The sequence below is a fragment of the Pteropus medius genome, unplaced genomic scaffold, assembly GCF_902729225.1.
Source record: "Pteropus medius unplaced genomic scaffold, Ma_sr-lr_union100, whole genome shotgun sequence".
In the NCBI taxonomy this organism is placed as follows: domain Eukaryota; kingdom Metazoa; phylum Chordata; class Mammalia; order Chiroptera; family Pteropodidae; genus Pteropus; species Pteropus medius.
Genome location: NW_024351545.1, coordinates 77,728 through 221,906, shown reverse-complemented (window position 1 = coordinate 221,906; position 144,179 = coordinate 77,728). Strand labels below are relative to the sequence as shown.

At 35.4% G+C, this 144,179-nt stretch overlaps 1 protein-coding gene across 1 annotated transcript; it reads left to right on the top strand.

The window, feature by feature from the left end:
• Positions 1-25,842: 25,842 nt before the first annotated feature.
• Positions 25,843-133,277, top strand: LOC120586952 (rho GTPase-activating protein 20-like). The gene is given in 10 exon segments (XM_039843508.1): positions 25,843-26,069; positions 97,539-97,670; positions 103,706-103,854; positions 110,582-110,624; positions 111,541-111,625; positions 114,355-114,459; positions 116,738-116,804; positions 119,070-119,443; positions 128,472-128,586; positions 129,636-133,277. Coding segments are annotated over 10 exon segments (2,664 nt in total). The 3' UTR covers positions 131,003-133,277.
• The last annotated feature ends 10,902 nt before the right edge of the window (positions 133,278-144,179 follow it).

Below are 144,179 nucleotides of genomic sequence, written 5' to 3'. Positions count from 1 at the left end.
GTCTACAAGTTCAGGTCTAATTATAATCCAGTCATTGTTAGCAAAGCTCAGGTCAGTGGCTTGGTGCTGGTTGACAGATGCAAGCATAGCGTATGACTGATGTGTAGCATCAGAGAGAAACTCAGGATTGTCAAACTTCAGTGCAATCTGACAGTTCAATAACAATGAAGATGTTATTGTACTTTCAACAACTATGCACTTCTTAAATGAGATGAGCTGGAAGGCAGTTATTTCCAAAATGCAGAAGACCAACAAAGTCAGAGAGAAACACTGAGCGTTTTAGAAATACATTCTTTAAGGTTCCAGTCTGAAGATTCAAATACAACAGATCCAAGTTACAACCTTGAAGTATATACATTCTTCTAAAACTTTCTAGGTGATCTGAATACACTCAAGTTTGATTTTAAACTCAATCATAATTTTAAAAGATAATTTTAATTTTTTATTAAAATATTAATAAACTAAAATTATTTATTAAACTCTGAAATTAACTGTAAATATTTTATGGGGTTATATTATATAAAACTTATTTTATATTTAATAAAAAATTATGGCATACCTAAATTAGAAGGTGGGGATGGAAAGAAGTATGTGGGTGTGAGAATGTCATTAGGAGGATGGGGAATAGGAAGATGAAACTTAAAGAAAACAATGTAAACATGCAAGTAGAAATCTGAAGTTAAGTTCCAGAAGAAACAGCTCAAAACATTTTGGGTGATTGATTCTAGGAAACAAGTATAGGAGATGTGGAAAATAGCAACTGTTATTTTTTTTCTTTGTAAACATTGTAATACTGTCTGATTACAGTATATTACTACACTGATCAATATACACATAATTTGATTAAGACCTAACAGAGGCCAGATTTACCCTCTTGCTTACAACAATAAAAGAGATTAATTGTATGAAACAATAGATTGCAAAACACTATACATCGGGCACTGAAAGACAGTATTCCTTGAAAGGTGGGAAACAAATGAGGTGAACCCTAAAATTGCCAAAGCTTATAGCCTTGAGAGAGTTTACAGATAGCAGTATTGGGGGAGGGAGTAAAAGTCGTCTTTATTTGCTGACGACATGATAATTTCTGTAGAATATCCAATACAATCTACAGAGGCTACTAGAATTAATAATTGAGGGTACTAAGGCTTGAGATATAAGTCAATATACAAAAATCAGTTATATTTTAAAGTAACAGTAAATTGTTAGAAACTGATTCTTTAAGTAGTGTTTATAAGAACATTGAAATATGAAGTTCTTAGGGATAAATCTAACAAAAGATGCGATGTACCTATATATTGAAAAATATAAGGTATTGCTGAGAGAAAATTAAAGAAATCTTGAATACTTGAGAAGATGTATTGGGTTCATGGGTCAGAAGACACAGTTGTCCAATGCCAGTTCTCCCCCAAATTGATATATAACTCAACATAATACTAATCAAAATTCCAGAAAGCTTTTTTTCATGGAAATTAAAAACTTATTCAAAAATTCATAGTGAAATGCAAAGGTCCTAGAGTAGCCAAATCTTTGAAAGAGAAAAACAGTTTCAGGACTAACACTAAAACTAGTACTTATAGTAAAGCAACAGTAATATAAAGAGTACGGTATTGGAGTACGGATAGAACAATAGGCTAATGTAACAGGATAGAGAATCTATAAATAAAACCCCACATACATGGACAACCTATTTTCGGTAAAGTTACAAATGTAATTCAATGGATAAAAGATAATGTTTTCAACAAATAGTACTGAAATAATGAGATTTTGTTATGCAAAAAAATAAATAAATAAAAGACTTTGGCCATAACTTGTACTATGTATAAATCTTAACTCTAAGTGGATCATAGGACTTAAAACTATAAATCTTATGGAAGAAAACATTAAAAACTTTTGTGTTTTGGGGCTAGGCAAATACTTCTTTGAAACAATAATAAAATCATAATCTATAAGAGAATAAACTGATAAGTTTGACTTCATCAAATCAAAGCCTTCCTTAAAAAATCATGTGATGAGAATGAGCAAACAAACCATAGGCTATGAGAAAACATTTCCAAATGATATATCTCATAAAATATGTAAAGAACTCTCAAAAATCAATAATAAGACAATCCAATAAAAAATGGCCAAAATATTAAAATGGATATTTTCACCAAAGAAGATATATGATGACAAATAAAAACACAAAAAGATATTCCACATCATTAACCATTAGGAAAATGAAAATTAAAACTAAAATGTGATACCACTGCACACCTATTAAAATGATAAAATTAAAGACTGGACATACAGAATGTCAAAAAAGAATTTGGTTGTTTTTGAAAAAGTTAAACATACACTTACCATATGATCCATCCATTCCACTTCTAGATATTTACCCAAGAGAAATAAAAGTTTATGCCTACACAAAGACTTGTATATGAATGTTTACAGCCACCTTACCTATAATAGTTAAAAACTGTAGACATCTCATGTATACATCAACATATGAACAGATAAATAAACGGTTGCACATCTATACAATAGAAAACTATTCAGCAATAGAAAGGAATGAACTATTGATATGTACAACAGTATGAGTGAAATAATTATGTTGAATGGAAAGAAGTCAGACAAAAAAGAATGAAAAATGTCAGACCAAAAAAAAAGAGTTCAGTACATACTGTGTGATTTTATTTATATAAAACTCTGAGAAATGCAAACTAATGTATGGTGACAGAAAGCAGATCAGTAGTTGCCTGGGAACAAGGATGGAGAGGAGAAGCGTGGTGGTTAATTTTATCATGTCAACTTGAGTGGGCCACAGGGGACCCAGACATCTGGTAAAACTTGATCCTGGGGGTGTGTCTGTAAGAGTGTTTCTGGATAAGATTAACATGTGAATCCATAGACTGAGTGAAGCAGATTGCCCTCCCCAATGTAGGTGGCCCTTGTACAATAAACTGAAGACCTAAATAGAACAAAAAGTCTAAGTGAATTCCTCTTGCCCTACTACTTGAGCTGAGGCATTAGTCTTTTCCTGCCTTTGGACTTAAACTGAAAAATCAGCTCTTCTTTGGCTGGAAGTGGCCAGCTTTTGGACTATAACTGATACCACTGGCTCTCCTGTTCTCAGGCCTTTGAATTCAGGCTGAAATCACATCATTGAATCTCCTGGGTTTCCAGCTTGCCAACTATAGGTCTTAGGACTTCTCAGTCTTCATAATTGCATAATCAAATTCCTTATATGTCCTATTGGTTTTATTTCTCTGGAGAACCCTGAATGATACGAGGGATAAAGTGAGGAATGATAAAGGTACACTAACAAACTTTTGGAGATGATGTATATGTTCACTCTCTTGATTATAATGATGGTTTCATGAGCATATACATATGTCAAACTTTTCAAATTTTACATTTTAAATATGTGAAATTTATTACGTTAATTATACCCCAAAGAAGTTGTTAAAATTTAATTTTTGAAAAATGTCAGTACATAATGAAGAACAAATCAACCTATGAAAGTATTATAACAGTTACATGTAAAGCGCTATGGAATCCCAGCAGAAAAAAGGTTGATTCTAACTACAGGTATTGAAAACACTTCAGAGAGAAGGTGGAGCTACAGTGTGAGTGTGTGTACCTCTAATCACAATATCCCATATCCCAAGGGCCTCACCTATTTTGCATTTTCTTTCCTCTTGCCTTTATCTCAATCCCTCTCAGTAGAAAGCCATGGTTTCAAGTTTTGGCTCTAAAGTTATGTGGCAACTGACCAGTTAGATAGCCATCATCCAACAGATTATGCAACCTTTCACTGTCTAGCTCTGTGAATAAGCATGCACTAACATCTCTCAACAATATTTCCTCATTTATACAATCAGGGTTATAGTGGTACCTATTTCCTAGGGCTTATATAATGACTCAGTGAGATAATGTGTATAAGGGAGTTACCACAATTCCCAGAACATGGCACTTAATAACGTTAACTGCTTTTATTCATCCCTAGCCTTCCTCCAAACATCAGCCCAGAGCAACTTTTCCCTCCAAATTAATGTGATCGACTGTCTCTCTAATTCACCATTTCCTTACTACCCACTTTCAGTAGTTAATTCAATTCTTGTTCTTTTTTCTGCTGGGTTCCCTTGTATCCTCGACCCTCAGCATTTGCATTGAGAACTGGTTAAAAGCCATCTGAATTATTCAGTATTTGACAAACACGTACAATTGGGAATTCTAATCTGGCTTTAAAATAAAAAGTATCTGTGAGTAATTTATTGCTGAACTCGACACTGTCCAGAGCTTGAATAGATAAATGTAAAATTACCCTTGGTGATTCTTATGAAGACGTATGTAAATATGTGAATGGGCAGAGCATAGTTATTGAATATTTAAAATCATTTTGCCCATTACGAGTGAATGGTTGGCCAGAATCAATTGTACACTCAAAATCAATAAACTGAGGAGGTATTTCACTCTGAATTCCAAAATAGACAAGGGATTTATTTCTTCACATTTCATGGTATGCTATCAGAAAATTATTAAGGGATTTAGCAATATTGAATCTGAAACTAAGTGTAAAGGATAAGGAGAGAGCAGCACATTCTCTCAGACTTAGCCTCAGGCCCTGCCCAGATGGCAAAAATCAACCCTTGCAGAATTGCAGAGTTGACAAAGTTTAACTTGGTGTGTCCCAGACTCTTTTTTTATACATTCTCATCTCTGTAGCTCTTTCTCGTTCTCTTCCTTTCTCCTCTGGAGCTCAGGGGGAAAAAAAGTCTAATATTAGCCAGTTAAAATTCAGTGTGAACAAGGCTTAATGTCTGATTCCTCCAGGGGAATTTACATTTAACAAGAAAAATTTAAAAATCGTGAAATTTTAGAAAACGACTCATTGGGTAGAAGAGAATTTGGGGAGAGGTAAGGGGACTCTTTTTATCTCCAAAATCTTTACTTATTTTACCACTTATACTTGATAAAAGTGTCCTTTGTTTCTGGGTTTTAAGAGAAGCTTAAAATTGCTTGTTTCACGGACTTGTTTTCCTGGAAAATTATGCTTTCTTCCTATGCCAAAGAAGAATGGTAGAAAAAAATTTCAAGAGATTTCTTGGAGAACAAATGAGCATAGATGATTTTAAAAATTAAATATTTCGGTTTTCTAAAGTGAAAAATCAAGATTTATTGCCACATGTTGTTTAAAACTGAGCAAAACATATCCTAGAGTTGATTAGAAATATATAGATCTTATGCTATAAAGGCCACTGAATTTTATATTGTTAGGTAAGGCTGGTTGCCGAAAGCCATTTTAAGTAGAGTAGAATTAAATTTAAATTGCAAAAGGTACCATAATTCTAACAAAGTGAAAATATGGCCACATGAAATTGCTTTTAGTAGTTAATGTCATCGGAAAAATATATATTAAAAATACATGGCAGAATAACACAGCCAAATGAGGTAAAGTTAAAATTTTGAATCTAAAACTGCTTAATAATTTCTTATTCACTTATCTCAAGTGTCTAAGGGCCTAGGATATATCAGATATTGTGCTAGCCAATGGAATCTCAATTGAAGATACAGTCTTTGCCTTCAACGAGCTCACTGGTAGGGACAATGGTCATGTAAATGACAATGGTGTAATATGACAAGTTCTATAAGAAAGAAAAGCACAGGGAGCTATGCGGACAGAGAATAAAAGCTCCTGGGCTCTAATCAGAGGAGCATACCAGGGCTGTGTGTCCCTAAAGAGGAAGACTTGCAGATATTAGTCTTAATGAGACCTGAAGCAGAATTCAAACCACAATCCCTGGGTAAGAAAGAATTTGCAAATATCATAAATAAAATGTCCAAACAAACTGTAAGATCACAAATGTCCATTGAAAATGAGGTAGGGCCGACACCTAGCTGATGTCCACATGGAAAAGGAGAGTTTTAGGAGAGCGTGAAGTAGGGGTCAGGCGTTCAGTCTGAGAGAGATCTGTATGAGAGAGGATGAGACTTCCCATTCCCTTTGCCAGGACTATTTTTCCTTCAAAATTCGACAACATTGGCTTCTCCTCACAACTCAATGTTTTATTTTCTCTGTAGCATTTCTCAATAACTAAAATAAGTATCTCATTTATTTACCAACATGCCGCTTTATTTTGTTTCTTCCCACTAGAATATAAGTTTTATGAAGGTCTGTTTGACAAAAGGCATCTAATAAATATTTGTTGAATGCTTGTTAAATGAAGAATGCTGGGATCCAGGGAAAAGGCAGGAAGATGCAGTGAATGGAGAAACACAGCAGGCCTGTGACACAAAGAATTTTCAACTTTAAGGTAATTAAAAGTTGAATCAAGCTAGTATGGGCTCTAATGGTCAAAGCATTTGTCATTTAAAGATTTTTTTCACTATCTTCCTTATATAGAGCTGGATTATTTTAAAATATGTACCTAAATTTGGTATAAATCTTGATCTTGGCTTATTTAATTAATGATGGAAAAATCGTGAAGTATCAGCCCACTAACACAAAATTCGTCAGAAATTAGGGTGTCTTAATACTCTCCTATGCCATTTGTCTGAGATATTGCTTATGTGCATTTTATATGCTGAGATTCTTTCAGGAGGTATACATTTTAGAAGGTCACATTTGCTCTTTGATTCAATGAACTCCTCAGGAGAAATAAAAATCTTGTGGTGTTGGCTGTCCTTTCTTATAATTTCAAGACAAAGCTTGTGTTCTCACTATGTCTGGGGTAATTCTTCAGTCCAGAGAGTGACAGGCTAGATTAAATTAGCTTTGGTTCTTTCATCACTAATTAGGTGACAAAGCAGGCCTACCTCAGGGCATACAAACTTAGATTCTGTTCCATAATTAGCCTAATGACAGGATGGTAGCCCTGGTCTTGCATGATCTCCAGATCTAGAATTTACATTAAACAGTGGGTTTCTGAAGGACAAGAAGGTTGTCTCATCCTCCGTGTTTCGAGATATCTAACTCAGGGTAGTTTCCAACACATGATAGGCTCCCAGCAAACATTTGTAAAACTTAATGTATTTCTATGAAGGAAATTTCTAGAAGTATATTACTGCATTCTGCCTTTAGCACTGTTTTATTCACTATTTTTATCAGTGTCTTAAATAAAGACATGCACATTCATTTTTAAAAAGATACAAGCTGAGAGAGATAAATAATGTGACGGATGATGAAATAAAGCTTCAACACTATCCTAACAGAGTAGAAAGATTGGCTTCAACTGACAGGATAAAATTTTAGAATGATATGTGTATATTCTCTTATATACATGCAAAATATCAATTATATCATTGTGAGAAGAGGAAAACTTATTAGCGATAGTTTATTTGAAAAAGATCTGGATCTTATCATTGGTCATAAACTTAGGAGGTATTAACTGTGTAAGGCATCTGCTGAAAAAATAAAACTAAAATTAAACAATGATAAGAGATTCAATACGAATATAATGTACTGAGTCAGGTAAATAATATCACTATATTTTATGGTCCTTGGACCATACCTGAGGATTTACATAATTCTCATTGTTATATTTTATAATCCAACAAACTAGAACAGTACTTTTCAAACTTTAATGCTCTTACAAACCATCTTATTAGTAGGTCTGGCTTGGGGTCTGAATCTGCATTGATAACAAGCTCCAGGTGATGCTGAAGCCTCTGGGACACAAAGCACTTTTTCAATAGCAAGAAACTAGTGTCTTTCTAGAGAAAAGGCCACACCTGGAGGACTTCAGAACCTAAAAACCAGGCCATGACATTTATTGAAAGAACTGGAGTATTTGGACTGGAGATTTGTATGGCGGGGACAAATTTCTAGTCCTTAAGTTTCTAATAATTTTCTATGAATAAAAACAGACCGTGCTTTCTTGTCATCAAAGGCTAAATATAACAAGGTACATTTTAGCAGATGGAGCCATTTGTTGATGGACAGCGCTGCCTCATAACCTCGACACGTCCCTGCATTAGAAATGTTTAAGCAGAAGGTGGCTGATTACTACTTAAGCATATAAAGAGAATTCTTGTGTGGATGAGAGGATGAACTTGATAAAATTTAAGATTCCTTTCAACATTAGGATTCTGTGAATCTGCACCATATCTCTTTACTGTCTCCTCCTTAATAGTTTTTCCTAAGCCTATTGTTCTAGGGCCATGAACTTCACTGCAGATTCTCTCATGGGAAACTGGATGTGGAAATGCTTTGCAAAATATACAGCACTATATAAAATATGAGTTTATATTGAGAACTTTATACTACCCCCTTAATTTTGTTTTCTTTCTATATATCTAGGTGTCAATCTAACATGGAAGTCTCTTGGATCAAGACAATATTCTTGATGTTCAATTATAAATAAGACCATGTTTCATACTAACAAGGACAGTGACAGAGAGTTGGATGTGTTACAAAGCAGTTGTGGCACGTTCAGCTTTTAGAAATTTAGAATAGATCCTGACTCCTAGGACAGTTCCATCATAACCTGCCATGGAATCTGACGGATAAATTAGTTGCTATCTTAAGACCACTTTCAAACCTAGAGTTGGAAAAAAATATGAACATATCTTTTAAAATATCTGTGTAACTTTAGCTTGTTTTCTGTTGTGTCTATAAATTGATTGGGTAGCTCTGATATTTCTTAAGCTTTATATTTCAGGATAATTTTTAGAGAATTGGCATTCTGAAAGATGGGGAAGGTACTTCATTAGGCTATTAGAGAAACTGAATCGATGCTTTTGTGCCCTGGGGCAAGCCTGCTGTGCTGCCTAATTAGTGATGGAAAAACCAAAGCTAATTCCATCTAAACTGTTGCTCCTGGGACTGAAAAATCGCCCTAGACGTTCCGGGAGCACAGGCTCTTTCTCAGAGTTAAAGCATCAGCATCAGCCCAAGCAGGACACTGATGTCAAACCATTGAGGCTCTTTTGTTCTACTTCAGAAGCAGCTTTCAACACAATATAGTTGATGGGAACGAATGTCACACCCAGGAGGCTTCCAAAGAAAAAAACAATGGAAGCAGTGTATTCAAAATAATCTGTGACTTTTCTTTTGACATATATATCTACCAGTCATTGTTCTCCTGGATTTGAGACTCAAAAAGTAGTAAAGGAGACCTTCACATGGGTATCCAGGAAGTCATGCTATATATGCATAGATTTATATAATAGAGTACAGAAAAAAAAAAAACACCCTTCACATTCAGAAATCAATTTGTCTTCATAACAACATAGATAGGAGGTAATGAAGGAAGATCATTTCATTTCATTGATGAGGACATTGAATTTAAGAGAATCTACATGATGTCCTCAATGTCACAGAGATGCTAAATAATAGAGTCAGGACTCATGACTCCTAACTTAATTTTCTTTCCATTACGGAAGGATCAATTAAATGTTATATTTTCTTTGAAAACTAAAATAATGCCATTGGATTATTCCCATATATAACTACAGTAGAGATATGTTTAAATATCTTTGCCATTAATGTTTTTAATGGAGTTTCTTATATTTTCTCCTAAAATGTAGTTCTCTCAGACAACTCAGAAAATGTTTTATAGATATCCATGGTAATTAGATTCCTACTGTGTACAGTTTTGCATGTGCTGTTATATAATCCTCACTAAAACCCCATGAAACAGGCATTACTAGGCCCATTTTTCAAATGAGGAAATTATTAGGAAAGATTAACCTGCAGAAGGTCTCACAGCTAGCAAGAGGCATATATGCCCCTCCTTCACATCATGCTCCTCTATTTAGTACTGTGGAGTCATTAACTAATGTGATCAATATTTATTGAATGTGCGTATCTTATAGTAGAATGAGATCTCAAAAATGTAGTTGATGATAATCTGAACCAAGTAATTTATAGCATTATAGCAGCTTAAATTTATTATTTTTATAGTTAGCTTGGAATTTATATACTGCCGGATGTCATTATTATTTTTTTTAAGTGGTTGTTCAGGATGCAGCAAGTACTGAGTCAACACACAGTATACCTTTCAGTATTAAACTTTCGAGGGTCTGATCTGAGGATGAGAGATTCCTGGGAGTAAAATCTACTGTGAATCCATTTGTGCTGTCATCTTGCTTTGTGCATTGAAAGCCCATGATGTGGTTAGAAAAATGGGGTTTGGAGAGGAAAGTGGTTTGACAATTACCTTCTCTTCTGAGGCATGCTGAAATGACATATTAACAGGAGCTCAATGGTTTTGGGAAAGAAATAATGTCTCCAAGCCTCAGTCTTCTGACCTGTGAAAAAAGGAAATCACTATTAGATCTGCATTCCTCTTGGGATTATTGTGAGGAGCAAATAAAATAATGTCCATAAAATCATTTTTAGCTGATAGATATTACAAATAGATTACATACCAACATAAGATATTCGCATGTTTTCATCTTTATTATTGTCATTGATTTGGCTCTGAATCACTTCCTTAACTGGCCTTGCTACTATAAGTGCTGTTCTCACTAGGGCTTTGTCACTAAAATGATGGTTGTAGATATAAATGAAGCAGTGGGGAAAATGAAGATGTGGGGTCAGTACTAAGTTCCACATCTTAATAATAATGTGACCCTAGTCAAGTTACTTAAATACCTTTTCCTCCTTTGTAAATTGAGGAAACAACACTCGCTCTTTCATAAACAGGTTATGTATTTCAAGCATCTAACCAAATTTAGGACTCTTAGGATATTTACCAATTGTTAGTTCCTTTTCCATAGCTATACAAAAAATCAATTAATTTTTAAACCTGCTGTGACCTGATTTTTAGTTCTCCCTTCCCACATATAGACCTTTTTAAAATAGTTCTAAGTTTGTTCTCGGTGTTACCATACATAACTAATATGATAAAAATATTGCATGCTATTTCCAACTCCAGCTTTTATACCCAAAGATGTGTTGGGTGATTCTGAGACAGACAAATTCTCATCTCTATTTCTAAACCAAGAGTCTGATATGTTAATTTATGCTTTTACCAAGGGTTGGAAGGAGATGATTCATAAAAGCTACAAAGGCCTAGATATACTAACTATAACCAAAATTAATTAAACTGTAATCAATACCATTATAGTTTTCAGTTATGGTAATCATGTGTGTGAATGATCTGAATCCATGGAAAAGTTTTGAAATTTATTTCTGTTTTTTTCTCCCACCATAACTCCCTCTCCTTGAATTGACATTAATGGCACTTTTTCCTCCTCTTTAATTCCCTCTCCCCCAGCCTCTTACCTATGGATGTTGTCGTTTTTCCTTAAGAACTGAATCTCTGAAGGCAGGGCGTCGCCTCCCACACGCTCGCTGCATGCACCGGAGGCCTGGCGAACCCAGGGTATGGTCTGTGACTCCACCTGGGGTGTGAATCCAGGACCTTCTGCGTGTAAAGGAGATGTCCTAACCACTACGCTATGAAGCCACCTGATATTAATGACATTTTAGATGAAATTTAGCTTTCATTAAATACATACCAGCAAATAAAGCAATAGTTTTTGAGAAGTGCAACAGCTCTTAAATAAAATATTATCGATGCTTTCTAATCAATGTTTCTAATAGTGCATGCAGGAAAATAGAATAGGTATCTGTGGGGAAGAAATCAATATATCATTGCAGTAAGGAAACAATTTAGGAAACTGCATAATTTTATTATAGTTGTTTTTTAGGTTTTTGACTTCTTTTCTTATTTCGTATAATTAGCTGATTGATTTTTATGGTGAATATAATCATTATTCTACCCATGTGACCCTTGTGAATTTGCTGTAATTTCATTACTTCCCACCAGGCGGAGACTGAGCTCTAGAAATTAACAAGTTGGCGAGCAAAGCCATCCTAATAAAAATTTCTCCCCTCACTTTTAGAAAGTAGAGCATTCCCAGGAAACTATTCTCACGTCGAAATGGCTTAATGTGAAAAAGTAATTACCATTAATTTATATGGCAAAAATTTTGAGCATTCCCAGACTCAAAAACTAACCTACCAAATCACACAAAATACACTTAATTACATCCAGTTTTAAGCTGTTAACACTGTACTAGCTCTCTTAGGTTTTTCTTATACTGTAGGGCACATCTTGCTAACACATGTGCAAAATAAGATAAAGCGGGAATGCTCGCAGACACAGTTCAAAGCTGTGGCACTGGGTGCTGAGTTGCTAGTGTGGCTCCTGGACAAGGAACTTGGAGGTGCCACGCTCACTTCTTGGGGGGCACTGAAAAACAAATGCTGAACGTTATTTTTGCTTTTTACCTTTTTTCATAAAAGCGAAAATCTTTGAATTTCTTTCAGTTAGCCAAAACAGGTACTAATGTAGGTCTTTTGTAAAAGCAAAGTGGAATATCGCAAGCTCTTGAAAAGTAGGAGTACCTGCATGGACTTTTTTTGTAGTTTCCTACATGAATAGTTCCCAGATTCAGTTATGGATGTTTACATGTCCTCAGGTAGACCAGTGAAAACATACATCGACGGAGAGTCAAATATTGGCAACACATGTGTCTTGAAGAGGCTCAGGCCAGTGTGATGCCTTAATACAAGACCCAACTTTCCTGTAGCTCAGCCTTCATTTTTATTATCCTTGTCTGCCAAAGCTCAAAAGATTGTTGCTTATGAAATAGTTGGGTATCCTTAGAGAAAATGCAATATGTAAATAAACTCTTGCCCTTTATTCTTCTTTCTACCTACCTAAATCCTACCCTTTATTTAGAGTCATAACAAATCTCACTTCCAATTAAATCTTCCCTGATTACATTCACCACACTTGCTCTCTCTCTATTTTGTCATGTTATAAAAGGTATTGCCTGGGATATGACATAAAAGAAAGATCAAAAATTCATCTTTGAGTAAGACATACCAGCATTAGAACCCTAACTCTGACAGTTTCTAGTCACGTGACTTTGGGCAAATTATTTGGCCTCTGTAAGCTTCGATTTCTTCATCTTTAAAAAGAACATAACAATGTCAACTTAATGAGGTTGCTGTGAAAATTTTGAAACTAAATGCAGAGGAAGCATTTAGCATAATACCTAGAAAAAAATAAACAGTAAGTAAATAGAAATTAGTATTATATCATACAAATTTAATTATAGGACGCCTTTCTCTGTGTATAATGTTTCTGCTAAAGAGAAAGGAGAAATTATTACTAAATGCACGATTGCTACAAGCTTTGTGATATATTAGATAATAGCTTGAAACAGTCACAATGATGGGCACGAAATAACCTGACAGAAAGTCTCTGGTTAGGTTTCAAAAAGCATTTGAATGATTATAGAATGAGGGTGAGGGGGAATCTGACTTGGCATATTTTTTTTTTAAAACGCTTAGAACATTTACCTCAGTGAGTTTACGGCATAGGTACCCAAAACATTGAGATGCTATAAACATTTTCTTGCAGTCCGTACTTTTTAAAAAATTTTATTTAAGGTATATTCTATCATCCAGACAATTTAAATCCCTATAACCTCATTAATAGGTGGTACTCATATGTCAGAAGAAACACTCACAACATATTATATACTATAGAAGTACAGACTGACTAGCTGTCTCTCAAACCCAATTTCTCTCATTCTTAGGTATACTTCTTTGCAGCAAGGTGTGGCCATGTGGTTTTGTGAACTGAAGTAATACACATAAAAATGCCCATATGCTCCATTCTCTTCTCTCTCTCTTTTTTTTTCCCCCAGCTTGGTGCAGATAAACACAATGACCCTGCAGGGTCATTTGTTTTAAAGACAGCAGAACCGAAAGAGGCAATAAGTCTGGCACCCTAAATCAATGCCACCCTCTAGTCAGGAAAGTCCATTTTAAATTCATATAAGCAAGGAATAAACTTTCATTGTATTTGAGCTACCATCACCTTTTGATTTGTTTGTTATAACAGCGAGCAAACCCTAACTAATTTCATTTGTCCACATATATCCGTAGTATGTGTTTGAATTAGTAAAGTCACATTTTAAGAGGGACATTGGCAAATTTGAAAAGTGTTAAAGACAATTTAAGATATTTTGGATATTGAAATACTTAAGAATTCAAAAATCATTTGGAGAGCTTTTAAAAATGTACACTTTTTAAAATCTCCTAGGTGATTCCGATGTGTATCCTATCTTTAAAATTATTAGATTAGAACCCTAGCACAGGGGAGAATAATTGAATGAGTTATGGATGGCTTCACTGGAAAATAGAAACATGATGATGGCTGTCTTCAAATATCTGAAGGACTAACACAAGAAATAAAAATCTACACTTACACTGTGAAGAGAGACACTGGAAGAGGCTGACTGGAATCACTGGGTAGAAGTTACAAGAAGGGAGATGTGGGGTAATTCAATGGAAAATGTTATGATTATAATTTTTCAAAAAATGAACTACTTGCTTTTAAAGTAATGGGTTCTCCCTTTCTTGTAATATCCCAGCAGAGATGATGTAGTGGTACCACTAGTATAATGCTCTTCACAATTATTATTTCACCAAAACCTCGTAACCACTCTGTAGACAGGCCCACTTTTTTTTATAAATTAGTAAACTAACACCTTTCATCATTAAGTTGCCTTATCATTGTCACAGAGCCAGAAAACAACACAGGTGAAACTTTCATCCCTGTCTTCAAACTCAGAGATGAGTTTTTCTTTTTTTCCACTGACCATGTATATGTGAGTAGTTCCTCTCACACACAAGATTCTGAAAAAAGAAATTAAGAGCCCCTAAAAGGCAGAGATGTTATCTTTTTTTATTTATAGCTTCACTACATTGAGCACATGGTATGTGCTTATTAAATACACATTCATCTGAATTTAATTGACATCATCCTTCTAAAATAAAAATGCCACAAAAAGTAGGCCTTTCCACTCTACTCTTCTTTCACACAAAACCACTGCCACAAATAATGTTGTACACTGCAGGAGCAATACAAGAAATATGGCCCATGCTTTCCAAACAGAGGACACACAAAAGCAGGAGTCAGATACTTGAGCCAACAGAATGTGAAAATACAGTTGAATTACACTCAGATTACAATAAAGTTTTTAATGCTGGTCTGTAAAGTGCACTGGATTAGATGCCAAGAGACCTCTGTCCTGCCTTGAGCACTTGGCCAAATCACTTGTACTCTGCATGCTTCAATATCTTCATCCAATAGCGAGGCAATGATTAATATCTGATGACACTACAAAAGGAGAAGCAGATTTTATATGCCTCCAGTACTTGATCAAGCCTCTCTAAGAGACCACCAGTTTGCAAGAAACTGTAGAGACAGGCACTTATTGTCTAAAGGAACATTAAAGGATGCCATGGGCAAATAAGACTGCAGGAGACTCTACAGAATTAACACCACAGTTTCTTTAAAAAAAAAAAAAGAGAGAAATAAGAGAAGGAGAGGATATATATAAAATATATAAATAACGTAACAACTAATCGTAATCTTATTTAGGTCCCAATTTCAAATTGTAGGGTAAAATATTTTAAGCGAAAGAGTATAACTGATGTGATTCCATCTATATTAAGTTTAAAAATAGACAAATACTCCTAGAAGTCACCATAATATTTTGTTTCTTCATCTCTGTTCTGTTTCTATGGGTGTGCTCAGATAAAAAGATTTAATGAGCTGTAGAATTATGATATGTACATTTTCTCATATATTATCCGATAAAAAGTGTAATGACATTAGTCTAGGTCCTATGTCATAAAGGTAAATTAGAGTTAAATGAAAAAAATGACCAACTCCATTAGTTTTGTCAAGGAAGCCTTCATGGAATGATGGAATTGTTTAAAACAGTAATGAAAAACAAAAGAATCTTACTCAGTAAAACTAGACACAAAAGGTGTAAGATTTATATCTTATATGAGAGCAGATATAAATGCCAGAAGGTTGGGAAAATAAAGAAAAAGAGAATTTCAAGGAATATATGCATTGAGAAAGGAGGAATAAAAAACATGATCTGTATTAACTTGGTAACTGAATTAAAAAACTAAAATTATCTATAATCATATCTGTATTCATATAGACATAATGCAAAATAGGCCTACTTTACATGGACACCATGGCTGCTTTATTTTAAAGATATGGTGACTTTAAGTGGCTATCACAAGGACATTAGGTAGAAAGCAACATTAAGCAATTGTAGTCTTCTGGCTCTGCATCTGCGTTTCATAAACTGGCTTGTCGAGATGAAAAATGTCGTGCCATCCATAACCCGAAGAAGAATGTCTGGGAAAGGATAATAGGAATTGAGGCCTCCAAGTCTCTCTCTTCTCATTACAGTAGTCCCTCCTTATCTACGAGACCCCTGTGGACGCCTGAAACCATGGATAGTGCCGAACCCTATATATGCTATGTTTTTTCCTACACATACATACCTATGATAAAATTTAATTATAAATCAGTCACAGTAAGAGATTAACAACTAACAATAGAATAGAACGTTTATAACACTATGTTGTAATAAAAGTTATGTCGATGTGGCATTATTAAGTAAAACAAGTGTGAGCTGAACACAAGCACTGTTATACTGCAATTGTTGATCTGATAACAAGACAGCTACTAAGTGACTAACGGGCAGAATCATCCATTGGTGAAGTACATGATTCTCGTCTTGGGTGGCAGAGCAAGATGGCATGAGAATTAATCACACTACTCAGAATGGCACACAATTTAAAACTTATGAATTGTTTATTTCTGGAATTTTCCATTTAATATTTTCAGACCATAATTGACCTTGGGTAACTGATACCACAGAACGAAAAACCACAGATGAGAGAGAACTACCCTATATATACAGATGGATTATTTCTAGTACTTCTAATCTGATTGTTTCATTTCAACTCTATCCATTACTGAGCTATAGGTAATACTGAAATTTTCCACCCAGAATACAGGGATTCTCCCTCACCCAGCAATTCTGCACATAATTTATGGCAAATAATAATTATAGCAAGTTTCCTTGTAACTTTCTTTGACGCAAGTAAAGCTGGTGACTCAGAATTCTGGGCCCACATCATGGGGATGTGACAGGGATAGAAGAAAAATGAACAAGCCCTGAAGATGGGAAAATCTGAGAAAGGGCTGATTCATAAAGGAGAAGCCATCTGTCACCAAAGACCTTTCTGACCCTAGGCACGCCGCTATCAGATAGAAAGTAAACTCACAAGGCTCCAGGGCCAAGCTGAGTAAGACAGTTATAGGAGTGCAGAATTTGCCAAGACCTCCAGAATAGTTCTCAGACTAGTCCTCAAGAATTGAAATGGTCAAATATGCACCTTGGAAGAAAACACGTTTATAGACTGAAGAAAAGGAGGGGGAAAGGAGGAGTTCTTGTTTAATACCTACAGAGTTTCAGTTTGGGAAGATGAGAAAGTTCTGGAGGTAGGTGGTGGCGATAGTTGTGTAACAATGTGAACGTACTTGATGCCACTGAACTTTACACTTAAAAATGGTTAAAATAGTAAGTTTTACATCATGTATATTTTACCATGATAAAAAAAAATATTTACAGAAAGAGTTCTGGTAGCAAATATTTGTAAAACTAGAAATTAGAAAGTAGTCAGACAATCTGGTGCTGATTTTTAAGAGTCAAGAGTGTTTAGGCTCTGAAATCAGACTACTAGTTTCAAATCTAGGCTTCTAATCTCCATCTTCTTTTAGCTCTATAACATTAAGCGGATTATAAAGATGAGGCTCAGTTTCCTCATCTTTAAAGTGAATTAATTATAGTATGTAGTTTGTAGGATTAATGAGAGGGGTAAACAAGATAATCCATTGTCTGGTACAAAGTGCTCAGAAACTCCTAAGTATTATGTTGTTTTTATTATTATCGTGTCATTCTTATTATTGACAACTAAATTCAGACAATATTTCCTAGCAATAACACGAAAGACTTCAAGAAAGCCTTCGGTAGGGGAGAAGGTGAAGAGTACTCATTTAAATCAACGGGAAATTTATTAAATGCCTGCTATAATGCAGTGCTCTGCTGGGAACTGGGGAAAAGAGAACAAACCCAAACCAAAGACACCATGTACTCTGAAGAAGTTTACAGTCTCATTGGGGAGATGAAGTACACACATGAAGCAGTTCAACAAGGCCCAATGTGTAGCAATGTTTGAGCCTTTCACTGGTGTCACGCTTGAGAGAATGAAAAGCTCTGTCATGAGTACCAAGTTATGGTGGTCATGTGCTTTAGAGTTAGCTACACTTAGGCTCAAATCCCACTTCCTCTCCTGCAAGTGGCTGACCCACTCTAAGCTTCAGCTTCCTCATCAATATAACAGAAATAATAACAGTAACTACCTCAGAGGGTTGTTTTGAGGTTTAAATGCCATTAATGCATGTAAAGAAGTTGGGACAGGACCTGGCACAGATTAAGCCTTTGATAAAATAACCTTATTAATTGACAATCCAATGAGGTAAGCACTGCTTATTATTTGTTCATTCAAAAAAAAAAGAGCTCAAAAGGTTAAGTGACTCACTCAAATTCAGGCAAAGCAGAGCCAGGAATCCAATCCAAATCATCTAACTCCTAATCCAGTGCCTTTTCAACTATATCGTAGCCACCTGTGTGGTGTTAGTGTCCACTGAGTACTGAGAGTAATTCCTGCAGCAACTGAGAAGATGGTTAAAGCAATGTCCATAGAGTAATAGAAAAAATCTTCGTGAATGAAGTGAAACAATCAGGAAAAAAATGTGGGATACTATTCACAGCAATATGTTATTAAGGACTTACCTGCCATACTCTATCTTATACACTTAACACAGCTCATCTCATTTCATCTTTACGACAATACTTTGAGACGTGTTATTAACCTCATTTTCCAGATGGGAAAACAAACTTGGAGTGGATTAAAAAAAATCTTATAGAATATTGCAAGGTTAGTAACAGATGAAGTTGGGATTTGAATGCCATTTGATATGATTTCAAAATCATTGTCTTTAACCAAAGGGAGGTGCTCTCTAGATATGAGGGGAAGAACATGAGTTCCTTATGAATTTGTTGGATGAATGGCAAAGATTGGGTCAGAAATAAGGAGAGCAAATTCAGGAGCACAGGTGGAGAACAGGTGGAGAAGAGACCAGGTTAACAGGGAAGAAATGGAAAGTAAAATTTATGCAGGTGGAGATAGCTGTGATAGCCTAGAGAGGAGAGATTTGTTTTGTTCTGTTTAAAAGAGATTTTCACTATTACATTCCCTTTATCCTCATGAATTTGGGTAGTAATATTTTTTTTCTTTTTTCTTAGACTAAATCTGCCAGATAATTAATATCTAAGGGAATCTAGAAAGAATACATTTATCTCATCAAAGGAAATAGCTTGATCCTAAATCAAAATTAAACCTGACTCAGTAGAGAATCAATAATAGTGATGGCCAAAGCTATAACAATCTCCTGGAAGGCCAGAATCCCTGACACTACCTTTTAACAAGACACTAGGGTAAAATTCAGTGATGTTACTAAGAGCCACTCTGAAAATAAGTCTAAATATGGGCGTATGAGCTCATCTTTATAGACATAAGGCCTTTGAGGGAACTGAATGGCCTTTGTCATGAATTTTAGTTAAATAAAATCTATTGTAAAATGAAAGAGATATATTTATTTAAATGGAAATATTTACGGGTTTCTACTTTTTGTAGGAGTAAGTTATTAATTAGTTATCTGTGACTCTTTCAAATAAATGATCTTTCATCTGGCCAAGGTATTTTAAAGACTGGTCTCTGAACACATTAGAGAAGGAAGACAATTCCCATTTTCTCATCCATAATCTTGAGAAATAAGGCAAGCTCCCTTCAGGGGCTCTTGGGCATTAGACCTCGAGAATACAGAGAATAACAAAGGAGAGTGCTGAGCACCAGCTTCTGGTTCTACCTTTTCCTGGCTTTAGACTCATTCCACAGTTGTGACAGCATTAGAAAAATCCCAAATTGCCAGAAGTTCTGCATCTTGCAAAAGTCTAATTCATAGATACCAAAAGGCTGCCTGGGCAGAATCTTCCACTCTTTTTGAGAAACGATGATCAAGATGGACATGAGTTGGAGTTGGTTACTGAGGATATTCAACCTACTTGTCAACTATCCCAGTGGTTAAGTAGCTTTTTCCATGCTGGCACATAAATGACTGTCTCCTATATAGAGGACAAGTGAACCAGATGTAATTACTAGTACTGACAAAAGTCAAAGCTTCCTTTTCCACAATTGTGGTTGTCTCCGAGAGAACAAAACAGCATTCTTACCTCTATTTCATTATCTTTTCCAGTTATTAAATTAGGATAATCTGCTTCCTAATAGAGACATAAATCCTAAAGATTTGAATTGTGGATTTAGAGCTTTCTAATTCTGTCTAATGTGATAACCACAGGTCTTAGGATCAATAGAACCAGGTAAGAACAATTCAGAGTTCTAGGTTCTGCATCTAGAACTTGTTGGTAAGACTCACAATCTAATTGTTTCTACATTATGATCACAAGGCAAATCATTCTAAGTTAAACAAAACCTTTTATTCTTAACCATATAAAGTGGTGTTATGTAAATTCTAGTTCCACACTTGGAATCTTGAATATGCTTTATTATATATAATTATTAAGTACATAAAGCTAAATAACATAAAAGCTACAGCACAAATGTTGCTTTTAGGAGATTGTTCTGCATATGATGAATGGGCTGAGGCATTTTTAAATATAATTTCAATGATGTTTGGATTAAAGGTGTTTTTCTTTTCTTGGTTAATATCCCTGAGGCAAACATGAGCATTCCTTATATGTCCAAGATCCTCTTAACTGTGCTCAAAATTGGGTCATCTTAAATTTTGTAAAGAATAACTACAATCTATCATATCCTGAACTTACATAACTGTTCTCAAATAAAAAACACACTGCACTGGACATGAAACATATATGACAATGTTGGTTTGGATGTACACTTATTTCCTAGGACCGAAATCCAAAGACGGACCAATTACATTAGGACTACAAATTTGGGCTTCAGTATTGTCCTAATCAATGTCATCAACATCCAAAAATATGTATGAAACATATTACATATATGTTCATATTGTATGGAATCTGAGTAGGAACCAAACTGTAAGTACAACTAATTTTTTTCACAATGCGTTAGAGCTTAGATAATTTGAAGAAATCTACTGTTTCAAAATTAAGCAATGTTTTGTTTAAAAGGTGTTTTAAACTATGCAGAGAAGACAATTGATAAAATCAGGAACACTAATTTGAGAATTACGTGCCTATTATGTGCCAAGAACTATACTACATGCCGAGAATATAAGATAAAATGTGCTGTTCCTATTTTTAAGAGTTCCAAGATCACCACCGCCCCCAACACATACACCTTGCATAGGATGGTAACTCCTAATACACAGGTGTAGATGAGTGATTCACCGAGAATATGGAGGAGGAAGAAGAGTAAATCACAGTGAGTTTGGAAGACATCTCAGACTTGTCTAGAATCATCGAAGTATAGAAGTGAAAGAAAGAAATGGTTTTCAGAGGCTGAGCCTGAAAACCAAAGAACATAGTGCATTGGCCAGAACAGTGGAGGCAGCCTTGGAAATGTTTAAGGCCAGGGCTCTCACATTAGTATTCAGGCATGAACAGATTAAGTGACTCATTCAAGGTTTTATGAGTTAAGAACTTGGAGCATATAGATATGGTTCATCAAGAAATACAAGCAAATGCATTTAATTAAGTTTACAAGAGCCTTCACATTAATGAAGATATTTTGTAAAAAGGTCTATCTACTATGGAGGGATCAAAAGCAGAAAAGAAGTAAGATCTTTTGCAACTAAAGAGATCTTGAGTCCAAAAGTACCAAAGTCAAAGGCTGAGATTTGGCTCCATGTCATCTATGTTTAGGATGAGTTCAAGGTCTCTACTGCCCTCACAGAGAAAACTAAGGTTAATGGCCTGTAATAATTTACATTTAGCCAAGAAAGTGTATGTAGAGATTGGATTTTGCCTCAAATTATATGATCCCTAAAACATATTAACCAAAGGTTAACAATTGGGTTGGCTAATAAAATATATTATTTAGTTACATAATTGTGTTCTTTTATAACTTGTGTTAGATTGTTTTTAAAAGATTTTGTCACATTCAGAAATATCTATGAATATTTATTATATATTATATGTTAAATATATAAATATATATTATTTATATATAATCTATATATCTCTGTATATTACCTATATTTTATATATGTATATAATCAACTGAATAATGGGCTAGTCCCTCTCCCTTGGCTACTCTTAGGGAAAATTTAAATTATTGACCCAGGTAGCCAAATGTCAGGCACAATTGTTCCCCTGGTGATAGCTGTTCGAGAAGCAGAGATAACATCTAAGATGAACCAAAACAGCCTGTGAAAGTCAAGATCAAGAGCACAGGAACTTTCTCATACAAACCTGGATTTATGACTTCTCTTAAAGAGATAAAACCTCTGACAAGGCCAGGTCCACATTTTTAAATGATAACAACCAGCAAGAGCTGAAGAGAAGCTGTTCCTTCTAGATAATATGAGAACTCTGCAGGTCACCTCAGTTCTCACAAGCCAAAGTTAATATTACTGGCCTGTGTCTATAAGCATTTGAGTTTATGATCCCTGGTGTAGTTTTATAGACTCAAATTTAGAGTTCCAGTAAGTATCACAGATACTTAATGCTCTTATTCCTTAGAAAAGGATTTATTTTTATTGCTTTGGAGTAGACTCTATTGTCTTTTGAAATATTTTAGTTCTTTGAATTTTAACCAGAATTTGGAATCCTGCCAGTCCTCATTTGTACCAGCAAGCTATCTTATTCTATCAATTTTACTTTAAGCATACTGTAAAAAATAGATTGGAGATCTCCAGACCCTAAAATCTAATTCCTAATACTTAATCCACAAATTTCTGCTCCACCTCCTAACATAATCAGGAAGGAAAATCTGCAATGGTTTATTAAAGAGGTTGAAGGAAAACTCCTTAGAAATTAACAATAAACATCTGATGGGCCTGCTTCCTCACTGAAGCAAGACATCCCATGACATTTAGTAATTAATGGTATGACCTATACATTATTAGGAAAATTAATGGAGTACATATTTCAAGTAAAATCTATTTGGTAAATGAAAAATGTTTTAGTTCTACATCATTAGCCTCAAATAGAAGTAAAACCAAAGAGAGAATGCAGTTAGCATTAATATGATAGCTAAGTGGAGGGCCAAGGGAGGGAGGGAGCAATTGGGGGGATCATTTTATGAACATTATAGATGTCTAACCAATGTACTGTATATTTGAAACTAATTTAAATAAATAAATTTATTAAAAAAAACAAATGGTATAAATTGATAAAGTCAAGAAGAGGAGTAAGAATTCCATAACTAAGTACGGAGGCTGTTAGAGTCATTGCCATAACATTAGGGACCCTCTCACATGTCAGCTGAAGCTCGCAATGCATTTAGGGTTCAGTAAAAGTGAGACAATTGGGCAAAAACAAAATACTTAGTGTAGGTAGAAGCTTTCAGGATTAAAAGCTTTAGACTACCATTTCTTTTCCTAATTCTATTTCAGAAAAAAAAAAAAAATCTTTGCCTAGTAAGTATTCTAGCTTAAAGGTTAAGTTTTTTGTTTTTTGTTTTTTGTTTTTTGTTTTTTGTTTTTAGTTTTTCTCATTTGGAGATGCACCTGCCTCCCTGGGAGGTACTGTAAGACAGCAATATATATATATATATAATCAAGTAATTCCTATGTAGAAATCCTTATGGGAAATCAAGAAAAACATGCCAAAATAGAAGAGGATTTGGAGTCCTTGAATATGTTCATATGAAGGCATTGAAAAATGGAAACGTTTCTTTTTTGAAATAATTTCTGTATACTTTTACTTACATGTAGAATCTAAACATAAAATGAAACAAATGAACAAACAAACCAAAACAAAAACAGATTCATAGAAATAGAGATCAAACTGATGGTTGCCAGAGGGGAGGGAGCGCAAAAGGTGAAGGGGGATATAGTCAATCATATTGCGATAAGTTTACACGTTGACAGATGATTACTAGATTTATTGTGTTGATTACATTGTAAGGTATTATACATGTCAAACCATTATATTGTACACCTGAAACTAACATGATATTGTATACCAACTGTATTTTTTTAAATTTTAAAAAATAAAAATAACTTCTTGAGCTTGTCTTTTAAAGGGAAAAAAAAAGAAAAATGGAAATGTTTCTTTTCTGAGATAATTCCTATGGCATTTAGATGCCTGGCCTAGACACACTTCCTACCTAAGTTTGTCTTAAGCAGAGAGAAACTTGGAATTTCTCTCAAGCATGTTAATGACCTCAAGTTGGATAGCAAGAGTCTGTAGGCCTTCTCTGAGTCATAAGGAAACTGCTGTGGGGTGATAGTCAGAACCCCACAGAATAACCAACTGTGAGATGAAGGCAACACCAAAACAGAGAAAAGGTTTTCAAAGGTAGTGGCCTTTTATCTTCTCTACTTCAGAATTTCATTTTGTGACTACAATGCCTATCAATTACAAGGGTTGTTTAAACCCTGAAGAGAAAAGAAGAATTGCACCTTGCTCAGTAATTCTTGGGCCCAGAGCTTTGATCACACTGAAAAAAAGAACATCTCTCACCAGGAACATCCTAACCTTTACTGGAGGCACAGGAGCCATCTGCCAATAAGGACAACTGAGTATGCTCCAAAACATCCCAGAGGGACTTCCTTGTCAACCAGGTGCCTGGTTTCTCCCTCCTTTCCTTTACCTGGGATATAAAGGAGCAGATTCAAAAGTTATCATTCCCCTCTGAAAGAGTGAATTGAACTACAGATGTTTCCAAAGGTAAAGAAGATGCTAATCGAAATACACACTTCCAGGACCGGTAAGGTGGGATAATCTTATAGCAGGTGTTTCCTGTAGCAGTCAGTCTGGAATAACCACTGGTGTACACATCCCCCAGCAGTCAGAGGCCTGAGACACTCAGTCATTATTGAAGAGTAAGCATGGTACATCGGGAAGACTCCAAGCTTTAGAGTTTCAAAGACCAAAAGTTAAATCTTGGCTCTGCTGCATTATCTCAGGCTTTATGCTTTGAGTTACTTTACTTCTGTACATTTCACACTTCTCATCATTAGATCTCTGTTAATAATATTGATTTTTCAGGATACTTAAGAGAGTGATTGAGATAACATATATAAAAGTTCCAGGCACATATTAGTTGCCTCGTGGATGGTAGCTATTTTCATGATTAGTTTTTACCGTTAATGAATAAATATCTCTTCAGAGTAGCATTGCTCTTTCTTTGTTGCCCCTGTGGCATCATCTTTATAGTTAAAGTACTCCCTTTGGGTTTTTATTTTTCCCCATCAAAGTCAAGCTGCATCATATCCTATAACATAGGCAGAAACAGAAGACCAGGAAGTATCAGGCAATTTAAAAAGTATGCCTATCCAATTGGGTGAGGCAAGTTCCTGTAACATAGGTCTAACTGTGTGTGTAATAAGATGGGAGTTTTCTCTGAAAAAAAAAAGTCATTCTTCCTGAGGTACAAAAAAAGTCACACTTTGAGTCAAAGATAGAAAAGTTTCTTTTACTCTCAAGATCAGAACTTGGAGTTGAGGAGAGCCTGATTCTACACAGTGAAGGAGGCTATTAAAAGCCTCTTAAGAAGTTGCCCCTTTGACATGTCTGGGGAAAACGTTCATGGGTGTGCATATGTGTGTACATGAACTAATGAGTTAGCACCCAAGGAGCAGTAATATTGAGACTCCAGGCCCACATTGGTGTGGAGTGGCAGCCACTCCAGGTAACACTTGGAGATGAGGACTTCCTCTTCCAGCTCTTCCCTCTGAGCTGGCAGCCACGGCCCCTTGTCACTGAAGCATCTTTGTTCAGTGAATGACGGGATCAGCCCGGGCTCCTGAATTCTCAGGTATCAGTGGTAGCATGCCACCAACTCTGCACCACGTAACTGTGTCTCTCCTGCCAGCAGATATGGGCAGCATGAGCATTCAGACTGCCTATGTTTCAACAGTGACACCATGTGGCAGTGACAACAATCCAGGTCTCTTTAACGGACTAAGTAGATTTCTAGCTTTCTTCCTTGATGTGAATCTTTGGATTGAGTAAAACCCTGAGATTCTTGTTATTATGAGACAAAGTAACTCGAGAGGTGAAGGAAATATATTTTCACCATAAACAGAATAAGGATTCAGTCATTTAATTTGAATATAAAAAGAAAATGTGACCATATGTTGTACTCCATGCTGAACATGTTAGACAGTTGATGATGGAATCACAGTGCTGGAGGACAATACCTGGGAAGCATGGTGACAGAAAACAGGTTGTACTTTCTGTAGGCATCAAGGAAGTACTGTGAACAATAAAAGTAAGCAAGGACAAGAGGAGGCCTAAGAACAGATTACACGAAGTGAATTGGCAGGCAGACCAGCAGTCAGCCTTGGAGAGTGCTGGTAGTAAGCCGTAGCCCTCACTTTGCAGAAGATATTGCAGTGCTGAATGGGGTGGAAGGGCCACAATGACAACAGAAAAACTAACTCAAATCATTAAGGGCCAGGGTAAGACACAGAGTCAAAATCAAAAACATACTAGTTAGAACAAGGCCATGTCCTGGTCCCAGGAATAAGAAACAAGAGACATTCGTTCATTTATTCACTCAGCTAATACATATTGAGTCCTACTATATGCCAGGTACTATTCTGAACACTAGGCATATAGCAGCATACAAAAAAATCCCTGCTCCTAGTGAATTTACATTCTGTCAGGAGAGATAGAATATAAATAAGAAAATATATAATGGATGCTGATTAAAGCGATGAAGAATAATAAAGTAGAGAAAATAGACAGGACATGATGAGGGTGGGAAGAGGTTTTAAAAGAGATGGCCAAAGAAAGCCTCTCTAGGAAGGTGGCGTGTGAGCAAAGACATGAAGGACGTAAAGAAGTGAGCAATGTGGATATGTGGGAAAGAGTACTCCAGATAAAGGAAATTGAGGGAGCAAAGGTACAGATACAAGAGCAAAAGGGGTACACCTGAGTAACTGCAAAAAAGGTCACTGTGGCTGGAATAGTATAAATAAGAGCGTGAAGAGCAGCAGATGAGGCCTGAGAGTTGAGGGTCAAATTGTGTGAGACCCTGTGGGCCACATTAAGAACTTGGGTTTTCACTCTGAGTGAGCTGGGGACCATTAGAGGGCTTGGGCAGAGGTGTTGAGATGAGACTATAGGGCACATGGGCAGAGGAGGGACACAGGTTAGAAGAGGCTAGGATCAACATGTTCACCATGAAAATGGTTAGAAGTGGCGGGATTCTGTTCGCTTTTTGACGGTAGAACTGACACAATTTCCTGACAGATTGATTATGGGTTATGAGAGAAAGAAAAAAGACACAAGCATGACCCAAAGAATTTGGCCCTGAGACACTAACCAGATCTTGAGTAGGTCAGACTAGTGATGTTACATGGTGTGGGTCCCTCGGTTCCCTTAAATCTCTCCCAACCCCCCAAGATGACAGGTGTTTGAAAGCAGGTGGTTGAATTTTATCACAAACTTTGAAGGTGAAAGACAAGAAAAAGTCAAATATCACAAAAACCTCTATTTCAGATCTTGTAAGTCCAAATTCTGTCCCTTGGCTCATCCCTGTTACATGCAGTAGCACTGATGTCCTCTGAGCCTAGCCACACATAAGGAGTCAGGTTGTACTGTTCTGCTTCTGTTTTACTTGTTACCAGAGGAGAAAATTAATTCTACACATATAGTGTGAAAACATGTTTTTTGAGGGGGCATGAATATATACTTCTTTATATACCTTCTCTAATTAGCCATCAATCAGCAATCTTAAGCTGTCACCACACTGATCCCTTTCATAGCCCTTCAAATATATAACTGATGAGTTCTATTTAACATTGTCATTCTTATAGATCCCACTCAGAACCCTTGTCCTATATCTCATACATCAATCAAACCACTTTTTACTGTATTAATCTTACAAGACCTCACTGCTAGCCCCCATTCCCCACTCCTTCCTTCTCAACATTCCCTAAAAAGAACAGGCCAGTACAACTCAGGTGTCTGATACCAAGTTAGCCTCTTTTTCAAGTCCCTATTGGTTGTTTCTCCTTTCATGCTTTTTAAGGCCCATGATTATCTTCCCTAGCTTTCAACTGATGTTCCCATTAATGAACATCCTCTTCAAAGTAGCCCAACAGCATAGCTCTTTATATGATGTAATTTTAGGCGACACTCAATGACTTTTCAGAATAAAACATCTCTCTTAAAAACCCTCCTTTCTTTACACACACACACACACACACACACACACACACACACACACACACACACACATCATATATCCTTCATGTCTGTTAGCTTTTAAAATCAGAGCTTCCACCTACCCATTCATCTTGGCAGCTACATTATAGCTACAATTTCCACTTAGGAATGGTCATCCCTGAGAAATTTAAAATTATCCCTGTTGTGGCTTTGCAGATGCCACAACAAAGGTGAATCAATTTACAAAGGTGAATCAATTTACAAAGATGCTTTGCTCTTGAGCATTCTGAGGACATTCTTGCAAATATATTGGTGTTCTTTGTGCTTTGGGGTATGGTAAGTAGTCACCCTGTAATCTTCAGCAGTTTATTTTTAACAAAATGCTGACAGTTTAGCAGCTCCTTGCATAACTGCATTCTAGGGTATCTGTCAAGAGTGACAGCTATTCAAGAAAGCATGGAAAATAATCCACCAGCTATCAGTCCTGTCTTGAATTTTCCTACAAATTGCTATGCCCTTGAAACTAATTTTACTTGGCAATGGAAAATCAATACAAATAGTAAGAGATGATTTAATCTCTTTAGGTATGTTACTGCACACAGATTCATTTCCCTACAAACAAACTCGGAGATGTAAGAAGTTCCAGAAAGGCAGAGCATGAACAAAAGGGTATCAATGTGCAGACAAAGGACAGTGATTCCACTGGCAAAAACAAAATGTCCCCCGGGGCCATGTGTGCAAGTCACATCTTGTGTGGTTAAGTAAGATTTGAGTGATTCATCTTATTAAATCGTTCATGTACCAATCATGTCTTTCTCAGCTGGTGAAAGAATTAACATTGTGAGACTGACTGAGCATTGAAGCTAGGTTCCCAGCACTGTTTCAGTATAGGCAGTCATGTATAGTGATGATGGGAGGCATCAGATTTTTCATGACTTTCTTCTTCACTCTAACAAAATGTGCTTCTTTGCTGTAATAACCCACCAAGAGAAAATTTTGGCACAGACACAAGTCCTGGATTCTGCAGCTATTGTTCCTTATGGATCTACCTTTTTTCCCCCTAGTACTACCAAGATTTTATATGGAATAAAATACTTTAAATTTACATTTTTCATGTCTTTCAGATCCTGCCATCTCCCTAAGATTTCAGAAAATTGCCCAAAGATAGCCCAAAGATGAATGAAATAAGTCAGACACAAAAGAACAAATATCGTATGATTCCATTTATGTGTATCACAAAGAATAGACAAATTCATAGAGACAGAAAACAGAATAGAAGTTACCAGGGCCTGCGGGGAGGTTCTTGCCTAATGAGTATACAGTTTCTGTTTGGAGTGATGTAAAACTTTGAAAATAGGTAGTGGTAATGGTTGCACTGTCATTAATGCTACTGGATTTTACACTTAAAATAGTTAAAATGGAAAATTTTATGTTATATATATTTACTACAATAAAAAAAGTTTTAAAAAAGATATTCTGAGGAAATTAAGGTGGACATTTCCCCTTCACCTCAATGAAAAGAGGCTTTCTCTCCTGTCCCCCAAAACTAAATTAGCGAAGAGTTTGTATCATTGTACAAAAAAGGTTCCTGAACTCATGCCATCAGATGTGAAGGCATCTGTGCCCCTTCTTATGAGCTGGAAGGAAAGATGGTTCAGAAATTTCCTTAGGATACAAATTTTATATGTATAAATTCTTTAACACCACAGGCTTATAATGGAAAACATGTTATCTGGCCCACCCATCCCCATCTACGATCTCTCTCCCTAGAGTGAACCACTTTTAAATGCTTCTTCTCATGGTTACCTATACACCTCTAAATAGTCTGCTTAAATCACTATTGCATGGTGTATCATCATTAATGATTGTCTGTAACTTCCTGTTGTAATAGATTAATGTAGCTCATTTGTACCACCTCCTGCATCTTTTACCCTCTGCCTCACAATATAGTCATACCACTGTTTTCAGTTTGAGTCTACAACTTCGGACTTAAACCTCCACGTCTTTTTCAAGAAATTAGTCTTGCTCTCCATTTTGGAGATGGGAATATTAATGGGATCTCTGTTCCTTCACCTTCCATTCCCCCCTTTACCTCTGAACATCTTTCAGCTCCAGCTTTACTTTCATGTGGTCAAAGCTGATAGCAGTTCTGATGGGAAAGTCTGTCATGATTTCTTTACAGATTGATTGCAAATATTGAACACCGGCAAATGGTTTTTGCTTTGTAGTAAGCAGTAAATATTGTTATCTGCAGACACTGGATGTGCAATGAGTATTCTTCTATCTCCAAGATTCTAATGCCATAACCCCTGTGACAGTTGGAGAATAATCCTAACATTTAGTTCAAATGCATTCTCCTGTTCTATACTGACCAATTGCTAAAGACTTCTCACATTAATTAATTTACTACGGTTTTGGATTACAACTGTCTTATGTGGGCTTGTTGGTTGGTTTTTTACTGGAGTTTCTGACAGCCTTACCTTTTCTTTTTGCATTCTGTGCCTTAATCATTTTTCAGTTTCTTGAGATATCAGTCATGTTATCTATTCTATCAGATACTCTTTATTATAATGACCTACCTTCCGAAGCCTGTCCATATTTCTGCTTTATCTGGACCAGTTGTTTTCAGAGCCTGGTGCAAAAATGCCTCATTCACTAATCTCACATAGATCTACCATGTGTTTGTTTGACGTTTTTCTGTTCTTACATTTAGCTCTAATTTCTCTGGGGTTGTTTCTAGTTTTTTTTTGGTTTTTTTTGTTGTTGTTGTTGTTTTCCTTCTTTGCAGGGTAAGAAGAGGTATTTATCTTATGCTTCTATATTTCCTAAATATCTATGCCCTTGATAGTCTATTCTTATTTTAAAATGAAGCAAGAAGGCCACTGTGTACACAGGTGGGCTTGTAGGTTGTCAAGATTTACTTTAGAGTAAGTGAACAGAAGAATACTTAAAAGCCAAAACGAGAAAGGAATATATATATAAAGGAATATACATATATCCTAAGTAATATTCTGTTTTTCCCTGGAAATTTCATTGACATGTTTAAAGAAAAATTGATCATTTGTTGTCCAGGTCTGTAAGTCCTTCTCTGACCATCCTATATGAGAACTCCCTAGTTCATTAACCTGCTGTATTTCCTTCTTAACTCTCATTACACTCAAAACTATCTAATGTGTCTATTTGCTCATAGTTTATTTTTCTCAGTAGAGGATAAAGTCCAGGAGAGAACGGCTCCTTTTTATCTAGTTCACTGTAGTACCCTTTGTGTCTAGAACACTATCTGACATATAGTAGGTGCTTTAGTAAGTGTTGCTTGAATTAATAAATTAATTATTTAATGTATAAAATGTCGTGTCTGGATCACTATAATCAAAAAAAAAATCATTCATATAAGTTGCAAAGGTGGGGATAAAAAAGTTGCTTGATGTCATAAAAAGTTGAGCCAGCTTACTATCTTGTGTTAATTTTTTTTGAAACCAGAAAAAAACCAATCCTTAGGTGTTAAAGAAAAAAAGTGAAAACTTCTAGTTGGAAGTTATCACTGCCAATCATCTCAAAGGATCAAGCCCTCTCTCTTCTGGGTGACTGAAGTCCATAAGCAGTCCAGCTTATCCTGAAGACTTGACTTTGAAGGAAACTTTTTTTTTTCTCTTCCACTTCAGGCATTATTTGAACTTTTGAAATGTTTAAGAAGAAAAACTTTACCATAAGATACCTGAGAAATAAGTACAGATACATCAGATTATTGTTTAGGATTCTCTGAGTAGAAAACAAATGGAATTTTATGAAAAGACTCTTTTGATTTTCCGTGCTTCTTAGAATCTAAATTCTTCACTCAGTACTTTATAAAAATATTTATTTAATTAAAGACCTGGCATGAAGAAAGAATCTGTCCCTGACCTCTTGCCAACTATCCCCCTAAAACACTGGCTGGCCAATTTAATAATCGAAGATTGCATTTTGAGAACACTGAGTCACCAGAAGGCAATGGTCTTCTGATAGATGACGTGATAATTAATATGGTTAATAATCATGGTCCATACTTCTTTTGATTCCTCCACATTCCTCATTCCAGGGAACAGTCTTCTTTATGTTCAGTTCAACAAACATTCATTACTTGCCTAATTTATATTACAATATAATCATGCAACCATGTTTCCATTCCCACAACTAAGTATCTTAGGTCTTTAATTTCCTGTTTCCACTTTAAATAGTTTATTTCATACTTGATTACCTCCTAAGCACCCCCAAAGAGTAACATTTAGAAAAAAAATTACCAGTTAAGTTTTGGTACATCCAGATAATGGAATATTATTCAGCACTAAAAGAAAATGAGCAATCAATTCATGAAAAGACATGGAGAAACATTAAATACATATAGCTAAATGAGGGAAATAATGTGAAAAAGCTACATATTGTGTAATTCCAATTATATGACTCTCTGGAAAAAGCAAAATTAGGCAAACGGTAAAAGGATCAGTGATTGCCAGGGGTTAGGGAAGAGGAGCTATGAATAGATGGAGCACAGAGAATTTTTAGGGCACTAAAACTAATCCATATGATACCATAATAATAGATATACATCATTATACATTTGTCGAATTCCATAAACTGTGCAACACCAAGATTGAACTCTAATGTAAACTATGAACTTTGGTGGTAATAATGTGTCAATGTAGGTTTATAAATTAACATTAATGTACCACTCTGGTGCAGGATGTTGATAGTAGGGGAGGCTATCCATGTGTGGAGACAGGGTAAGAAATCTCAGTACCTTTTACTCAATTTAGCTGTGAACTTAAAATAAAATTGAGCTAAAAATTAGTCTATGAAAAAAAATCCCCAGTTTTTTCTAAGTAACCCATGGTATGACTGTATGTGAATGTTAAGAACATCAAGGAAAATGTTGCCTATAATTTAATCTTTAAATTCTTCAAATTCATCTTTCTTCTGTACACACAGCACATTGCAATGTGCACCTGTGTATACAGAAGCTTGTACTGTCACAGCAATCCAAGCTGATGTCCAGAACATGAAATGTATGTTTGTGATTAAATTTCTAATTCTGAACTCTGGGCAATGAACCTACAAGTGCCAAATGTACTTGTAAACCACTAACCTCTGATTTGTTACTATGCAGATACATTTCAAATGGCAAGGGCCTTTGAACTATTCTCTCAACTAGAAAAAAATTAGTTGCTTAGGGCAGTGATTAATCAATAAGCCAACTAACCAAAAAGGCACTACATTACTAAGTAAATAAATAAGCACTAGAAGTTGGAAAATGGTGCAGCTATTTTCACCTTGTGAACCTAAAACACAGTCAAGAATCAATAGTTGAAGAGATCACCAAGTGCTCAAACACCATTCTTGGCATGCACTAAAAGTAGGAGCCATTGTTTATATAATACAGTGTTATATTTGATTAACAGAGGAAGGAATTTCTCCAAATTTTTTATAACCTAAAATTGACATTGTGAGTTGGCTATTCCTGCATTTCCATAACTAATTCTGCACGTCAGGTATGATAGGGGACTCCGACATCCATTTCTTCTATTTATCTAACTTACTGTCTAATTGGTTCTTGAACTGGCCATTTGGAGGATCACCCCAAGCTATCAGATGCATGCCAGTGTTTGTTGGGTTTGCAATATCCTTGTCAGGGCACTGGAAGGTGGACTTGTTTCTTCTAAATAAAGGTGGAAGTAGGAATAACATCTAGATTTCTTTTCTGGCTTAATATCCACTGTATCCACAGCTGCTTACAAGTCAGGACATTTTTTAGGTTCTCTTAGTTGTAATAAGTGAAAACATGAACATTGGTATATGGAGAGAGCTCCTGGAAGAGCTCAGAAACTCAGGAAATTATGAATAGATAGACCTCAGAAAGAACAAAAACTGTAGCATCTAGGGTTTTCCGATGTAGGGATATTCGATTTTCATTCTAGTACAACTGGAAGAACACACAAATCTCTCTGGAGAATCCCTTCCTCAAAACAGGTCCTAAAGAATTCCTATGAAAGAATTCCTAGGAGGACAGGCTTAGAGCATAAGAAAGAACATGGTGGTGTTAAACAACAAACCTATGTACTTTATATAAAGAAAAAATAACATTTATGTTTGTTTACATTTTAGCCAAAATACAATTTTTGTGTAATAGGGTAAGGGTTTAGAGTGTGAACTTTGGGGACAGACAGCCTCAGTATAAATCTCAGTTGTTTTGCTTACTAACTTGCTCTATGACTGTGGTTGAGAGGTATGGAAATCATGCCTCTTAATGTTGTTATGAACTTCAAATGAAGCAATGCAGTTAAAGTGTTCACTAGTATCTAACAGAGTACGTGCTCAGTAAATTTTAGCTTATGCAGATTTAAAAAGAAAAAAAATTCCTGCAGACAAGATTCCAAGAAACGAATTTGAAGTAAAAATAAATACATACATACATACATACATACATACATACATACATACATACATACTTACATACATACATACAAAACACGAGAGATAAAGCACCATTGGTGACGTTAGCAAAAATGTTGAGGAACTGGAACTTTTATGTGTTGCTGGTTGGAATCTAACAACGGCACAGTTACTTTGGAGACCTGCTTGGCTTTTTCTTATAAAGTTACACATATACTTACTATACATCCAGGTAATTGCATTCTTAGGAATTTACCCAAGAGAGAAGAAATGTGTTCATCAAAAATCTTGGACTCATATATTCATTGCAACTTTATTTATAATATCCCCAAACTAGAAATAGCTCAAATGTCCACCAAACAGAAGAATGGATAAACAAATTTCTGCCTAAACATGCAATGGAACACTACTTAGCAATAAAAAAAGAACAAATTATTGATAAATGTAATACATTAGGTTTTGTGTGAGAAGTCAGAAAAAAGAGTACATCCTGTATGATTCCCTTTATATGAAATTCTAGAGAGGGTACAACCAACCTAGACTGTTGGAAAGCAGAACACAGGTTGTTTCAGGTGACAGGTGGGTGAGGAATTAGCTGCAAATAGACTAGGGACATTTTAGTTTAATAAGAATATTATTTATTGACATTGTGGTGCTGGTTACCCGGGTACATACATTTGCCACAACCTATATCAAACTATATCCTTAAAATGGCTGCATTTTATTATATGTAAATACACCACAATAACATTGATTTTGAAAAGAAAAAATTAACAATTTTTAAAAATAAAGAACTTCGTAAAAGTAACAAAAATTCATTATTTTGTCCTTTCTGAAAAACAGTATGGATAGGTTCTTTGTTCTCTTCAGATTTATCACAGGTTGCTGTATTTGATTTTTGGAATGAGAAGATTTTGTTTTGTTTTTAATTAACTATTTTACTTCTTTAATATTTACTGTTGAGATTAATGGCTGATGTATATAATTATTCTGGAAAGAATAAGTCGCTCCCTCAATAAACTAGATAGTATCCTCTTTTCCCTCAAATCTTTCCCTATTAATTTTTACCTTTGGAGTAGTAGGACAGCAAAACACAGGTTATGTATACAGTTCCTTGAACAAAGAGAAACTACATATATTTTTAGTAAAAATATGTAATATAGTCATTCAGATTGCAATACGAGTTTGAAAGAGATTGTAACTTTTTCCCCTTAATATGTTAGGTAATCAATATTTAAAAGACACAACAGGTCTGTTAAAACACTGATCAAAACTCATGAAGAGTTTATAAATTTCAAAGAATTGAATTTGAATGTTTTATTATTTATAGACAAATAAATATCTATATTTATTTAGACTTTCAACAGTAAAGATAGTATGTTTTAAACAAAGGAACCAATTGCCATGCTACCTTAAATTTATAACATGCTTCTCAGATGTATTAATAAGAGATCTTATTACCATCGTATTAATTTTATTTTAAATGTTACCAAACTAATTTGTTCATAGAAGTGGACAAGAAGCAAATGTGTTTTTATCATTAGTATACAGAACCATGGGTATCCAAAAATCCCACCTCCTAGCATCAGGGTTGCTGCATTATAAAGACCCACAGTTTACCAGTCTCTCTCAAAACTACAATTCTCAACCAGCTCAGTTCTAACTCCATGGCCTGGGTCTTAACCTCTGTGCTCCACCATCTCCAGAAGTTTACAGGCAAGCTCAGGATGTAAGACCAATTGTTACGAAACAACAAATGCACATTCTGGCTTTATGTTCCTTTCTATCTGGTTGGACTCAATGGACCTTACTCTGCTTGACCTTCTGTCAAGCTTCCCATGTTAATCCCAGCTCAGGGTCACTCCCTCTGCCTGCCTTTGCTCTGACTTTCTGGCTGCTGAGAAATGACAGAGGAAGTCAAGAGACTGGAGTAGTTTGGGACACAGCTACTCTACACTCTTTTTATATTTTTTATTTTTTTGAGTTCCTCACTATTCTCTGTTTTATTCTCTTGTGAAGCCCAGGTTAGTTACCTATGGATGCTACCAACAACTTGCCCCTTTTAGTTTAAGTTAGCCTATTGGAACCCAAGAACCAGCAGACACAACAACTCCCATGAGGAGGGGAGAAGGCAATTGGAAGTGTTTCCATTTTTTTTTCTCTTTTTTCCCTCATCCACCTCTCACCACTCCCCCTGCCCCCCGGCCCCCTACCTTCTGGGATCCACTAGTCCATTGTCCATGTCTATGACTCTCTGTTCGTTTGTTCTGTTCATTTGTTGCTTTTAGGTTTATATCCCACATATAAGTGATATTATGTGATTTTCAACTTTTTTTTTGTCTGGTTTACTTCGCTTAGTATGATTGTTTCAAGGTCCATCCATGTTGTTGCAAATGGCAGTATTTCATCTCTTTTTATGGCTGAGTAACACAACCACTATGGAAAACAGTATAGAAGTTCCTCAAAAAACTAAGAATTGATCTACCATATGATCTAGCAATCCTTCTACTGGGTATTTACCCCAAAGACTTGAAACTTCATATTTGCACACTGATGTTCATAGCAGCATTATTCACAGTGGCCAGGACATGGAAACAACCAAAGTGTCCTATGATAGATGATTGACTAAAGAAGCTATGGTACATATATAGAATGGAATATTACACTCTTTTTAGCTCAGCTGATCCTCACTGCTACTTGGGAATTATTTTATTCTTTGTGTTATGGAATATTTAGTGGTTATTCTTATTCTTTGTTTCTAGTGCTAGACTTACTCTATAAGAGTAAATTCTATATGAAAGATAAATATAATTTATCATGATATTTATATCCATCTTTATAACCAAGAATTTCTCTGCATCTTTATTCTTCGCTGGCTTTCCCACTCCCTCCTCAACTTTATTTCTTCAACTCCTCTCTCTCTCTCCCTCCCCCCACCTTTCCCTCTTTCTCTCACATCTTCAGTATTTCTCTGTCTCCTGCTTTTAACCTGAATACTTACCTTTGACCCTTTCAAATCACTACTATACCTCTCCGGTGTATGGGAAAACTCCCTTCTTCATATTCTCAGCTGGGATGCCTCTTCAGTTCCTTTAAATGTGGCCTCCATCCCATCACTCTATTAAAACTGTTTTCTTTGAGGTTTTGAGCAAAGTACTAATCTCAAATCCAATGGCCTCTTCTTGGACCATGTGTTTCTCAGTCTCTCTCAATACTACATACATTGTCAATCACCATTTCCTTATACTTTTGCTTCTCCTGGTTCTCCTCATACCGTCTCTGATATCTTCTCAGTGCCCTATTATTGCCCCTAATCTTCCTCCCTCTTCTGTAACGTACACACCTCCAAAGTAGTTTCTTCTGCTTCTCTTCTCTCTCTCACACATTTTCCCTCAACAAGTTCATAAGCTCCTTAAACTTTAACTCTCCCTTCTTTGAAATACTAACACATCTGCCTTGGTACTTGGCTGAACTTAGCAATACTTAAAGTCACTGATCACTGACTTTAAGCATTTCTATTACCTGCACCTTCCTCTTCTTCTACCATGCCAATGTTAGTCACCATCACTGATTTGGGTGAAGAATAAAGCTTCACATTGTGTTTGAGTATGTAGCTTCTCAAGTACTGTAAGAGAAAATTAAAACCAGTGTCTTCTTGCTTTCTAAACAGGCAAAGAACTTCCATAAAACCTACAGTGAAAAGGCTAATTAATATCAGTCTATTGAAGTTATTATAGATAGTGATTAATCATCAAAAAACTGTTTTATACCTGTGGGATCAAATTCAATTCCCTTTGTAAAAAACAATACTAACAATGTAATATCCTCTCATGTGTTTTACACATCTTAAGCCATCACATTTTCCTGGGTTCCTTCACTGCCTCACATTTCTCTACTATATATAATGCTGGAATCTCCATATAAAAATGCATCTCGACACAGATGTCCTTTTCCAAGGATAATGTCTGCTTTTGGACATCATTCCTTTTTGATCTGAACTATTGCTACAGATTTTTTATTTACTTTTCTCCCTTGCAACATGAAATTTTGAGATACTATGATACAAATTTAGTAATTAGCTGTGCTATTTCCTTCTGCTCCCCAAATCTATGTTCTAAATATGCCTCATGCTTTCTGTCCTCCACATTTTCTTATGATATTCTTCCTGTTCAGAGTGCTCTTCCCCAAACTACACCTTCCATTTATTTTTCAAAGCCTAGTTCAAATACTGCTTCCTCCATGGAGTCTTAATGCTTTCAATAATTTCCTTAAAAATTCCTTAATACCTGCTCTGACATCTTTTTCACAGTCTGCCTTGTTGATGGTTGCTCGTACAAATTTCTTAACTGTTGCATGACCCTGAGAGTGTAGTGGTCACATGCTTTATTTATATTTATATGAGTTACATGGCATTAAGCATAGTGCCTTACACATAATAAGAGTATGTTATGGTGTTTTTTTAAAGTATTACTACTAACAGTATAGAATATTAAAGAAAGTTCTATGAGGAAGAAAGCACATATGAAGTAATTTAACTAGCATTTTTTTTTGTGACTAAATCTTTTTAGGTTACAAACCTTTTAAGAGTTCATTGAAAATTATTGACTTACATAGAGTTTACAGATCCCATTAAGCCATTCCTGAAATCTAGCTTAAGAATTACTGTTTTAGATGGTTTATTATTATTACTATTATTATTAATATGGTTAATTTTCTCTATAGAATGAGAGATCAAAATGCGCCATGCCTGTGGATAAATTATTCCGTTGGGTTCAAGCAGAGGGAGAGACACTTCCTTTGAGAATAATGTCTCTCCCCTATTACTTTACTGAGTAACACAGAAATAGGAAGTGAAATCTGAGTATAGCTCTTCAAAAATAATACGTATCCTGTGTGATCACCAATGATAGTTGTGGACGTTGTGGTGAAACAGCTCTAAAAATAGCTGAAATCCCAAAGAAGCAAAGCTAGAAAGTCTAATGACCATCTTCCAAATCTCTTTTCTTATACTTAAATTGTTAGATCTTCTGATTAAATTGTAAGTCTTCACGCTGGTATAATATTTTTCTCTTATTTTACATAGCACTGGTTATATTGCCAATACCGAAAAATAATAAATGATAGTTACAGAGATTCAAATGATCAAGCTTTTAATTTTTTGATATTATTTACATAACTCAGAGACTTAATGCAAGTACAGGTCTGCTGTGGAAAGTTTTCAGATGTGTTGACTAGGATATTAGTAATATTTAAATGTTATTTGGATAGTAATTTGATGTTTGCAGGTGGAATGCAATTTAGAAGGGGTGCAGAATGTAATTATTAGGTTTCCTGAAGCTAATCGTTTAGACAAGAACAAATATTTCATTCATTATCTGTTAAGATGATTACACATTTATTCATGTAGTCTATTTTAGGACATTGCTGTCCCAATTTGCCTAGACCGAGGTAGATAAGGGATTTTTCAAATGTCTGTATAAACTTATAAGCCAGAAATATATTGGCTTTTCTGTATATGGTATTTTTCTTCAATATATTTGTTTTTATTACTTAACATCTTCCATTCCCATAGGATTTTACAATTTGAAAAATACTTCCACATGCATTAGTTATCTCATTTGATCTTTACCCTTTGAGCTAGAAAATTGATATTATTAATATTACCTGAGATGAAGAAACCAAGATACGAGGTGCTATGGACTGAATTATGTACGTCCCCGCACCCCATTCATATGTTGACATTTTAATCCCCAATGTGACTATATTTGAAGATAGGACCTTTAGGAAGTAATTATGGTTCCATGATGTCATAGGTTGGAGTCTTAATCTGATAGGATTGGTGACCTTATAAGAAGAGGAAGAGAGAGAGACATTTCTCTCTCCGCCATGTAAGCACAATAAAGCCAAGAAAGGGGTTTCACCAGAACTCATCTATGCTGGCACCCTGATCTCACACTTCCTACCCAGCCTTCAGAACAATGAGAAAATTAATTTTGTTATCTAAGCCACCCAGTCTATGGTATGTTATTATGGCCATCTGAAAAGGCTAATACACAGGGGAATTTGCCCCCAAATCTCATAAGTAGTGACACTGAATGTAGAACTTTGATCCCTCTCTTATTCCAGTGCTGTTCCCACCAAAACATATCACTTCTGAAGAAATCATCTGACAAATTGAGAGTGATTTATTTTTGCTCAAATTGTTCCATGAAGGGCAAAAATGAAATTTTACTTGCATGAAAAATGAAGAAATCAATTCACAGGAAAGAAAATAATAAATATTTAACTCAGTGAAGTCCCATGGTCTTTGAAAGATGTTAATCTTCCATTGTGGTTTGCCTTCCTCTTCATTTGTGGTCCCAGGAGGGAGGTAATCAAGTGAAACATTCTTGTATGCTCTGTACTGAGACCTCACCCAAGCTGAGCTTCTTGCTTGGAACAGCACCAATTTCAACCTAATAATTTAAATGAGCTGGGTAAATATAGATGAACCTCTGCTTCTAATACAAAGGATAAGAAACACATTTTCAGGTCAAATATGAGAAGACATATTGAATTTAGTAGAAGAATTTTACAGCACTCAGGCCTATTTTATCTTTACGAGAAATAACGAAGAAAGCTATCTGAACTATGGTAGCTGGAACATAGCCTCTGAGACTGTAAAACCTATTTTCTTATTTTTAAAATGGTCAAATTTTGTTTGTGGAGAAGCAAAAACCATAAATAGAGCATACAGAGTAAGAAGGAAAAAGAGGGATAAAGAGAGAAAAAGGAGAAGGGGATAAAAACTCTAGATATTTCAGAGACAAAGAACGCAACTCAGCAGAAATAAAATGGTTTTATTTAGGCTTTGTTGCACTATTCTAGCCATGTTCATTTAGTGTGCTTTGTCTTTTAATTGATAACTTTATTTTAATACGTATTTTGATAGATTAGTAATTACAGTTGAATAAATTCTATTATAATGGCTGCAGCATATTAAAAAAAATCAGTGTCTAGTAAGATGTTCATTAAGTTATAAGAAAACCAAGGAGCATTATGGTAAAATCTGTATGTAGGGGCTGGTAACCAGTGAAACATTTTTTGGTTTGCAGACATGAATTATTTAACCTATCCAGTATTTTGAAATTTTTGTGTCTGTAGATGTCTTTGTCTTTTAGCCCTTCATATAGCCTAGTGCCCACCTTCCTGATTTACCTTTGTCCCTCTTGACGCATCTTCAGGTACTGAAGAAGAAAAAATTTTCTAATTTTTTCCTCCATTCTCAAATGTATCCCCCAGGCCATCTAGCTGAGTCATTTCTGCTTTCTAGACTATATTTGGTTGTATATTTATCCCTTATGCTTATGCACATATTTGTATTTATTTTTTTACATTATGTATACTCGGATGTGTAAGAAACACACTCTTCTTTGTCTTTTCATAATTAAATGAAGTTTTTATTTCAGGGTCTCATTTCACCTGGTGGTTAAACCTTGTCAGGTAAGGATTTTCTCCCTTACTCCTCCTTTCCTTGAAATTAATTTGAAATGCTGCAAGATGGGACAGTCTCATGGACAGTTTATAGTGGTGTTGACAGAGGGTTGGGTTTGTGCCTCAGTTGTGGTCATCATCCTTGGGAAGCATGTGCTGAGGAAGAGATCCCACGTGGCCCACTGGGTATCAGTTCACACCACATCCTCCTCCTGGCTATGGGACCCTTCAGGTCAACCAGCTCTCCATGCTTGCTAGTATTTGTACCTTGCTCATGGCACAGGGACCTAAGAGAATTAGGTCTATTGCTTCTATACCTTGGTGACACAGGACTCAGGTCACATGCTACCACAGAGTTCCAGGTCTGTTTTCAGATCTCTACACTTACAAGAAGCTCTCATCATCCATCACCTGTCTGTCCTGAGCTCTTGGAAGTGTCTTTTGGTGAGGGACACCCACCAGCCTCCCTTCCTCTTGATTTTTGTCTAATCTACTCCTTAGTCCCCCAGATTAGGGAATCTTTATTTACTCATCCTAAATTATCATCAGTTCTGCATTGCTGCCAGATATTTAGGCTATTTAAGTCAATATCCTACTCAACATTTAGGAGATGTAGGCTCTTGCAATTCAACACTATCCTGCTTTTATCTTCAAAAGTCTCACATTTGAAGCTCTCTGCCAAGAGCTTCAAATGTGAGACTCATAGGCTAACCATAGAACTATACCCTCTCTTCTGAATTTTTGTAGTACGGGGTGTATGCAGTTCACATAGCTAATCACCAAAGTGAGATTAGAAGGGATTGTGAGGATGGCACTGGAAGACACAACAATTAATACTTAGTAAATTATTTTTATAATTTATATATTCTCAAATATGCATATTTAGAGAATAAAATTATGTTATTCTTTCTTTACCTAACATCCTCCTCCAAAAACACACACATACATGCAATACCCAAGATACTATAAAAAAAAAATATTCTAAACATACTTTATCTTTGTCAAGAATGGAAAAGAAAGAAACTAATATTGATTAATTGCCTGCTTTATGTCCCAGGCTCTTTGTTAGTTGCTTTTATATAAATTACCTTATTTTATTTTTGCCAAGGAAGAAAAATAACTTGTTTGTTCATTGTCTGTAAATGCACTATTGTTAGTTTTCCCTACTCTACATCCTCCTTATAAAGAAATTCTAACATTTACCAGAGTGTCCCATAAAAAGATCTTCATAACTCATCCTCTGTGCTTTCATGACCACTGTCCTTATTCAAGTTTATCATCAGAATTGAGAGCAGACAGAAGCTATTGCAAGAGGGCCCTATCTAACCCCTTGAGTAAATTATCTAGAAGATGCCAGGACACACCAAACATCAGGACAGAGCTGACCCTGAGGTCGGTTTGAATTGAGTTTTAATTCTGAAGATACTGCTGAGCCAAACTACCATGAATATAAACCTTAACTACAAATCTAATGTAATCATTAAAAATGTCTTCTGGTTTTCGTTCATTCAAAAAATATTTAGGTGCCTACTCTACTAAGTGCTACAATGCAAAAGTCATCACATACGCAATATCTACCTTTTGATATTTTTAGTTTTTCACTTTGTCTCAGGCATTTCATTTTCAGATAAAGCCTTAACCAACCAAATAATTATTTTTATTATTTTTATCTAAATACTGTCTCCACAAACAGGTACACCAAATTTTTTTTCTATTTTCCTCTCACTGAATTAACTAGTTTTCTGATTAAAAGTTGGGCGAATTGCCAGTGATTTTGATATGTTGTGAAAAAATTTCCTAACTCTATCTTACTTTTCATCCCCACTAGAAAGACCCACAGAAGGCACCAAGGATAAGATAACAAGAGTATCTGTTCCACTATGTTTTAATCAGCACAGGTTGAAAGGACATTGTCGTTGCCAGAGATTTCATGAAACTTTCCAGAGTTCCGCATTTAGATACCCCCTAATTAAGTTCTCTAAAATCTTCATAAATTAATGAATATGTAAGCACTAACTTTAGTGAAAACGAGGGACAGGACTGATGTTTATAAATGCCACTGACGGCATTTTAATTTGGTGTTTGCAATTACAGATACCTCCTTTTATTTAAAACAAATGTCAGTTAACAAAGTTGTTGCTCTTCTTTGAGCATCTTACGGATTCCATTACTCATGTTTAATAATTTATATCTTTTTTAATGATGCAAGAGAAATAATTTAGAAACTTGGATCATAATTAAAATACTCTCTTAAATATTCATGCTGAGCACTTCTAAAAAAAGGTCTTTTTAATTTCTAACCATATTAGTTAACTGATGTTATGTTGTTCACGCCAAGCAGATCGAGAAAGGAAGGTTCGATGGTGAGATGCCCAATTGGAAGAATGCACAAGAGGCCGACATGAGAATGAAACGGCAGGCACCAACTTTATTGTGCAGAGCGCAGTTTTATTGGGAGCAGTGCAGTCTATTGCAGGGGGTGCACGGTATTGCACTCACTTCTTCTGTTCCCCTTTCTGTACTCCCCTTCTGCTCCCCAGGGTACCGCATGGCTCCACACATAGCAGAGTATAATAGTGGCATTCAGCCACACATACGTGTTACAATAAGCTGAAGCATGTTTACATATTTTAGGTGCAGGCGCCCTACTACACTAATGTAACATTCTAAATCTGGGTTCTGTTCCTAGCTGGGAGACTGGATCACAGCCAGACCTTGGACCAGCTGGGCCTGGTGCCCACATATGTTTTCCCTATTGTTGTACTATGGAAAGCCTAATGTATAAGAGTTTGTTTCATCAAAACTTTTCATATACATTATGACTATGATATAAAACTGGCTTTCCATTTTGTCACTTATAATCACACTTTCTAAATTATTTTCGTTCTCTTTGATTTAATAGTGAACATCAAATAACTTAGAACAGAGAAGGTGAGAAATGTAGAATATAAAACCTAAATTGGTCGAACTAACAGGTTGCAGCCTGATACGCTGAGATTTAGAAACAAAGACCCATGTTTGATTCTTGGTTCAGTCTCTTACAGTTGGATGAAGTTGCTCGTTTGGGAGTAATACAAAACAGAAAGGATCCCCAAATACTAGAAATTGGGACTGGAAGTAGGAAGAATGATTCCAAGTCTGGAGAAGAAGAAGTTAAATCCCTAATCCTCAGTTCCAGTTCATATAGTCAAAGACTTCCTCTCCTCAAATCCAGGAGAAGGCAGGGTATTGACATTCGGGAAACGTGAAAGAGAGAGGCTCTGTGCTAGAGAGCCAGACATGGCTGAAGATGAGGTTGAAAACAGAGATTTAGAAAGAAGTTTTATCCACCGCTTTGCTCTCAGAATACTGGTGGACAGGTGTGTGCCTTCCAGGGGAGAGATGGGAGGATTCCTCCCAGCCTGCCAAGAGAAGTGATTTATGGATACAAGTATAGTCAAAGATCATCAGGCACTTGAGGAAAGGCTCTTAAAACAATATTTATTTTCTGAAAGAAAAAAAAAAAGGAACTTAGAAAGATATAAGGCAAACAGCAGAAAAGATTTTATTTATTTATTTATTTATCTTTCATTTTAGATTTGTTTTCATATTAAGATATAAAAAAATAAATTTTTTATGTTGATCATGTATCCTACAACCTTGCTAGGTCTATTTAATTTTTTTCTAGTAATTACTGTGAATTCCTGGGGAGTTTCACTAATAGAATCATGTCATCAACAAATAAAGTTTTTCTTCTCTCTTTCTAACCTGCATGTCTTTAGTTTCATTTTCTCCCTTTTTCTTTTTTCTGTTCCAATTTTTTCTTTCTATTTTTTAACGTGTTTCAGTGGCACTTTATTTTTTTATTTTTTAAATTAAGTTTATTGGGATAACATTGGTTAATACAATTATATAATTTTCAGGTGTACATTATAATTTTACATCTATATATTCTATTGTGTGATTACCACCCAAAGTCCAGTTTCCTTCAGCTACCATATATCTGATCACCTTTACCCACTTCACTCTCCCCCTAACTCCCTATATTTGGTTCCCTTTACCCTGTCTACCTCTTCCCTCCTCCCCCACCCCCTACTGTCTGGTAACCCTGGTTCACTGTTCATGTCCCTGAGTATCATAAATCTAAATGTAGGCACTAACACTATAAAACTCATAGAAGAAAAAAAAAAATAAAAACAGTGAACCATGACTTTGGATTAGGCAAAACCTTATACCAAAAACACAAGCAACAGAAAAAATAAACTAGACTTCATCAAAATTATAAACTTTCGTGCTTCAAGGAGCACTATCAAAAAAATTAAAAGACAACTACAGAATGAGAGAAAATATTTGCAAATAGGACTCGTATCCAAAATGTATAAAGAACTCTTACAATTCAATTATAAAAAGACAAATAATTAAAAATTTGACAAAAGATAAAAGACGTTTTGTGAGGTGATAGATGTGTTGATTAACTAGATGGAAGAAATTTTTTTCACAATATATACATATATCAAATCACCATGATATATACACTTTAAGTATTTTAAATATCTTAAATTTTTATTTGTTAAACTTCAATAAAGGTGAAATCTATAAAATGGGCAAAATATCTAAATAAAAATTTCTTTAAAGAAGATATACAAATGGCTAATAATCACAGAAATAGATGCTCAGCATCATTTGCCATTTGGAAAGTTAAAACTGTAGTAAGAAAGCATTCCACATGCAGTTGAGAGATTATTTAAAAAAGATGGAGGATAACAAGTGTGGTAAGGATACAAAAAATTGGAACTCTGCTGTTAGGAGTGTAAAATGGTGTAGCTACTTTGAATATAGCCTAGTCGTTCCTCAAAATGCTTATAAATGTAGAGTTACATTATACCCAGTAATTTCACTATTAGGTATGTATGTATGTGTGTATGTGTGTATGTGTGTGTGTGTGTGTGTGTGTGCTTATATTTGCATATAAAAAAAACAGTGAACCATGACTTTGAAAGAGCAAAACCGTATATATATGTGTGTGTGTGTGTGTGTGTGTGATATATATATATATATATATATATATATATATGAAAAATGAAAATGTGTCCACATAGGTGTTTAGAGCAACATTATTCATAATAGTCAAAAAGTGTAAACAATCCAATTATCCATCAACTGATGAATAGATAAATAAAATGTGGCATAGCCATACGATGAAATATCATTCAGTAATAAATAGAATGAAATACTGACAAATGCTACACATGAAATAAACAAAAACAACTAGAAAACTCCATGGTAAGTGAAAGAAGCCAGTCACAGACCACCACATATTGTATGATTCTATTCATATAAAATGTCTAGAATAGGCAAATCTACAAAGACAGAACATAGATTCGTGGTTGCCTAGAGCTCGGGAGTTTAGTGAGAAGTGAAAAGTGTTTGCTAATGGGTGTGGGTTTTTTAAGGGTGATGAAAACGTTCTAAAATTGATTGTGATGGTTGCACAACCCTCTCAATATACTAAAAGCCACTGAATCATACATTTAAAATGAATGAATTATATGATGTATGAATCTGATCTCAAAAAAGGCTGTTAAATAATTTAAGAGGAACTCAATATCAGAGAAATGCAAGTGCATGGGCAGCAGATGGCACTGTAAACCTTGAGATGAAGCATTTTCTTAAATTTCGTGCCCTAGATGCCTTACTAGTCTAACCGTAGTCTTGGCCTTGGTTACGTGATTTAACGAAACATTGTATGACAAGTACTTAACACTAGTATATACCGATGCTTAGTAAGTATTTGCTGCTATAAGGGAGGAAAAAATAATTTTACTTCTACCTTTCTGAAATTCTGGCTGAAAAATATGAATTGCCTGCCTTTCACTGTGTTCAGTCACTTATGTACTTATCCTGTCAGGAAACTTGAGAAAAATTACTGTCAGTTTCACTGCACATAGAAGCGATTCTGAGGCAACAATAAGTAGTAATGATAACAGCCATTGCAATTGAAAATTTATGTAATTATAATATAATCACTCATGTGATTTTATTTCATTAATGGTTGTAGTGGAGAAGTTCAGAGCCAATGAATATTAAAACAGTCCTGAAGTAATATAGAGATCCTGAAAAAAATTAAATTAAATTAAATTAAAAAAATTAACAAAAGAAAAACACATAAAAGCTTATTAACATGTGTACCTCATATATACATAGGAGATACCCAGGGGAATTTGAGTAACTCCTTGAGGTGGTAAGTTGTTGGCTTAAATATCATCTTCAGCTAAAGACAAAAAAGAGAAAGGTATGAGAAGACAGTTATGCGAAGATTAGCAGGAAAAGCACAGTAAACAAGGGTGAGATTTGTTATACATATTAAAGTCGGTGCTTTCTCTATTGTTTCTCTTATGATTTAGAGTACCTTCTCTTCCTACTACAGAGAAGGAGACACCCTTATGATTATTAAATATCAGGATCTTGCTAAGCTCTGAGCATATGAAAATAACAACAATAGCTAAATATATATTGAGTACATGGAGCAGGCCTTATTCCAAACTCTTTCTGTGAAGCTTAGGTAATTTGGCCAAGTTTACATATTCATAGGTGGCACAGTACAGAAAAGTACAGGCAGCCTGGCCCCAGAACTACAAACTACATCATTAATAAGAGTGTAAGGATGGATAAGATATTTTTCATTTTAATTAATAATCCAACATAAGCCACAGATATGTTCATCAAAACTATAACAGCATAACATGGTAAATATGTAAAAGGTCATTGGTATACAAAGAACAATAATTCCATGTGGGGATTTGGGCAACACTTCAGAAAGGGTTAAATCCCCATCACCACCACCACCACCCATTGGTTTGAAAATGAAAAGGAGCCTGTTACATGGAGATGGTGAAAGAGAACATTCCAAGTAGAAAGAAAAAGAGCAAAGGCAAAAACTGGAACCGGCTTAGTGGCTTCAGGAAACCATGAGAATTTTGCTGTGGGGGGCATAGAGTGGGAGGATGCTGCTGCTGAGAGTCATCCCAGAGTGAAGCTGCTGTGAAGGGCTTTCTAGACCACACAAGAGTCTGAGCTATCCCCAAAAGGCAAATGGGAGCCAGCAGAGACCCTTAAGGAAGAGTGCCACATAATTAGACAGGAGGTGGAAAATCTTTCAAAAAGAAATTAGAGTTGTTTTGCCAACAAAAATAGACAACAAGGTGCTCTTCAAACCAAAGTTTAAGTTTCTTAAGTGTCTTATTCAGGGCCATTCCTCAACTATACCCACAGGAATTTACTGACTCTAAGGCTCTCTCATAGACGACCCTAGAAGAAGGTCAAGTTTTCCTTTTGCATATTCATTACAATGGTCTTTGTGATTTCTTTTACATAGTGTCAAGGAGGAAGAAAATTTACTCTCAAGGTTTTTTTTCTTTTTTTCTTTTTTTTGTTTTGGCTTGTCTAATAATCAAATAGACATGAGACATTAGCAAGAGAAAAATAACCAAATTTAATAAATACATATGTATGTGAACCCTGCCTACATGAGAGAGTCAGATACCCCACATGCATGAGAGGTTCAGGACGGAAAGGAGAATGGGTATATATGATATTCTGAGCTAGGGATCAGGTAAGGAAGGCATTTTGGGCCTTCAGAAATTTATCGTAAGCAGAGCACATGTTTAATAATTAGTAATTTGTCTTACCTTATAGATAAGTCAAAAGAAGTTATTTCTGATAATCCATTATGAGGAAGGCCCCTAATTCAAATTCTTCTAAGTAGTTAATGGTGGGAACAGCTAAAGTTGCCTTTAGTTCAAAACAATCTGCCCACCACAGAAGCATATCATGAGGTAACTCATTCTGAACCTCCAACAATAGTTGTATGCTTTTTATTTAAAAACACAACAGAAACTCAACAAGATGAGAAGTTTAAATTTTCATGTGCCATTTGGTTACGTGTTTCATTTCAACCCCTCTCTTTTATCCTAGATCTTATTTAAAATATCACTTAAATTAAAAGAATTCATTGTCAGTAGCAATCCAGTATTTTATCTTAAGCCTTGCGGGTGAAAGACTTTGGCCAAGGGAGCAGGCTTTTCTGAAGACTGTGTTAACTTGGGACTTTTGTTTATCTGTTTGGAATTTCTGGTCCACACATTTGGCTGCTGGTCAACTAGGAAGTGAATAACAACTGTGAAAACTACTCACGAACAACAACTCAATCCCCAGTATATGGAACACTATCTCCTAATAGTTTCCTGATTATCTACAACAGATTCTGCTAATTCTGCTGCTGCTCTCTCCTTCTGGGCAGCTAGTGCAAAGGTTAAGCATGGAACTGGACCATGCATCAACTGCTGAAAGGAAATTTGTGGTACTTATTCTCCTGCTGCTCTAGCAACTGGTATCGCTCTACCTAATGTTCTTTCTTCGGTTTTATTGTCAAGCCCTCAAGCTCTTTACTTGAAACTTGTACTAGGGTTTCTCCTTACGGTCTACATGAGATACAGAAAGAAGCTATGCAAGACAAAGTAATTTATTTCACCCTTGTTCCTAATGGCTCTTCTTTTCATCACTTAAAGATTTAAAAGATTCTTTGGTGCAGAAAATGAAATGCATTTTGTGGATTCGCAGATCATTGGCTTTAAAGAATACCTGGAATTTCCTCTGTGGCATCTCCTCTGTGATGATGTTTGGCTGGAGGCCAATAGTCCAGTCTTTGCTGCAACATTTCTAGTGATGAGTCACTCCCAACGTGGCTTGTTCCATTTTTGGATCGATCTAATTATTAAAAACATAGTCCTCATTCTATTTGTTGGAATTAAATCTGTCCTTCCATAGACTGCCTTTAAAATATCAAAAGACTTTACATTATCTCCCTAAGTCTTTCCTATTTTCTGGAAGAAGCCACACTGTCCCATACCCTCAATCACCTCAATTTCTTGTGTGCAAAATTGTTTTATTGAGCCCTTACTCTGTGCCAGGCATTGTTCTAGGAATTAACGATGTAGGAAAAACAAAACAAAACAAAAAAAAACAGAGAAACAAAGTCACTGTCCTCTCTCGAAAAATTTATATCTTAACGTGGGAGCCTGTCGATATATAAATCAACATATCTGATATTGATGAATATGGGGGGGAAATGAAACAGGGTAAAAACTTTCAGCAAAAGAAGATAGATATTATTTTGTATAGATTGGATAGAGAAGGGCTCATGGATAAGGTGAAATTTGAGGTGAAAGCAGAAGTAAATGAGGGAGTTAGTCATAGGGTGCTGGAGGAAGCATGTCTAGGAAGAGGAAATACCACATGCAAAGGCCTTGACACAGGAGGACTATCAGTGGGGCTGAAGCAGAGTGAACTAGAGGGAGAGCAGTAGGACCATTCTAAGGATTCTGGATTTGTTCTAAGTGAGTTGGAAGCATGGAGGGCTTTGGGCAGAAGAGTGATGTAACCTGACTTATGTTTTAAGAGAATCACCTGTGATACATAGACAACAAAGAAACCAGTTAGAAAGTGTTCCAACAAACTACACAAGAGATAATGATGAATTGGACCAGGATGGTATCAATGTATGTGGTTAGGTGTGGTTAGATTTTGCATATATTTTGAAGGTAGAGCCATCAAGATTTGTTGATGGATTAGATATAGAAAATAAGAGAGATGAAGGAGTTGAGGATGTGCCAAGATGTTGGGCCTGAGCAACAAGTCAGCTGGAAATTACAGAGCATTTGGAAGCACGAAGAGGAATAAAAGGTTGAAAAGGTAGGCCACACGGCTAATTGTGAAGGATTTTGTACCTCTTACTAAAGAACTTGGACTTTAGCTTGTGAGCATTGGCAGAAAGTTATGTGACAATCTTTGTATTTTCTAAAAACAACTCCTGAGGTACATACAGAATGGAGTAAAATGGAATGAGACTAGAGAATGACAGCTGGTTTAGAACAATATTATAATAGTCCAGGTGAGACATAATGAGAGCCAGAACAGAGGGTGAGTGGCAGGCTGATATTAGGTCTGCTGGCCTAAAGGTGAGGTTACTATAGTCTCACTGAAGAAATAACCTTAAGAATTATTTTCACCAAGTGATGGTGAGTGAACTCCAGTATATTCTGACTCATCACCTGATCAATGCATCTCTTGCCTAGACAGTTCTAGATATACATTGATAAATTCACATTCTTCCAACTCATCTGACATTTCTCCAGGAAGTGTTCATTTAGTGTCTACTAATTAGGTCCGAGACCAATCTACAGTTTAAAGAACAACAACAAAAAAAGTAGTTGGAACTGGGAATCAAAATAACTGAGCGCTAGTCCTCCTTGTGTCTTTGGCTAAATCACTTCACTGTTTTTGACCCTGGTGTGCTCATCTCAAACGAGGAAATGTGATTAGATGACCCCACCCCACCAAGCACCTGAATATCCAACACTCAACTGTGTAGAATAAAAAATTTCATTGAAATATTTATCAGTTTCCATTTATATGCATTATTATTTTTACATCCAAGTTTCTATTCAGTGAGCATTTTCAGGCAAATGATATATGTCAAGATTGAATACAATTTGATTTGAACCTTTTAAGGGTGATAAGATAGCAAATTGCTTTCATGTTGCAATTCAGAAATATTTTTTCTCTTGCCTTTTGTTGAACAAAGAAAATATAAACTAATCATGCAGAGAACAACATTTTGTCAGTAGTCTTATATTAACATTAACAGATAAAGTCAATGATGAGTATTTTTAAGTAGTAAAATTCTTGGTGTTTTACAGTTTATGTGCACTAACTGACAAATTTACATAATCTTTCCTGCTAAAGTCTAAGCAAAAGAGCTCCTTTAATTTTCTTTTTAAACTGGATCTTGGACTGTTTTTTTTTTTTTTTAATAGTATTTTTTTTTAACTTTAGGTTCACAGCAAAATTGAGTAGAAGCTACAAAGATTTCTTATGATACCTCCTGCCTCCACATACACAGCCTCCTCCATTATTAACATCCTTCACCAAAGTCATACAGTTGTTATAATCAATAACCTACACTAATACATTATTATCACGCAAAGTCCATAATTTACATTAGAGTTCACTCGATGATGTACATTATATAGGTTTTGACAAATGTATAATGATATGTATCCACTATTTTAGTATCATACAGAATAATTTCACTGTTAAAAAATCCTCTGGTGCTTCTAGTTTTTCACCATAAAGTACTATGTTAGCTGTAGGTTTTTTTGTAGATGTTCTTTATCAAGTTGGGGAAGTTTCTCACTATTCTTAGTTTTCTGAGAGTTTTTATCATAATGAGTGATAGATTTTGTCAAATGTTTTTCTGCATCTACTAATATAATTATGGGATTCTTCTTCTTTGGCTTGTCAATGTTATATACTACATTAATTAATTTTTGAATGTTGAACCAGGCTTGCATACTTAGAATAAATGCCAGTTTGTCATGGTTTACAATTCTTTTTATACATTGTTAAATTTAATTTGTTCATATTTTGTTGAGGACTTTTACATCTATGTTTATGAGAGATATTGGTCTGTTGTAGTTTTCTTATAATATCGTTGTCTGATTTTGGTACTAGTGTAATGATAGCCTTATAGAATAAATTAGAAAGTATTCTCTCTCTTCTATCTCTTGGAAGAGATTTTAAAGAATTGGTATAATTTCTTCCTTAAATATTTGGTAGAATTCACTAGTGAACCCATTTGGACCTGAAGCTTTCTGTTTGGGAAAGTTATCAATTACCGATTCAATTTCTTTAATAGATACAGGCTGTCTTAATCCACTCAGGCTGCTATAACTAAAATACTATAGACTGGGTGGCTTATAAAGAGTAAAAATTTATTTCGCACACTTTTGGAGGCTGGGAAGTTTGAGATCAAGTTGCTAAAAGTTCATTGTCTGGCAAGGACTGACTTCCTGTTTCACAGACAGTCATCTTCCCACTGTAACCTCACATAGCAAAGGGGGAAGGGAGTATCCTCTCTCATACAGGAGTCCCTGCATGAAGGCACTAAGTCCATTCATGAGGGCTTTTCCCTCAGGATCTAATCTCCTCCCGAAGACTCACCTCTTAAAAACATTACATTAGCAAGTAGGATTTCAACATAGAAATTTTGGGAGGACACGAACATTTATCCTATACTATAGGCCTATTCAAATAATCTATTTCTTCTTGTGTGAGTCTAGCGAATGTGTTTTTCAAGGATTTGGTCCATTTCTTCTAGGTTATCAAATCTGTGGGCGTTTGGTTGTTCATAATATTCTTTTATTATCCTTTTAATGTCCATGGGCTCTGTAGTGATGTCCCTTCTTTAATTTCTGATATTAATAATTTGTGTTTTCTTTTTTATTTTCTTAGTTAGACTAGAAGTTTATCAATTTCATTGATCTTTTCTAAGAACCAGATTTTGTTTACAATTATTGATTTTCTCTATTAATTTCTGTTTTCAATTGTATTGATCTCTGCCTTAATTTTTATTATATCTTTTCTTCTATTTGCTTTAAATTTAATTTATTATTTTTCTATTTTCCTGAAGTAGAAGCTCTGAGAATTCATTTTAGCTCTATCTTCTTTTCTAACATCTCCACTTAGTATATACATTTCTCTCTATGCACTGATTTTACCGTATCCCACAAATTTTAAGAATATATTTTCATTTTCACTTAGTTCAAAGTATTTTTTAATTCCTCTTGAGAGTTATTCTTTACTTATGTGTTATTTAGCAGTGTATTGTAAAGCCTCCAAGTATTTAGGGATTTCCCGGATATCTTTCTGTTTTTGATTTCTAGTTTAATTTCATTGTAGTCTGAGAGCAGATGCTATGATTTATATTCTTTTACATTTCTTATGCTGTGTTTTATGGTCCAAAATGTTGTCTATCTTGGTGAATTTCCATATAAATGAGGAAAATGTATATTCTGCTTTGTTGGATGTCATTGATCCAGTCAATTGATGGTGTCATTGAGTTAAACTATAGTGGATTCATCTATTCTCCTTATCATGCTATCAATTTTTGCCTCATGTTTTGTGATGCTCTGTTCTTAGGTACATAGCTGTTTTTCTTCTTTCAAGATTTTTTCTTTATCTTTGATATTTTTCAGTATTTATATGATATACCTAGAAGTAGATTTGTTTTGTTGTTGTTGTTGTTGTTGTTGTTGTTGTTGTGTGTGTGTGTGTGTGTGTTTGATGTTTATCCTGCTTGGTTTTTACTGAGCTTCCTAGATCTGTGGTTTGATGTCTGACATTAATGGAGGGAAATTTTGTCATTCTTTCTTCAAATATTTCTTCTATTTCTTTCTTCTCTTTCTTCTCCTTCTGGTATTCTCATTACACATATATTATAACTTTTGGAGTTGTCCCACAGTTCTTGGATATTCTGCTCCATTTTTTTAATGTCTTTTTTCTCTTGCTTTCCTGTTTTGGAAGTTTTCTTTACAAAACTTCAATCTTGGAGTTTCTTTCTTCAGCTCTGTCTAGTCTACTAATAAACGCATTAAAGACATTCTTCATTTCTGTCAAAGTGTTCTTGATCTCCAGCATTTCTGTTTGATTCTTTCTTAAGATTTACATCTTTATACTTACATTGTCCATTTGTTCTTGCATGCTGTCTACTTTATCCATTCTAGGCTTAGCATATTAATCATAGTTGTTTTAAATTTTTAGTCTGATAATTCCAACATCCTTACCCAATTTTTGTCTGATACTGATGCTTGCTCTGTCTCTTCGAACTGTGTTTTGCCTTTTAGTATGCCTTATAATTTATTCTTAGTAGCCAGGCATGTACTAAATAAAATGAACAATGGTAAATAAGCCTTTAGTAATATGATGGTAAAACGTGGGAGAAAGGGAAGCATACTACAGTTTTATGAGTAGGTCTTAGTCTTTTAGTGATCTTGAGCCTCTGAACTGTGAACTTCAAAAGCGTTTCCAAGCCACCTCCCACCCCTTGCCTTAGGTGGGACAGGATGAGTAAAGTGGACTGGAGTTGGATATTTCTCTTCCCGCACATGGAGAGCTAGAAGGAACTGTAGCAGTTGGGTACCTCATGCTTCCAATATGGAAGGCTAGTGAGAGCTGGAGTTGGGAATTTCTTGTTCCCCAGCTATCTGGCCTCTGATAAAACCCCGATATAATTTAATCTCTGGTAAAACAGTTTTTCTAAAGGGTAGGCCTTGTTATGAACAGACTGTTTTTGGTATATTTCAGAATAATTCATTTTTCCCCTCTTCCTGCTGGAAACATGAGGAGATTTTTCTCCTATATTTGCAGTGAGAACCCGGTCCAGCTCTTGGACGTAAAACTCACAAAAGTGTGGGGATCTGCTATAGTTGGGTCACTCTGGAGCTTTTAACTCTCAGACTCGTCTACTCTGAGTCCTCTAGCAATTCATTCAGTTACAGTTTCCTTCCCTGCTACTAGTTCCCATGGAGATTTTTGCTTGCAGATTTCTGCTCTGGTAAGTTGTGATTCTCTGTATTCTCCTGTTTGTCTCTCCAATTTGGGGGACAGTGGTTTGCCTTGTTACCTTGTTTCTTTAACAGATCTAAGAAGAGTTATTGATTTTTCAGCTTAGTTTTTTCAGCTTTTTACTTGTTGTCAAGATGGAGTGATGACTTCCAAGCTCCTTGTATGCCAGACCAGAAACCAGAAATACTATTTTTTCTCTTATTTTCTTTATTAAATACTAAATGACTCATTCCCAAATAGACATTTTTAAATGACTTTTGAATAAAAGCTTTACTCCAAAACCTCTCATTTATTGATACCTACAATACATAGGATTAGAACCAATGACATGAGTGGAGTAGAACTCTCTTGACTAGATTATGACCCCGATTCTAACTAACTTATTATATGATTCTGAACAGGTCAAATCACATTTACACATTTCAGGGTCTCACACATCTTCAATTCAACAATATAGCAAATATTTACTGAGCAGTCACTCTATGTCAAGCATTGGACTAGGCAAACAAAGTAGATGATACCTGACCTTGGAGCTTTAAGTCTAGTTAAGAAGGCAGACAATAAACAGGAAATAGCAATTCAATAAGCATTAAAGTAGGAGTATAGTAGGAGTATAGGTGCTATAGGACCACATGGCAAGAGGATCTAACCCATGGTCAGGCTTCCTCAAGAGATGAACTAGATGATCTATAATATTCTATTTAAATTTTTTAAAATGCATTAATGTATACAATATTTTTTCTGACTTTAATGTACCAGATCAACTGATTTTCCACATGCGGACCAAGACAATTCAATAGAGGAAAAATAGTCTTTTCAACAAATTTTATTGGGACAACTGAATATCCTACATGTGAGAGAATAAAGTTGGACTAATTCCTCACACCCTACACAAAAATTAACTCAAAATTGAGCATAGACATAAATGTAAGAGCTTAAACTATAAAAATAGGAGTGAATATAAATATTCATAAACTTGAGTTAAGCAAAGTCTTCTTAAATACAGCACTAAAAGCACAGCAACAAAGGGGAAAAAATAAATTATTAGACCTGAATATAAATTGAAAACTTTTGTGTTAAAAAATACTCCAAAAAGTAAAATGACAATCTATAAGATGGGAAAAACATTTTTGCAAATCATATATATGGTTAGGAATTTTTCTCCAGAATACATAAAAAGCACAGTTCAATAATGAAAAGACAATCTAATTTTTTTAATGGGCAAAGGATCTAAATAGACATTCTTATAAAGAGGATATAGAAATGATCGTTGATTATACAAAAAGATGCCCCCAAATCATTCTCCATTTAGGAAATGCAAGTCAAAACCATGATGAGACATTCCTTTATACATGTTAGAATGGCTATAGAAATCAAAATGATGGCCAGTAACATGTCAACAAGGACGCGGAGAAACTGGAACCCTCATTTAGTGCTGGTGAGAATGCAAAATTGTACAGCTTTTTTGGAAAATAGTCTAACTGTTCCTCAAAATGTTAAACATAGATGTACCATACCCAAGATCAATGAAAACATATGTCCACATAAAAAATTTTACATGGGTATCCATAGCAACATTATTCATAGTAGCTAAAAGGTGGAAACAACCCAAATGTCCCATCGACTGCTGAATGGATGAATGAATGTGGTATATCCATCAATGAAATCTTCTTTGACAATAAAAGAAAATGAAATATTGATAAATGCTATAACATGGATATACCTTAAAAACATCCTAAATGAAAGAACCTAGTCACAAAAGACCATGTATTGTACATCCCATTTACATGAAATGTTCAGAATAGGGAAACCTAGGAGAGAGAAAGTAGATTAGATAGGGGACAGTAATGGGAAATAACTGTTAATGGGTTCAGGAGGATTGAGGGGTTTTCGGAGGTGATGGAAATGTTCTAAAATCGATTATAGAGAAGGTTACACAAATTAGTAAATATGCTAAAAGATACTGAACTGTACACTCAAAATGAGTAAATTGTATGGCATGGGGGTATACAATCTCTATAAACCTGATTTCTAAAAAATAAATATAACATTTTGCATAACATAGTCTCTCTCATTTCTATTTCTATATCTTTCTCTCTCTAGTATACATACAATATATTTTTTAAAAAATGACACTTATCCTTTACATTCCTCTATTATTTTCTATTTTATTCCTTTTCATTCAAAAATTATGTTCACCTATGTTCTGATTATCTTTTGCTGTATAACAAAATACACTAATGCTTGGGACTTAGAAACAACATGTTATCATTATTTCACGGGGTTCTATGGGTTGAATGGACTCCAGAGTGGTTCTTGCTTGCAGTTTTTAATGCAGTTGCAGTCAGATACAGGCTGGGGCTGCAGACTTCAGCTGTGTAGCATATCGTGAAGCACTCACATATAAGGCTGGCAGTGAATACTGGCTCTCATCTGGGAGCTCAGCACTTGACCACAAGACTAAATAAAAGGTAAAAGGGTCATTGAGAACAGACAAATAAAGGCACGAGCATGAACAGTTAGAATTTGTAAACTAACTACAAAAGCAGCTACACTTGGCTTCTCCATGTGATCTAGGTTCTCACAGATTGGCATCCAGGTTCCCAGAGAGTGTCCCAAGAATGAGCAACCAAAAAACCTGAGTGGAAGATGCAAGGTCATTTTTATGACCTAGGCCTGAAGTCCCAGAATGACACAATGCATTCTGTTGGTCGAACAATTACTAAGGCAACCCAGATTCAAAAGACACAGACCTCTTTTCTTAATAATAACAGAATCAGAGAATTTGTGACCATATTTAATCAATCACAATTCATTAGTTGATTTTACCACTCACTAATGGGTCAAAACCTGTAATTTGAAAAAATATTGGTCTACTCTGATGAGGTAATTCTTTTCTATCACTAACATTTCTTGAAATTGTCATTTACTTCAATCATACGTCAGGTTATGGAGGCTACTAATTTCTTCCACTCAAAAATAGGAGAGTGAAAAGCAAGAGTACAAAGCAAGAGGTGTGGCAAGGTCTGATGGCTGTGGTCAGGTTCCTGCCTAGAAGGACATCACACTGTCCTTTTTCCAGCCTCCCATTGCTCCCATTCAGGTCAAGGTAAATTTAGGGTAAATAATTTACTACTGGGCTACACACAGTGTGATGGGTAACCTTGGCAATGCTGCATGTGTGATAGAAGGGAGTTTACAGATCTATCAAGGGGGCAAGAGATTAGAAGATTCATGGAGAGACACCCACATTCTTTAATGTTGTCCCTGGACTTGGACGTCTGTGGAATGCCCATGCCTTTATTTGTCTGTTCTTAATGACCCTGTTGTCTTCTATTTAGTCTTGCAGCCAAGAGCCGAGCTCCCAGATGAGAGCCAGTATTCATTTCCAGCCTTATATGTGAGTAGTTCAGGATATCAAACATAGTTGAACCATCAGAAGTCTGCAGCCCCAACCTGGAAATGGCATTTTTAGTAAAATGTGACAACTATAGGATATTGAAAAGAAGCACTTTTTTACACTCTCTGTGCTTTAGTGTCAATGTGTGTTATGTCTTAATTTTTAGAGTGGTCTTGGTCTATTAAAACTCCAAAAATACTTGCTATGAACAGATATTTCTTAGTCCCTTGACTTATCAATTCAGGATTAAATAAAAGGCAACAGGGTCATTAAGGACAGACAGATAAAGGCACAGGCATAAAGAGTGAAAATCTGTGAACCAACTACAATTTTGCTGAGACAAATCACTTGGAGAACTGATTTGCAAGCTGAGGTAAGCTAAAAAGTCTTAGTCCACCCAAATTTTACCTATATTGTTAACTACAACACAAACACAATCTCTGAAAAAAAAGAAGAAAAATGTTCTTCATCTGTAATTTTATTCTTTTTGGTGTTATGAGATGTTTCTAAATGGACAGTCAAATTTCTAAATGACCATGTAATTCCCCATCTCTGCATGGTAGGAAGAAGAAGAATATAAATATGCAAAAGCTGTTCTATTTCATGATTGCATGGATACCAAGCAGATGGGTAGATTAACATGAAACTGCTCTTTACAAACAGAGAGAACCCCTGTCAATCCAAGCTGCATCCATCTGGCTATACAGCTGCAACACTGCTTCATCCAAGAGAGACAGAGGGGAAGAAAGAGAGCTATTTGAGCTTTAGATTCCAATTGAGAGAGAGCTATTTGAGCTTTAGAGTATTTTAATATTAAAATAATAAAATAGCTCTCAATTATAGAAATTTTGGCTTATAAATTCCTATGGATGCACCTTGGAGACTGAAGATCTCTGGATAAGATATTTAAGTGGTCTATTTAATAATCCCAACACTCACTAGCAAGCTACTAAAGCACTCTGGGACTCTATCTTCTCATCTACAAAACATGAAGGATGACACTGATACTACCTCCTAGAGTTTTTGTGAGAGTTAATGAACATAATGTTTGCAAAACCTTTTGCACAGAATCACACGCTTAATAAATGTTCAATATTATAAAAATATATCAGTGATTTTATTTTGATTGTTGTCTTCACAACTATCTGCTTTTCCTGGGAAGGAATTTCTAGTCTTCTTTTGCCTTCTAGTGTCTTGTCAAACGTTGTATGCTCTTCATTGCTCTTTGCCTTTCTATCATTAAAAATGCGAGTTTCTTCTGTGAAATCTTTCTGTTGCCTGGAATAGGCCCAAAGAAGAAAACCTCAGATGTCAAAGGAGATAGAATATCTGGAAATTACTTTCAGAGGAGATTGCCTATTCACCCTTCTTTCTTCCAATCTACCAGAAGTCCCTGTGACCTCGAGGAACCTTTGGCCATTACTTTTTTTCCATAATTTTATTTCATTTATTTAATAATTAAGACTTGGTGATATCCAATTACATGGTATTGCATGTTCTCAGAATTTAAGGTAACTCAAAGTTCAAATGGCTCATTCTTCCACCATCTCCCTCTCATCCATCACCTGCTCCCAGTCCCAGCCCCGTAGCTTCCAGAATTCTCTTCTACAGAACTGCTGGCAGATGGTTGTCCAGCTTTTGTCTGAATGTCCCTCTGCCTGATGAGGCAGGCCAGTCCTCTTTAGATAGGTGTAATTGTTACACCCATCTTTTTAAAGCTGAGCCCAAATCTAACTCCTTCCCAAAGGTCTTCTTTCTGACGTCTGGAGTATGAGAGAATAAATGTGGCTACTCTTTCAGACGCTGGCCTTTCTAATATTTGAAAACCTTAATTCTACTTTTTGTTAATTCACCTCAAATGGTACTGTGCTCTGATCCTTCTTCTTGCATATGTGAATTCATTCTCTAGCATTTTCTTGTCCTCTTAACCTTCTCCTAAATGCCATTTTACTTAGGTACATGTTTTGTAAAGTCTGCACCTGAGGTTTCAAACAGTACTGTGCTTATGGCTCAGCCAGAGAAAAGCACAATTTCCTTTCCTGAGGAAACACAGTACTTCTGTCCACTCAAATGAAAAGGACTTTTGGAGTTAAGGCAGCTACTTTATGTGTTTAGTATACATTAACACAGCCATCCCAAATATGAACTGCTTCAGGTCAGGCGACCCTCACTTACCCTGTAATTTGCACAGCAACCAGATTTAAGTACAGCTGTCTGCAGAGATGTACATCTAAATTTTCACAAAACCAATTAGCCATTTTTATATAACTTCATCTTCATCATTTCTTGCTTAGAGGCTTATAACAGCCTCCTAATTATTTTCTTTCATTTTAATTCTCTTCTAGTTGTGCTGCATGCTACTGTCAAAGTTATCTCTTTTTAAAGTACAAATTTCATTGTGTCATTGTATCAGTTAAGTTCTCCCTTTGTCTCCTTATCCCTTGAACCTATGAAAGGTCTAAGGATGGACTCCAGGAGATCTGTTAACATGCAGAATATTATGTGGGAAGAAAATCCCATAGCTTTCAACAAGTTAAGAACCAAGAACTTCTTAAATAAAATCCAAATGTTAATGGCCAGAACAACTAAGAGGGAGTTGGGACCCTGCTGGAAAAAATAATTGGGAGAAGGGGATCTTAGGAAAGGAATTAATTAAAAGTGTCTACACTGGATTTGTTCTGATATAAAACACAGTTGGGCCCTAAATATTCTGATCTTGGTTATTTGCACCAGCTTCTCCTCTTTTCATGGTTTGGAACCTCACTACCTTTCCAGTCTCTTTCACAATGAATGCTTGTTCCAGCCACACTGATGTTGAAAACCATCCTTTCATGATTTTGCCAGCGGTTATTTCCTCTGTGGGTCATAGCAAGGTCTGTAGTTAACTGGCAGTGCACGAGTTTTGGAGCCAGCCAGACTTGAGTTCCTTGCTCTACCACTTCCTAGATTTGGAAACTTGAGCATATTCTTTGACTTAAATCCTTAATTTCTTCATCTATGTAACACCTCATAGGGCTGTCATAAAAATTAAGTGATATAACATGTGTGTGGTGGATAATTATCAGGTTTTCTGGTTACCTAGCATATTTTGAACACCTTTGCTATATATAGTGTCCAGTCTTATAAGTTCTGTCTACTCAAAGCAAAAACTCATCTCATTACAGTGAGGGTGAGGGCATGTGACCCAGGCTCCACCAACCACATTTATTCACCTACCCAAGACTTGAATCTCAAAGAAAGTAGCTTGAAGAAGGAGGCCTTATGGGGCAATAATTTTGCTGATGATGCTGGTTGTAGATTTACGCAGTTTTAGGAGCTGAGTGGTAGCAAAGTTGAATCTTGATGCAGCAAGGTCGACCATGGCCATCACTTCACTCACTGGAGCCAGTTCCACAGGAAGATTTTAGATATTGTTCCTGGAAACTGGTTTGAGCCTGGTTCTCCAAGCTGATAACTCTACCCTATCTTCTTAATAGAACTCCTTTTCTGTGTAATCAGCCATAGTTGGCCTCTGTTACTTGTAACCATGAGTCCTGACTGGTATAACAAAGTAGAGCACTTAGTATGGTGCTTACCATAAAGTAAAGAGTCATATAAGTTCCCTCCTCTGTAATGTTTCCCCAAGAATGGTCATTCCTCAACGTTCCTGGCACATGTGCAGTGGCTGTATATCACTATGGAATCATGATTCTTTGCACTCATATTTGTTCTTTCCTGACTTGGGCATTTTTTGAAGGCAGGAACCCCATCTTATTTACTTCACGTTTCAGGGCCCAGAGAGTTATGAGGGCTCAATAAATGTTTGTAAATGAGTGAACTGCTCAACCAACTGTGATATTATCTAACCATATTTCACTCAGCCCAGCCTATTATTTTTTGTAATAAAATATCGTCAGAAATTTTGTCAGTCACTGAGCTGAAATAAGATTGGTAAGCAGAACCACAGGATCTCCACTAACTCACCAACATGTTAGAAAGACAAAATGAGGTCAGTTCGGCAAGACTGATTATAAACACATGCACATTTTTTTCAACATAAAAACAATAGACCTTTCTTGTTTAAAGCTTGAGAAATTCAAAAAATATATAAAAGTGAAACTAAATTTAGTCATACTCTTACTACCCAGATATTATAGTTATTTTCATTTCTTATGAAAACATTCATGTTCCTTACTTCTTCTCCATTTTTTCCAGATATAGTTTATATAGCTGAGATCATAAAATTATATTTACAACTTCATATTCTACATTTTGTTTAAAATTTGGTCATAAAGATTTTCTCATACCTCCAGATAGTCTTTGCAAATATCATCATGCGCCATTGTATAGCTTGCATTACTTGTTTAATGGAGTGACTTTCAAACTGTGCTCTCAAAGTTCTAGGGTTCCAAGTTGCCTCTGCAAAACTCACTACAAAGAGCGAAAAGCAGCTGGGACAGGTGAACACAGGCCATCCCCAGAACACACTTACTATTATGTGTCTCAATTGTTGAGGTTCTAAGTAAGAATTCTTTTGATTAAAAAGATATTTAATTTTCTCAAAAGTTTGAAAAATAACATTCCTGTATTATTTGAAATTGAGGCTATTTTTAGTTTTTTACAATACATGTAATGCTAGAGTCAACTTGTTTTACTTAAAGCTTTATCTACATTTCTGAGAATTTCCTTAGTATAGAGCCATAAAATTTGAATTAATGGGGGAAAGCAAGGAAATCTTAAGATCTATAATATATATTTACAATTTACTTTTCACAGGGTGAGACTAATTCATGCTCTCGCCAACAGTGAATCAATACCAAACTCTTTCTAGCACTATTATATTTTTCAATCTTTTGCTATTAAGAAGCAAAAACATTTAATTACTTTAATCTGCAGTTGTCTGATTACTAAACAACTTGAATAAAAACCACTCGAATATGTTTTAACTTTATTATTGATTTGTATTGCATCATCTGTGAATTCCTTTCTTCTCCATGACCTTTCACTATTCATCTATCTATTCATGTCCATGACTTTTCACTAATCTTCAAGTTTTTCTTATTTATTTATATAGTTTTATATATAAAATAAGAATATCCCTTTGTTTCTCAAAGTTATGCCAAAGATATCTCTCATTTATATAGGTGACTTTACCTAAATAAACTTCATTAATATACAATTTTTATTCAATAAAATGCACTGATTTTGAAAGCACAGTTTGATGAGTTTTGAAAAATATACACACCAGTATAATAGATAAAGAGAGAATATATGCATCACCTAAAATGTTCTCTTACATCTCTTTGCTGAAAAAATCTCCAGAAAAACTTTTGTCTCCTATCATTATTGCTTTTATGGAAGTAAACTATATGTACTACTTCGTATCTGGTTTCTGGAACTCAGCATAATATTTTTGAGATTCACCCATGCCATTGCATGCATCCATCATTCATGTTTTTATTGCTGAGTGGTATCACATGTGCAGAGATACCAAATTTATTCATTTACCTATTTGATGATATTAGGATGTTTTAGTTTGGGATTGTTATGGTTAGAATTGTGATGAAAGTTTGTGTATTCATCTTTCTGTTACCACACATTTTCATTACTAATAGATAAATAGCTGAAATGAGAATGGAGAGTAACATGGTAAGCATATATTTAACTGTATAAGTAAGTATCAAACTTTTTTCCATACTTGGACCATTTTACATTCCTGCCAGCAAAGGATGAAATTTCCAGTTATTCCACATTTTCACTAACCTTTGTTATTGTTAGTTTTTAAAAAAATTTTAGTCATGTGCAGTGGCATCAGATTGATTTTAATTTGCATTTCCCTGATAACTAATAATGTTGTATTCCTTTTCATGAGCTTAATAACCGATTGTATGCATTTTTTTATGAAGTATTTGTTCAAATCTTTTTTCCTATTTTTATTGATATATTTCCTTATAATAATTAATATGTAAGACTTTATTCTTTATGCAAGTCTTATATCAGATATATTGCAAATATTTCTCCCAGCCTGTGGCTTGCCTTTTTATTTTCTTAAAGTTGTCTCAAATAACAGAAGTTTTTCATTTTTATAAAGTCCGGTTTTTCATTCTTTTTTCCTTTTATGGTTTAAACATATTGTGTCCTTTCTAAGAAATCTACGTCTATCCTAAGATTGTGAAGACATTGTCCTTTTTTATTTTTGAAGTTCTAAAGTTTAGTTTTTATATTTAGCACCATGATTCATTTTGAGTTAAGTCATGTGAATGGCAAGAGATAAGAATCCAGGTTCATTTTTTTATGAAGATAAACAGTTGTTCCAGCGAGATATTTTCTTTTCTATAAAACTATGCTTTCCCCCATGGAATTACCATGGCACTTTTACAGAAAATCAAGTGCCCATAGATGTGTGAATGTATTTCCGAATTCATTGCTCTGTCCCATTGATCTGTATGTCTTCGCTTTGACAAAACCACACTGTCTTGATTACTGTGGTTTTAGTAAATTGGAAGTCCTTCAACTTTGCTCTTCTTTGTTAAAATTGTTTTAAATACCCCGGGTCCTCAGCATTTTCATATGTAATTTTGGAATCAGTTTATCATTTTCTATCACACACACACAAAGTCAGCTACAATTTTTATTGGGATTGAATTGTATCTATAGGTTAATTTGAGGAAAATTTTAAAAATATTTTAACAATATTTTTAAAATATTGAGCCTTCTCATCCATAAACATGGCATCTCTCTATCCTGGCCTCATAAAGATGAGTTATGAAATACCTCTACCTATTTTCCAGCTGAAAAAAAATCATGTAGGATTGGTATATTTTATTTCTTAAATATTTGATAGAATTGACCAGTGAGAGCCATATTGGCTAGACATCTGTTTTGTGTGTGTGTGGCGGAAGACATATAAGTATAAATTTAATTTTTTAATATATATAAAAGCTATTAAGGTTTTTAACTTTTTATTGAGTCTATTTTGATAATTTGTTTCCTTCAAAGAATCGTTCATTTTATCTAAGTTGTAAAATTTATTCATATAACATCACTCAGAATATTTTATTTGAATGTCTATAGGAGCTATAGTGACAGCTTCTTTTTGTTTCTTGTATTGATAATTTGTGACTCTTTTATTCTTGACAAGACTAGCTATGGATTTATCAATTGTATTGACTTTCTCTATCATCTATCTTTATTGTCTCCATATCTCTTTTTCTGAAATCTATTTTGTCTGATACTAATATAGCCATTCCTGATTTCTTTTTTATTAATATTTTCATGGTATATCTTTTTCAATCCTTTTACTTTTACGTTATTATTATCTTTATATTTAAAATATGCTTCTTGTAGACAACATAAAGTTGGGTCTTTTTTTTATACAATGACATTCTCTACCTTTTCATTGGAGTGTCTTTTTGAAGCCCGGTGTGGATCTAATTTGCTCCAAATAGAGTAGAACAAGGTGTGCTCCTGAAGTCAAGAATCTGGCCATTCTGGATTAATATTTACCCAAAAGGATGCACACTTTTTTAACTGGCACACTGACTATAAGTATTTACATAATCACATTTCAATAAATTAACATAGTGTCTGCTAAAATATAACTATCAGGAACCATCATAAAATGTACATTCTTTTAAATCACCAACCAGTTTTTCCAAACCCGTAATTCATAGATTATACACTATATCAAGTCTTTCTATGATAATTACAATGGCATTATGTTAAAATAAATTATCACATTGAAGATGTCTATTATATGAATTCTTCTGTCGTTTAGATGCTTGAGTAAAAGATCTATTGTGGCTAAAACACTTTGCCAGTATCCTTTATGGAATAAACCATTTTTTACATTAATTTTCCATGACTTCTTATTTATACAGAAAAGTTTATTTCTGAATTCTTTGTGACATTTCTGTGATCTTTGTGTCCAATTTCATTCTGGTACACACTATTTTGATTATTATAACTTTGTAATAGCTTTTCATATTAAGAGAAGATTTTCATTAGTTTTTTGTTTTTGTTTTTTTTTTTACAAAATTGAACATTTTTATCTTAATACTCCTCAGGAAAAAGTGCAAATTTTGTTTCTTCTTGCATGGAAAAAATATCATTGAGATTTTTATTGACATAACATTAAAATACTAAATACATTGTAAGAATTGACATCTTTTAAATGTTATACTCACATTCAATGACATAACATGTTCTTCCAAATATTCAAGTCATCTTTTATATCACTTACTAATATGTTATTGTTTTACTCCTCTGGGTTCTAAGTCACTTCTTATAAGATAGTACATATATAGATAATGCTTTGTTGTTATTGCAATGGGCATTACTTCCATTATAGTTATTCACTTCTGGTACATAGAAAAGCTATTGGTTCATATATATTTATTTTATATCACAAATATTATAAATCATGTTAATGAAAAGCTTCTTTATGAACCTAATCTTGTTTGTTCAGTACTTACTGAGCATCCCTCTGTGCTAGACACTATGGATTCTCACTCACATCATTGTACTCTTATCCAGCACTACATTTTTTTCCTGCACATGTATAAACCCTGTGTTTTTAAAATGAGCTCTAAAATTTTCTACACGATCAAGCTCCAACCTCTTATGGCTCCTAGGCCAGGCCCTCTCTCAGTTCTAGCTTTCTGGACTTATCTCATGTCGTTTTCTCCCACACATTCTCTGTTCTGCACACTCAGACAAGCATTTAATTTTTCATGACTTGATTATGCATTTCTGCATGTGTGTGATAACTGGAATTTTATTCATTATTTAAAGAGCAGCTCAAATACTACTTTCTGTCTACAGCTATCCCTGACCACAGGCTCAGACACAATTAATTTCTCTCTCATTTGTATTATCATAGCAGTATGTGAATACCTCTATTATAATACAGATCACATTATATTACTTTAATTTTTCATGACTGTTGTTTCTCAAGAGGCTGTGGCTTCCTTCTTACTCATCTTCGTATCCTCAGCAGTCAGAATATTTTTACAGAATAAATAAATGAGGTTATTAATCAATTAATTTATTATTTCTGTGATTTAAATAAAAATTAGTGATTTATTGTTTCTGGAATCTACTCTTCTTTCCTAATTAGAACTGTGGCATTCTCTCATTTGCGTTCATTTGAGGCTACTGACATTCTCTATGGTTTCCAAAAGATTATTATTCATAGTTCTGAGATCATATCTAAAGTGTTTGCACTGGTCCATAAAATAATGTGTCTATAGCTAGAAGTTAAATTACTTTTGATAAGAGTTCTAAGTTTCTCCTGATCTCCTCTTGTCCTCATCTTTGGCTTAAGTTTCATGTTTACGGTGTTGAAGTTTCTCTTTTTAAATAGGAAAGCCATCTTAATTGCTGTAAAATAGAAGGAAAGTGAGAGTTCAAATCTATTCAAATATTCAAGTATAATTCAAAGGAATTATAGTCTGGTGGAGGCAGTGGATATAAACACCAAAGTGACAGCAGAGTCTGACAATAGCTAAGCCAAAGGTATAGAGGTGAGAAGACAAAGGAGGGACAGATTTCCAGCTGGGAAAACTGAAAAAGATTTCTTAGAGGAGATAAAGTCGCCTTAGGTCTGTAGGGTGAGGAAAGACAAGAGAAAGAGTACTGCAGGCAAAAGAATGCAGCCTTTCTGAAATGAAATTTAAAACTTTAAATGAACCCTGTTAACAAGGGTTTTTACTGACTATCTATCTATTTATTTATTTTATTATGGTGACACTGGTTAATGAAACGCAGTAAGTTTCAGGCGTATAATTCAACATTAAGGCACATATATACATTGCATTGTGTGTTCATCTCCCATAGTTAGATTTTTTTCTGTCACCACATATTTGACCCCTCTTACTCCATCTACTTCCCCGCTCCCTCTCCCCTCTAGTAACCACTAGTCTATCGTCCATGTCCATGAGTCTCTGCTTATTTGTCCTCTTCGTTTGTTGCTTTTAGGTTTATATCCCACATATGTGATATCATGTGATTTTCAACTTTTTCTGTCTGGCTTATTTCTCTTAGTATGATTATCTCAAGGGCCATCCACATTGTCACAAATAGCAATATTTCATCTCTTCTTATGGCTGAGTGATATTCCATTGTGTGTGTGTGTGTGTGTATATATGTATGTATGTATGTATGTATGTATGTATTTATGTATGTATGTGTGTCTGTGTGTGTGTATCTTTATCTAATTGTCTGTTGTAGGACACTTTGGTTGCTTCCATGTCCTGACCACTGTGAATAGTGCTGCTATGAACATCAATGTGCAAATATCTTTTCAGATATGAATTTTCAAGTCTTTGGGGCAAATATCCAGTAGAGAGATTGCTAGATTATATGGTAGATCAATTCTTAATGTTTTGAGGAAACTTCGTACTGTTTTTCTTAGTGGCTGTACCAATTTGCAGTCCCACCAGCAGTGTATGAGTGTTCTTTTTTCTCCACATTCTCTCTAACACTTGTTATTACTTGTTCTGTTGGTAATAGCTATTCAAACAGTTGTGAGATGGCATCTCATTTGATTGGCCTTTCTCTAACAGCTAATGAAGATTAGTACCTTTTCATAAGTTTGTTGGACATTTGTATGTCTTCTTGTGAGAAGTGTCTCTTCAGGTCCTCTACTCATTTTTTAATTGGATAATTTGTTTTTCTGTTGTTATTGAGTTGTACAAGTTCTTTGTATATTTTGGATATTAGGTCCCTATCGAAGCATGGCTTGCAAATATATTCTCACCATTTAGATGGTTGTCTCTTCACTTCGTTGACAGTTCTTTTGCTGTGCAAAAGCTTTTCAGTTTGATGAAGTCCAATTTATTTATTTTGTTTTTACTTCCCTTGCCTTTGAGGTCAAATTCATAAAATCCTCTTTAAGTCCAAGGTCCTTGAGTTTAGTTCCTATGTTTCCTTCTATGCATTTTATTGTTTCAGGTCTTATATTCAGGTCTTAAATCTATTTTGATTTAATTTTGTTTTGTGGTGATAGAAAAATAATCTAGTCTCTTTCTTTTGCAGGTAGTTTTTCAGTTTTCCCAGCACCATTTATTGAAGAGGCTTTCCTTTTTTCACTGCATGTTTTTGGCTCTTTTTTTGAAAATCCGTATAAATATGGGTTTACTTCTGGACTCTCGATTCTGTTCCTCTGGTCCGTGTGTCCGTTTTGCTGCCAATACAATGCCATTTTGATTATTGTTACTCTGTAGTACAGTTTGAAATTGGGCAGAGTAATGCCTCCAGATTCATTCTTGTTTCTCAGGATGGCTTTGGCGATTTGGAATCTTTTGTGCTTCCATACAAATCTGATGATTTTTTGTTCTATTTCTTTTAATAATGCCTATGGGATTTTGATGGTGATTGCATTAAATCCATATAATGCTTTGGGTAATAAGGTCACTTTAACTTTGTTGATTCTTCCAATCTAAGACATGAAATATCTTTCCATTTCTTTGTATCTTCTTCAATTTCTTTTAATAGGATCTTATAGTTCTCACCATATAGGTAAAATCATGACATCCACAAAGAGTGACAGTTTGACTTCTTCATTTCCTATTTGGATGCCTTTTATAACTTTCTCTTACTTGAGCTAGGTAAGAGAAAGTTAGGACTTCCAGTGTTATATTGAATAACAGTGGTTATAGTGGACAGCCTTGTCTTGTTCCTGATCTCAGAGGGAAGGTTTTTAGTTTTTCACCATTAAGTATAATATTGACTGATGGTTTGTCCTATATAGCTTTTATTATGTTAAAGTACTTTCTTCTATACTGATTTTGTTAAGTATTTTGATCATATATGGAGGCAGTATCTTGTCAAAGGCTTTTTCTGCATCTATTGATATAATCATATTATCCTTATTTTTTAAATTTGTTTATGTCATATATCACATTAATCGTTTTGCATATGTTGAACCATCCCTGTGCACCTTGGATGAAACCCGCTTGATAATGGCGTATAATCTTTTTGATATGTTGCTGTATTCAGTTCACTAGTATCCTATTTAGGATTAGGATTTTTGCATCTGTGTTCATGAGAGATATTGATCTGTAGTTTTCTTTTTTGTGTTATCCTTACCAGGTTTTGGTATCAGAGTAATATTGGCCTCATAAAATGAGTTGGGAAGGATTGCCTCCACTTTGATATTTTTGGAAGAGTTTAAGGAGAATAGGTATTAAATCTTCTTTGAATGTTTGGTGGAATTCACTGGTGTAGCCATCTGCTCCTGGTCTTTTACTTTTTGGTAGGTCTTTGGTGATTGTTTCAATTTTCATACTGCTGATTGGTCTATTTAAAATTTCCAGTTCTTCTTGATTCATTCTAAGGCTGTTTCTTTCTAAGTAATTATCTATTTCTTCTTCTAGATTGTTAAATTTGGTGTTATATACTTTTTCATACTATTCTTTGTATTTCTGTAGTGTCTGTCATAATTTCTCCTCTTTCATCGCTGATTTTATTTGTGCCCTTTCTCCTTTTTGTTTAGAGAGCTTAGCCAGTGGTATGTCAATTTTTTAACTTTCTCAAAGAACCAGCTGTTTATTGCATTTATTTTTTCTATCTTTCTTTTTGTTTTCAGTTTCATTTATTTCTGTTCTAATTTTGGTTATTTCTTTCCTTCTACTGGTTTTAGGCTTCATTTGTTCTTCCTTTTCTAGTTTTTTAAGATGAAGCCTTAGGTTATTTATTGGGGCTCATTTTTGTGTAGAAGGAAGGGAACAGTAATGTTTATTGGGCACTTATTGTTGCCTGCATGCACTGGGGATCGATGCATTATATATGTAATTTTATACATAATGATCACAATAGCCCTACATAGTGAGTACATTCAGCTGAAACCTCATTCTGACCCCAGGCTCTTTTCTTTCACCCTTTTACCATAAAATAGGGATTATAATAACACTTCCTCCATAATAAAGCAGACACAAGTTATATATGGGAATTCAGTCCAAACCTAACAAGTTACTGTGTCTCCACTAGATAGCTCCAACTTTAGAAAATCATTCAGAGTCAGAAAAAAATTCAGAAAGCTCTAACAATTGTAAAAATAATTGGACTGACAAAACGGTATAGACTTGAGTCTCCTTGTTCCTCCTCTCTAAGTATAACCATATGATTATGTATAATCATGAATCCTCAAAATAATACAAAAAACAACCAAAGAAGAATCCTAAGAAGTGATAAAAGAAAGGTGAATTGGTTTAGAATATTAAGACTGGAGAAACAACACAGTAGCAATGCATTTTACATCCCTTCACCCTTTGAAGGCGACTTAGAACTGACTTTTCACAACACAGCAACAGAAGGCCACCCAGATACACTATTTCTACCCCTGAGCAATTGGAATCTCTCTGACACTGTTGGGTAAGCTAGGTATCACCAGCAAGAGGGATAGTTGAGTGCTCCACTAACAGTGGTCAGGGGGAGAATTGTTCTTTCCTGCTAGGCCTGAGACTTTCCTACTCCACTGGGAGATAGTCAGTGACCAGGTAATAAAAAAAAGAGGGACCCAACCCCAATGAGCAGGTCGACCTGTGAAGCATCTTCGCTCCAGCAAACCTAAGTCTTCCTTCTCTCACTGAAAGACACTAGGATGACCAGATAGCTTGGACAGAAGGGATCCCACCACCAAAAACACCTAGCCATGGTGGTCTCAGGCTATATGATGAAGAGGTCTCTCTAGCAGAGATCAGATCAAAATTGTATCACAAAACCTCCAAAATTGAATTCATTGGGCCAAAAATCCAAATACAGCAAAGAACCTATGTGCTAAAGCTAAACAAGGTGACTACCTACTAAAATAAAAGATTTAAATGGGACCCAGAGTATTCTAAAAGAATATACAAAATGTTCAAAATACAACTGAAAATCACCTGTCATACCAAGAACCAGGAAAGTCACAACATTGATGAGAAAAGACAACTGACACATCAAAAAGATTTTCAAACAGGCATCTTAAAATGTGTCAACAACCAAATATAAATTATCTTGAAACAAATGAAAAAAAAGTTCTCAGTAAAGAAACGGACGTTATACAAAAGAATCGCATGAAAATTATAGAACTGAAAAATACAATAACAGATTTAAAAACTCATTGTGTGGAGTGAATAGCAGAGTGGAGATGACAAATGATAGAATCAGGGATCTTGAGGACATATATAATTTATACAGTCTGAACAGAGAAAAGAGACCAAAAAAAGTAAACAAAGTCTCAGGGGCCTGTGGTATAATAACAAATGTTTCAAGTTCATAGACGTTCCAGAAGGTGAGAGAGGTATTGCTGTAACAGTATTCAGATAAAAGATGGCTAAAGCGCTCCAAATTTGAAGAAAGACACAAACCTACACATTTAAGAAGGTAAGTGAAACCCAGCTGGATTAACACATCACAATTAAATGTTTGGAAACTAAAGACAAAAGTAAATTTGAAATCGTAAATTACGCTTTACCAATAAAGGCACAGCAATTTACATGATTGGATCTATCATCTGAAACCATGCAGGGGAGAAAAAATTGGCACATTTCCCAAGCCCTAAAAGAACTGTCATCCCAGAATGTTCTGTCCAATGAAATTATTCATGAATGAACAGGAAGTAAGAACATGGCGGCTGGTCTTTGCGAAGTAAAGATATCTTGTGCCTTATGTAGAACTACACACCACTTAAAATATGTGATTATAAAGCTTGCCTTCCTAGACGATATCAGTAACTGGAAATATATGAGATTTCAGTTTAAAGTACCACTGAAACATGTTATAAACTATGTACACGCCTATATGTACGTACACTCATATGTGCTTTCATAGAGTTTTTGCCTCATACCCCTCATGTCTCCAGAGCATTTGGCACAAACCTCTGTTGTGGACTAAATGTGTCCCCTGCACTCCTATATTGAAGCCCTAATCCCCAGTGTGATAGTGTTTGGCGGTGGGGGCATTGGAAATAACTAGATTAGATGAGGTTGGGAGGCCAGAATCCCCGTGATGGTATGAGTGCTCCCTCTGTGTCCCCCATGTGAGGGTATAGCAAGAAGGCAGCTGTCTGCAAACCAGAAAGAGGGCCCTCACCAAGAACCCAACATGCTGGCAGCTTGACCTTGGGCTTCCCAGTGTCCAGAACTGTAAGAAATAAGTGTCTGTGTTATTTTATTATAGTAGCCTGAGCTGACTGACTACCTCTAAAATAAACTTGCATTGAGCGAACTTTGCTCTCCTATTCTTTCTAATGCTATCTTCAGTGTTCAAGATCACCTGGACTCTATAGGTCCTGATGTGTGCAGAAAGCCTACAGGGTGAATGATCAATTTGGTAATGGCAACTGCTGAAGTTTTCTGAAGCAACTTAGGACAGGGGTAATGTTTAGCTTTTCTTTACTCACTGAAGACTTAGCCACAATGTGAGAGTCTGGAAAGAGAGCAGAGGAAACTGCCTTCTCTCAGCCACCAATAATGAGACTGGTAGGCAAGACAGCTCAGTTTATTTTATAATTTTGTTTCGGCCTGCTTTTCTTCACTTAGGACCACTTTAAATTAGAAACAATCAATTGACAGCAGAAATAACCATATCAGCACAGTGTATGTCAGTGCTATGTTGAGCAGCCTTGACCTAATTTTGACAGACAGCTGTCATGTGGCACAAGTGAAAGATAAAAGCTGTTTTGGGATGTTTGCTCACTAGTACGTGGACTCTGATCATGAAATGTACCCACATCCGCTCATGTTTCAAGATCTGAAAAACCCAGCTGCTCTATGACCTTCGCTTTCCCTGCTTACCTGCATTCTGATTTACACCTAAGAAGGAGTCTGTATTTCCACTTATACCCCTACATTCACCTTCCTGAACCTCAACTTCGACAGTAGCCATTAGTAGGTTACACTCTGTCTGAACCTGGATAGACGTGGGCCTGTTTTTTATTCTCATTTGACGCACTCTGTTTTTAACAAGTATGGGTTTGGGATTTGATCACCATACTCTTCCACACAGCATGAGGAAAGTGAGAGGTTGCTGTAGGCAACCATTGCAGATGTGTCTGATACATTCAGGCCTTCAGGAAGATGGAGAGGTACTGGGCCAACCAGAGAGCCCCTTTGTTTATTATACCGTGCCATGGATGTACAAATAATATTGTTTTGTGTGTGCCATGATATGAAAAATGTAGTGCAGCCCTGCCCTGGAACTGTTCTGAGGGAGAGAGCATTGACCTTGCCTACTCTAGGGTGCTGCTGAAAGGGAATTATGACTGGAGGTTGAAACTGGTGTCCAGAATGTGCGTCGAATGTCTACTAGTCATGTGCCCACTCTTCTACATTACAGTGATTCTCATATTTATTATTTTACTTCAAAGTAGATGTCTCACAGAAAGACAAACGTTAGCCAAAAGTAAAAACATGTCTTAAATTCAGAACTTTTATTCCTTTACAATAGTCTGAGTTGTCAGGACATTTGTTTTAATTAAATGTTCGAATTGATTCTGGATGGGAGGATTATGTGTAAATAGAAAATCATACTCTTCAAGGACCACACTGACAACAGTGAGAAGCTTCAGTTCTCCCAGTGGTGGAAAACTTTTTGCAAAAATAAGACATAGAAGCAAGGTTAAGAATTACTTTTTGTTCCCTTGCAGAGCCAGTGTCTTTGAGGCATGTCTTCACAAATAAATGCTGCAGGAGTGTAAAGAAGACAAGAAATTGTACAGACTAGTCACAACAGGATCAGTAGTCAAATTTGAATAAGCTAATATGTAAATTTGATCACACTTTTGTTCTAGCCTTGAAACTTGAGTATTGAAAAGCTTTCCTCAAAGCCATTTTAATGCTATGCTAATTTTAATTATTTGAATTTAAATTAAATTCAACTGAAATGCTTGAATTCTTTCTTCACAAAGAGAATGGAAAAAACAAAGTATGAAAAATCGCGGTTCATCTAACTTAAATCTTTCATCCTGTTCCTTTGTTTTGATAAGCTTTCTTTTTCTTTAAATTAAGAGTAACCAGATTCGGAGTGATTTAGAAGTTCCAAAAGTAGTACTGTATCTCCTGGTTGACATGAAGTTAAAAGTCTAGTGAGAAATTTTTCTGAGTTGTTGAAAATAGAACAAAACGTTTTTTCTTCAGTTAACTGTTTACAACTGCTTTTTCCTAGGTAGGCACATTATTAAGTTACCACATTAAACTCTCTGATATAGTCAGTGTTAATTTATTGAAGTACCAATCAGCCATTGATAGTTTACTTTGCAGAAAGACTGAATAGAACGCTGGAGAAATAGGGGAGAATGATGGCAAACCACAAAGGGCAAGTGGCCTCATTCCTCAGATCTCTGAGTAATTCAAATGGACAGCCACTCAAACATTTAGTACAAAAATATCTTGGACAACAATTAAACAAGTTCCATTTTCATGTATTATATTTCATATGGTTGTTATATAAATCAAGAAAATTATATGTTCTGGCTATGAATCAGTTTGCTGGCATGGAGCCCAGTGGCTTAATAGTTTGGTTGTTAGCTTTTTTTTAACAGCTTTATTGAGATACATTTCTCATATCGTACAGTTCATCCACTTAAAGTGTACCATTCAATGACTTTTATATATTCATGGAATTGTGCATTCATCACCACGGTCAGTTTTAAAGCATTTTCATTACTCCAAAAAGAATGTACCCCTTACCATCATATCCTAGTCCCCTCATGTCCTCACACCCCAGCAAGCACTAATCCACTTTAAGTTTCTATGAATTTGTTTATTCTCAATATTTCATATAAAAGGAATAATAATAAACGTTTTGGGGGACTTACTTCTTTTAATTAGCATAAAGTTTTCAACATTCATCCAGGTTGCACATATTAGTACTTCATTATTATGAAGTAATATTCCACTTTCTGTATATACTGCAGTTTGTTCATTCATTCATCAGTGTCATAATGGATGTTTGAATTGTTTCCCATTTTTTGACTATTATGAATAATGTTGCTGTGAACATTCATGTTTTTGTGTAGCCATGTTTTCATTTCTCTCATATATAACTAAAGGAATTGCAGGGTCATATAGTAACTACGTTACCCATTTGTAGAACTTCCAAACTATGTTCCAAGTGATAGCATCATTTTACAGTCCCACCAGCAGTGTATGAGTCCAATGTATCCACAGCCTCTTCAACAGTTATTATCTGTCTTTGCTATAATAGTCATCCTGATGAGTATAAAGTGATATTTAGTGGTTTTGATTTGCGTTTCCCTGATAGCTGATGATATTTAACATCTTTTCATGTGTTGTTGACTATTTGTATATCTTCTTTGGAGAACCATCTCCAGATCCTTTCCCTATTTTAAAACTGGCTTATTTCTCTTTATCGAATTATAACAATCTTTCATATATTCTAGATACGAATCTTTTCTGATTGTCAGAAATGTTCTCCCATTGTGCAAGGTTTCTTTTCACTTCTTCATAGTGTCCTTTGAACACAAAAGTTTTTTATCTTGACAGTCACATCCAATTTACATTTTTTCTTTTGTTGCTTGTGCTTTTGGTGTCATATATAAGAAAGCATTGCCTCATAAAATATGACAAATATTTTTGTCTATGTTTTCTGCTAAAATTGTTATAGTTTCAGCCTTACTTTTAGGTGTTTGATCCATTTTAAATCGTTTTATATATGATGGGAGATAGGAATACAGCTTCATTCTTTTGCATGTGGATATCTGGTTGTCTCAGCTCCATTTCTTGGAAAGTAGTTAACTTTTTATCATCAGACAAATGTTTACCATGTAGCTCAAAGTGGTAAATGTCAACGTTATCTCAAAAAAAAAAAAAAGTCTACACTGTACAAGGTTGACTCTTAATATCCATTTCCATATCAAATACTTACATTTTCTTAATGACAACATTCCAGCAGAGCCCCTTAAAAGTTTGTTTGCTTGTTTGTTTGTTTTTCTGTGTGTTTTGGGACAGCTGTGTAGACATGGAGAATGAGTGAACTTTAAAATTCACAAAAACCCTTCACTCCTATTGGGTATATAGTTTGTGTCAGGTATATGCTAAGCCTGGCACAATCTATGTACCCCATGAGCCCCCAATACACTGACTATTCTTAAGACTTGTTACTTACAAGAGAAAGGAATCCTGTGAATTCTAAATGAGTGATGTATGTAATGTTTATTTTCTTGAATATCTAGGTGAGTCTTTGGTGGACACTTAACATGAGTCTATTAGAAATTAAAGCCTAAGAAACTACATAACCCAAATCTTCTCATTTTCTAGATAAAGAAATGAAGGCCCAGAGAAAGGACTGGATTGCCTTGGGTTGCATATCTCATTAGTGGTAGGGTAAGTCTCAAGTACAAACAATAAGATCTCAAATTAATTCTGCCAGTGTTTTGATTGTGTGCTCTTGAATATGAGTCCACTAGGTAATGTAGATACACTTCATTTGACTCATTCATCTGACAATTTTATAACTAAGAAAATGCAGTCTTAATTACAATATATACAAATGGTCCTCTACATTAGATCTCAATGAAAAATTATTTTCAAAGCACATTTACAGAAGAAAATTTATCTCCCTTCTTTGATTATCCATTCTCATGTTTAACAGCTATCACTCTCAGAAAGAATTTTTTATATCAGAAGTTTTTTTATTTGGTTTCCAAGAATCTCTAGGGAATCCACGGTATGTGGGTTTCTGAACCTCTTGAAATTATGTGCATAATTTCATTCAAGATTTTCTAAATTTTTCAAAGATTCAGTAATCCAGATGGACCTGGATGCTCAGTCTATAAGTTAGGCAAGTTTCTTTTTCCCTTATCTTACTCGGAAGACTCTTGCTATCCTCCATGTTATAACTCTACTTTCATTTGGAGATTCTTATTATTTCCAAATGAAGAACTTCAGATCAGTTTAACTTTTCTCATAGGCTCTTTCTTTTCTCCACATACTAAATCATTTTTATGACGGTCTTTCGAACACTTTCCAAATTCTTTATAAACGTGAAAGTGAAGGAGATTGGAATTAAAAATCATTTATTAATGAAGATGTAGTTTAGGAGGTTGGATCTGCTGACTGTGGTGTCAGAGGGTTAGGGGCAGCAAAAGCCAAACTGCTAAGATATGTCCAAGAATGCCCACCACCCTTGAAGGAAGGCTAGGCAGAATCTCAAGGTCAAAAGAGACAGAGGGTAAGGGGCCCAGGTAAACTTAAAAAGATTGGGCACAATTCAGAGTTCAAAGCATAGTCAATAGATTCTGAAATAAAGGGCATATGGTTTCCACATGTAAGCCAAAATATTAATGGGGGGAAGAGCAACACTTGAGGCCATGGTACTAGTGACAGTAAAAATTTGGAAGGGATCCTTGAAGGTCATGGTGAATTTGGAGGATAAGAACTATGCCAAAGAAGTCCAGCATTCTCTTGTCACTGGATGATTCTATCTCTGTTCCTATGCTATGGTCTAGGTTTCATTTTATTGACAAAGAAACAGTTCCTTTATGAATCATGTAATGAAATACTGATACCAAGCCAGTTAGTTTGCTGTGGTTTCTATTAGAACATCATCTAGATCTCTAGCATGGCTAGCCTAGGCCTTCAGGCAGTAGTGAGATCCTTTGCCATGGTAGGATGAGAGGGAGGAACGGGAAGAATGGCTTCCGTGATATAACCTGAACTTCATTCAAGGCTGTTTGTTACTCTATTGTTTAATTTTACTCATCCATATCCAGTAGCAGTCTCTCTGATTCTATTTAGAAATGTTAAATATATAAGATTGAATTTAGAGGGTAGCTATCTGAATAATTCAAGTGGAATAAAACCTCATTTACCACAAATTTGAAGTCCTCTAAAACAGAGTACCTGAAATATCCAGTCAATTGCATATTTATGTACCACTGAGAAAAGGAAAAAAAAGTTTTTTTTAAATAGAATTATAGCAAAAATTCTATTTGAAGAAGGGATTCCCCAAAGTATGAATATTTAAATTACAGATCTATTAAATGTGTAAGAGTCTAGTCTCCATCCTTTGCTTTAATTTTCTTGTCCCTTTACTTGATCTCTTCAAATTCTGTCTTTCCTTGAAGCCCAGTTTGGTTTGGGGCCTACCCTGAGATAATAGAATCGACTTTGATGCATTCTGGAGTACAAATGAGATAATACAGTTCTGCACAAGGCCTGACACATAATATGCAATATTTTTATTATCTGCAAGGGATGATAATAGTTGTGATATTGCTTTTCTCAGATACTCTGGACAGTCTTTAACCTGCTTATTCTCTGATCATAAGAAATATTTACTGCCTATACCACTTTCGGACACTTAGTATCTTAGTTTGGATGTTATTATTTTATCTCCCTGAAGAGATCGTAGATTCATTCATAGGCAGAAATAGGCAAAAAGATACTGAATTGGATTGAAAATTGGCATTTACTTTCTTTCCAAGCCATGTGGTCTTTATTTTGATTTTTTTTTTCCTGTACAGAAAATAAAAACACTAGCTGAAAGGAGGAGGAGTGCTCCATCTCTTGCCCTGGATAAAGCCCTACAAAAACAGCCTAGTATCAAGTAAGTGAAAAGCTGTGTACTATGCATTTTGTATGTGCTACATTTTTTTTATATGTGGGGTCATTTGTTTGTTTCTTTTTTTATCGGCACCAGACTCTCTGTTTAATAATAGGAAATATGACTTATGTCTGGGGCTTATTTAATACGGCTTATTCTTTTTGCAAATCATAAAGCCTTTTAGAGCTGGTATGATCGATTGTTTTAAAACTGGTTTAGAAGTGAGTCTCACATCACATAGTTCCACATACTGTTAAAATTTATTTATAGGAAGAATTAGAAATCAGAATACTAAAATATGAGTTGTTTTCACCACCATACATGTTTGATTATACACAAACCTTTGCCTATATATTTTTTTAATCATGAGATGATGCTTGTGCATGGGTATAAGGCAAGTTGTTACTCATTTTAGATTTGAAGAAAGATAACCATATTAAGATTATGAAAAAGTGAAATGTTGATTTATTTTAGGTATTATTGGTTAAATTAATTAATGAATTAGTGAAATTTGAAATGGAAAAATAAGGTAAATATCTATTGAAATGGCCATTTCACCTGTTGAGGCTGAATACTATGTAAATGGACATTTTAAGAAAGGTAGAAAATCTTTTATAATGTATAAAAATTGAATGGCTATTCAATCATTAATTTATTGATTAATTTTCAAATGGTATTTTAACTCAGAGGAATTTACGTTCAAAGGAATCTTGTGATGATTTTCCCCTAATCTGTGAATCTTTCTCTGTAAAGAGAAGTTCTTATCACCTTTATTTAAAGTGAGGATATATCTGATATTATGATGACCATATTTATATGTGCTGATTTCACATAAAATCTACATGAAGGCATGGCATTTTTTATGCCAAAAATATATTGTATAACTAAATTACAGTTAGTGAAACTTTCAAAATACTTAGGTCTTACTTAGTACTCATCAAGTTCTCAGACTCCAGCAGCCCCCTACCCTATCCCAAAAGACACATTCTTTAGTCATTGAGTTGATCAGGAAATGTAAATTACTTTTAATAGAAGTGTAATCATCTTTTAATTAGAAAAACATTCTGCCAAATAAATAATATAGCCATACATTTAAGTGCTATCCATAAATGACTTTTGAATTATTTGCATTAATGTATCTTTGCATTAGTTTGTATAACTGAGAATGTTGTAACTTCATAATTTGATCTTGATTACCTAGAAAACTGAGGAGAATGTATTTTTTTAGGGGAGGTGAAGAGAGGAGGCAAGGGATTTAAAAGAATCCTTTAATTTACAACTGCATTGCACCTCAATTTTTATTGAATTTAATGAACTAGAGCTACGTTTAAAAGAGCGAGAAAGTTAACTGGTGAATTAACTGTGTTTATGTGTTAAGTGCTATTTTATCTCCAATGTTCTGATCGACCCACAGACTACATAAGGAGAGGCACTTTATAGATTTCATATTATTTTTTTTTTTGATATGTGGACACCGTCAGATCAGCTGGAGGTGATTTCTCTAAGTAATGTTTGTATTTTCTGGTATAGCAGATGACATCTTCCACGCTATGGTTAGTGGTTTTCCAACATGGCCTCACTCAGCTGCCTTAACTCTTAAACACAATGGTGTTCAATTCTGTGTGTAAGGACCTCACCTCATGTAATAGTCATCTTTGTGGTAAGACTCTTTGTACCTATATTAGAAGGTTTAGTTTTCTTAAAAGTAAAACGAGGTGTTGAACTTAGGATCTGTTAAAATCCTTTTACTTTTAATTGTGTAGCTACATAATTATAATTTGCCGAAATCAAATCAAAAGACTTCTCTACATTCCCTACAAATATTCTGAATTCTACTCATTCTTAATTGCTTGCAGTTTCCTAAACACACTATACTCTGTAATATTGGCTCACAAGTTATTTCTTACGGTAACCCCTCTAACTCTTCATAAATAGCATTCATGCTCCTCTAGGACCTTTTGTATCTTTTCACCATAATCATAGCACTCATCCCACTTCACTGGCATCACTATTTCTGTCATGTTCCCTTTAATGTTTTTTGACATTTATCAATAAAGTAGCACCTTGTACCTACCTGGTATTCAGTTATTATTTGTTGGATGAATAGTGAATGAGCAAATGACTCCATTTCCAAACTAAAATAGGAACTTAATAAGTTAGCACAGTAGTTTTGGACTTTCCTGCCTTCCTTTAAGTAGCTAATAGGATAATTTCCTTTTCCTTGGTATTATTTGTGAATTCTGGCTAGGGAAAGGGGAGATTCCTTTTAACAAAATGGTTCTGAGTTATTGTTGGGAAGTTATTTCATGTGGCAAAATACCACAAGAACTCATGTATGTGGTCTGGAAGTATCACATATGTTGGCATTCTCGTGGTATTTCTTTATTATTTACTTAGAGAGCAATTCACTTGTTTTGATATGGTATTCAGCCCGCCTTACAGAAGTTACACAAAAATATATCCACTTGTGTTTAAAATTACATTCTGTTAGCACTTTTAAGTTGATATTCACCTGTCTATCTCCATCCTCCCCACCAAATTAGTTTATTGTGTCCTTGCTGTTTGCAAGACTTTGTACTAGGTACTTGAAATATATTCCCTTTTAAATCTCTGCTTACTACTGCTGAGAGGAGAGAAAGACAATGTCAGGGAAACATTTTGATGCAGCACAAAGTACTTGGGTTTTGACTATGTTGAAATCCTGGCTCTCCATCCTGAATTTCTGTGTGACATTAGAGTTCATTGTTTTCCCCTGTAAAATATGAATCTAATTCTTGCATCATAAAAAATGAAATGAGAACGTAACTGAAAATGCTTAGAAGATTGGCTCAGTCATTAGTTGCCTCTTTCCTTTTCTTAGATGTATTTCAGTTTTGAGATTTAAACCTCCTGACTCATCCAGCAAATGAAAAGCAAATACTTTCCCATCACAGCATTGTAGAACTATAAGTGACTCACCGAGTCTGGCTCAGTATATAATGGAAATTGAGTCAAAGACTTGCCCTAAGTCACGCAGTTGATTTTAGCATTAGAGATGGGACTAGTAACCAAGGGCCTTGGTCTTGGAATATTCTTTGCATTCCACAAATGAAAGAAGTATGATTTGGTGTTAAGAGCATGGATTCTGGAGCCAAATTTCCAGGTGTGAATTCCAATATTGCTTCTTATTAGCTGTGTGATCTTGTGTAAGTTTTTAAACCAGGGATAATAACAAAACCTACCTCATAAGATTGTAAAGAAGACTTAAGTGGATCTTACATATGTAGAGTTCTTAACATAGTATGTGGCAAATAATCCATGCAATATGTATGAAGGCATTTAATTATTACTAGTAATTGTAGCAGAGTAGCAACAGAAATAGAAGTACACATTATCCTGGTAGGGAGACTTCCTGTAGCAGATGGAAAATAAAAAAATGGAAAGATGTCTGAAAGCCATCTAGAGCCTAATATTAAATTCATTTTAGCAAAGCAATTATATTTCTAGTTCTGGCCTAAAGCAAGATTAGCTCAGAACATTTTGGATTTATTCTTTTTTTCCCAAGTATTATTCACTTTTTAATGAGAAAAACGTGTACAAATGGCAGAATGCCATCTCTGGATCTATTCTTGATAAACCTTGACAGCTCTTGAGGTCTCCCTAGGCAGAAGTTGGAATTATGCCTATCATGTTTCTGGGAAATAAGGTCTTGGAACATGGAGGACTGATCTGGTTTGCTCAGCCACTTGAGATGAAGAGGCTCTAGGAGATTCGTATATGCCAAAACTATGAATCAAGTTTAGACATACAGAGAACTGGCTGGTTTGAAGTAAGGATGGTAGAGTGGAGAGCCAAATTGGAAAGCATTGGAGAACTAAGAAAGCAGCTATTTGCTAACTGGTTTCTACATCCTTTTGATTAGTTCACTCCTGTTTGCATGACTCCCCATTACACACACACATACACACACCCATTGTCCTACTCATACTATCCCCTGTGGTGTGATACGAATTCCTCATCATTCCATTTCCTTTTTTATCTGTCATGTTAGCATCGTAATTTTAATATTAGTCTAAAGTAGATGGCAACTTACTATACTTTCAAATGCAAGGAGAACATTTGTACTCTAGAGTAGTTTAACAAGGATTGTGGTCAATGTTTTCATAATAGAATGAAAAAACACCTCTCCCTCAGTTTAGTGTGGACTTTCCCAATATGGTAATTGGAATGAAGTGAATGACGGCATAAAGGGCACTCTTAGCTGAGCCTCTAAGATAGTTATGGTAAGTTTGATATAACTTAAAAGAAAGGTCTATTTAAAAGAGAAGTTACTAGACTGTCTTTTGGAATTCTGTAAACCTTCTCTGCCTAGATATAGTTTCTTGTTAAAAGACTTTTAAATAATATTTTAAATTTCAGAGTAATTTTTAAAAAAATCTTTTTAAGGTCTTTTCAAAATCACAATAATCTATAATTGACTTTTGAACAAAATGGGTTTGAACGGCATGGATCCACTTATACACAGATTTTTTTTTTTTCAATAAATATACGGTTGGCCCTCTGTATCCCTAGGTTTCCCATCCATGGATTCAACCAACCACGGATCTGTATTTTTGATGTGCAGTTGGGCATCCGCAGATGCAGAGGCTGACCATATGCATTGTTCTGCACCATTTTATATGGAGGACTCGAGCATCTGAGGATTTTGATATCCTGGGGGTCCTGGATCCAATGTTCCTGTGAAGAAACACTATAGTTCAGTTTTTGAGGGAGTTAAAAGTCATACACCGATTTTTGACTGTGCCAGTGTCAGTGCCCTTAACCCAGATGTTGTTCAAGAGTCAATTGTACACTGACATGTTATCTTAGAATAAAAATATGTGCCAAATACTATTCATTATGTGGCCTTGCATTACATGCAGTTGGCTCTACATAAGCAATATTCGTATAGTTGTAGACAATGTATTCTGAGTTTTCAGTTGACAGACTTGTGGATGATTAAAGGTATGTGATGAGAAGAACACAGTGTAGAAATTTAATACATGAAGATTGCTAGCAGCCCTCAAGATCCCCTTCTTTCCTTGCAAGGAACATTCTCCAAAGTTGTAAAATTCAAATGTAAAGAAAAGAGAAAGCAAGTGCTTTATAAGTTGGCAAAGTTGGCAAATTTTTATCAAAATAGAATTCACTGATTTATAAGCAAAAGGCTTTCCAGGCCACACATCACCTTTTTTCTTTTCAAACTACTTTTTATATTCATTAAAAATGATCAAATACATCTGTTCCTGGTGTGGTGTGCTAGTTTTTTATGGTAGGATTCTGGAAGGAAATCTTTAGAAGATTATATTGTCTCTCCACATTCTAGTGGGCTTTGACAGGGACAAATTAATTTATTTCTGCACTTGCAAGGCAGTATATCTATCTAATTTCTTTATGCCATCGATAGCCTAATTTGCTAATTGCAGTTATGATTCAATTTTACCTTTTCATTTTGGTGCCAGGAAAGCATGATCTAATTAGTGAATGTTTATTCACCCTTCCTCACTGCTCTCCAAAGGGTTAGCAGGCTGTACTGTGTTGGGCTAGATACTGCCTTCCCTGGTACAGCTTAAAAGCTAGGATTTCTCAAAGGAGTTTTTGCATTTCATGATTGCCTGTCCTTGAGAACTCTGAAAAAAGGACATGAAGAAAGCAGAAGAATGATTATTACTTTTACTGAGAAGTCTCATACTATTGTGGTTAAGAAAGTACAGGCTCTGGAGCCATTCTTCCTGGGTTTGAATCTGACTCAGCTTGGTACCAGGCATGAGAACTGTGGCAAATTCCTTAACCTCTTTGGTCCTCACTTTCCTCCTCTGTAAAGTGGGGTTAATCTCATAGGGAATGAAAAGACTTAATATTTTAATGCATCTGGCACATTGTAAGTGTGTTATAAAATTTTGTTAAATAAAATTATTAAAAATATATCAATCCTTATTCTGCCCTGTCACATGATGCCTAATTTTCTCAGCCTTTCAGATTAGGTCTTCTCTTCTCAACTTGACTATCTGCTTTTTGAGTGACGGGATTGTGTTTTCTACTCTTCAAATCGACATGTTCAGTGTTGGGTATAGAATAGATATTCTATAAATATTAGCTGAGTTGAATGAGTGATTCCTTTCTTCCCTAGTTAAGTAGGTCAGCTCTCCGTTGGAGTGGAACTAGGGGTAAGAGTCCACTGCTCCACTTGAGAAAGTAACATACAGTCTCGGAAAACCACACAAAGACATGACAATCCTGGAGTGACCAGCTGTTTAGTGCATGTTGATTTAATGCTCACATGTTTAACTGTCATCTGTATTATGAGTCACTGCCATTGGATCTGTGATGCATAGCTCTTGGTGTAATGAGAATGGATCCTAGTCCCTGCTCTATCACTATGTGATCCTGGTAGAGTTACCTAGGCTTTCTGTAACTAGGACTCTTTCCTCATCAGTCTTCAGAGGTAGGGGGGTGGGAAAGAGTCAAATTGGTTAAATCTTTTACTTCTTTCACCAGCCCCCAACTCTTCAACTTTGTTTCTTTATGCTTACCTAAACTCAGTCATAATGAGAATAGGAAATGGTATGAATAGTCATTGCAAACCCTTTTTCCGCAACTCTTTAAACACCTCTGAGTGTGTTTGTCACACTGCTGAGAAATAAGTATCCCTTTTATCTCCTTTCTGTGCAGAAGTTGAGCATTTGATTATGTAGGGTTTTCAGCCTGTTTGTTGTCATAACGTCATTTTGATAGCCAGCCTCAAAAATGGCCTCAGTGAATCTCACCTCCTAGTATTAATACCTTTGTCTTATCCCTTCACACATTGATCAGGATTGATCTGTGTGTGTAACCAATAGAATATGGCAAAAATGATGGTGTATCACTTCCAAGATTAGGTCATAAAAGACCAAGCTTCTGTCTCTACTGCTCTCACATCCTTTCTGTATTTCTGACCACTGGCTCTGGGGGAAGCCATAGCCTGAATAGATTTATAGAGATTCCCAGTCTTCATAAGCAATCGGCCTGAGGGTCAGTTCCTCCCATTGATATGCAAATAGCAACCAAGGCTCAATCTCAGTAAGTGGACAAACACAATCTATACAAAGAACACACCTGGAACACCTGGCTCAGGTGACCAGAGAAGACTACACTGCTGTGTCTTTGGACATTGGAATGTATTTCCACTATAATTTTATTGGGAATGATGAAAATGGTAGAATACTTTCCTACTACCCTCTCTTTCTAGCAAAGCTTCTATGACATGGAATATCGCTCTAGGCACTTTGTGCTGAATAATGGTCATAGAAAGCAGCTTACAACAGCACACTAAAATTTTCAGTCTGAAAATAAATTAGGCCACATGTGTATTTACTCAGCTCCACAAATGTAGATGCAGCTCATGCTTTCTGCTTTGTTAAGGTAATGATGTCATTTTAGCTATGTGAAAATGACTTAAAATGTGGTTTGGTTTTAGTGGAGTTGTACATTTTTATTTTGTCTAGGTTTTACTATGTGGGTTTCATGTTTTAACATACACCAGAAGTTACTTATTAGTCCATTTATTACTAACATTTTTAAAAACTTTAAACATAATAGAAACTAAGACATTTGTTTTTTAGCATTAATTTATGGTCATTGTGATTGACCTTTTGATAATTTGAACATGAGAAAAAAAATTTGAGAATGATGAAAGGATTTTTAATCTGATGACTTTAAAATAATGTTTTCCTTTGACTGGTGAGTATTTTCATGCTTCTTGTTTATCCTTAGTTGTATTTCAGTTCAGCAAACATTTGTTGAGCATTTTGTAAGAAACAAAACTGAAAGATTTGCTCTTCCATCAGGGGTTAGAATTCCAAAACCACTCTGGGAATCTTTGCACATGGTTTTATATACGTACACAAAACCAAGTCTTTGCAAGGAGGGCATCTGAGTTAGAATCTGTTAACCTGGGCAAGAGAAACTGTTGGCTCAGATCATTTGTAATGGCTTTTTTCTTTTTCTCACTTTTTGAAATGCATTGATCCCTTGAAAAAAGTTCTGCCACTATGAACTAAGTTGCGAAAAGTCAAATATTCATCTTTCTGGAGTTCTCCTCCACTCCTCTTTTATTTTATTTAGGAGCAATAATTCCAGAAAGAGTGGCATGGATGTAAAGGTGTGACTATAATCATAAATATAGGCATAGAATGGGAGGAGCACTTAATCAGATGGATCAGTCTCCCCTCAAGCGAGTTGGTTACCTGCTTTACCCTGTGCTCCACTGGACCTGTGATAATCATCTACCAAAAGAGAGACCCTCCCTTCCCACCCATGCCCTACATTACCAACACAGATTCAGAGCCACGTGCCTTTGGCATTTGGTTTTGGATTCTAAGTGATAAATTAAGTGGTGTTTCCAGTTTACGTTTGTAGGTGGAAAAGAAACTAATGACACTGTTTTGTTTGTTTAGCTCTCCCTTCTGCAGATATTTGAGTCCTCTGTCCAAGGCATAGTTCTATAAACAGGCTCAGAAATAAGACATGGATCCTACCTTCTTACACAGTAGAGTTAAAGTGCTCAGTAGGAGCTTGCCATCCACTTGGGAAAACACGACATATGGATACAACATAAACAGAGACCACAAAAGATAATAATATGAGTAAGTACTAAGTAGCATGTTTGTAGTATATTCAGTCAACATATAATGATAAAGCCTATTAAATGTCAGATACTGCTAACATACCAGGATACAAACATTTTTAGTACAGTACAATAAAGAACCAGGTTATCTGGAAAGCTCAGTTATCTAAATTTTGGGGTACTTTTCTCAAAAAGAGATAAATGAGAATATTTTATTACAAGCTAACAGAAGATATTTACTTATTTTAAAAGTATTTCATGTCACGATGTGGTGCTATATACCCAGTGCCTTCTATAGTGCTTAATGCACTGTAGATAATCATTAATATGTAAGTAACAGAACAAAGTGTTTGTAAATATGGACTATGATTTAGGATTTAAAAATAAAAGTTAAACTTTATCAAATAGTTTGGCCATTTCAATATAGAAAAACAACACATGAGATCAAAATATTCTTTTAATATTCCTTTCTATTGAGCAACCACAAAAAATGATTTTCTCTTTGATTTCCCAAATGATTTAATTTGAAATAAATTTATCAAAGCAAAAATGTGCTTGAAATTTTATTTCAAAGTTTTTCATGAATTATTTTTTTAAGAGACTTCAACGTACTAATTACTGTAACTTTTTTAATATCTTAAAGCAAGTATTTATTATATGGTTCTTCCTTACTGTGAAATGTATTATGCAGATATTTCGGTAAAGTAGTAGTTAAAGGTCCCTGGGAAAACTAAGTCTTCTCTATTGGTTGTGAATCAACTAATAGAATCAACTCATTTTCGTATGGACCCAAGTATTGACATTTTGACATAGTGAGCCAGAGGGGGTAGATAACTTAAGTCACTGTCTTGCGTACACCGCTTCGAGGAGTTTCTAATTCTTAGATCTAGTATAATATTTCTTAATTTTTTAATTAGAAGGGATAGATGATACTTCTTAACTTTAATAGATCCAGAAATTGTAGATGGAACTACCTTTAATCAGATGTAACCCTTTGTTCCTTCCAGTGTACCATTACATAATTATTACCTGACCCAAACTACTCAAACTACTGGAGTGCCCAGTCAGCATATTGGTGACTTGGTTCATTGTTGAATGAAAAACAAATGAACATGTAACTATATCACATTGTGATCACTACACATATAAATTTCCTTGAGTAGCATAAATATCTTTGACAGTCTTATCTGATTCAAGATGACTCAAACCAATTGTACTTAGTTGATAATTAAGATATACAGGATTTTTAAGTCAACAGGCCACACAAGTGACTAAATTGGTTTAGAGGTTTCACTAATCTTTCGTTGGACTCTGTTTCTGTTCATTCTTTCATAATGGACTAGAGCTATTCTTCTTGAAGTGTTGCCACTTTCAATGGAGTATTCGAAGTTTTAAAACTCATGTTTTCTCTACATGGGCTTACATCATTATATATAATTTGTATGTAATTTTTTTTAAAGTTCTCGGAGAGAATGCTCATAAGATCTTGTTCTCTTTTTTCTTGTAATATCTTGTCAAGTGCTTTGTCCTGAGTGAAATCCTAATTTTTTTAGCAACTTCTGTGTCAAGGCTATGAGTAAGCTAAGCAGTTTACTCCCTTCTTTGGCAACAATATCTCTGAGTACGGATCTTGCTCTGTTAGTGTCACTGTTTAGTAATGTCCTTCTCTGCCTTTCACTCTCTCCTTCCACGTTGTTGTTCCATCTTTGCTTATTTAATGTTTATTTTCTCCTTACTTTTTAAATATTAGCATCTTTGATATGATTGTTGTTCTTATTGTATTACATATGCTGTTTGTTCCAGGCAGCATTTTGATGATAATTTAAAAGTTCTCCTTTGCATATGTCCTGCTTTTAAGGCCTTACTAATTCTGTTGATTCAGCCATTAATCCATGTAACCTACAAGCTTAGTTAATTTTGATCTTGACATTATCTTATCACTAGGCTCTCTTCTATAACATCAAGTTAAAAGGTAGACTATAACATTATCTTATCACTAGGCTCTCTTCTATAAAATCAAGTTAAAAGGTAGACTATAACATGATGCATCATTTAATCATTGATGTTAATTGGAAGTAGAAATAATACTACATAGTCCATACAACTACATCATGCTATAATCTCTGTATACAGTTTTCTTTGGTAATTTGAATGTGATTTTATCTAGATGATAACTTTTGAAATGTAATAATAATAAGACAATTGTTTTAGACTAGATTTCCTGAACATATGCTTGCTATTAATGTGGAGATGTTTGAGATAGTCATGAATATCCAATGGACAAATTTTTACTGCCAAATGATGTAGAATGTTGTTGCTGATAGTGGTTTTTGTAGCTTCATTTTAGTAGTCATCTCATTTTGTTCTGAATTACTTCTGGACTAATTTATTCAGAAAGACTCATCAGGAGTGCCTTTCCACAAGCAATATAGAGAATTCTAACTTGATGCATCATCATATCCAGGTAGGATAAAACAGATGTTAGATCTGGAATGTTAGATTGAGTTGGGCTTACCCTTTAGGCAGTGTACACTTCGTAATCATTAATAATATACATCAAGAAGATTAATTTGATAGACTTAAGAAGTGAGTAGTATAGATTGAAGAAGAGAGAGTAAGGAAATAGAATCCAGTTAGTTCATTAAACACTACAGAAAAGGTTATGGGAATTTAGACTCGGGAGATTTTATTTTTTAGTGATAATATCCTGTAAACATAAGATATGGTTATTTGTGGGGAACTAAACAGAGAAGAATCAAAAGTAACACTAGGTCCCTCATACATTGCTGGTAGGAATGTAGTATGGTATGGCTACTGTGGAAAATAGTTTCATGATTCCTCAAACACTTAAACATAGAATTTCCATGTTATCCAGCATTTCCACTCCTGAGTATATACTCCAAAGAAAAAAAAAAAAAAGGATGTTCAAACAAAAATATGTACATGAAATTTTATAGCAGCACTATTCAAAATAGCCGTAAGGTGGAAACAACCCAAATTTCCATCAACTAATGAATAGAAGAATAAATGTGATATAATCATACAATGGAATATTATTCATTAATAAAAAGAAATGAAGTGCTAATATATGCTAGAGTATGAATGACCTTTGAAAGTATTATGCTAAGAGAAAGAAAGCAGACATAAATGACCACATATTATATGGTATGAAGTATCCAAAATAGCAGCTGCTCCCACTGCCCACTGTGTCTAGTCCCTGGCAGCTATGACCTTCTCCTCGTCTTCATAGGAGAAGGTCATAGCTTCCAGGGACTAGACACAGTGAGCAGTGGGAGCAGCTGCTTAACAGGTCCAGGTGTTCCTTCAGGGATGATGAAAATATTCGGGGAATAGATAATGGTGATGATTACACAACATTTTGAAAACACTAAATGCTCCTAAATTATACATTTTAAAATAGCTAAAATAGTAAGTTTCATTCGATGTGTATTTCATCATATTTTTAACAAAATAACTCAAAATTCAGCTAAGTTTAAAAATGAAGTAACATAGGTTTAAATGCTTTCAGGTCCCTGAAAGATGCAGTAAACAGAGAAAAGAAGTTGTAAGAAATGGAATGTGGCAAACTGGGCATTTGTAATCAAATGTTTTTGAAACTTCTGTGTGAGCCAAATAAAATGTGACTGTGGGCTGTGGTTTTCAACCTCTGCTACAAATTGAACTGAGCAACAGTAACTGGTAATGACAAGTAGATAGCTGACAGTATAAATAGACTTAAAGTTCTATATGTATAGAGGATAAATCCAAGTTGTTCACACCATATTGTCATCATTTAGCATGATGCCTAGCCAGCACATATATGTATATGCTCAGTAGACATTTGTTGGATGAAAAATAAATAAGTAAATAAATAAAGGTTGGGCAGAAAGTCTGTATTCTTTTTCTTAATCAATTCTGTCTTCAAATTAGCACCCCCAACTTTTCAGTGAATATATACTCACTTTTAGAATGAGCCTTAGTAATAACTATTAAGAGATATTATTGTGGTCTTGTTTTATGAAAACCATTATCTAGTCTTAGTAAAAAATGATTAAAGGAGTAAAACTCTTTTTTCCTTTTCAAAAATAGCTTCACAAACCTATTTGAAAATAGAATATTAATACATGAGAGACAGGCAGCAGGTTAATTCTTACATTCTGCTTGTAGGTGTCAGATTGCTTTAGAGTTCTGCTAATTATAACTTGTAAGTTGTAATCAGGCTATATTAAGAGGCTACATAGAAGGTTGTAATCATATCCTCCTGCCCATTTCCATAGTCTCAGAGACTAAAATAAGCACATTGACATTGCACTCAGAATAAAAATAAACACTTCAGAGTCACATAATTGAGAAACACATTTTTAAGGAGGAAACATTGAGTAAGTTTTAGTTTTATAAAAGAAAAAGGTTATTTGTTTTTTTTGTTTGTTTCTACAAAGACTTTTTTTAAAAAAAAATTATGTGGTTGCTGAGATGTTTATTTTTACAGGAGTAAATTCTACCATATGCATGTCTGGGGGAGCGTGTTTAAACCAGTGCTTAACTTACTAAAGTTGTGAGACATCAAATGCCAAAATTATAAAGTAGATCTTTAAAATGACAGACTGTAACATGTACATTGATAAATCCACACTGAAAAAGAAAAATTTTAAATTTATGGTGGAGTCTCCCTAACACCATCATCAACTCTACTTATTTGAAAGTATTATTGTGAGGTTGAAAATGAATTAGTATGTATGAAAATTCTTTGGAATTGCTTTTAAATGTAAACCATTTTTTAAAAATAGACTAATTAACCTTTAGCCTATGCTAACACCAACCAAAATATTTTTTTAAATTCTCTAATTGCTTCAGATTCATCGTTATTTATAAGCATTTAAATGTTTTAAAAATCCTGCTTAAACCAGGGTTTAGCACTCTATAGCCTAGACAGTCTGCCTATTTTCGTAAATGAAGTTTTATTGGATCACAGCTACACCTGGACATTTAGGTATTGTCAGTGGCTGATTTTTTGTGAAATTGACAGTGAGTAGTTGACTGCAGAGAACATATGGCCCACAAAGCCAAATGTATTTCTTGTTGGACCCTTTGAGTAATAATTTTGGGATCCCTAGTTTAAACCATACGGCTATCTAATGGTTGATCATTATGATCAAAAAGTAGTTATTTAATGAATACTTAAAACCAAAATGTAAAAGATGATTTGTCACCTTGCAAAGATTTCCTGTCAGGCAGCTAAGAAACTAAAGCTATGTAAAATATTAAGTTAGCAATTCCTTCACCAATTCATTGTTTGCCAGTCTTGTCCTTGCTATTTTTCATAAGAACAAGTGAAATTTTGTTCTTGTTTTCTTTAATTTGAAAATTACTACATAATAAAAAATGCCATTATATCCCCCTGCACCCCCATCACAAAAGAATTTGAAATAGAAAGGATTTTTCTCTGTGATGGTGAATATGGGTCTTTTCTCTCTACTTGATTCCAATCCATAATATCAAACATAAAAACTCTCATTCTCTTTTCTTTCTAAGGACTCTAATTGATTTATTTCTCTTGTTCTTCACTTATGCATGTTTTTAAATTTTACATAGTATGTGCTTATTTAGTAATTACTGAGCATAATAGCATTTAAATATTAGGAAAGTAACTATAGCTCAAAAAGCACAGGAAGTGATGAAACAACTCTCAGAAGTTCACATAACCTGAAACAGAAATGTATGCTACTTCTACTTTCTTTGGATATAGAATTGTAGAATTTTGGAGTGTTAGAGCCAGAATGTTTTGGAGTCATAAGTGAGCAGTGGTTCTCAAATTTCAATATGCATTAGAATCTAAATGGCTTGTTAAAACACAGAATACTGAGTCAACACTTCATTTTTAAGAAGTTCCTGGTTGATGCTGATGCTCCTTGCTGGGGACCATACTTTACAAACAACTCTAATAGAGGAAGGAATGGCTGACCACTCAGGCATTACCTCAGAGAGTTATCAGGATAGTGTATGGTCCTCGGCCTTTTAGTATACCCAGGGGAGATCAGACACTGTAACCAATACTATTCAAACCCGAGAAGCATTAATAAACCCAAAACTCCATTTGTTGTGGCTGCCATGAGAACCAGATACTTGGGATGACAGGGCATGGCCTCTTATACCCTATACTTTGATGAAGACCCTGACAAATTCTATGGTTTCGTTTATGTGAAATTCTAGGATAGGCAAAACTAATCTTCAGTGGGGGAAAAAAGTCAGAATAGTTGTTGCCTTGAGGGTGATAGGATGGAGATTGACTGTTATAAGGAATTTGAGGGGTTTGGAGGCTGACCAAGAACAGAGTTACATGAGAAAAGAAGTCCCTCACAGCATAAGACTGTCTTAGAGGCTTGTGGCCAAAGGGCCATCATCCATCAGGAGTGGTGGACAAGAGAACTCAACTCTCAGGTGATGGAGATTAGGGAGGGTGTCTCTGGACATTACATGTCTAGGTGAAGTCATTCAGTAGCAAGGTGGGGAGTCTGTGGGTCAGAGAACTCCAAGGGGTGGTAGTGACTTAGGGTCTTTCAACCACAAGGCTCTATTTTATCAATGGCTAGCAGATGTTAGTCATAGTTTTATGGAGTATGCAAAGCAGGCAAGAAATAAATGGCTGAAAATCTGCTTGTTAGGGCTATTTTAAAAATAATTGTGTATATAAAAACTTGAGTTGGATTTCAGCAGACTTTTGAGCTAGTGAGTCTCAGCATGCAGTGAAGAAATAAACAACACAGGGCCCAATACACAGAGGCCATCTTTAGCTAACTTATGTAACAACTGAGAGGGACAGAGGAAATTTGTTGGAGTGGTGATAATGTTCTATATCTTGATAAGGGTTAGATTACACAGGTGAATACAGTTGTCAGTGAATATATACTTAAGATTTGTGCATTTAGGTGTGCATACATTTTTCAAAATTATAAAGATTAAATTCTACTTAATGATATGCATGCCGAAGTATTTGAAGGGAAATGTACTGCTGTATGCAGTTTACACTGAAATGTCACAAATAGAATGGATTAATGAGTAGACAGAAGGTAGTTGACAGGTATATGATAAAGTATAGCGCAATTTTAATTGTAAAATGTAGGATGGGGTATACCTGTGTTTCTTATAAAACTTTCAACTTTATGTTTGAAAATTTTCATAATTAAATGTTAAGGACTACAGTGTGGAGATAGACTGAGGACCAGTTAAGAAACGATGCCATCACATTAAAAAATTTACAGAGTTTTATATTTTTTGACCAACTATAAGCTGTTATTTTATAGACACTCAATTTCCTATTTGATCATTTAACTAAAGATCTTGGTGTTTGGCAAAGTCCTTTCTCTAGCATGGACAAATATGATTAAACTCTACTTAATGATATGCATGCCGAAGTGCATTTCTGTCATTATTTATGTGCTTCAATAGGACTCTGCTAATTGATGGCAGGGTAGAACTCAAAAGAGGCCAGGAGTGACAGGAGCATCTTTTCCTGTTCAATGATCTGTTTGTTGTGGCCCAGATCAAGTAAGTATACTCTAAACTCTCCTCTGGTTATCATTACAAAACTGTACTTCCACTAACAAAGATTACCTTTCTATTCAGCGCTTACTGTAATAATGTCTGGTCTCTACTGCAATCTAATATCTGAAGTGAGTTCTACGTTTGTGTTTTGTTTTGTTTTTGCTTTTGCAAAAAAAATGTTTCAATTGTTTATTTATTTAACAAGTGTTTATTTAGATCTCATCCTGTCCCATGCTCTGAATAAATAGAGGATGAATGAAGAATGTGATGAGATGGTCCCTGCTTTCTTGGGGCTTCATTCTAAGGTGTAAGAGCAGGAAGAAATTACAGATTGTGATTAGTGCTAAGAAAATAGGGTGCTGGATGAAGTAAAATATGGGATATATGTTAGGTAGGTGTAGTCAGGGGTAAAAATGATTGAAGGTTGAAAAGCAACCACCCATTCAGATATTAGAGGATCAACATTCTACAAGGAGTGAACACTAGGTACAAAGGCGGTGGGGAAAGTATGGCCATTCGGAGAAGTTAAAAGAAGGCTTATGCGTGTAACTAGAGCATAATGAGCAAAAGAAAGAGTACTATGAATTGAGATTGGAGAAATAGACAAGGATCAGGTTGTAGGCTGTGTTAATTATTGCCTATTGCTATATAACAAATTACCCCAATACTACAAGCATCTCATACAGTGTCTCTGAGTCAGGAATCCGGGAGTGGTTGCAGTCAAACTGTTGACCAGGGTTATAGTCATCTCAAAGCTTAACGGGAACCAAAGAATCCACTTCCCAGCTCATCCCTGTGAATGCTGGCAGGCCTCAGTTGCTCACTGGCTACTGACCTGAGGCTGTAGCTCCTTTCCACGTGAGTCTTTCCACAAGGCTGCTCATAATGTGGTTTTGCTTCCTTCGGAGAGGAAGATCCAAGAAAGAGAGTGAGGCAGAGAGTAGGTGAGAGAGAGAATACCCCAAATAGAAGCCACAGCCTTTTATAACCTCTTTTTGGAAGAGACATATGGTCATTTCTTACATATGCTATTGGCCACGCAGACCAACCTTGCTACAGTGTGAGAGGGAACAGCACAAGGGTGTGAATACTGGGAAGCAGGGACCACTGGGGGCCATCTTGGAGGCTAGGTACCACGAAGGCTATGATAAGGGCATTGGATTTTATCCCAGGGTGTTTTAATTAGGGGAGTAGCCTAATATGGTTCATATTTTTAAAATATGGTTCTGGCTACGATAGCTAATGGATTAGTGGGTAGACAAGAGTAGAAGCAAGGAGACTGGAGAGGAGGTTATTGTCCTGATGAGAAACAGTGAGGGCTTTAACTGAGGAAATGACAGTGCAGCAAAGGATACAGATATATTTGTAATATATTTTAGAGGTAACCAAAATAATTCACTTTTTGCTCAACTCTAATTGCCAAAACAATGAACACACAGCCTACGACATGGTAGTTGCAATTTGCTCCATCCCCCATTCTCTTTTTTAATGAAACATAATAAAAGATAAAAGTACTTTAACAAATCTAATCTCATCAAAGAATTCTTTAGTCACTAGAGAAAGGAAACACTTTTTTCTTCTACCCATATCTCACACCTAAGTTATGCCATGTTATAAATGAGACATGGGCTTGGCTAAAAACTGATTTTATGATATACTTTATTTCATCTGAGTGGCATAAATAACAACAAAGAGCTCACATTTATTGGGATCTTATTGTATGTTGAGTATTTTTCTAGAGACTTTAACTTCTAACTGTTCAATCAGGTGAATAATATTTTCCTCATTTTACAGAAGACATTGATACTCACAGAAGTGAAGTGACTTCCTAAAGATCACAGTTAGTAATCAGTTGAGCTCACATTTAAAACTAAGTCTATCTTATTTCAAAATCCATGCTTTTAACCAATATATGGTCTGCTGTCTCTATTACTTAACTCTTTTCTTATGGATTTTATATAAGATTCTTCAACCATTTAGTTTATTTTTACCCATTAAATCAGTCTTTCTTTTGTGGCAAGTAAAAGGATCTAAATAAATACTCATTTAGTAAGAAATAATGTAGAATGCTTAGTGAACTGTTATTATAGTTTTTAGAAGTTAGAGGCAAAGATAAAGAAAACTGTTTCAGAATGTGTTGGGTTATATTCCTTAGGAAAGATGCCTTTGTGTGTGTGTGTGTGTGTGTGTGTGTGTGGCAAGAACACTTAACATGAGATCTACTGTCTTAACAAAATTTTAAGAGTGCAGTATTAATTAATAGGCTCAATGTTGTACAGCAGATTTCTAGAATTTATTTATCTTCCATAATTGAAACTTAATGCTCATTAATTAGCTCTCCCCATTTTTCCCCTTCTCCTAGGCCTTGACAACCAACATTCCATTCTGATTCTATAGATTTGAGTATTTTAGATGCCTCATATAAGTGGAATTATGCATGATTTGTTCATGCATGACTGGCTTATTTCACTGAGCATAATATCTTCCAGGTTTACCCATGTCATCCCATATTTCACAATTTCTTTGTTTTCTAAGGCAGAATAATATTCCATATAAAACATTTTTTTTATTCATTTATCCATAAATATTCACTTAGGTCGTTTCCATATCTTGGCTGTTGAAAATAGTGCTGCAGTGAGCATGAGAGTGCTAATATCTCTTCAATCCTGATTTGTCTTTCTATGCAAACCCAGAAGTGGGATTGCTGGATCATATGATACCTATATTTTTAATTTTTTGAGGAACCTCCATACTATTTTCCATAGTAGATGCACCATTTTGCATTCCCATTAGCCGTGTACAAGTGTTCCAGTTTCTCCACATCCTCACCAACGCTTGTTGTCTTTTTTGGCTTTTTTGTGTGTTTGTCTTTGGTTTGCATTTTCTTTTAATGATAGCCATACTAACAGGAATGAGTTGAAATTTCAATTTAACAAAATTAACGAGCTTAAAACTTTACCAAGTATCTTTTCCATCCATTATGGAATTAAACTAGAAATCCACAGAGCCCAGAATGTTCAGAATAAATGTAATAGCTACACATGCAGTTTTGGAAGTGGATATGATGTTGTGAGGAATTTAGGGAAACAAGTGTCTCTTTGTCCAAGCCTTTGTACTAAGTCCATTTGAAGCTCTATTCTATTGATAGTGGCTATTGATAGAGAAACAAATCATTATTTTTTTATAATCTACCTTAGTTACCATTCCTTTATTTAAAATGTATCAGATGAGTTCTGAATGCTAGGTATTATATTAAGAGAAACACAAAGATGTTATTTAATTTTCTTAACAATCCCCTAAGACAAGAGTTGTTTTAGATTTTGAGCACTGAGACTCAAGGAGGTTTGTCCAAGTCATAGACTAGGAAATGGGTTTTTAAAGTAGGCCTTCCTTCCAGTGACTGGCCCTTCCTACTGTTCTTCATTATACTTATTACCTGTTTAGCTTTGTGCTCAGCCTGTAGGTAGAAAAGCAAGCAAGCAAAAATATTTATTATAATAATCTATGTTCTACACTTCAGAACCCTAAAAACTATTTACTTGAACATGTATTCAGTTTTTATGAAAGAAAGTATTTTCCTTTACCTTTTTTTTTGGATGTTTTTCCCTCAACAATTATATTTATTTTTAATATTATAATTTAATATTAAAATAAATTATAATGTAATTATAATTTATTTTAAATATAATATTTAGAGTAGAAGTCATTAATTCCTTAACCGAAGTCATTTATCATTCTGAATATTGCTAGCATCTAAGTGGTTTTATGTAACCTATATAGTGTTTTGCTAAAAACCTTTTATATAAAAACAGTTTCTTTACCAGTATAGCGTTGCTGTTTCTGATATTGGCAAAATCTGTGCCTATGATCTACTTCTATAGCTGACTTTTTATTTTTGTTGTTCTTTCTCATATATAGTATACACCATTTTTTCCCACATTCTGCTTTGGAGATCAATCTTTTTGTCCACTTCAATTCACTTCAATGTTTTTATGAAGTGACAATATCTATATCAATTGTTTTCATGCTGTGCTTATTTAAGAGATTCAATTCATAAAAGGTTATTTTACATACTTTTGACATTCATTGAGGATATTACAAACTATGAGTCATCTAAGTTATTTTGGCTGGGGTGGGGCGGGGGTGATGAACCCACCTTCCTTGAGAGAGAGAGAACATGTAGATATAGAGAGATGAACAAGTAAGTCTGACTATAGAAACACAGAAGGAAACTTCATGGAAAGGTATACCCATCCAAGGTTTATAGATTCATAGTGGTTAAGAGTATAAATGACTCAGGAGTCGACACTGCTCAAGTTCAGACTCTAGCTCTTCTAGTTATGCTGTTTGACTTTTGGCAAGTTTGTTAATCTCTCTATGACTCTGTTTCTTTATCTCTAAAATGTTTGAGGATTATACTAAATAATATATGTAAAGTGTTTATAACAATGACTGGCACATGATGTTTTCAGTAAATATTAGCCATTAGAATGGAAGTCATTTTTTAATACTTTTAGACACGTCCTTGTTTTTTTTGTATCAAGAAGGGGATAACCTTGACACTTTTTGATCTACGGAAAGAATAATTGGGATGACACTTTCCAGGTCAACAGATGTGGCAATTCCCTAATGGCATCTGAAGTATCTAATATAGAAAGAAAAATGCATGAAAAACATAAAATGTGTAAAAACAGATATGGAAACATACCTTTTCATCCAAAAGACTTGTACTTTCAGTTTTATATTGCCTAATTGTTGTCAAGAAATAAGATTTTTAAAAAGAAAAAATAAAATAAATTTTAAAAAATTAAAAAATATATAAAAATTTTAAAAAAAGAAAGAAGATTTTATCTTCAATTGAGTGTTTCATTAAAACATCAAAAGATCCATAAGAATTGGGTGGAAAATATCAAAATGGAATAAAGAAAGAAGACATTGTGCCACCAAGCACTTTTCTATTACATTTACATTAAGTGTGCCCTACGGGGAGCATAAATGAGACTGTGAATCTAGATTATCCTTCATGTGTAGTTCCTGTGAATTTTTTTTCTTTTTTTATAAACCCTACTGAAGAGTTTTAACTTTAAATATTCCATGGGGAGTTTTAGGAATAGTTCTATATGGAATAGCTTGATTTCATTTTAACTTTTAGTGTTTCCATAAATGGTTCCAAATGATAGGTTACCTTGAGCATTCTCTGTATCTTTCCCTGTGACTTCTAACGATTTAAGTTTCATGTCCATTATGGGCATTAAATCTGTGATTAGGTCAGGAGAGATGGTGGTTTCAATACTGGGGGTCTAAGAGAAATTAGGTAGAAATTGTCAAAAAGCAGTTTTATTGCTGAATTAAAGTAGGTCACCTTCTGATCCCTAGAGATAAATAATTGTGTCAACTCTACTTAAATATAGTACTTATTGGCCTTTTTTTGTTCTAGCCAGGATATAAGGAGAAATGGTGGAAACAAAATCTTAAGATAGGAAATTTAAATAAACTTTGCTTCTAAAGACTAGAAAATCTTGTAACCACTCAGCTGCAAATTTATTGTAAATTCCTCTAATTAATTCCAGGTTATATTTTTTAGTGCATCTATCGTTGTTAAGGTGAAAATTTTATAAATATTTTACTCAATAATGTGGATTTTTAATCTTTTGTTCAGGCAGTCAAATCTTTTTGGAAGTAAGCAAATTATAAATAGTAAATGAATCAATTATTTATAACTGCAGTAAATTTAAAATTAGGATTTTGATCCAATGCAATACTCAATGTATAGAAATGTAAAGTAACCAGTTTATGACTCTTTGCTGCCATAAGTGCAGGCATGAAGACTAATATACAAAATCTCTTAAAGGTCTTTTTGGGCCAGAGTAGGCAACCATGTTACGATTTACTCCAGTAGGCACTGAAGATAAAAACAATGAATAAGACATTCTTTGTACATGAGCAGTTTGAATTGTCCTCTTATCACAAGTACAGAAACGCTCATAAAATTTAAAAACAAAATAACAAGAAGTCCTGTCTAGTTTTTATCTTTCTAGATATAACAACGAGTTTAAAATAAAAAATAAAATAAAATTAAGTGACATGTGGACAGCAAGCTGTATCAGTGAAGTGGGAGGAGGCAACGCCAATAGCATAAAATCCTTTGTCTTGGGCTGGCCCACGGTGAACTTTGTGGCCATTTTCAAGCGAGAACCATAGCTTGTCCTGTATTTCCATGGGTTAGCTACTGTGAAATACAGTCACCTATGTAATTTCTAGGACAGAGAGGAAAAAAAAAAGGTAATTAAATTTTGTCCTCCTAAGTTTTAAAGGAAAATATTTTATTCTGATTGAGTTATTCTGCAGGCAGTAACTCATCTTTCGGTACACCCTCAATAAAGACAATTGCCTGCCATATGTTTCTCCCAAGAAGCTTTTTATTAAAGCATGTGAAAAGTAATGGTTAATATTGAGAACTCTAGGAGTCATTTATCTGGTTTGACTCAAGATTTTTAAAGGGGCTTACTGAAACACCTCAAGGACTAGGGAAGAGAGATAGTTATCAGAGTGCTAGGACCCCCCACCACCTCCACCACCAAACATTCCCTTCCCTAATGTTTAGGTATTGTTTTACACATTGAGCTTTTGAGCTGGTCTTTTCATATGGGATGGCTAAATTGCACAGCAGTTTCTGATTTTGGTATCTATGGTGGTGTGACAATCAAAAGCAAATTTATGATTCAAGAAATGAAAGTTAATTTTCTAAGACTCACTTGTGGCTAGGATATGGTTGAAAAGTATATGAATAGAGAATCTTTGTGCTCTTATCCTCAGCATGCTAAACTGGCACTTTCCAGTTCAGGATGAGCATACCAAATTTATATCTGTGATTTTGAACAACTGTACCCTCAAGGCCAGCATTTGCTTTCCACTTAAAGAATGGTTGTTCATCACATGCACACAATATTTTGTTTTCTTTTGTTTGCTTCTTCCCTTCCCACTACCACCAAACTTCTCAGGCATCATCCTAAAGCCAAATAATGGAAAGTTTCCAAGCTGTTCACCTTCTAATAAAAGAAAGGCATGTTGTTAAATACTGTTATGCACTATGGCATCACAAGATTTAAAGAACTTATTTAGAAGAAACATGTATTTATATCATTCTCTACATGTCTTCTATTACATGACAGATTTCTCTAGATATTATCACTTCCAATTGCTTAATCTCCTTGGACTTACTGGTGCAAGAAAACAATTTCATGCGAGGGGTGGGACTACATGATGTCCTTAATCAAGAAGTTTCCATGAAACTTTTTTTTAAGAAGAAGGGAAAATGTAGAATCAAGTTTCACATACATTGTATTCCTCAAAAAGGAGAAAATTTTAACTACATAAGTAAGGTTAATGTCCCTAGTGATGTCATGTGAATATCACATACCCCTTGATAGAATGTGATGAAAAGAACAATTCACCTCTGTAGTATTTCTCCCCAAAACACATAATTTCAGTATCATCGTGAGGAAAACATCAGACAAGTCCAAACTGAGGGCTGTTCAATAGGTTACCAGACTAGTATTCCTCACACCTGTCAAGGTCAAAAAAAAAGAAAAAAAGAAAAAAAAAGGAAAAGATATAGAAACTGTCACAGCTCAGACACTAAGGACACATGATAACTAAATGCAATGTAGTATCCTGGATTGAATCCTAGAACAGAGAAAGGGTGTTAATGAAAAAACTGGTGAAATCTGCATATTCAAGAGCTTGATTAATAGTAATGGACTAATATCAGATTCTTAGTTTGACAAATGTGCCATCGTATTATTAGAGGATAACATTAGAAGAAACTGCAACTGGGTGAGAGGTATACAGGGACTCTCTGTATCATCTTTACAACTTTTCTTAAAATCTAAAGTTATTTTGGAATTGGAAGATTACTTTTTTAAAAAGTAGTGTTGAAGAGGTAATATTTGGCAGAGTGAGGTCTTAACAGACTGACCACCCTATAGATCGGTGGTCCCCAACCTTTTTGGCACCAGGGACCGGTGCTCTTATGAGAATCTAATGCCTGATGGCGTGAGGTGGAGCTAAGGTGGTGACACTAGCACCTGGGAGCAGCTGCAAATACGGATGAAGCTTCGCTCACTCGCCTGCCGCTCACCTCTTACTGTGGGGCCCATTTTGGGGACCCCTGCTATAGATAACAACTGTAAACTCTGAAAAAAATACAACAAGCTACCTGAAGGCTCTGGAAAGTGCACAAAAGTTGGGAGATTTTGGAGAGGAATTGAAACTTTGAAGGAAGCCTCAGTTCTGGGTGAGTATCCTATTTCTAAGGCATTAAGCTGAGGGCAGGCAACAGTTACATCATTGTGGAGGGCAACTGAATTGACAAAAACCTGCAGTTTTTGTCTGGGTCAGCCACAGCCACAGCAAAGTGAGGGAGGGAATCTCAAAAAGGAGAGTATCAGAGAAGGAAAGCTTTACATTTTGTTTACAGAGCCTCTGGATGATTGCTGACCATACACACATCGAACAGACTCAGAGGAGCTTAAAGCTGATGCTAAAAGAATTCAGCTGAGGCACTGCTCACCACAGGTGAGACAGAGTTTGCAGCTTGACTCTAATCAAGTTAATTAAAAACATCAACACTGTTTTACAGACACAACAGAAATCAGGCCCTCCACACAAAACATTCATGATATCCAGAATATAATCTAACACTTCTCGACATACCAATAATCAGGAAAGAGAAAAGACAATTAAGAGGCCAGTCCTAAGGTGATCCACATGTTAGAATTAGCAAAAAAGAAATTTAAAGCAGCTTGTAATTTTGCTCAGTATGTGAAAGGAAAAGACATTTGAAAGGAATGAAAAGAGACAATCACGGCAGAGAAATAAACAATATACAAAAAAGAACCAAATAAAAATTCTAGAACTAAAAACTACGACATCTTAAAGTATAACTATCTCCTGCGTGGCTTTAGCTGCAGAATGGAAATGAAAGTGGAAAGAGTGAATTTGAAAATATATCAATATAAATTTTCCAATCAGAAGAATAGGAAAAACATAGTTTTTAGTGAAAAATGCATCCAAGTTTTGTTAGAAAATACCAAAAGGTATAGTATACGTGTAATTGGAATTCCAGAAAGTGGAGAGCGAGGGGATGAGACAGAATAGATACTTGAAGAACTGCTTTTGAAAACTTTTCAGATTTAATGAAAGACACAAATTATACTGATTTAGTCGGCTCAGTGAATGCCAAAAAAGAGTATAAAGAAAATTTCACCTAGTCATGTAATAGACAAAATGCTATGAACCTAAGATAAGAGAAAGTATTGACAATGCCAGAGAAATGCACCACATTACCGACAGGGGAACAATTTGTATCACTATGGGTTTCTCATCAGAAACTGTGGTAGTTTCAGGAGAGAGTGAAATGGCATCTTTAAAGTCCTGAAATAAAAAAGAAAAAAAAAATTCAACCTTGAATACTGTCTCCAGCAAAATTATCCCTCAGAAATGAAGATGAAAAAAGGAGATTTTTAAACTCTAAGGATTTATTGCCAGCAGAAATGAATTACCAAAAAAAAAAAAAAAAAAAGTGCTGATAGTTTCGCAGCCTAAAGTGTAATGATATCAAGGAAAGCTCAGATCTTTGGGAAGTGGTGAAGAACATCAGAACTGGTATATATCTTGGTAAATATTAAGAAAATCTAGGTCACTATCAGGTTAAAATGCCATCAGGCTAACAGCTCAAGTAGCAGTGTCTCCTAGCCAGTCACGATGATATCTATAAGGAAACACAAAAAGATTAAAAGCTTTGAAATTCGAGACTGACCAACTGCCAGAAAACGTGATGAGTTTCTAATTGAATCAAATTGGAGGAAGAGCAAACAATCAGTGTGAACTTTCCATTCTTTAACTTGGGAAACAGGAGAGATCATAACCTCGCAAAAAAGGCAAAATTAATTTCGTATCTCTATCAGTACTTGTACCTCGATTTACAAATCGAGGATCTACATCTACCAGAAAAATAGGCACTGCAACTCAATTTTACAGATTAACTGTACAGTTGAGTGCTCATTTCATGTCATCGATAGGCTCTTGGAAACTGTGACTTTAAGCAGAACGATGTACAACAAAACTGATTTTGCTGTCAGCTAATTGATATAAACAAGAATTAAGTTCCTAGAGCATATTTCTGGTCACAAAAAAAAAAATCACCAAACTTCCAAATAAAGACCCCAAACACTTCTAAAATCAAACATTGAAATAAATCCGAGCTATGCATACATTTAAGAAAGAATAATGAAATCAAGTGAGATAATCATTTTCCAACCTGCTTATTTCATTTGAGGGTCCCAGGTGGGACAACCCTGGACAGGACTACATTCCATCACAGGGAGCACACACACACACACACCCACATTCACTCGTACTGGGACACTTTAGAAATACCAGTTAACCGAATATGTGCATCTTCGGGATGTGGAAGGAAACTGGAGTAACCAGAGAAACCCCATGCAGACATGGGGGAAATGTGCAAAATCCACACACAGTGGTCCCAACCAAGAATCGATTTTTTTTTTTTCTCATCAGCATTACAACGAAACAGTGTTGAATGAGACGACATTATTTGAGGACCTGCTGTATAGTAATATGGGAGCATTATTTAAAAGATATAGGAAGTATTTAAATCTGACAATGCTCTAGCTACAAGAGGAATCAGGAAAATATTTTAACTTAAGGGCCTAGTATGAATTTTAGTCTACAAACAGGTGGGTATGAAAGAAAAACCTGTTATCGATTGATCAAATTAGAACTCATCTTGAGCCCCCATTGTGCCAGACTGTTAGGAAATTAAATTTCCTTCTTTACTGGAACCCCTGTTTTCTTAGGGTAGAACCAGAATACAGGATAGTTCTCTGATGTCTCCAAAACAGGTTCAGGGCTTGAGTTCAGTCTATTGTGGTCATAGCTGACATAATATTTGCTATGCCCAGAACGCTTTTACATTCAGAGATGCTCATTCCTTGCCACATGTAGGGTGCAGGTGTCTTTGCTGATATGAAATCCTTGGTGCCTAGGAACAGGCCTCCCTAGTTGCTTCTCACAACCATTTCCTCTGGGGCCTTTCTGTTTCCTTCGGCACCTCAACCGTGTGACATATAGTTCCCAGCTCACTGCCAAGGATGACAGAATCTATCCCTTCCCAAATTTGAGGGAATTTTTTCACTCTGCCTTGCCCATACTCTCTCTAGAATATACTGCTTTCTCTTCTCCTGGCTCTTATCAAATGAGCTTAGGTGTTTATGAAACTCTGAGGTCATCTTCATTTTGGAGTATTTCTGTTTTTAGTTATGTAAAAATGCCTGAGATGAAGAATTACTAAGGAAGTCCTCTCTTCTTGCACAGAGCAGGAGAAAGAGGAAAATACAAGAAGACTGCACAAATCGATTTCAATAAATGAACCTGACATACCTCATCATCTGTTTCTTTTTAAAGTATTGTGTGCTGTACATTCAAACAGTGGATCACTATACAGCAATGAGAATGAACAATCTAAAGTCACATCCAGTAATATGGATAAGTCTCACAAACACAATGTTGACTGAAAGAAGCCAGAAAGAAAATAGTACATACTGTATGGTTACATTTGTATAAAGACCCATACAAGAAAAACTATTCTGTTCTGTTAGAAGTCAGGATGGTGAAAACCAGTGCCCGAAAAGGGGCACAAAAGACCTTCCAGGGTGATTTTGTGTTTCATAGTCTGGGTGCTGGTCACATGGGTATGTTCAGTTTGTGAAAATTCTTCAAGCTGTGCACTTACATGTTGTACGATTTTCTCTAGTGTCAATAAAGTTAAAAGCAAAACATACTGTGTTAAAGGGGCAACTTTCTTTAACCGCTTTGAAAAAAGTTAACAGGTCTAAAGAAAACTCATCTATTTCTCAACATAAATTTTTGCTAAATAAATCCAAGATTTAACATAAATGCACTTAGAAAAGCTGTTTAGGAAAGAGGAATACAGCAAAAGAATGTAAGGAATTGTGAAAGATGAAAACTGCATGGTCGTTAGTAAAAGAGATATAATATACCCCTTCTGATGATCAATCCAGGAGATGGCTGATGGAGAAAATTGCTAAGTAATGAAGTTAGAAACAAATTCCAAACATTTGTTAACTGTATTTTTCTGGAATGAGAAAATGACTACGGTTTTTAACTTCTTTATGAAGTTTAGAAAAGCTAGTGAAGAACAAGACCATATAGCAATAAACTTTAAATTATTTTTAACTTTAAGAATTAAACATAGCAGTGACTTCAGCAGAAAAATTAATACTACTTGTGTTGTAAATGGATTGATCTTATTGGGAAGATAATAGTGATTAAGAATAAGTTTTCTATGAACTAATTTACTAAATTAACAATGCCGTTCTGTATGTTTTCACTGATAATGCCAAATTCTCTTTAATCTCAAATTAAGCATATTTCCTATTTATTTGACACAAACTATAAAAACACTCTGGGTCAATTAGCCCTGATTTACAGATGCGGAAACTGAAGCTTGGAGATGTTAAATGATTTGCACATGATCATATAGTTTGCATCTATCCTTGAAACCAGTGTTCGAATTCCAAATTAAGTACTCCTTCCACTCTAAGAGTAGCACTTGTAGAAGAGTTGGAGAGTAAGAAAATGGGCCTCTCTTAAATCCATGCAAGAGGTTTTAATAAAACTAGACTTGAGTGTATAGATTTTCCTAAGGAGAAGTTTCACTTGAGAGTTCTCCAGAACCCAGGGATGCCAAGGTTGCAGTAGTGTGTAGCTACATGGATAACAGGCTGTGGATAGTTCTCTGTCAGATTTGAACATGTTAGTATAAGTATTTTATGTGGTTTAATTTTTCTCTCCCATTTTATTTGATTGCCGTTTTCCAGAACAAAAGGACGAATGGCTTTCCCTCCTGCAGAGGTATTTTTTCAGTATTCACATGTTTAATCTTTAACCTGTAGTTAAGTGAATTGAATTCTTCTCTGCAGAAACGTGTGCCCCAAACTGTTCCCCTCTCCTTAGTAGAAATTGTTCATTTGTCCTCAAATAAACTGTTGTTTAGACTGTACACTAGCTACTACATACTGTGAGTAATATTCTGTCATTACATGTATTTCTTACTTTCTTGGAGAACATGGAGGTCTGGTTAGATTATTTGAGACAGAAATTAGTGGATAATGTCTCCAATCTCTTTTTCTGTCTCCAACTTACCATTTGGAGTTAACAATTTCCTCAAAGCATTATTAAGTCTTCATAATGAAGGGTTTTCTGCTGAGCACCTCAAAAATCAATCGTTATTCCTACCTTCAAGCATACAGGCTAAAATGGTCAAATTAGGTTCATCTCTTATTCTTTTAGTTCTTCCCTTTATTCTTCCCCCTCTCCCTTCCCAGGCAATGGGAAAACCAAGATTTATACTCCACTGGAGAGCTAAATGAATAGTGAAAGTTCATTGTTTTGGCTCAGTCTCGTAAAATATTAGATGTGCTCCTGTACATAAGTCAGATTTTGGGCCTGTCGAGATAAGGTAGAGAAGCTTTGAGGATAAAACGTCACCCAGAGGTGCCTAAACCTGACTGTGCTTCTCAAAACAAACCTCATTTGAAATGAATCTCCCATTTCTTGTGTGCGTGCCCATACCTAATGTCCTGATATATACTTTTTTATCTTCCAACCCATAATGTAATCTCACTTTGCTGAGTCCTACCATCTGTCTTTTTTTAAAAGATAGCATGTAAGTATATTGAAAATATGAGCAAAATAGATTGTTATAAATATAAACAATTTAGCGAAAACTGACTCAGTGTTGTTTTGGGTTGTCATTGCATTTGATTAGATACATCAATGCAGAGAAAGAAAAGGATTATCCGAAGAGCATTCCCCTCAAAATCTTCACCAAGGACATTGGGAATTGTGCAGATGTAAGTGATTCTAAGCCAGAAAATTAAATTCCAAGTCCCTGCATAAGGCAGAACATCACGTATTAAAAAGAGAGAGAGTGAGAAAGACAGAGAGGCAGGCAGGCAGGCAGGCAAGCAGTGTATGTGCTTTGCAAGGTAGGCATTTAGAAATACCACTGTGGGAAAGTGCATTTTCCTCGGTATGTGTATGTCTTCGCATATATGGAAAGTAAACCCTAGAGAAAATGAAGCAAGAGAAATTCATATTGACCGCAGTATTTAACATTGACACATAGAAGGAGTATTGCTGGTCAGACTCTTCTTCCTTCCCTCTGGCATTGACGTTTCTCTGGACCCTTTCAATAGCAGCTGCATAGGCTTATACTAAAGCCATTTCCACAAGGAGTTATTCCCCATTAGTAATGAGGAATTTTCCCCACCTTCACTTCTTAAGTAGAAAGTGTTTTTGGAAAGTTCTTCATTCCTTGAGTTTTTAGGGATTGAATTCCACAGGTTAATAAAAAGGTGAGCTGGGAGAGATGACATTTTTAAGGGATCAGAATATCTCTGCCTCACAGTTTGTATCATATTAGTCAAAGAAAAATGAAGTCTATTTAAGACCAGTTATGTGTAATTTGATGAATGAAATATAGTACAAATGCCAAGACGTTATCAGCTATGAACAAAATGGAAACTTGTGAATATTTTTATTTTTACTATGAATTGTCATACTTCACAGTAACTCTAGATCACACAGAATAGTTTTGCATGTGGAAAATGTGTAGTACAAACCTTTGGGTTTTGGCCAAAAGCAAAAGTTATACAAATGTTTGGACATGAGAGCCTGAAGTCACTGCTTGAGGGAAATACTCAATTTTTATGGTATGAATACTGCAGAGATCTATATCCTGGAGCAAAGTAGCCCATCCCCCTGCCCCCAGGAAAAAACAAACAAACAAACAAACAAAAACACTTTTTTACTGCTGGCTTTGATTCAGTTGTTGTGGCAATTGGTTACCTTCAGGATTTTCATAGCAATTCCCTTGAACCTTGCTTTTTTAACACTTTCAGTGAATGGGAAGTGTGTGCTTGAGAGAGGACTAGTGATCCACTCTCACTAGGGAAGAGGAGACACACAATGTGGTTGGGTGCTGTTTTGTTTTTGTTTTTGTTTTTGTTTTTTTTTTATCACTGGTACCCTGGTTAAATCAACAATAATATGACAACTGTCCTTTCCTCTCTGAAGTTACTTCATGCCAAGAGTCTCCTTTCGGAAGACCTGCGTTCAGAGAGAATGATTCCCCCCAAATAGGAGTGCATGCATGGGGAAGAATTCTTTATCCTTGGCCTTTAGATATGTAGCTTGTCAGTGAATTCCACTAAATGGAAAAACAATAGCCGCATTTTCAGTTTTGTCTGTTTATTTGTTGACTGGCCAAAGGGCACTAGTTGAGAAATTTACTTGTTTTGTCTATTAAAGAGGCATGCGGGGGAAAAATACAAATACTATAATTACTGTTTTGAACATATGTGCCTAATATTAAGAAAAATTATCTTAGAAACCAGGTACATGGGGAGCGATTATTTGTACAAGGTAGTCTTCACATTATAAAAGACTTCAGGAGAAAATTTCTTTAAATTAAATGGCAGAGTTTACAGACTTAAAAAAAAAAAAGCAGCCTGTCACAAAATTATATCTCACTTAAAACCTAGTATATAAACATCTTCACTTGATAGAGACAAACATTAAAAGTTGGGGGTTGGGTGTTCTGTCTCCTGTTGGATTCTCCTGAGATACTTTTTGCATAATCTCCAGTTACTAAGAGTAGTACAAATGAAATCAGTTAACAAGAATCCCGAAGAGTGTAATTTGTCAAAAGTCAAATAATTGGCTCAGAGAAATACTGTAATGAAGGATAAGTGACGAAATTATCAATGGATTTACTATTTTTTTTAAGTGTCCTTTTTTGTTTTATGTCACTTTTCTTGTCTTCTATTTATGTATATTTATCATGCCAATTTTTCTAAGACCGCATTGATATACATGTAAACCTAGTAATTAATATTTCTTTTTCTGAACTCTGGCCTTGCCCCAGAATCTTCTTAGTCCCGTATGTAGTAATTTTTTAATGTAGTTTAGCACAGGGCTATTATAGATACCCTATTCAATGGCAGAGTTGGTAACAGAATTGAGCTTTCTAAAATTTTCAGTCCTCCTTGCTAGATTCATTGCTTTTAAGGCCTCTACAGATTTTGACAACAAAAATCTCATAACCACAGTGCCTGACATATAGAAAGTGCTCAATAAAAAGTGGTTTTTAAAAATTCTAAACTTTAAATGTCTTTTAGAACCAGTTCTTATTTCGAATTTACCTAAACTGACCTTTCACATGCAAAGAAATAAAAACCCACACTGTGAAGACAGTACTCGGGAAGAAAAAGAAAATGATTCAGTTCTCTCCCTCTTTTACTACACGTTGCATTATGGAAATGATGCAAAGGATCAACCTCACTGATTTCTGTTTGGTCGAGCCACGTGTTCTTTTTTTGAAGAGAAATATATGTTTTATTAAAAGGCATATGTAATGAATCAAAAGTAAATTATACTCGGAGTTTTGTGTTCTAATGGAGTCATATGCTTTACTCTGTCAAAACTTGAAATCAGGATTTGCCTTTAATCATTTGACAATAATTATTTGTTCTTGTTTTAAAATCCTTTATTTATAGCAAGATTTCGTTTTCTGCTACAGTCTAAAACTATAGCAATAAAGAATTCCGATACAGTGAACAAAGTTATCAACATGTCCCTGTTGATATACCAATTACCAATTCTAGGTATAACTATAAGTTACTTGGTTAGATATTCTTAATTAACAAACTTTGACTCTTTAGATTCATATAAATGGGATCCCTTCCAGTATAAGACAGCTGATACTAGAGATACCAAAGTCATATTTTGTCCCCCAAAATGTAGACGGTAAGGACAGCAAAGCCTTGATATTAGCTCAACATTGGGTGCTATTCTTTTACTCCCATTTTAAAACCTGTGCAAACTGAAAAGCATAAGATTAGCCTTAATTTTAGAGTGATAATAAAATAATATGTACTTTTATTGCATTTGCCATATATGTATATCGGTGGAGAATTTTTTAGTATAAGATTTTTAATAAGGAAGTTTCAACGTCCTTCTTTCGCACTTGTCACTAGATAGCTATTCTTTCCCCATATCCTCTCCTGTTTCTTCTCCCTTACTTAATTCTTCTTACTTTCCCAATATTCAATAAGTCTTACAATAATGAATTCCGAAGGATTTGCTCTGTAGTAGAATTTTTACATAAAGTACATATAGCTAGAAACCATATTCACTGGCTGCAGGTTCAGAAGATGAGATGGCTTGTACTTCTAATGAATTGGTAAATTAGAAAATAAGATTTAAGAATTTTAGTGTACACACCATATTTCTCCCTGTTTTGCTTTTAGCTTCTGCTTCTTTCTGTTTTATAGGGCAAAGACAAGTTTTTCAAATTGTTTAATGGAGAAGATTTTAATGATTAAGGTGAAGGGGAAAGAGAATTGGAAAGTTCTCATCTCCTACCTACTGGTATATAAACAACATACATTGAATATTTATATTAAAAAGAATGACTTTCAGAAGGATGGAAACTAAAGGAAACTTGAACAGCCCCATTTCTTGAGTGAGAATCTCTATAAATATGAAAACACAGTGTTACTATGAGGTGACCTATGACATATATTTAATATATGCCATAGTCTTCTTATCTGCATTTAGATGTGTTTGTGCATAGTGTGCAGTAAGCCTTAAGGAACTGAGGGCAACAGAAACATAAGGTAAGAAATGTAACTTCTTTTAGTTAAGATCTATAATATATTTAAGGTCTAACTAGATTTATGTGCACTGAATAAAGAAGGCACCTGTGTATTGATTTCTAAGCATTATAATTAAGTTTTGGAAGACGAGTAGTTTTAAGGGGAAGGAAGGGAGATTAACAACATGACTCATTTTTTTTTTTAATATCCTTTTCACTTGGATAAAGTGCTCAATCTCCTCAGACCAAAAATACTTCTATTTAATATAATATTTTTTACTGTTCTAAGGGATTATTACCATGTTTTCAGACTTCAAAAGGATTTTTGCTATATCGCTCTTCCTATTTGCAATGAAAATTTTTGACTAGGGCATTGGGGATTGAGGAGAGGGGTATCCTTCATAGCCAGGACCCTACCTTGAAAGATCAGGGTCATACTTTTTAATCAGAAGATAAAAACAAGAATATTAATATTGCTAATCTGTTCTAGCTTCATTTAGAACATTTTTGCTTATTCCTCTCCAGATATAGCCAAGTCGAGATCATTTAATATCATTTCTTGAAAGCAGGATTTTTAGTATTGCTGAGTTATAATTCTGCTAGTGAACAATTACATCTTTTTCCATCACGAGACCTATTCTCCAGGCAGAATTCTTGTCTTTTCTGTCCCCAGGACTGGAGTTGACCAAAATAAAGCCAGTGCAGATTGTGCCAGCTACCTATCTCCTCAAAGCCTCTTGGTCATTCTACTTCTGCTCAGAAGCAGCTGAGCTAAAAGTCAGCCTTTGAGATTTGACCTTTTCATCACAGACACAACAATGTTTGCTTCAAAGATAACAAGGTTGTCTTTGCAGAGGCATATTGGAGATTAAGTCCAATATGCCTTGAGAAATTTGGAGACATAGCAGAACTCATGATTAGTCTCTTTAGAAAATCGGGAAGTTTCTCTTCTTTTATGAAAGGGCAAATATATAATTTCATATTCTATGGGCTACCCATGATATTGAGAGTCTGATTTCATTGCCATTCTTGGCCATTACCAGGAAAGAAAGGAACAGGGGGGAGAGGTTGGGGAGGGGGCCGACAGGATTCCAGAGGACTCTGTTGGGGATGAGAGAGAGGGAAGAAGGGTTGTAGGAATCAGCATTGTCGTTGTTAAAAGGTATAACCACCCACATGAATCCAAAGGCATTTATATTGTCCCCATTTTCATTTTTTTATTTTTGCCAACATAAAAATGCCAAAAAATGGGACCTTATTCAATTACCAAACTTGAAGGAATTATTGTTAATTCTTTTCTTTCTAGGGATCTGAGAGAGACTACCAGTTATGGGTCAGTTCTGGCAAAGAAGAGGCAACATATCCACTTATTGGTTAGCTTAGTGAAAACCTTAGACAGTATTTTAATTGTAATTCTAAATGTCTCAAGAGAACTGGTCATATGTTTCTGAGCTTAAATACAATTAAGTATTAAATCTTACAGAAAATTCATTTATTCATTTAATAAATATCTATCAAGCATTTCCTATGTGCTAGACAATATCTCTTCACTCATGCAGCTAGTGGTATAGTTAGGAGAGAAATTTAAATTCTCTTTTACAAAGAGAGCTATCTTGCCAAACAAATAGAACAGTGAAAATATGGCACAGTATCTACCAGATCTTGAGTTGATGACAATGATGATGATGATAACTATGTGATTTCCATGCATCTTTTTAAAATCCTTATTATCTTCAAGACATTATGCAAATCATATCATTTGCATTATCTCATATAATCTATTTAATGCCTGTCAGACCACTAATGTATAATTCAGAATGTTTCAAGTGATCTGAATAATCTAAAACCAAATGTTTCTATAACCTATATATTTTCTTAAAATATATATAAAATATATATTAAAATAAACCAAGCCATCATGCACGTAGCTGAGGACAAAATTTACTGCATTTCTGATTTTGTTTTTAATGATATTATTTTCATAAAAGTCAAGGAACAATGATTAAATTGTGCTTAAAAATAAAAATACTTAAAATAATTTTAATAAAACATTTTAATTAAAACTGTGTCAGTGTTAACTTTCAGGCTTAGAAAAGCTTCAAGCTTTATCACTAACTCACTGAAAAAAGTGGGACATAGGACATGATAGTTACTTAGCAGCAATTCTTCTTTGTTTATTTTTATGGACCTTACATACTTCAATTTAGATTAGCTGCTTACTATTTTGATAAATTGACTTTGTTTTATTACTGTCACAGTAGCCTCCTTTTTTTTTTTATTTTTGCCTCAGTTTCTGGAAGGTGCTGTATTAATGGAACATTGACAGAGTACGCCAGATGGAGGAAAAGGAAGAGTTCACTGAGTTACATTCAGTGATAAATCAGGAATAGAAGAGAACATACTCTTTGTACTTAAAAGACAAAATAAATGAATAAACAAAACAGAAACAAACTCATAGATACAGAGAACATTTTGATGATTGCTAGATAGGAGTGGGTGGTGGCTGTGAGTGAAAAGGGAGAAGGGATTAAGATGTGAAAATTGCCAGTTATGAAAACAGTCACTGGGATGTAAAATACAGTCTAGGGAATATAGTCAACAACATTGTAATAACTACGTATGGTGTCAGATGGGTACTAGACTACGGGTGATCAATTCCTAAGCCCTATAAATGTATAATCACTATACTAGACACTTGAAATAATATATGTTGACTGTAAATGAAAAACAAAAAAATTATTTAAAAAAATTAATAAAGCAAACAGGTCAAAATGTCAGCAATAAACAAAAAAAAAACTAAAACTAAATCTGCAGCACACTGGTTGAATTAAGAAAATGCAATTATTTATAGAGCAAAAATTCATGTTGTAGTCAGATGCCCGATGTTTTGGTTTTCTAGTTTACAGATTCCTTTTTGCATCTTGTTTCTGTCTCTTATTAATACCCCGCAGTCTTCCTTCTGATTATTGCCTGTGAATACCAATCTCAGGGCAGCAGTGGGAGGGAAGCAAAACTCAAATGAACCAGTCCCGATGCTCTTGAGTAACTGATTATGTAACAAATAAAAAGGAATAAAATGTCTTTTTCAGACAGACATTTTCTGTTGGATAAGAGTAATACGTGAAGCTTGAAAATATATACTACTTTCCCCTTATTTAAATTATTATAACTACTAATGTTTACTTATTTGATCCTTACAATTCTGTGTGATGGGTAAGGCAAATATTTTAAATCATGCATTTGATGCTGAGAGAGGACAAGGATTTGCTGAAGATTTATAGATATAGTTAATATGCCAAAGGAAAAGTTAGAATACCTTTAAATATTCTTAGATGTGAATATAAGAAACCTCAGCATTGTACAACTCACAGAATAATCTGTACATTCCAAACGCGATATGCTTTAATTACTGGCTTCTTTTCCCCTCTCTCCTACCCCCTTAAAAGTACTCTGGTAGGGCCACCTGCATTATGCAGTGGTCTCCAACTGTAAGAGTGTGTGTGGTGATCATTCAGTCAACAAAAGGATTCATCATACCAAAAGTCTCAGGAGCAAACTGCAGTGCATTCAAGTATGTAGCACACATGCTCATAGTACCAGTCAACCTAAAGACTACATTTAGATTTTATTCCGTGTAGGGCATGAATATCCCTATAGAAATAAAATGAGCCATCTTCGAGACACTGCACTTCTGGCAGAGTTATCAAAGGACTCCACCAGCCCTACCAGCCTCCAAGAGCCCTTCCTCATAGAAGAGCTGCCCCAAGAGATGCAGTGCCAATTCATCTTGAAGCCCAGCCACCTGGCTGAGACCCAGCAACTGAGTGGTGAGTTGCTTCTCCTCCTTCATAGAGCCCTTACTTTAGCAAAAGTTTCCATTCCTGAAAATAGAGTTAGTCCAAAGGCAAAGAGCCAGACTTGCATCCAGAGATATATGTTTTCATTTGAATTTGCTAAGTGTTTTGAAAGGAAAGATGGAGTTTTAGAAGAAAGTTTTATAAACCAGCAGCAGGTTTGACTGACTTGTAATCAGTAGCTAGTAGCAGTATAGTCTGTCCCTTCTTTCTTCACTATTCTTTCTCGTTTAATCTTCCCGCTGTAGTCAGAGACACCAGGCAATGCTGCAGGTGCTTCAATGCCTTCTTCATACTGTAATACATCACACTGTATGTTCCCTCTATATAGTCACATTTTAAAAGGAGGCTGTCAGTAGTGAGTGTCAGGAGACTGTGATGCCCTCCCTGCATCCTAGTACTGATAAGTATGTGAAAACTAAGATGATTTCCACAGAAATCTCTTCTTAGTCTACTAATCGAATCTGAATTCTCTCTTAACATAGCCATCACTTAGTCACCCCGTGAAAAAAAATGACAAAAGTAATATTCAACATAAGAGGACCATCATCTACCCTAAGGCAAGTTTGAGTGTTAAGCCCTCAGTCTGAAAGTAAAATTGTAGAAATAAAATAGAAGAAAAAGGATACCAACAAGTGTGAGTGAGATAATAAAAACTTGATGCTGAATTTCTGTAGCTTTGTGAATCTGAACCAACGGAGGGACCCAGTGAACAGTGGCAGCTCTTTTATACACACACACCCACACGCGCGAATCCAACTTTATCCAGTATTGAAATCATCAGTCATCTGGCCAACACCAGCTGTAAAAACTTACCTAACATTTACACTCATTGTCTTCTCTCCTGCAATGGTAAATCAAGTTCTTGGACTCTAAGGCTGTGTACTCATCATATCTTTGGGCCACTTTGAAAGAGTATTATAAAGATGTCGTAGATTGTCATCCACTAAACTGTGAGCTCAATGAAGGCAGAGATTTTAGTCTGTTTCGTTCACCGTGGTATTCTCAGCACACAGCCTGATGCACATAAAATCTCTCAAATATTTTTGAATAATAAATTTATTAATAAGTCAGCTGTTACTGCTGATTAAAGATACAAAGGGAAAATTGCCTTTATAACTAAGCCTAGGAGGCTAGTGTTTTAATTTTCTACCTTTATACCCAGTTTTCTCAAAACGATTTCTCTGGATCCCTTGTGAATTTTAAATTAATTCTTGACCAAATAAGCAGGGATCAAGAATCCCAGGAGTTTTACCCAATTTTGCCAATTACTTGCTTATTTAAATTGTATGCAATCTCTGCTAATAAATCCTGTTTCTCCCATGGTAAGTTAGGATACTAGTGTTTGCAGCTATAAATGATTTGTGGTAAATGGGATCAGGGATGAAGTAAGTAGAGACCAATGATTCCTATCTCACTGGGCATCAGAATCACCTGTGCTACTGAAAAATTATATGTAAACCAGTTCTGCCTTTTTTTTTAATACAGAAGATTGTGATGAACAACTGCTTTGGAAACCACTCATTTAGATTAGGGATCAGCAAATTTTTTCTATAAAGGGCCAAACAGCAAAATTTGCAGGTCAAGAGATAAAATCAAGGATATTATTTAGGTACTTACATAACAAGTTTAGAAAGAGCAAATTTCCACACATTCTTTATTGATGATATGCAATATCTAATAATAATTTAGTACAATTTTCTGTCCTACAAGTCTACTAACGTGAAAAATTGAATTCTTTGGGGATCAAAGTTAGTGTTCCAGTCATCAAAATTGATTGCAAGTGATTTGATCTGTAATAAGATTTTATGTAGTGCATCTTTGAAAATAAATTTTCACACAACTGGGTACTGCCAAATAGTGATATCGTTCTAAAAGTATGCGATTTTAATTGAGCATATTCTCTCTTCAAAGACATTTGTAGAATTTTGTTAGGTCCTTCTTTTGATATTTCCCTTTTAACGTGTCATTTCGTTGCAGATAAATCACTTCCATTGAAGATTAGGTAGAAGCTCCTCAAATACACAGTTGAATGGGTTTTTATGTATGGAAATCTTTTTTGCACTTGAATTGAGGTCAGTTTGTATGGGATTGGAGATCTTGCTTCTCGTTTAACTTTTGACAGCACCAGAAGTATATTGAACCACTTGGCATTATTGTGATCAAAATATTAGGTGTTTTCAAAATGAAATTTAAGAAAAATTCTATATAAGCACTGTTTTTCTTTGCCTTTTAGGGCGAATTCATTAAAAAACATCATAAATTGACAGCAAACACTAATTTCCAAAGCCATTCAGTAATAGTGGTTGAGGGCAATTCTTCATAAAACTTTTATTCTCAGCTCTATGTTCAACCATCACTATAAAACTTCACCACTGCTGAAGTATTCAGCTTCTGTTCCTAACAAAATATCAGAAAACTGACAACAGCTAACTCCACAAGGATGAGCGATGTTCATTGTTGTTACTACTGATCCAGTAACACCTGGTAGATTCAAATAATTTCTATGCAGTACCACTGATGAATAATATAATAAATAACTGTAGGCTTTAAACACTTTACGTTTTCACAAGCTTTGTGAATTTATACTTTCATACAAATTATACTTTTTTCTGCTCCACACACTTTTACCACCATCACGTATAACATATTTTAGCAGATTCCACTTCACATTATACTGAATTATTGTTTTATCAACATTTTTGAAAATACTCTTACCTGTGGTTGTTCCACGCAGACTATTGAAGACTAATTCTTCAGTCACTTAAAACAAAGCACGGACTTCCAGAACAAACAACCAAGCAGTATTAGTAACATCTGTTGACTAGTCAAGAACCAAAGTCAGTAGAGATGATTTGCTTTGGTTTTTACTCTACTATTGCTCTTACTTCTAACGTCCTCATCTGTTCAAGCAGCTGTTCTCACCAAAAGGCTGACAATCTTAAATCTAGTGTCTCTGCATCTATGCGAATTTCTTCATCTATGCAAGCACACGAGATTGAATCAACTCAACATTGGTGAATGACTTTCTTCACATGGCTAATAAATAAGCCACACAGAAACCTATATGTTTTTCCAGCCTTGTTTTTATTTTTTTGTTTTAGTGAAGAAATACAGCGGTGCTGAGATGTTTTATTTTAAACATGCTAAATTTTTCTGATCATTGTTTTCCCGTGAATTAGGAATATAGTGATGAGTGCTTAGTCTGGCAAGATGACACATATTGTGTTCTTTTATCACAGTTCTTATGGCATTGCACAAGCATAATTAGCCAAATATTTTGCCATTTAATTCAATAACAAGGTCATCTACACTTTACTGTGCCTTGAAAACTCAAAATTAGGAGTCTACTTTTATCTTCCTTCTTGTTTAGGCAAGATGGGTAATAAAAATATTAAATGTTGCAGTATCACAAGTTACGTGGTACTCAAAGCAATGTAGTTGATCACATAGAGCAACATGTTAATCAGTGCACAGCAATGAGAGCACCGCCTGTCATCTCTATCAAATCCACTCAGCTCTACCATTGCATGTGAAGCAGAAGCAGCCATGGACAATACATAAACAAATGAGTGTGACAGTGACACGACAAAGCTATTATGGATAGCAAAATTTGAATTTCTTGTAATTGTTATTTGTAACTAAATATTATTCTTCTTTTGATTTTTTCCAGCCTTTTAAAACTGATAAAAAACCATCCTTATCTCACATGCTATCCAAAGAAAGATAGCAGGCCTAATTTTGCCTACAAAGCATAGTTTGCTGCCCTCTGATTTAGATGATACAAATGCACATTTAATCAAAAACATTTTAGCTAAGTTCTCAGTTTTCTAAAAACTTTATATCATCACTTCACTCAAGTATCAGAACCATCTCATTTGACATGTTACATGTCTTTCCTGTTATATCTCTGTAGTGTTTTTATTAGAGGTGGAAAAGCCAGACGGAACCTGGAAAGACTGAAGAACTGTAGAGTCTAGAGATTCTAAACATGAAGTTATTGGCTGCTGGTTGATGATGCTCTTCATAATATTAACAAGTAATCTCTACACAGACTTTAAGTTTATAAAATACTTGCTTTTAAGCTTCAAAACAACCATGTAAGGTAACATTAATTAAAATCCTATCTTACAAATGAGCACCCTCAGACCGTGTCCAGGATCACAAAGGATGGAATAGGAGAGCTGAAACCTAAACCAAGATCTTCCGTCCTAAAATCCCTGCTCTTGTCACTAGACCTCACTGCCCTGACTGTGGCCATGTTAGCACTAACTCACTTCATGAAATGGAGACTATTTTACATAGTTACTATTTATCGTACTGTCAACATCCCCACTGTTTCTGTTCCGCTCTTGAATATTTTTTTAATTTGAAGAAAACATGCCAATGTAGAAGGTTTTTAGCACTCTCATAGCTTCATCATGATAGACAAAATATGACCACATGATTGAGTATCAAATTTTATTGGGCATTTATTTTAATTTTATTGAGGTTGCATTGGTTAATAAAAATTACAGAGATTTCAAGTGTACAGTTCTATAATATACCATCTGTGCTTTTAAAGTCCATACTTCTGTCACCTTCTTTCCCACCCTCTGTGCCCCATTTCATAAAATAAGCCACAACTAGAATAAAGACTTAACTTTAAAATCTCCATATCTGAGGGAGGCTTTCTCTAGTTAGCTTAAGGAAACTAGATATCCAAAATAATCTTAGGTGAACATAGGTCATCCCCAGTCTGTTTTTCGAATTTCTGCCTCAGCATGGGGAAGACCTACTAAATACTGTAGTAGTAGCACACTGAAAATAGAGTAGCAGTAAGTCTCATGGAAGGCTACCTCTGTGGCTTACATCACTGTCCCTTGGCTTTGGGGTGGCTAGTCCCCACTGAGACAGCTCTAGTGTTAACTGAAGGTTCAGATATGAACATTAAAGATCTGACCTTAAGACCCAACTCAAATATCACTTCCAGATCTGTGTTCCTTTGGGCAGATAGTTGGTTGTTCCCTTGTCTGTGTCTCCAGAGCACTTCATACATGTCTCTAGTATAACACATAAAAATTACATTATAATGATTTGTTTACATGTTTCACTGTACTGTGGTCTTAAAGCCTGGGAACTCGTAAGTGAATAGAACAGAGAAATTAAATGAAAGATTGAGTGGCTTAGTCACCCTAGTATAGAAAAACTTGAGTGGAGGAGAAGAGTCTGGGGTTGAAGTGGGATCTTTCTGGGAATGGTCTGAAGTAGCACCTCAGCTTCTAGCCTGACTGAGCTGCTAGTTCTGCACCCACAGCAGGGCAACCTTCCACATCTGCTTCAGACCCAGGGCTAACGGGGCTGACGTTTTATGGAGATGGTAAAATATGGAAGACGACTTTTTCCTCTACCTGTCTGCCCTACCATTCTAGTATTTTTCCATATGTATTTCCTACTCTGGGGCAGTGGGGGTGGGAGGGAGGTGTGGCAGGTAGGTATTCTTAATTTGGGAAGTTATATGGCTAGAATAGAATTTCTAATTAAGGTTTTGTTGTCGTGATTATTATTCTACAAGCATACATTTTAAGAATTATAATTTTTAATGTATAGTTCCCTAACTTAAGCATAAAGAAACACTAGCTAAATTTTGCTAGGATTGTTTAGGAAAGTCAAATTCACATGAATTTAGTTTGCTCTACATTTACATCACCCTTATCTTTTAATAGCAATAGCGTGATTTTCATCGTCCTTTGATATTTAGAAAGCAAGAGCTATGCGTTCAAAGCTCTTCAAGAAAATAAAATTTAATAAAATTTTTTTCCTATGAGTCCCACAGGAAACATGAAGTCTAAAATTGAAGTTGTACATAACAAAAGGCATGGCTGCAGCTGAAAGTATTTATAATATGTACAGGACTCAGTTTCTACTTTATCCTTTGTCTACACTCATAGGATAGCTGGGCATATAACTTTATGAGAAAGCATTCTTCCTAAGAAGTGTGTGAAAGCTAAAAAAAAATAAATCAAATAAATCTAATAGTTTTAGAAATAATGAAATCATGCTAACTATGAGGAAACTAGACTGAGTAAAAGTATGTGAAGCAGAGTATTGTGGGAGCACTGCAGAGAGGCTGTTAACCTGGAAAAGTGTCAAGGAAAAAGGGAGTTGTAAAATTTCAGTCTGATCACAAAGAATGCATTGTCTTTACTCTTGCAAAGGGAAGTTGCTGACAGAACTCAGCCAGTCCTATGTCCTGCATTATAGGAGAGGAGAGAATGAGTTTCCATTAATGAAAAGCAATGTTTCCAGATCTTTGAAAATCCAAGAATCCCAATATCATTTTTTCCATATGCTTGTTTAGAATAGTTTCTTCTTGTGAAACTTTCAAATATGAATGATTATCCATGCACTCCAGTTGATAGACATCTTTCATATATAAAAGAACGTAGTACAAGTGTTGAGGACAGCAGAAATCAAAGCCATAAAATAAAATACTGTCTCTGCTTCCACTATGGTTTGGTGGAAACCACTTGGAGATAGTGAACATCAGATTCTATACTTGATGCTCGTTGTCTAAAACTTTATAACCTACGGTTAAAGGATGATTTCTTTTTAAAAAAAAAGTAAAATTATGACTCATACAAATATAAAATGAACACATATAAAAGATTTTATTTAAATCATTAATTAATTAAAACTAATAAGATGTCGCAAGCAGTTCAAAGATTTCAAAGTATCACAACTTATGTAGTTGAATCAGAAATGCTGAAATGAATTTACAAATAGCTGCAAACCTGGCTTTCTCTATTGGGGCATTGGGAGGTAGTGGGGAGGGCACAAATAAACCATGTGTCTCTCAACCAGATAGAATTTTCAGTTCTATGAACAAAGGTTAAGTCCACTGCTATCAGTTATCTACAGCTTAGAGTTGTAAAATTATCTCAAAGGCTTAAAGCCTCCATAAATCAGATAACCCAAATGAGTGTGCTAGGTAGACACCACCTTACTTTTCATCAAATACACTCAGTAATTTCTGGGTCTATTTCAATATCTTTCATAATTTGTCCCTACAAAACTGTATTCATTGTCCATTCGTTGTACTGAAAAAATGCCTCTCTGCTACAGGAATCAGATTACTTGATTCTCTCCCCTAGGTTGCAGATTCTTGTTGAAAAAAGCAGCAACCTTTAATATCAACATTTATATATATGTTTTCTGGATAATAGTAATAATCATTTTTAGTGAATGATACTTTAAAAATCTCTTATCGATTATAAACAGGAACACTTGGAAATATACTGTGATAAGCTTGATTATATGTGAAAGTGATACTAGTAAGATCTGAGATTTGGGACAAAATGGATCTTGGAAGCTGGTGGAACAGGGCACGAGCTCTCAGAATCAACCTGGAAGTCTTAGTAGTTGAAGTTTGGGTTCCCAGCAAGAGGCAGAATTCCTGTGTTGCTGCTTGGAAATAAAGGAGCACTTTAAGTTTAATGGTTTTTTGATTTGATCAGAAAGCTCTCTGGAGTTTAGGTTGAGAATATTCTGAAATGTTACAGGATTTGCCTAAGTGAAAACACATTGTACTAGTTTCAGGCAGCATTTTTGATGGGTCATTTTTTTGCATTCCTTTACATTTTCATTGGATAGTGAAAACAGTACAAAACAAACAAAGTCTTTGTGCTTATTTTCTCTCTTTCTATATAGGCAGTCCTCACTTTGCATGGTGCCATGTTAACTGAAACTCTTGCATATCTGGACTGTGTTCCTGCTTTGCATGTGGAACCGAAGTAAGGATTGCCTACTTCTACACGTTTTATTAAACAACTGGCTTAAAGAGTATATTTTTCTGTCTTTAGGTTGTTAGACCAGCTCCCGAGAGCCAATGTTGTTCTCCTAAGGTAACTTTTTGGAGTATTACACAACATTGAGCAACAGTCCTCATCCAATCAGATGACTGCATTTAATTTAGTGGTGTGTATCACTCCAAGCATTCTTTGGCCTCCTACTTCCTCCAGCCCAGAATTAGTAAGCGAATTTATAAAAAAAAAAAGGTAATGAAGATTTTTATTTTTATGCCCCAGGAGACTGCATCCTCATTTTGAACCTAAACTTTGGGTATTAATTCTGAAATACAATTTCTTAAGTAACTTATAAAGTTGAGTTAAATAAGTATTTTATGCAGTCCTGGTAGACTATAGAAAAGAGCTTTCTTAAGCCAAAAAGTGCTAGCAGATGGGTTACTTCTCTTTTCTCTTTAAAGAGGCAAAACACTATGACTGACTAAAACCATAGAGTCATAAGAAAGCAGTCAACATGGTTTAGACAAAGAAATAAGGACTTTGGAGTCAGACAACCCAAGATTCAATTCTCAGCACCATCACTTGCCAGATGTACAATCTTGGGCAAAGTTTCATTACAGCGATGCGGAGTGTCCTCATCTAAACTATGGAGGTAGTGATAATATGGAGCTCATACAGTGAATACTTGAATTCACACTCAGTAGTGCCTGGCACATAATATACGGTTTAGGGATATTACTTCCCTTTGTGCCCATCATTCTGCCTGCTCCTTTGCCTCAGCTATTGGAGCGGGAAAACTGCAGAAGGATTCCAGTACATCTCAGTGGAGGCACAAAGCTCCCTAGTGAAATCTTACCTCTACCTCAAGCACCTCCAGTTAGGGAGCCTAATAGAAGGAAATGCATAGATAGAGACCACTCAAGCAAAATACAAGTTTTCTCTCCCGCTGTCTCTCTCCTTATGATAAACTCACAGAGGATGCCCTCTTCCCAAGCTTATGGCAACTGCCTTTTACATAAGAAATCCATTTCATAAGTCTTTATCTAATGATGCTTTATAGATTTTAGTTAAAAAGTATATTTCTTCACCTCAAACACCTTCTAGAGAATATTTAAAATGACCTTAATTCTTGAAACATAGCCATTGTATATCATGTTAGCATATAGGCCAAGGCCACAAATAATAACTTTAGTCCACTGATGAAAATTAATCTCTATACTCACATTACTCTTGACAGTATCATAGTTATTAGAGGATACTGTTTTATATATTTTAAAGCAGACATGAATTTTTGGGGGGATTCTTTTGCACTTTTTAGCTAAAATCAGGATTCATATATGAAATGTGATGTATTGATATGCATACGAAAAGGAGCACTTCATTTTTGTCCTTCTTTGTACAGGTTTCTCAGCTTATTCAATTTATGATTGAAAATTGCTGTAGGATATTTGGAGAAGAAATCTTTCCCCTCTCGGGAGAGGTTTCAGTGAGATGCGACACTAAAGAGAATGCCTCAGGTACTGTGAATAATTGGGTTGTTTTTTGTGAGAAAGAGACACATGTCTGTGAAGATGCTGGGACAGTGGTGGTCCCAGAGCCCAGAAGCTCAGGTGAAGGGAGCCTCTGAGCTGAGTCAGTGGTTCCAGAGCTCCTTCCTGAGAAGGCCTGCTAATGTTCACACTGGCAGGATTAAGAAAGGCATAAGGCTAGATTCCAAACTTCAAGAACTTGTTAGTGGCAGCATGATATGCTATGATGGTTTTAATCTTTTTTTTTTTGTTAATAGAACTACACAAGAAATGCTAATGTACATGTAGAATGACTGTAGTTAAAATTGGAATAGAAGACCCAGAAGCAGGCCTGGTCTTTTTCTTTCTCTCTTTCCTCTTAGTAGTCCCTGAGACACCTCAGAATTCTAGGGCACTTTGAAACAGTTTAAAAACAATTAGCATCATGGCAGAGGTAGGGGGAGACTTGAAGACATTTAACCTCACAGAATATGAATTCCAATACCACCAATTACTAGTTGTTACCTTTGGCCAATTATTCTGTGCCACTGAACATCGATTCTGCATCTAGGAAACATGGATAACCATGATGTCTAACTTTTATGGTTGTTTTAAAGAATAAATAAGTAATGGATATTAAAGAACTTTGTCAAAGAGAAATTGATGGAGTTAGTAAATGGTTTCCCTGAGACTAGAGTTAATTATGTATACCCATGTTAGAAGGCAGTCTTATTCAGAACCTAGATATACCTGGCACCGATTCCTTTACATGTTTCTTGCCATTTCTTGTTGTTAAGATGTGTCTCATTGCTTTGAAGAAATCTTCCTTAAGGAAAGCCCATTTCTTCCGGAACTGAAATAGTCTAATATACCACAACAATTTTATTTTATATTCTGTACAAACAATTGAGAAGATCATGAGCAATCCTTTCTATCTTGAGAGTAGGAATTTGAACAAGTCACATGAAAAGAGAATTAAACTAAGCCCCATAAGTTCTTTTTTAATGCAGCATGTATTGGTAAGCAACAATGTTAATCATGGTTTGATTTATTGACAGATATCCCCTGCATCCAAATGAATGACTCCTCCTTTGGCAGCTTAGACAATGAACTGAATGAGGATGTCGATGCTCCACGTAATGAAGTGCTTAAGAAAATTGGTCAGGGAAGCACTGATATCCAAAAAATTGCCACTAATAAACAAGTTAAGAAGGAAAGCTCATCTGATAATGAAGGAAATGATGTGAAACTTTTTTCTAAATCCAAGCCAGTGGCCATTTCTGAGGCATCTTACAGTCACGTGTCCTCACATGATCATTCCCAAAACGTGCCCTTTGATTCGAGTACATCTGAATACTCCCCAGAACACACGACAGTTGCCCACAAGAGTTCAAGGAGGCACCAGCGCTGCTCAGAGCCCAGCAGTCACGACCAGCACTGCAAACTGAGCCATCTCATGGGGATTTATTCAAAGAAACAACAGACAACCAGCTATGAAGCTGATCACTTAGACGGAGAAGATGATTATCTCAAGCCGCAGAAGACTTTGCAAATGGAGGGGCAAAAGCTCATTAATCAGAGTTTAGTCATGGGCATCAAGGTGGGCAAGAGTAGTGCCATAAACCAAAACACCGAGAAGTTTTCACCCTCAAGCTTAAACACTTGCCCAAGCACTAGCTCTACCAGTTTGTCCTCCCTAGGCACTTCCCCATCTGGCTCATCAGTGAGCTCCCAAGACAGTGATTTACTGCAGATGTCTGAACACTTCGTGTTGACACCCGCTGATACTATCTCACCAGTCGATTGTGCTTTTCAGGAAGAGCTTTCTTCTGACCTTTGCAGTTCCGGCCTCATTTCTGGAATGCCTGCTCCCTCATCTGGGCAGACCAGCAGTCAACTGGCTCATTCAAGTAAGGATAGTGTAGAGTGTCCCTCACACTCTGTAACTCTTCACCCCATGAAATGGCTGAGACATGGCATGGCCGCTCTGAAAAACTGGTCCCTCAGAAAAAAACCAAAGGCATATGGACCAGAGGAAGAGAAAAGAGGTTCTCTCAAAAGATGTACGGAGCCACCTGCACATGCTTCTGGTGTTTCAGAAGCCAGGTCACTGCAAGAGAAACAGGAAGATATGCCCCTGAGGGCAGCTGAAGAACTTGAATCTGTGCAAGCAGCTGAGTGCTGTAGCTCTTATCCCAGCCAGGACTCAGAGATACACTTTTGCTCTGCACTCAACCTAGTGGAAGACAGCCTCAAGCTTTGTATGCAGTCAAACGAAGGAGCGAGTAGTGAGTACTACTCTTTTACACTCTGCCTTGCGCAAAATCCTCAGCCTGCCCTTCATCTGAATAATGTATCCAGCTCGGACTCAGGGCCTACGGTCATTTGTGATGTTGGGAAAAAACATTCAACCAAAGACATTTAACCACAATAAGAATCTGACGTCTATAAGAACAGAAACTGAGCTAATCATGGACATAAATACTGGAATTATTATGACCCCATTGTATAAAATACCTGAGATGGGTAGCATAAAGATAATCATTGCTAATACTTAGGACGACAAAAGAATTCTCTTTATGGAGACCATTTGGCAAAAAGTTTAGACTAAAACTGGCTCTTTTCATCTGGGATGGGCTTTTTCAAAGCTGCTTTTTGCTTTTAGAATTAGGTTTATATAATTCTCTATAAAAGCAGTAAAGGGAGTTAGGTGTTTACTCACATGTTCACTTTTAGTCATTGGAAACAATGACTAAAGAGTTTTTCTCTTTTTACTGTTATAGTGAATCATAAAAACCTAATTCTGAAAGAAGAAAAAGCAGATTTAGAAAAGCCCATTCCAGAGGAAAAGAGCCAGTTTCAGTCTAAACTTTTTGCCAAATGGTCTCCATAAAGAGAATTCTTTTATCGTCCTATTAGCGATGATTATCTTTATGCTACCCATCCCAGGTATTTTATACAAAGGAGTCATTATAATTCCTGTCTTTATGTCCATGATTAGCTCAGCTTCTGTTGTTGTAGACATTGGATTCTTACCGTGTTTAAATGTCTTCGGTTGAACGTTTTTCCCCATCACAAGCTATTGTAGACCCACAAACTAGCTTATTCCAAATTATTTTTCTGAGCCTCCAGGAAACTTTGTCATAAGTTCTTTTCCTGTTGTTCTGAAGATTGCATTTTTCAGTTAGAGAGGAAAAAAATTTTTTCTGTGAGATCTAAGTCCTTTCAGTATTAACTATGGGTGCTACCTACCTCTAGGGTACATGGCCGTGTTTGCCCTAAGCATTATAACTAGCTTAGAACTCTGGGTCCAAAGAACTCCTTCATGATAATAACCATCTGAATCACAAATATGAAGTAGACTTCACCTTGTAACCAACCACTCCTGTATTTAGATTCCTAAATGTCCATATGCATCTTTTGCAGTATACTGTATAAAGGCCAGGGATTCCCCTTACCGGTACCAGCACTGTTACTGTCAGCACTGAAGCTCTTATGATTTTGAGTGTCTTTGTGAAATAAATTTCTTCCCTACTTGACAAAATAACATTTGAGCCTTTTTTCCCCACATTGATGAGTCAAAAATCACCAAAAGAAAAAGAAAGAAAGAAAAAGAAAAAATTCACCCACCCAATTTGAAGCACAGAAGAAAATAAATGTTGAAGTCTGAAATAACCATTCCTACTTTCTTTATGTGTTCCCTTAGATACTCCTGTAATACTTAATGTGAATAATTTGTTAATATTGCCGTAAAGTATTACATGGTATGATTTGAACACAGACTATATGCCATTTTATCACACCCTGTTAATCTATAATAGACTGATGCTTTATCTAAAAAGCTTTGAGTTTGTATAATATATCCTGACAAATTTTACCACAATATGTTATGTAATACACGAATATTTTTGTACTTGCAGAAACTGCTGCTAACTTTTAAATCATTTGATTATCAAGGCACTGATAATAGATATATATAAACTCATGCTGTCTGTGAAATAAAATATCACTCTCTAGAATTAACAGTCACATTGGAGCAATATTTCCCTTTGTAGAATTGTTTTGGTTAATGATCCAATGTCTTCTTAACATTAGAAGTGTCATAAAATGTAGTTAATGTAGAATTGGAACTTTGAGTGTTTAGTCATAGGCCACGGTCAATCTTTCTCGGAAAAGTTTTTTGCTTTTATATTTTTCTAATCTTACCACTTACCAAACAAGTTATGCTATAGACACAGTCTTCATTTTTTTAGGCATTTTCATTGTGCTCCTATATTCTCCTATCAGAAGAACCATCAACTCAGTTTAATTGATTGTATGAGACTTTCTTATCTCAATTTGAACCGTTCTGAATAGAGTACCCAGTTGACTTCCGATCCATACACAGACATCAATACTTCTCATGTCATATAAACTTATTAAATATTAGTGGTTCCTCATGAATGTTGCATCTCTACCTTCATTGAGGTTCACTCAATGTATGTTTAACCACCATTTCAAAGAAATTCAAAAATATATACTACCTTCGAATAGAAAAATTGTTTGTTCTAACTGAGCAATGAAGACCACAACCTCAATATCAGAAATGTCATCGATCAGATTTGGGCAGTATACAACTACACGGATGTGGATTTCTCTATATGTTTTACAGAAATACAGAGATTATTTTACTTTTAAAAAGCCTTAATCAAATAAAAACATTGGATTCAAAAAATTATCTCACAGTGTGTCTTTTTTCCTTTACATGGCATGACATTGAAAAGATCTACTCTTTCCTGGGGCTAATGGCATATTTTGTTTGTTGAAAAGAAACTCTAGGAATGTTATGTATCTTAATCCAAATTATGGTAGTAAGTGTTGGACTTATCTTTTCCTTCCTGGTCAGGTTTTAATGAGGTGAGAGGAAGTCTTTGTAAACTGCTTATTTCAGTACAAAGAAAAAACAAAAATAAAGTGTAGTGAAGTGTTAGCTTTCTTTAATATCTATTTTGGTTATGAGGCTATCTTATAAGCTAAATTTTCTGCTGAAAGGAAGAATATGATTGAGTTTCATACTGTTTACCCCAAGCATGAGTCCTACTCTGTTTCTGAGCCACCTGTGAGTATAAATACTGCATTTGTATTGTTTTGTTTTGTTTTGTTTTGTTTTGTTTTTAATACACTGAACACCTTGAGCTTCCGTTCTGCATAATGTCATCAGATATGTGGTAAAATTGGCAGAAGGCTCTGGGGTGGAGTTTGGAAAATTTTGTTTTAAAATCCCAAGGAAATACACACAGTGGATATTGGATGTGTATTATTCTTTAATTTGTATGGTGTGTGTTTTCTGATCATGCTGTGCCAGAGCGCACCTACTACTTTTAGATAGTTCAGTGTTTTTCTAACCTATTTAATTTGTTAAGGCAAAAAAATATGTTTTGTGGAGTTTGATTTTTCATGGCAACATATGATACATATTTGGCACACATTAAGATTTAAGTGATTATTGTTTTCATCTAGGTTGATTTTACCTGACAGCAACTTGGATTTAAATTTAGAACTTCTCCTTGCAGCCTCTTGATCTGCTATGAGGAGTGAAGAAATTGTCTAAAAATCTGTATTTGTGAGGTAGGCCTATTATTCTGGTCCAGTAAAATGGATGCTATGAAGAAATACTCCTCCTCTGCCAAGTCATAGGGGCTATGATTCTTACAGACTAAAATTCAGGAGAAAAACAGGTTATATCTTTGCCCAAGCATTGGGATGACTGGGAAACAAAGAATCATCAAAACACATTAGCACAGAGAAGCTTATTGCTTCAAGGCACAGGAAATGAATAGAGGAGGAAGAAAGCCAATAATGAGCTAATTCAAGCAAGAAACTAAATCACAAGGTCAGTGAAATTCGAAAAGATGGAAAGAGCATGGCTGGGAGGAGATGGAGGTGTTACAAATGATATAAATGCTATTCAGGCAGTTCGATTTTTATTGCCAGGTACTATTCCAGACCCTAGTGATACAAGGTGAAAAAAGACAGATCATTTCTGTCTTCAGGGACTTTAAACAATTCAGAGAAAAACTGGGCCATGTAAAAGAAAGGGAACAGTAATGTTTATTGGGCGCTTATTGTTGCCTGCATGCACTGGGGATCAATGCACTGCATAAGTAATTTTATACTTAATGATCGCAATAGCCCTACATAGTGGGAACATTCAGCTAGAACCTCATTCTGACCCCAGGCTCCTTTTTTTTAACCCTCTCACTTTAAATTAGGAATTATTATAACACTTCCTCCATTAAAAAAAGCAGACACAACTTATATACGTGAACTCAGTCCAAACCTAACAAGTTACTGTGTCTCCGCTAGATATCCCCAAATTTCGAAAGTCATTCAGTATCAGGAAAAATTCAGAAGGCTATAATAATTGTCAAAATAATTGAGCTGAAAATTTTGTCCAGACAAAATGGTACAGACTTGTGTCTCCCTGCTCCTCCCCACTAAGTATAGCAATATGGTTAAGCATAATCACAACTCCTCAAAATAATGCAAAAGACAACCAAAGAAAAATCCTAAGTGATAAAAGAAAGTGAATTGGTTCAGAATCTCAAGACTGGAGAAACAAGACAAAGCATTTTACATTCCCTCACCCTCTAGCCAACCTAGGCCTGACCTTTCACAACCTAACAACAGAAGGCTGCCCAGATACTCTCATTCCTACCCCTGAGCAATTGCAATCCCTCTGACACTATTGGGTAAGCCAGGTATCACCAACAGGAGGTATAGTTGAGTGCTCCACTAACAAGTGGCCAGAGGGAGATTCGTTTTTTCCTGCTAGACCTGAGACTCCCCTCCCCCACTGGGAGATAGTCAGTTAAGCAAGGATTAAAAGAAAGAGGGACTCCACCACAACAAACAGCTCAACCTCGGAAGCATCTTCGCCCCAGCAAGCCTAGGTCTCTCTTCTAACCACCCAAAGACACTGGGACAGCCAGATAACTTGGACAGGAGGGATTGCACCACCAAAAGCACTCAGCTATGGCAATCTCAGGCTGCGAGATGAAGAGGTCTCTCTAGCAGAGAACAGATCTCAATTGCACCAAAATTAAACTCATTGGGCCCACAAACCCCCAATACAGGAAAGAACCTGTGTCCTAAAGCTAAACAAGGTGACTATCTACTAAAAGAAAGGATTTAAATAAGACCCAGAATCTCCTAACAATAGACAAAATATCCAGGATACAACTGAAAATCACCTGTCACACCAAGAACAAGGAAAATCACAACTTCGATGAGGAAAAACAACTGAGACATTGAAAAGATTTAAAACAGGAATCTTAAAAATGTGTCAATAAACAAATACAAATTATCTTGAAAAAAATGGAAAAAAAGAAGTTCTCAGCAAAGAAACAGAAGTTATACAAAAGAACCACATGAAAATTGTAGAACTGAAAAATACAATAACAGATTTAAAAACATTGTGTGGAGTCAGTAGCAGAGTGGAGATGACAGAGGATAGAATCAGGAAACTTGAGGACAAATAGAATTTACACAGTCTGAACAGACAAAAGAGACTAAAAAAAAAAAAAAGGTGAACAAAGCCTCAGGGATCTGTGGTACAATAACAAATGTTTCAACTTCATAGAAGTTCCAGAAGGTGAGAGACAGGGTACTGCTGTTATCAGAATTCAGAGAAAGAATGGCTAAAATGTCCCAAATTTGATGAAAGACACAAACCTATACATTTAAGAAGGTAAGTGAAACGCAAACTGAATTGACACATCATAATTAAATGTTTGGGAACTAAAGACAAAAGTAAATTTTAATTGACAGCTTACCTATAAAGGCATACCAATTTACATGATTGGATCTATCATCTGAAACCATGGTGGCCAGAAGAAAGTGGCATATTTTCCAAGTGCTAAAAGAACTGTCAACCCAGAAAGTTAGTCCAATAAAACTATCCATGAATGAAGAGAAGTAAGGATATTCTCAGATGAAGGAATACTGTTAAAAATGTGTCACTTGCACCCATATGCTTGAAGACTAAGGGAAGTCTTTAACAGAAAGTAGAAGCTAAAAGAAGGAAACTTGGAGCATTGAGAAGAAGAAAGGAAAACAGGAAGTAAAAATAAGAGTACATAATGATAGACGATACTTCTCATGAGTTTGATCGGTCATCTTTGATTCTTGAAACAGAAAGGCTACCACCATTTGATACTCAAGAAACTGATATTTTAAAGTGGGAAAAACATAAGACCAAATTGAAGTGAGATAGTTAAGTAGTGAAATGTTGATACCAGTAGAATGTGATATGCTACATATGAATATTATAATACTCAGAAAAACTACAGACATTATACATTTGGAGAGTACATCTCTTCTAAACACCATAAGAAAGTCAAGAGGGAACTCTAAAGAAATATTTAAACTATTGGAAGGTAAAACTGAGACAGAGCATGGAAAACCAGAGGAAACAAACAGAAAACAAATAATAAATGGCATAAATAAGCTTCGATATATCAAGATTACCTTAAATATAAATGATCTACATACGCCAATCAAAAAACAAAAATTGACGGTGGATTAAAAAAAAAAAAAAACTTACCCAATGATATCCTATCTACCAGAAACACTTCAAATTCAATGTCATAGGTTGTTTGAAAGTAAAAAGATACAGATATATCATGCTAACATAATCAACAGAAAGTAGAAGCAGCTATATTAAAAATGAATATGATAAACTTCAGAGCAAAGAAACTTACCACAGACAGAATGGGACATTATATAACAACAAAAGGCTCAATCCTCCAAGAAGATATAACAATTCTAAGTGGGTATGCACGAACAACAAAGCTTAAAAATATGTAAAGTAAAAAAATGAGATAACTGAAAGGAGAAATAAGCAAAATCATCATTATAGTTGAAGAATTCAACACTCTTCTTTCAACTATTGATAGAACTAGACTGATAACTAGCAATGATATAGAACTTATCATCATCAATTAAAAGGATGTAATTGGCATATACAGAACACTCCATCCAACAATAGAAATAAACATTTTCTTCAATTGCCCATGGAACATAAACCAAGATAGACCATATCTTGGGCCATGAAACAAACAGCATTTTAAAAGAATTGAAATCATACAGAGTATGTTTTCTGACCACAATGCAATCAAACTAGAAATCAATAACAGAGAGAGAATGAATATTTTCAAACCCTTGGACACCAAGCAACACTTCTAAATAATCCCTTGGACAAAGAGGAAGTTTGAAAGGAAATATTTTTAAATCCTAAAACTAAGTTTAAACAAAAACAACATATCAAAATATGTGGGATAATGTTTAAACAGTGTTGAGAGGAAACATTACAACAATGCTTACATTGAAAAAGATCTCAAATCAATACATTTTTTCCCTCAAGAAACTTGAAAAAGAACAAAATAAACCCAAAGCAAGCAGAAACAAGGAAAGAGAGCAGAAATCTATAAAGTTGAATATAGACAAAGAGTTGAGAAAATAATACAAAAGATTGGTTCATTGAAAAAATAAAATTGATAATCCTCTATCAAGTCTGATGGCAAAAAAAGCCCACAAAGCACCAATATCAGGAATAAAACAGGATATCATTATAGATCCTGCCACCAATCAGAGGATAATAAGAGAACACTACAAATAATTATTATACTCATACTTTGACAACTTAAAAGAGTGGGACAATTCCTCAAAAACCACAAATTACCAAACCTCAACTGAGATGACATAATCAGAACAGTCCTATAATCATTAAATAAATTGAAATCTCAATTTAACAGCTCCCGAAGGGAAATCTCTAGGCCTAGATGGTTTCACTGGAGAATGCTAACAAACATTTAAAGAAACATTAACACCAATTTTTCACAACGACTTCCAGAAAATAGAAAAGACGGAAATACTTTCAATGTATTTTATGAAGCCGATATTACCCTGATAAGAAAAGCAAAGACAGTACAAAAAGAGAAAATTACAGAAAAATGTCTCATGAACTTAGATGCCAAAATTCCCAATAGAGCCGGACTTTTAACCCACATCTTCCAACTCTATTTTTCTGTCCAACTAAGCTATCCATGCATTTTGTATCGCTTGCAACATAAGATATAGGAGAGAGTAGATTTGAGTTATATATAACAACTGAGTAAACCACATTTGAGAAGTAATATGGAGCAGAGTCTCTACCCTCTCCATCTACCATTGAATGTTATATTCACAGTCTCCATTAGGTAACTAGTGGTCAATGTTCTCCAGAGAAACAGACCAATAGATATCCTGTGATCTGCTGTCCACAAGCTGGAGACCTAGGAAAGCCGGTGGTGTAATTTACCAACATCTGTTCTTCAGGGCAAGAAAAGATGAGATGCGACATTGCAGCTCAACAGTGAGGGTAGGAGGAAGGGGATAATTCCTCCTTCCTCAAGTTTTTGTTCTAGAAAGGACCCTAGGGATGAATGATGCCTAGCCGCTTTGGAGAGGGCAGTCTGCTTTACTGAGTCCAGCGACTGAAGTGCTAGTCTGACCCGGAAATACCCTCACAGACATATCTGGAAATAGTGTATAATCCACGTACCCCAGAGCCAGTCAAGCTGACACATAAAATTAACCATCCCAGTAAATACTAACAAATAGTGACAATGATACAATCACTGGTCTAATTACTTTGGAAATTTGCTATTTTTATACCTTGATATTTGTCGTTTTCAGATGTTTCATGTAAGGCACTTCTATTTCAGGAGCCCTTCAGCCAATCCTGCTTTCCATGCTGATATTTCAGTCTTGCTTTCTAAAGTTGGAAAGCTTGGTGTGTTTTCCAATTCCTAAAACTATATTTCAAAGTTATATATGAGTGCACCGAAACCTATACTTCAATGATTCTACCATGGAAAATCATGTGTGTGGAAAACCCAGTTGAAAATTTCTCAAATCAGCAAACATTTTATAGAGTGAAACTTATGAGTAGGAAAAGACTCTTCCATAGTTATTTTTACTTAAAATGTGAACACAATAGTGCATTTTAACATAGCAAAAGGAAAATTAATTTTTGTGACTTTTTTATAAAATGGAAGTTAAGGAAAGTCTTTTATTTTTCTACTTTTGTATAAAAAATTAATTATTAATTTTGACTATTGAGACCTGTTGTAACTTATAGACTGAAAACTCACAAGTCACAGATACCTAAATAGTGAAGTTGTTGCTTTTGTTTGAAGTGAAGATTGTTGTGAAGCAACTGGTCTCATGCTGTTATGATTTGGTGGAAGGTCTGCAGGGCAAAAGGTGGAACATGTCCAATGAACTGGGAGACAAATGATAACTTACAGTACCTGCAGAAAATGAAAACGCCAACCCCCATCAGTTAGGTGTCTGAATTCTTTCACAGTTCTTATCCTGCCATCCAGGACTTGGTGGCTGCTCTTTTTGAAGTAAAGACATCTTGTGCCTGATGTAGGACTACACACCACTTAACAAAATATGTGATTATAAAGCTTGCCTTCCTAGACGATATCAATAACTGGAAATATGTGAGATTTCAGTTTAAAGTACCACTGAAACATATTATAAACTATGTACATGCCTATATGTACATACACTCATATACACAGTGCTTTGCAGAAATATAAGTATATTTTATTATTGTACTTTGATAGGATTTTGACTCATGCTCCTCATGTCTCCAGAGCATTTGACAAAAACCTCTGTCTTAGACTGACTATGTCCTCTGCACTACTATGTGGAAGCCTTAATCCTCAGTATGATAGTATTTGGCAGTGGGGGCATATGGGAGATAATTAGATTAGATGAGGTTGGGAAGGCAGAATCCCTGTGATGGTATGAGTGCTCTCATAAGGGACCAGAGAGCTTGCTCCCTCTGTGTCCCCCATGTGAGGGTATAGCAAGAAGGCAGCTGTCTGCAAACCAGAAAGAGGGCCCTCACCAAGAACCCAACATGCTGGCAGCTTGACCTTGGGCTTACCAGTGTCCAGAACTGTAGGAAATAAGTGTCTGTTGTTCAAGCCACCCAGTCTGAGTTATTTTGTTATAGTAGCCTGAGCTGACTACCTACCTCTAAAACAAATTTCCATTGAGCAAAGATTGCTCTCCTATTCTTTCTGTTGCTATCTTCAGTGTACTAGAGCACCTGGACTCTACAGGTCCTGATGTGTGCAGAAAGCCTGCAGGGTGAATGATCAGTTTGATAATGGCAACTGCAGAGGTTTTCTGAAGCAACTTAGGACGGGGGTAATGTTTAGCTTTTCCTTACTCACTGAAGACTTAGCCACAATGTGAGAGTCTGGAAAGAGAGCAGAGGAAACTGCCTTCTCTCAGCCACCAATAATGAGACTGGTAGGCAAGACAGCCCAGTTTATTTTATAATTTTGTTTCGGCCTACTTTTCTTTACCTAGGACCACTTTAGATTAGAAACAATCAACCGACAGCAGAAATAAGCATATCAGCACTGTGTATGTCAGTGCTGTGTTGAGCAGCCTTGACTTAATTTTGACAGACAGCTGTCATGTGGCACAAGTGAAAGATAAAAGCCATATTGGGATGTCTGCTCACTAGTATGTGGACTCTGATCATGAAATGTATCCACATCCGCTCATGTTTCAAGATCTGAAAAACCCAGCTGCTCTGTGACCTTTGCTTTCCCTGCTTACCTGCATTCTGATTTACACCTAAGAAGGAGTCTGTATTTCCTCTTATACCCCTACGTTCACCCTCCTGAACCTCAGCTTCGACAGTAGCCATTACTAGGTTGTACTCTGTCTGAACCTAGATAGACATGGGCCTGTTTTTTATTCTCTTTTGACGCACTCTCTTTTTAACAAGTATGGGTTTGGGATTTGATCACTATACTCTTTTACACAGCATGAGGAAAATGAGAGGTTGCTGTAGGCAACCATTGCAGATATGTGTGATTCATTCAGCCCCTTAGCTTTCAAGAAGATGGATAGGTACTGGGGCAACCAGAGAGCCCCTTTGTTCATTATAGGGTGCCGTGGATGTGCAAATAATATCACCTCGTATGGGCCAGGATATAAAAAATATAGTGAAGCCCTGCCCTGGAAGGGTTCTGAGGGAGAGAGCATTGAGCTTGCCTACTCCAAGGTGCTGCTGAAAGGGAATTAGGACCAGAGTTTGAAACTGGTGGCTTTGCCAAAAGAAGAAAGTCCAGCCAACCTGAAGGCCCATGGCTATAACTCCAGAACACTGCATGGGTGTGGTGGAGGTAGAGAAACTAAGAATCATATATAAGGGGAGTTCTGCTCTCATATTTATTTATGAAAAGTACTTATGCACTCTAAAGCATTACTCTGCATGTTACACTATCACAGTGCTTTCCATGTCAAATGACTATTATATATTAATTATCTTAATGTGATTCATTGTGGCAGGTTGGACCGTTATGTCATTTTGTTATCAACGGGCAAAAGACCCCTTTTTAAGGACCCTAGACGGGGTTCATTTTCCATTAGGTGTGTTGGGAAGCCAGTCACAAACCAAAAGTGAGCATTAACAGCGCAAGCTTTTATTCTATACCCAGAGACCAGAGAAGCGGGAGCATAGCTCTCAGATCAACTTCTTCTCCCTTAGTGGTGGAGAGTAGAAATGAAGGGGTGTTTTAGGCAAATATGTATGAGGAATCTTCATGGGTTTTCCAGGGGGAAGGAGCAGTGGCTCGTTCTTGGGAACAGGGTTCCATGCGCTGTTTATTTCTTTATGATTGCTTCTGGCCGTTGTTATGGCAACGCAGTAGTTGCGAATGGTTTTTGGTCCTGGTGGAATGGCAGCGGTGAGCAATCATGGGACTGGTAACTGTATTATTTCTCATGGAGATTATATTATGAAGAGTTTTTCAGTCTTTCGGAGCTCATTTAGAAAGCCACCGGTTTCAGCTAGTCTTGTCAAGTTCTGAACTGCTGACCATGGGCCTCCCTGTGCTCAGAGACAGAGTTAGAGCAGGGAAGAGGTTCAGCCAGGCTTCGTAGACATTCAGGCACGTGCTATAGCCTGTCATGGGTAACACTTTATGGAGAGAATTCTTAGGGGTTAAGTAGTAGAACCAGGGTCCAAAATGTAGATCGAATGTCCACTAGCCATGTGCCCATTCTTCTACATTACAGTGATTCTCATGTTTATTATTTCATTTCAAAGTAGATACCTCACAGAAAGACGAAAGATAGCCAAAAGTGAAAACATGTCTTAAATTCAGAACTTTCGTTCCTTTACAGTAGTCTGTGTTGTCAGGACATTTGTTTTAATTAAATGTTCAGATTGATTCTGGATGGGAGGATTTTGAATAAATAGAAGATCATACTCTTCATGGACCACACTGACAACAGTAGAAGCTTCGGCTCTCCCAGTGGTGGAAATCTTTTTGTGAAAATAAGACATAGAAGCGAGGTTAAGAATGACTTTCTTCTGTGCGTGCCTTATTTTCATTCTCCTTTATGAATTATGGATCTTAGAATTCTCCCTTTTCAGTCATTGTTGTCTCAGTTTGTCTCTATGTATGCTAAATGTTCATTACTATCTTGCTGTAGCAAATCTCTTCTTATTGTTTGAGCTCATGAAGCCCTGTTCTTAGTAAGAGTTGCACTCCTCTGCTTCAATATGCCCGCTGGTCGCCTTACTCCTAATTTTGTATTTTTTTTTTTTTTGTCATTTTATTTTAGGTGAGCTGACCCCTTTCAGTATTTCCTGTAGTGCAAGTTTTGTAGTGTAAAATTCTCTCAATTTTTGTATGTCTGGAAAGGTCTTTATTTCTCCTTTTATTTAGGAGAGCTTTCTGGATACATTATTCTTGGCTGGTCATTCCTTTCATTTGTCGTTGATTTTTGATAATATTAAAACATGTGTCTTGGAGAAGGCCTTTTTGGATTGAGGTAATTGATTGTTCTGTTGACTGCTTGAATGCCAGGCTCCAGCTCATTCCTTAGATTTGGGAAATTCTTGTCAACTATTTGTCTGAAAATGCTTTCTAATCCCTGCTCCTTTTCCTCCCCTTTGGGAATGCCCATTATTCTTATGTTTCCTCTCCTGATGGTATCAGCTAGTTCTTTTCATTGTTTTTCATTCTTCATTTTCTCTCTTCTTCCTGATTTATTTCTAAATTTCTGTATTTGATGTCACTGATCCTTTACTCCCTTTGTTCGACTCTATTTCCCATTGCCGCTATTTTGTTTTTCAACTATTTCAAGGTGTTCTTCATCTTCAGAAGTTCTATTTGGTTCTTTTTGAGAGTTTCAATCTCCTTGCTAAAGAACTCATTCTGCTCATATAGTTGTTTTTACAATTCCTGAAATTGTTGATATGAATTATTTTGGATCTTATTGAGTTTTTTTCAGAAGTACCATTCTGAATTCTCTGCCATTTACATCGTATATTTCTGTATCTGTAAGCTTATTTTCTGGAGATTTTTCTCTTTCTTTCTGAGATTCCTTGTCACCTTGGTTGCTCATGGTTTTTAATGGACTATTTCTTTGCCTGGGCATTAATGTAAGTGTATTCTGCTTTTTTCCAAAATGAAGATTTTTTATATAAAGGTCTCTCTTCAGCCTGTTGCTAAGATGGCTTTTTTTTTTTTTGG